Source organism: Gopherus evgoodei, chromosome 12, assembly GCF_007399415.2.
Source record: "Gopherus evgoodei ecotype Sinaloan lineage chromosome 12, rGopEvg1_v1.p, whole genome shotgun sequence".
Taxonomy (NCBI): Eukaryota; Metazoa; Chordata; order Testudines; family Testudinidae; genus Gopherus; species Gopherus evgoodei.
The window spans coordinates 6,576,562-6,690,761 of NC_044333.1; the positions used below are offsets into that span (position 1 = coordinate 6,576,562).

Sequence of the window (114,200 nt, forward strand, 5' to 3'; positions counted from 1 at the left end):
ACCTGTGTACTTCTGTGCCATGTTGATCTCAGTGGGTCTGAGCCCAGACTGAGAGCCAGGTGTGATGTGTGATGCTGGCTCTGAAACTCATTTTCTCTTGGCCTCTCCTCTCTGTGCCTCACCTTCTCCACCGCTCATCACTGAGGCCGTCTCTGCATTGCCTGCTCACTGTCAGTTCCACTGCCCACGGCAGGAGTGTGCCCCACCCTCTGCTACCACTGTTTTTTCCCTAGCATTTCACTATAGTGTGCCAGGCAGACAGAGCAGACTGCTGGGCAGTGACTTCTAAATAATAAAGGAGCAGAATGAGTGGACTCTAAAGAGAAACCTTTGGAGGGTGTGATGGGCAAGGGGGCTGTCAGCCCTGAGGGCTGTGTACCTGGATGAGCCCGCCAGGATGGGCCTGTCCAGCAGCAGAGACATTAAGCTACAGCTTCCAAACCAAGCAGCTTCCCTCCTGTCCCAGAGCGTGGCCTGCTTCCAGCCCAGTCTCAGATTAGAGACTGTCAGAGCTGAGCCTGGACCTGCCGCTCTCCGAGCCCTGCTGGAACTGGAGGCTTGTGGGCTGGCTCTGACCTTCACTTTGCACCCGGTCACACACACCAGGTCAATAACTAGGCGGGCAATAACAAAATGAGCTGTCACAGCCAATTAACACGCTGGGCTTAATCGGCTTGTTGGGGTTTAGGGGCCAGCTCTCAGGCGAGGGAGTTGCAGGTCTGGGAGCATCCCCCCCCCCAGCCCCATCTCTCTTGCTCTCCTGGGGAAGCAAGGGTCAATGTCACACAATGCACTCGAGGCCGGGAGGGGCTCTGGGTCAGCAAGGTCATGCCCCCCAGGAGAGCTCTGCTGCAGAGCGGGAGGCAGGCTGGCTATGGAAGGCTGAAAGCAGCCTGAAAGCTATTCTTTGATCAACTAGGGGAGCAGGGTGGACCTCATTACTTGTGTATTAGTGAGGTTCTTTGCCAGGGACTACCATAACACCTCCACCCCCATCTCCTCTGGAGGCACAGCCCCTCTTCTAGACCGTACCTGCCAACAGTCACTGCTTCCTCTTGATCCAAGAGAAAGGCTGCTAGGATCATGAGGTAGCATCATGGCCAGGAATCTGCAGTGGCCATGGGCTCAGGAACGCCCGGACATGGCAAGCGGGGCAATTTGCCCCAGGCTCCACAAGCCCTGGCCCAGCAGTGGTCCAGGTCTTCAGTGGTGGGGGGCCCTTCAGTGCTGCCGAAGACGCGGAGCGACTGAAGGGCCCCCCGCCGCCAAAATGCCCTGTGAACCCTGGCCTGGCAGTGGTCCAGGTCTTTGGCAGCATTTCAGCAGTGGGGGGCCCTTCAGTGCTGCTGAAGACGCAGAGCGGCTGAAGGACCCCCCGCCGCCAAATGCCGCCAAAGACCCAGACCCCCCTGGGTGAGTACAAGTGCCGCAGCTCCCCCGCTTTGCCCCAAGCCCCCTGAATCCTCTGGGTAGCCCTGTGTGGGCTTAAGGACCAACCCTAGTTCAGAAGTTCTGTCTGTGCAGCCACATCCTCCGTGCTGGGTAAACCCCCAAAGGATTATTTACATAAGCACCCAGTTGTTGGAGGTCTAAATGATTTGCAGCCCCAAGCTCCCATTAGATCCCTTCCCATGCAGGAAAGCGCCACAAGCCACTTGCTACATCGCCTGCAGCAGGCCAACAGACTGCAGTTCTTCTCTCTGGGTTCTCAAGCCAGGCTCTCCGATGGATCAGTGACATTTCTGCCTCCTCCAGGATGGACCCATACAATGCACTCTGCTCGCAGCCACCTGTGGTGTGCACCCGGTGCAGAATATAGCTCCAAGCCCAGAGTGGCAAGAGGTGCTGAGAGCACCTAACAGCTGTCCACTGGTCTCTGCACTGGCTTTCTGATCATTTACAGGGGGAACACCAGGGGCTAATAATCTCAGTTTCCCTGTCTGACGTGCTTTTATCACACTATTCTCAAAAGGTGGCCGTGGTGCGAATCAGTCTTGCATTGCCAGACACCGCTGGTGTCTCTAGGAGACGATACCCAAGAGGAAAGCCCCATATTCTGGGACCTCCAGTCTCCTACATACTGATCACTCTGCTAAGAGGAGGTGCCCCAGTGTAACCTACCTAGGTATTTATTCGGCTCCTCTCACTGCAGTGCCAGGATTCCTTCTCCCTTCACGCAGAGGGAGATTCAACATCAGGCCTCCAGAAATCCTGTCTGCAGGCTTGTGCGTTTGTTTACTAAGCTGCAACTCCCTTTTATTGTCCCAATGCAGCTGATTTCAGAGCTGGCTCCCAAATGAAATGATTGCTGTTTACTGTGCTCAGCGGCATCATTTGGGCTTGTCTCCATCTCCTGCCACCTGGGGTTGCTTTGCAGAGATGCTCCTGCCCACGTGCAAAGTAACAGCCACTCTCTGCTCACAGCCGGCAGAGGGCATGAAACAGTGGTCACAGTGCAGAGGAAATCCACCCATCCTGAGTCATCGCCCGCATTCCAGATGGTGCCAACCAAAAGCATCCGATCCATTCATTATGGCAGCAATCAGCTATTATGGTTAAAAACTGAACGGATTCAACAGATTTGCTCAAAGAATGGTGAGATCAGAGCTCTCCCAGACAGATGGTTCCCAAGTAATTAGCTCCCTGCTTGTTTTTGTGATAGAAGCAATTGTAAATGAGATTGTCTTTCTTTGCCTGTGCATTGAAGGCAGTTCCCAATATGCAATGTAAAGCAGTTACCTCTTCCTATGTCATCCAGAGGTATCACTGCGCTTCTGATTCAGGCAAAGCCCTAGGCCTACATAGACTCATTTGTGATCGCTTTGTAACCTCAGATTTACGGGTAGCCCTAGTCACCCGCAGCGAGGCGACTGCTCCCTAGAAGCGTTGTTTGGTCACTAAATGCCATCAGTACAGTCGGTGCTGGATAAAGCGATGGAGACATGGGCCAGATTCTGAGCTCCCAGGCATTGGTGTAAAGCTGGAGAGACCCTTCCAGCCGATGGCGTTACACTGATGTAACAAAGATCAGAATCTAGCTGATGATCTCTGTCCTGGGGAGTACATGAGCCAAGTTCTATCCTTGGAGGTAAGTGTTGGATTCACAGTGCTGTTAATGGGAGCAGTGCCTGTGCAGCTGAGAGTAGGATTTAGCACTGAATAAATACCATAAATGCAGGCAAGACCTTCAGAAACCTGATCAGAGACCAGGGCAGGATTCATCCACACAGGTGTAAATCTGGAGCAACTCCACTGATTTCACTGGAATTACTCCAGATTGACACCACTGTAAGAATGACCACTCTTGCTTGGAGTGGTACAGTTGGGACCTGATTCTGATCTTCATTCCTCCAGTGTACACCTGATTTACACCAGTTCGAGACGAGAAGCTGGCCCTTGGCTTGCTTTTATCCTCTGCTGGATTTTCCTTTGAAAGCCTGTGTGGCGGCAGCGTGTGTTGAGGAGGGTTCAGGAATGGATGCCGTCGCTCCACTGATTTATGTAGTGTAGCCTGGCCTCAAAATCAATTATTGAACAGTTATTAACAAACTGCGTTTTCTAGATGGCCGAGGAAGGCTGGGAGCATGCATGTCATTAATTCTGAGCAGGGCCCCCGAGTTATTTCTCCCTGCTGGTTCCTGACCGCTCGAAGTTTAATTCACAACCCACACTACCGTGAATTACACCTATGATCAGATTACCCCTCCCGCAGTAATCACTCCCATTCAGAATTTACATTCGGGGTCACATCTCCACTGCCTGGGCCATGTAGAATGGAACAGGAAAAGGCACTGCACAATGCTAGATGGGCCACAGCATAGTCCAGTGGAGACAGCACTGGGCTGGGAGTCAGGAGAGATGGATTTGATTCCTTGCTTGCCACTGACACACTATGTCACCTTGGCCATATCACTCAGTGTTGCCAATCCCTCAAAGCCATGTGACAGACCCCCAAATCAGGAGAGTTTAGCAGAAGAGTTATGCGGTGAGTTTTGGCCTGTCTTCTGATGTTTGAATGCCTCCTGCCTCCTCTCCCCAGTGTGTGTGCGTGTGTGTCCGTTACCGCGGCCCTTCTCCCAACAGTATAGTGTAAAGGGCTTTTGGGCCTCACTGCAGGAGCTCAGCACCCTTGTAGGTGGCTGCATGTTTCAAGCAGCAGGAAAGAGGAGGCCCCAGGGCTGCTAGGGATTATTTCATTCCAGTGATTTTAGGTAAAAAGAGTCTGTTAAAGACAGATATACTCATTTAAATTCATTTTAACCCAAGCTGTAACCTGCTGCGTATCACAGGAGGCCAAGTACCTCTGACATGTTGGATAGAACGTTGATTTTCAATAGTGAAAGCTTCAGAACCTAGCTGGACAGCCCAGAACAGATACAGATGCCTCCGCTAGCCCAGAGCAGCATTCATGGCTCGAATGATGGTGGCCACTGAAGTCCTTACTCAGCACCAGGAAGCTTCATGATATTTGACTTGTGCAGTTTCCTCCCCATTTTTCCTCAAGAAGCGGAGCTGTCCCTGGCAGACTCCCCCTCCAGCTGGGCACGACAGCCACAAAGGAAATCCCACCATCTGAGGGAGGGAGGGAAGAAGGGGATCATTATTAATCCTGATTTACATCTAGGGAAACCGAGGCATAGAACAATTATGTAACTCGCCCAAGATCATCCAGCAAGTAAGTAGCAGCACCAGGGTCAAAACAGAGCTACTACCAGAAGCATCTGGCACTGGCCACTGTAAGAGACAGGATACTGGGCTCGAGGGCCCATCAGTCTGACCCAGTGTGGCCATTCTTATGAATCTCTGGCCTTGTGTCCCATATTTAAACCATTAGACTGGGGGCCAAATCCTCAGCTGGTGTAAATTTGGCATAGCTCCATCAACCCCTCTGGTGCTACAATGATTTGCAGCCGCCAAGGAGCTGGCTTTGGGTTTGTTTTTCTATGGTAATTTTGCACAGTCCTTTTCCAATTTCTTGGTGTGACCCAGGGGCAGGGCTTTATTTGATCAATTCAGCTTTGGTATTTGATTTTTTTCTCCTTTTCTCCCTTGTTCTTGTAATTCTCCTTATGCGTCTACCGCAACCAGGGAACAAGCCCAGAGCCCTCCTGTGCCTAGCAGATCATCTGCCTCTGCTTTTATGGGCCTCAAAAGCTGAGAGCTCAGATCCTATAGGGGTTGGCTTTTTAGTAACATTTCTATTTGCTTTTTTTCCTTGATGCCTTTATTACAAAGTCACAGCAGAATTGTAACAGTGAAGTCGTCGTTCAGGAGGGGTTTTCATTACAAGCCCTTGTTTTCAGGCAGTTATTACTTTTTGGGGGGTGGGGCAGATTACCGTTAGGTTGAAATTTCTCATGTTTCTTCTTAGGCCAAATGGTGCTTTTTCTGGCAGAGATTTAATATAGGAAGCCTCTTCTCTTCTGGTCCCAGGTTGAACAGAAGAGGGTTTCCAGGCAATAAAGCATTTCTCTGGGTTTTTTGGGGTTTTTTTTTTCGGCTGGGATAATTCAATTTTTAATGCTTCAAATGTGCCTAGGACTCAGTGAGGATATGGACTCCAAAGCACAAGGGCAAAGAGGATTTAGAAGTAATGTTCTATTTGAATCTTGTTTATTGCCCAGCACTCACATACGACGGCATCAGGCATGACAGAAATATCTGCAAGAGAAATATCCAGGCAGTACAGGCCTGATCCTGAGAGGTGCTTTACTCCCTCTGCTTCCAGTTGCAGTCTGGCAGGATCTGGCCTATGTTTTCAAGAGGGCTCAGCTAGCATGGAGAACAATGGACATTCACACTCCGCCTCCCACTGCTGAGAGCATTGGTTGCCGTTTGGTGCCAAACATATTTTTTGTTTTAATCCAGCCAGACACTTTTATGAGGCACCAAGATACAGAGCTCGGGTTTCACCCAAGTTTTTGAGTGGGTGTGCATCCGCACCTCCATGCATTGACTCTGATGCAGCCCTGCACCTCTTCTCGCTTCTCATCCATCCAAAGGCTTGGCCAGGCTTCCTCTGAGAAGCTGAGTCCTACGTGATGCGTTTGAATGTGCGATCAGATGTCTGCTTACAATAGCAGCACACACTGCACTCTGTGACTCACCTCTAGGCAAGGGGGCCCTCCTAAGATCCATAATATTTTAGGAAGAGTCTCACCATGCCCAGAATTCTGCCCAGCCAGGGCAATAAACTCATGCTGATCATGCCCAAAGACTGGTGCTTGCAGCTCTCGGCCCTGGCACAGAATCTGCTTCCACCTTCCTGCAGGGCTAACAACAAAACGTGACTACACATTTTTTCAAGGCACGTGGGAGCAGCAGGGAAGAGCTGAAGCTACAAGAATTCACAGAGGCTAATGCAAGGTGAAAAACCACAGTGTGTCCTGCCAATCCAGATAGAAAGATTTCTGAGGCTGCTGGCCCTGCTTGGCAGGCCGCCGTTAGAAAGAACTCTTCAAAAATAGAAGTGTGCTAATCTCAGGAACCTGCTGGAATTCTCAATGACATTAATGAAGTGTTTTAAAAGCAGAGCGAGTGCCTTGGCTTCTTGGATTGTGCCATTCCTTGTAATTTTCCACAACAATCTAAAGGCAGCACTGTGAGGCCCAGGGCACAGCTCTCTGGAATGGAGTTCTGCTCTACAAGGGAACAGCAAAGACTAATGCCAGGCGTGTTTTCTTCACCTGCGCAGGAAGCACCGCATGCAGCACTGCGCCCTGGAAATGGGAGGGGGAGGAGGGAAAGTGAATGCGCCACATGGGGGTGGGAGTGGCAGTGTAGTCTAGCAGATAGAGAGACCTGTGTTTTCAAGAGACCTGGCCTGCTGGGTGACCATGGGCAACTCACATCCCTCCCTGTGCCTCAGTTTGCCCATCTGTACAGTGGGGTTAAAGATACTGGTCTTTGTATAAGAACTAGGTATTACTAATCCAAAGATGTCCCTTTCACCTCCTCTTAGCACTGGATGAACTCTTGGATGGAGAGGGAACACATTCATAACCAAACTACTGGTGGGAATTGCTCTTCTCCTAATCTCAGACAATTGGATATTTATGCAGCTGTTTTAAAGCAGTTAGAGAACTGAACAGGGAGTCAGGGCACCTAGGTTCCATTCCTTGACTCATTGTAACATCTACCAGCCCTCCAGGTAACTGATAGTTACTCATGCCTTGATGGGGTTAGTTTTATGCCAACACGGATGCACAATCTGTTAACACAAGCAAAGGCTGTTAACAGGACACAGATAAGGAATTGTCTTTACCACTGTTTTACTTCAACAGAGTTGTACCCGCTTTTGGTTGTAGCTCAGAGTCACAGCTTCATTCTCGACAGTTTGGTCTTCTTCTATTTGGCAAATGGTGATATATTTTCTCGTCCCTGGTTGAGCTTGAAATTAACATTTTGGTTTTTGTTCGCAGCTATAAAGGCTCAGACTGGGTCCCATTTGATGTCTGTTCCATCCTGTTACAGTATCTACAAGTTCAAAGAGATGGAGCCTAAATACTTGAGACTAACTTTGAACTCAGCTGCTAGAGAATAGCACCTGGATTCATACTAGCCTAGATTTAAAAAAGAAAAAGTTAAGGTAGGACTCATACAAAAATAACATCTTCTGCTCAGTGCTCCCTCTGCTGACTCTGACAAGGCGGTTCACAAAGAAGGTGAGTGCACAGACAGGGTCATTTCAAACTCCGCTCGGAACTAGTGGGGAAAATTCAGCAGTTAACCGATAAATGTGTCTGATTCCATAAGCAAGAGGTTAATACAAACACTGCCATAAAAAGAAGGGCAATAGTGTGTCCCTTACTTTGAATAATGTTGGCAGCAGACAATACAGCTTGAGTTCCTGACACGATTGGTCTAAATGACTGGCTGAGATCACAATGGCTTGATCACAGTAGTCAGACATCACCAAGCCTTCCTCCCTCTTCCAATGAAACTGAATCTGTGGATCAGCAGCGAGGGATCAGAGCATTTCCAGGGTCAGATTTAACTGTGGGGGAAGTGTTGGGCCAGTAATGTACATGTCAAAATCCAACCCAGCCCCAGTGGGTCTGTCCTCTCTCCCAGCATGTGAGTAGTTGCTGGCAATGGGAATTGGGGGTGGGTGTGCATGGAGAGGTGATTAAGATGCCTACGGTACGTCTACACTTCAGTAGGGAGCTAACCTCCCAGCCTGGGTAGACAGACTCATGAGAGCTTGGCTCGAGCTAGCACACTACAAATAGCTGTGTGGACATGGTGGCTCAGGGTACAGCTTGGGCTCTCAGGCACACCTGGGCTCCTAGGTGTGAGAGGCCAAGGTGCAGCCCAAGCTGCAGTACCCACACTGCTATGTTTAGCGTGCAAGGTCAAGGCACTTGCTTCCAGCCTTCAATGCCGACATATCCCTAAGGTCCTGCTGATGCGAGGAAACAGAACGCATCACCTTGGAGCAAAAGTCTGTGGCTTCTTATAGCTTCCCCAAGAGTCAATGGGCTTGGAGTAAGAGTCACAGTTCATTCTGCAGGGACCTACACCCAGCTCCATTCCCCAACTGAAAGCTCTGCTGTGAGGTGAGACTTCCCACAGGAGGTATTTCCACTGGAAGCCTGTGTTAAGATGAACAATAATGACCTGCCCTAGGGAAAAGACCATGCTGTCATACAGGTTGAATGTGCAGAGTGTAAAAAAGATGAAAATGGCTGAGAACTGGACAAGTAACAGAATGCGAATCCCAGTGATGAGTCAGTCTGGTGATTGTAGCTCTGTTCCCATCTCTTCTCCCTGATTCGACAGCCGCGCTAGGCATCACACTGACACTGAGACTGACAATCCTGGAATCTTATTATATAGGTTACTGTAGCATAGGAGCCCCAATCCCACACCAATACCCCCTCCTGTTATCTTAGTGCCTTTAGAAATGGACTCTGCCCACCACAGGTTTAAATCGTGTTGCCTGTTCACAGGGAAGCATGGAAGCCACATTAAACCCATCACAGAGATCCCTTTCTAAGGCTAGTCTTGGAAAAAGAAACCACTTGTCATGCAGGATGCTAGCGTAGGCCGGAATCCCCAAATACTCCCCACTCGTTCCATCCCTGAATAGTTAGAGCACTGTGAGCAATCGGTGACATTATTAGCAGCTTCGTACAGAATCTCACTGAAGACGATTTGCAATATTAAGTGCTTAGGACTCCGCTCGCTCCAGTGGGAACACTGCCACTCGGGGAAAACCACCCAAAAGAGAAGAAAATCCAAGCTCAGCCCTGCTTCTATGGCCACTTTGCAGTAATGCCAAGGCGCTGTTTAGGCAGGATAGAAGGGTGGAGGGTGTAAGAAAGACGGCCCTCATGGTGATCAGGTGGGTCCCGCCCCTAGAAGAGTTCAACAGTTCAGTTTGAGACCGGGCTGATCGAAGAACACAGAATGATTTCTAAAAAGGGATAACTTTTAGATACTCCGTTGAGCCCTCCCTAAGTGAGGAGCTGCAGTTTGGCAGAAACAGGGGCCTTTCCCTATTGTAAACACAGAGGTATGGATTTATTGCAACAAATTAATACTTTGCACTGATGTTTATAAAATATCGCAGGCATTCAAATGTAAGTTAAACCTCACACGACGTTCAACCCCTTTAGGTTGCTATTATCCTCATTTTACTGAGGCACAAAAAGGCCCAGATATTTAAAGGTATTTAGGCACTTAGGAGCCCAAATCCCATTGACAGGCAAAGTGCCTCATCCCTTTTGAATATGAGACTTGGGCTCCTAAATTGGTCAGGTCTTGCAATGCTGAGTGCAGCAACACCTAAATACCTTTAAATATCCAGACCTTCATGACTTGCCCATTGTCACAGAAGGAGATCGGTGAGGCTGAGAACAGAACCCAGATCTCCTGACTCCCAGTGCTGTGCTTTAACCACTACACAATGCATCCTCTGAGCAGATGGGGCTGGGGGCACTTTATAGCTAGAAAAGGTTTATCCTGTGCCATTCTTGGATTGCCTCAGACCTGGACTGCGCTGGAGCAAGTTGGATTGTGCCACTGGCTCAATTAGAATGTTGAGTACAGCGTATCTGACACATCACTGCTTAACAACAAAAACCCAAACCCACAGACAAAGGGAGGTGCTTTCTTGGGTACTTCCAGCCAATGATCCACTGGCCATTCACAGATTTGCTGCTTCCAAAGAAGCAATACATGCCAACTTAACAGTTCCACTTCAGATCACTCCTCTGCTTGCCACACAACACTTACACTGAAAACAAGTAAAAGTTTATTGAACAAAGTGTAGAAATTTATGTGATAGCAAGAAGTACTAAAAACATATGGTTACATATAAAATCATGTTCTAGAACCTAAACACTTTCATGTCTTAGAGAGCAATGCTCACCCAAAGTCCTTGCACCATTTTACAGCCAGGTTTGGCTGTGATCTTTCATTCATGAGACAAGTCTCACCGTCAGCTTGCCTCCTCAGTGGACGATCTAGGGTGTCTGTTTGCACCCACAGATATATCAGAATTATTGACCGTCCTTATTCATAAATCAGATGCCCCCCTGCTGGTTGCTCTTTCCGGTATATTCTTTTCTTGTAGATTTCACAATCTCAATCAGCATTTTACTTTGTCTGTAAATCAGCATCCATTGTGAGGCACACAATACACAATAACCATACAAGTGTCCAGCGAGAAGCCCTTCCTAAAAAGAGCCTGTCCACAGCATGTCATCTCCTGGTTACCTGTCTTAACTTTAAGATTTTAAGAACACAATTCCAGTATGGCTAAGTAACTCCTTAAATATTATCCGTGAAAACATTTTGAAATGATTATGGAGACCTGTGGGCTACTGCCTCTCAGTAGAGACCTTTCATGTCACCCTTTGGTGAAATAATACGCCTGTATCTGACCCAGGGGATCCCTGTGCAACCCTATGCATCCCTTGTGCTCTCTGTTGGTTGGCACCAAGAAGCCCTTGGCTCACACCTCACTCCTCAAATTGATGCAGTAGGGCTCAGCCACTGGCTAATCTGTAGGTATCGGCTCAGAACCCCCCTTGCCAGGACAGTGGTGGGATTTTCAAAAGACTTACAAGCAGACACCTCATTGATTTGCAACAGGATTTGTGCTCCAAACTCACTTTGGCACTTTCAAAAATCCCAGCCTAAAATGTCTTCCTGTTAAATAGATTCCTTTGTGCCAAAGGATGTGCTAAAAGGTCTGGTGCCACTTTTTGCTTTATCTTTTCCTGGTTGCTATTTCTTGACCTAGCTTGACCTCTCTGCTACGGAGATTGATGTCCAATACTGAAGTCAGAATGACTACACTTACTACCACCAGTCTGGCAGGGGCAATCAATAGCTTCTCCTTGCCAACCAAAAATAACCCAAGCCCAGAGGACAGACTGAGACATTGATTAGAGCACAAAGCAACTGGCGAAAAGCTGCAACAGAGGTAAAAAAGGAGGAAAGAACTGGGATGGGTGGTTTTGCATGTAGGTTGAAAAGCTATTTATATTTAATTTGGCATCATGCCTCAGTGGCTGCCTCTGCTGTAAAGAAAAGTACCTGAGAAGCAATAAATAAAAAGTTTAAAGAGAATATAGGTGTAAACGTAAACTCGGGAGGAGTTTTCCAACTCATTACTTCTGACAGGGATTCGCAGCCAGTATTCTAGAGTGACCTTCCACTTTGCTGGTTTGTTAGTCAAATGACAGGGATTGTTTCTGTTTTACAAGTATGCAAATCCAAACTCTTCTCACTTTAGTTTGCTGCTGTGTGATTACAAAGTACAGTTTGTGTTTATCAGTAGGCTTAGCTAGATACCTTACAAGGCTTCTCCATGGCATCTAGTCCCTGGAACAGCCATGAAGTATTTCTGCATAGAATAAGGCATACAAGACATCAAGAAAATCAATAGCACATAAAATCTGCTGTTAGCTGCAATTTCAGAGGACACTGTCACGTAAAATATCATGTTTTCTTTTTAAAAGTCCTATCGTGCTTATTAGTAACACCTGAAAGTATCAAAGGAACATTTATCTATGGAAAAAAACACCAACCACTACATTTATGTGAAAATTTTGTACCTACTACTTTCACAAGTACACCTAAGATTACTGAAAGAGGTTAGAGAAAAAAAATCCTCTATTTTTTAATTTGTTCACTTTGTGTGTGACAACATTTTGTGCAGAGTCGTTTCAATGTCTTTGCTGCTTGAGAGAAAACTTTTATTTTAAAAAACATGCCATGAAAATTGGTAAAAGAATTTAGGGAATGCGTGTTCGGCAATCAGACTAGATTTCATGTCAGTGATGCCCCCTTTAAAACTGGGTTTTTAAAACCTAAATTACTTTTAAATCATATATACTGATTGGCCTGTTTTCACTTCACTCAGCTTGGACAACGAAAACAGATTGTGTTCGTTTTGCTCTTATTTTGTAGCGCCTGCATTCTAGTAGTTAGAGCACTGAGTAGGAGTCAGGACACAGATTCTATGTCTGGCTCTGCTATCATGTTGCTGTGTGACTTTTGGTGTGTCATGTATGTCCGTGCCTCAGTTTCCCCCTCCGGGATTGTGAGAATTCGTTAGCTAATATTTGGAAAGTGTTTGACACATTTCTGTCACTTGGGTTTTATACTTTTTTAAAAAACAAGATCAAAGGTTGGAGCCTTGTATCAACCTAGCAGTCATAGGCACCGACTCCACGGGTGCTCTGGAGCTGGCGCACCCACAGGGAAAAATTAGTGGGTGCTTTGCACCCACTGGCAGCCAAACTCCTCTTCCCCCTGCCCCCTCCGAACGCGCCATCCCTCCCCCTCTGCCTACCTTCCAACGCTTCCCGCCCAGCTGCTGCCAAATAGTTGCTTGGCCGCTCTGGGAAGGGGGGAGAGGGGAGTGGGAACACGGCGCACTAAGAGGAGGAAGCAGGAAAGAGGTGGGGCCGGGGATTTGGGAAAGGAGTTGGAATAGGGGCAGGGAGGGGGCGTTGGGGACTTTGGGGAAAGGGTTGGAATGGGGGGAAGGACCTCATGGAAGGGGTGGAGTGGGGCACCCACCAGTGGGAGCAGAAGTCGGCACCTATGCTAGCAGTGTCTCTAATGTGACTCGTGGCAAATGCTAGGATTGTCTCAGTGGAGTCAAACAGAAGATGTCGCTTGCCAGCGGAAGTGTATAAACATAACATTCCTATGTTTGGGAGCAGTGTGAAGAACATGGTGGGTTCTAGCAACAAGACTTCACTAACCCTGTGGCTAAGGTTTCTGAGTGGCCATTCTTCTCCTGGCCAAGACTGATTCTTAGCAGCAGGGCAATTACAGACAGACACTCTGTGTGAAGAACTTATTTCACGTGAAACACACATTTATTCAGCACAGAAATCCCAAAATAGAAAATATACAAATCCAGGCTAAAATTAGTTTCTTACAAAAAATGCATCATTTTCATAGCATGCTGTCATTTAGCACAATGGCATTTAATAATGTGCATGCTTGAACTCCCTCTTCATATTCCACTAGCTGCTATTTCGTCTCCTGCAGTGGGACAGGTTGCCCTGTGCACTTCAGAGACCATGGGAAGTTGAAGATGCTGCCGTATCCAGCAGTCAGTACCCTTTTTGATTAACTGCAGAGGCAGAGCTTTCATTCCTGAGGCCCAAATAATTGCCATCATGCATTCTGGGGGATCCCTTAGCCAACAGTTACATTAAGTATTCGTGGACAAGAACAAGTTGCCCATACAAAATTTAGCTCTCCATGGGCCTGATCCCAGGAGATGCTGAAAGTCTGATTAACATCCACAGCTACTAATGAAGTCAACAGGCACCTCTCAGGAGAAGGCCCCTCTTGGTAGTTACTTTTTAAAGGTCTTCCTCCCAAGGAAGGCTAAGAAACACTCAGATAGTTTCTAATGACTCGTCCCAAGAATACCGATTCCAATGGTCCCATGAGTACCTTTCTAGAAAGGGAACCATGTGTTTCTGGGTGTTCTCGTGCCCTCCAATGTGACTCACAAGCAGAGCTACGTTTTGAAGACATCTCCACAGAGCAACTCTTGTGCTGTTTAATGAGTTCTAATTCCATTGCTCCCAATGGCAAGAATGGCATTTCCAGAGAGGAAACAACAATAGATCAGAAGGAAAGAAACAACTCATTAGCTCTGCCCCTTCACCATTAGCCAAAACTAGCAATCAGGAGAACTTCTTTCACGGTGTCCACATCACAAAAACCACCATGCATCTAGGAGTGAATGGGCATTCCATTTCCACCTGCTGCCCAGATGTGGGCTTTCTGGGTCTGAGGCATAGCAGTGGCAGTGGGAGGTGGAAGCAGGGTGCATAAAGCTTGCAACACCACTTCAGCTGCTGTGTGGACAAACAGAAAGTAGTCTCCACTGTACCAATGACAAGCATTAAAATCACATACGAAACTAAAGCAGCAACAGAATCAGCTAACAGCAGATGCTTACCACTAACAAAGACACTTGTACTGGCACATTAAGCCATAGCAAAAGAGAAGGGGATAACACAATGCAGTCTATACCACTCTTCTCCTCATGTTACTGGGATGTCCTCTGGAATCATGAAACTCGAAACAACTGTTCCCATGTCAACACATTGGGGTATGTGTGGGGAAGGTGGGATTTGAGGTGGGGGTGAAAGAGTTGAAATTACATTTTCAGAATCCCTATTTACAATTCCAGATCTATTTATATGATAAAAACAATAAATATTAAATGATCCTCTTTCAGAAGAGCCTTTTATATCCACTCAGCTATGAAGCCCAAAACTATTACCGTAAATCCATGGGAGAAGGATGTGTGTGCTGTAAAATAATTTTGTGATACTCGTCCTCCGGTCTAAAATGTGCTTTGGTCTAATTTCAAGATGCTGCGCAGAAGAACTTCAGTTAAACTGAGAGAAGAGTCTGTCCTTTCCCAAGGTTGGCTGGTCTCTCCTCTCTGACACAAAGAGCATCAGTGTCCCCTGTAGCAGTTTTATGTCCTTCACGCTTTCAACCATCCATGTCTGTGAATTTTCTCTTCCTGTAATTCTGCACCAGGCTGGATGCTGTGATCTGAGAAGCCTGCCCCTTCTCCCAGCACTGAAAGTCATTCAGCCCTTTCTGACCAGCTCGAAACAACGCTCGTTCCAGCTCATCCAACCGTGCCACCAATGCAGAGGTGTCCTCATTGTAGGCATTCTGGGAGGAGTCCATGATGCGACGGAAACGGCCAATAAATGTCTAAGGGAGAGAAGCAGAATTACCAATGGCTAAGGGAGATTATTCTTGAACTCAGGTACTAGAGGCCTTTGCTTACGGAGCTGAAAGATCCAGGGTTCTAGTTCCTATGCTGTTTGTATGTACGCAGCCAAGGATTTGTTCTGGACTAGCACCTGAGTGCTGGTACTGAGCTCGACATACTCAAGGATAAGCTTTACCTAACTGGGGTGGATGGATGAGTATACAAAATCCTGGCTAGAAAGTATGTGCATCACTGGGTGGAATCAGATTTGGTCAAGTGTGATTGTTGCTTTCTAGTGGCTGGCCAAGAGAGAATACTAAAACATAATACAACTATAATTCCACCTCCCTTCAAGGGGAGAAGTCACTGGTTTTGGAGCAGAGGGCCTTGCTTGACTGCAGGCCATTAATCTGTGGTCATGCATTTGTTACAATGCTGCTTAATGTTCTTCTTCTCAAAACTGAGACAAATGAGACTCCCCCTTTTAAAGGTAATATTACTACTCCTGATTGCATTTACCAAACACAAACCTCTCTCTGCCTCCAAAGCACTTGGGATGCTGTTCAAACACTTTCACGTTCAGTACAATTCAAAAACATACAACACAAACACAATACATTTTAAAAGCGAAACAAAGAGTGGATAATTGAAAAGATTTTTTTCCCCCTACCACCGCGGTAAAAAAAAAAAAAGTACATAATAAGTTACAAAGAAAGGAAAAGGGTTAAACTCTTAATCATCTTTGGAAATTGGGTTTAAGATTACTTGGGAAACCATGCTTTTAGAAGCACCAGTCTCAAAATATGACTGGGTTTTATTTATTATTTCTAGTATATGCATTTATTTGGCATCTAAAACTTTGGTATTTGGGTGCTCTACAACCACCAAATAGAGACTTTCAAGCTCTCAGTGAGGTCTCTGAAATTTAATCACACATTTCATTTATACTTCTTTGAATGTTAGTTTATTTATGCCATGATATACAAGACTCATTAACAGGGAGGAGGGACACTGTGGTGGAGCCAATCCTCACTCCAATCAGGAAGGGGTTAATCAGCACCCAGTCCAGCACACCAGGGAAGCCTGTGAGCAGCAGGTCCTTACAGGGGAGTATCCCTGCTCAGGGTAATGTGGCACTCAGAGGAAAGCTGAGCCCCCCGAGGCTCTAGCGCAGGCGCTGCTTATGAATCTCTGCCACAGACCATCTTTATGTTGTATTATTTCTATTAGTGTCTCAGGCATTCAGCCTGAGCCCCTCAGACACACAGACAGTTAAGACCCTAGACTCCCCCCACTCTCTTCACAGAGACTACTTAACTTCTGCCTTGCAGACAAAAAATGGGGTAAGCTTGTACTGCAGGATTATTTTGTTTGCCATTTTTTGTTATGGATTCTGTTATACCAAGTGAGCATGTAGGTAGGTGAGCAGCGTCCCTCAGATATATGACGAGAGGACTAAACCCTGCACTCCGAACCAGCAAAATAGTGATGCATACAGCCAGAGAAGGGTATCTGTGACCAAAGAGGCACATACTCTCACCCCAGGGGGATGCTCCAGAGATACTTTGCATATTCTGTTACTAAGAAGTGATGCATCAAAGTGTTTCTTCTTCTAGGTGACATCATGTTCCTTGTACAAAATTCACAGGACCAAATTCGGCTCCTGGATGAATACATGTGAATCTTATTGAATTTTCTGGGATCTGAATATGCACATTTGAGGCCAGAGGGCCTGATCTTGCAGTCCTTACTCAAGCTAAAATCATGTTTTTAACATGTTCTTTACAGCAAAGTTGCAGAAAATATGGAGGAGGCAGCAAAGAAAAAGGAAACCATATCTACCAAAGAAACTAGACTTGGTTTGAATACTTGCCTGCAGTATAGTCTGAGCTATCTCTGGATTCTCTGGATTGTCAAAATTCAGGAGCTGGGAGCCAAAGCCATAGTAGTATGGCCCCATTTTATGCAGGTCAACCACATTGGCATCAGCACTGAACACTGTCCGCCAGCCTTCCTTGTAAATCTTGGGCAGTTCCACTGAAAGTATCCTCCGTTTGTTGTCATACAACCCTTTTGCTAGCCACAGGGGTACTTCCACCTTTGAACCCTGCAGGCACACAACAGAAACCCCACCCCACACACCCCAAAAAATAGGTAAATGAACTCTGATCAGGATAACAAATAAACATGAGACTCAGATGAATACTGAAGTGTCACGAGAGTGATTTTATTTCAGTCTACAATAGTGGAAACTAATGTAAGTCATAGATTTTTGGTCGTCACTGGCAAAGTCTGTAGGCATGAATTTTGTGTTAGAATGGGTGCCAAAGTATGAGGCACAGAAAGACAGCTGCATGTGTAACATGTATATATAAATAAAAAACAATCTTGAAGTGTAAGCAAATTTACAAGCAGAGTCCCTGATCCTGCTGACACTTTTACATATGTGCAACTTTGCTCATGTGATTCCCCCCAATAGAATTACTTCGGGAAGTAATTTTACACATACAATTTAGTCCCTAGACTAGGGGTCATCAAACTGGTGGTTGGGACCCCTCAGGGGGGGCACGAGGTTATTACATGGGGGGGTCGCAAACTGTTAGCCTCCACCCCAACCTCCAGCATTTATAACGGTGTTAAATATATAAAAAAGTGTTTTTAATTTATAAGGGGGGGGTCAAACTCAGAGGCTTGCTGTGTGAAAAGGGGTCACCAGTAAAAAAAAGTTTGAGAGCCACTACCCTAGACAATAACCAGAATTTAAACTAAACAGCTAACCAACTACATTCTCTACCAAGAATGCTCATCTCACAACATTTAGTGGGTATAACGCCTACAGGCCCTTAAAAAAATACCCCAGCCACAGTAATTGCGTCAGTAAATGCGTTATACAGGCTGAGGGGATGCTACATAAACAAGTATTTTCTGATACTGGGTGTGAAGAGCGATTACCCTTTAATTGCACTAAATACCCCATAGCTCTCAGATTAGAATGTGTGGTGGGGTAAGATGTGCCCACGCAGAACAGTTTGCAGCCCCCTCCCCCAATCTTTAATACAAAAACGCATGGAGCCTACTGCGATTTATTGCACCCAAGGCCAAACCCGCCCACCACAAAATCCCGCCTTCAGCAGAGAACTCCCCTAGCTACCCCGCACGACACCAAACTCAGGGCGGAGACTACATTTCCCAGCATGCCCCGCTCCACCCCCGAGCTCAGCCCAGGCAGAGCCCCCAGGTCTCCTCATGCCCGAGCCCCGGCGGGCAGATAGAGAACGCAGCTCCCGCCCGGCCGGCCCAGGTCAGCGCCGACCCCAGCCCCCAGCCCGCCCCGCGCTCTTGCCCACCCGCCCGGTGGCTGCCGGGAGCTGTAGTCCCCGGCGGCGGGTTACCTCCGGGATGCCGTCGCTCTGGCCGGCCGCTGCGCCCTTGCCCAGCACGGCAGCCAGGCGGGGCAGGGCAGCCTCCACGCGCCCCGGTAGCTTCTCCTGGGACATCAGGATGTCTTCCAGCGACAGGAAATTCTCCTCGGGCCCCAGCCCGGGCCCCACTGGGAAATAGGCTTCGGCCATGGCGGGGCGGCCGCGGCGCGCTCTCAGGCGCTGCCAGGCAGAAGCAGCCGCCAGGAACGGACAACGCGCATGCGCCACCCCGGAAGCCGGCAGCAGCGCCAGGCCAGAGCAATCGAGGGGAGACCCGGTGGGGAGTGGGCGTGCGCGGCACGTGCCCTCACTCACGCGCTGCAAATAGCCACGCTGGGTGCGGCTGCAGCTGGCTGTTGCAACTCGCGAGGCCAATGATGTTGCGCCCGGGTCCCGCCCGATGAGAGGGGGCGGGGTCTTCTCCCCCGCGGTGCTGCACCCCCGCCCTGCCCGATGGATCGTTGCGGGCGGCGCGAGCAGGGGCTGGCGGGGCGCGAGCTGCCTCATGACTCTAGCGGGGGTGGCCGGTAACCGACAGCGCCGCGGCGTCGAAGCGCGGGGCCGGGGGCCAACGGGAGGCGGAGCATGTGAGGGTGAGGCCCCCTGCTGTCAGTAGGGGGCTAGGAGAGGGAGCTCCCCTCGGACAGGGGGACCCCCCAATACTCAGTGGTGTGCCAGGGGGACAACCCCCCAATACTCAGTGGTGTGCCTGGGGGACACCCTCCAATACTCAGTGGTGTGCCTGGGGGACCCCCCAATACTCAGTGCTGTGCCTGGGCCCCCCCAATACTTAGTGCTGTGCCAGGGGGACACCCCCCCAATACTCAGTGCTGTGCCTGGTCCCCCCAATACTCAGTGGTGTGCCAGGGGGACACCCCCCAATACTTAGTGGTGTGCCTGGGCCCCCCCAATATTCAGTGGTGTGCCAGGGGGACAACCCCCCAATACTCAGTGGTGTGCCTGGGCCCCCCCAATACTCAGTGGTGTGCCAGGGGGACACCCTCCAATACTCAGTGGTGTGCCTGGCCCCCGTCCCCCACTACTCAGTGGTGTGCTGGGGGGACACCCCCTCCAATACTCAGTGCTGTGCCTGGGGGACCCCCCCAATACTCAGTGGTGTGCTGTGGGAGAACACCCCCTACTACTCAGTGGTGTGCCAGGGGGACCCCCTCAATACTCAGAGGTGTGCCGAGGGGACACCCCCTCCAATACTCAGTGCTGTGCCTGGGGGACCCTCCCAATACTCAGTGGTGTGCTATGGGAGAACACCCCCCACTACTCAGTGGTGTGCCTGGGTCCCCCCAACTACTCAGTGGTGTGCTGCAAAGACAGTGTGTAACAGCTTTAATTCTAAACCAAATGGACCCACTGCTCTCTGTTCCCCCCATCACCAGCTCTGCCCCTCCCATCGCACCCAGCCTGGCCCCTGGGGGCACCAGCCACCCTCCAGGGGATACCAGACCCCTGGCTGCTCCTAGTGTCCACATCCCTTTCCCCACCGGTGCAGACAGGCAGTTTGCATTCGGGTTGAATCCAGGCTGGGTCTGGGACAGGTTGAGTCGTGATGTCGTGAAATGCCCTCATGAGACAACGCCGCCCCCTTGCTGTGGCGTAATAACATTGCACTGGCAGGAGGTAGCGTTCAAGCTAACCTCCACTCAGGACCACTCCAGTGAAATCAGGACAGTCATGTAAAAGCTCGGCCTCTTGGGAATCTCTCGCCCCACAACAAAGGTGTGAAGAAAGGACCTGGGAATTATATGTTGCATCAAAGAGTTCATTGTGCTGTACAGACACGTAGGAAGACAGTCCCTGCCCCAGATAAGTTACAGTTTGTTTAGATTTTTAAAATCAAGCGAGAAATTCTGGCAAAATTCTCATTCACTTTAATGGGACCATTTTTTCATCCCTAGTGAATTTAAATTAAAACTAAAAACATATACAGGTCTGTCTCATCTTACGCTGGGGTTACATTCCGTGGTCAGCGTGTGTAGTGAAAACCGCGTATAGTCAAAATTACATTGAGTGTAATGGCGGGCGGAATCGCCCACACTACAGGAACAGTATTTAAATTATTATTTTTCTCTTTTTTTGTTTTGTTTTTGCCAACCGCGTAAAGCTGAATTCGCGTATGTTAAATGTGCTTAAGATGTGACAGACCTGTAATTCAGAAGCTTTAAACTGCTCTGTCTAATTTGATGGCAGGTCTGTTCAGTGGAGCTGGTTGACACGAGAACATGCCTCCATCCCATAAACTGTACTGGCTTCCCTGATGCAAGTTATTTTTAATTTAACGTAAAACCCTCTGACATAGAATCTCAAAGGTATTTAGGCGTCTCACTCCCACGGTAGTGAAGTGTCTCAGTACCTTTGAGGACGTAGGCCTATGTGATTTGTCTGTTTTAGAGTGTGGCCGTCTCCTTTGTGATGGCTGAAATCAGCTGGAGTGTTTTTGCTGACTGTCTTAAGATCTTGATGCAGGCAGTTCTTGGTTGGAAGGTCCCTGTCTGTGGAATTTTCTCATTCTGGCAGGTGTCAGATCTTGAATTTGTTAACCTTCAGCATGTTATGCTAGGCTCATCTTTTCAGCTAAGCCTTTTCCGACTGGATCTAACTAGAAGAACTGGGACAAGTTTACACGGATGCAACCCAGATAGTGGGTCACTGACAGCAGTAAGTCAGCCTGGAGAAGGGGCATGGTGGTACAAACCATCCTTGCCTCTCTTTCCTTCCCTATCAGAATGCTAGGGGACAGCATCTGTGATCTCACAACTGCCTGTATTTGAGGTTTGAATCTTTTCTTCAGTGCAGCCACTCTGCCAGGCACAGGGGAGTTGCAACTTGCACCCCATTATGCCCAAGGCATGAATCTGGCCCTATCCACAAACTCTATAAAGACCACAGTGAGTATGAATTGGATCTATGTGGTTAGGCATTCCTTTTTTTTCTTTGGAGTGTGAACATGGGTCATGCTTAATAAGGAACATAGTGAAAATCCAGACAAATTAATATCTGTGCTAAGTAGGTTTAAGTAGATCTTAATGATCTCTGAATGCCAATGATTTAATTATTAAATTGTTTTCATGCGGAGGCAGAATATTGGATTTGAATTCCAATGCCACATTCACTTTAGTGCTATAACTCAATAGACCAGAGATAATGCTTCTAGGTGAAAATCACAGTCTTTGGGCCAGAGTTTGGTCTTGGGTAACAAGTGTAACTCCAGAGTAACTGCACTGATTTAACCAGAGTTACTGCAGACTTACACTGGTATAACTGAAAGCAGAATTTGACTTACTTTTTCCTTGCCTTGCTTGTTTAGAAATTTTAAAATGTTTTACATTTTATTTGGGAATTCATTTTTTTCTCTTCGCTTTATTAAACCTTGTTTGCCCTGCCTTTAATTGTGCGTGTTAAGAAATAAAACAGCATCAAAACCCCTGTACTATTACTAAGTGTCATGGAGTCCCTGGGCGATGCTCTGGAACAGCTCCTCACAAAGCCAATCAGGACTTTGGGGAGCCTCCTCTTCCTTGGAGCAGACTAGTTCAGGGCAAGAAGCTCACACGTCTTCACCTCCTGAGTCTCTCCTTGGAGCATTCAGTTGGGGTCTCAGCTCCCCCTGTGCTCAGCACTCCCCTTGCTATTCCAGTGGGGGCAGGCAGTGAGCTGTCTGCTCTGGTCACAGCATCAGAGCCAGCGTGAGCCCCCTCTCCAGTATGCAGGGGGGCGGGGAGCATCTCTTCCTCCCACTCAACCCCAGGGGGCTGGTTACAGGTAGGCAGGTATCCTGAGCTCAGCAACCCCTCCTCACTGCCAGCCAGGTCATTTGCATTTTCACTGACCATTTCCATCCTAGCCAATTGGTTCCCTGGATTTAAATTCAAACCCTCGGCTGTTACAGGAGCAGGGCCTGGATCCTGTCCCAAAGAGACACAGTCACCCCCCAGCAGGGCCTCCCAGCCGATATCCTGGAGAGCCCCAACGACCAGCCAGCCTGACCCCTCCTGGGTCTGCACAGGGATCTGGATGATAGGCAGGGCTAGGGGCTTCTTCCCAGGGACCTTCACCCAGGTCCCACAGCCCCTCAGCATCTGGGGCTGCACCACCACAGTTCTCTCTGTCCCAGGGTCTCGCCACCCCAGGCGTGTTTCCCCACTGACCCCTGAGCAGCCCCCTATGTCTCTCTGCTCCACCATCGCCAGTCCATGCTGCTGCTGCTTCTCCTGCAGCTTTTCCTTAGGCTCTTGGTCTCTCTCACGGTCCTCTCGGGCTCTGCTCCCATCCCATCCATCTCCAATCCCCTGATGGGGAACTCGATCGTGAAGACTCTCATCTGGTTGGGGACCAGACTCGGGGTTGCCTGGCTGTTGCTCCAGCTGCTCCCAGATCCTCTTGTAGCCCCATCTGGGTCAGGAATCTGCTCCTCAGAGCGGTCCTCCTCCTCCAACTACATGATTAACTGTGCCTTGGTGAACTTCCCCATGCGTAACCCTCTCTTTGTGCACAGGATCACAATGTCCTTCTTAAGGAGATGATGATAGGCCATCACTTCACCGTTCCCAAGTGGCTCTGGACTCACAGGCCTGTGTGCTCTTGGCTCCCCCATGGTTTCCAGGAAGAACCCCTGGTGTGTCAGCCCTTCTCGTGATCACCACCTCTTTGCTAGGGTCGAGCTGCAGACTCCTCCGCCCATGGGACTGCTCCTGCAATCCCCAGGGGAACCCTGCTACTGCAAAAATCCTTCTCTCTCCCAGGGTCAAGTGGCAAGCTCCTCCACGCCTGAGACTGCTCCCTGCAGTCCTCAGGGTGACCCCATTACTCCAACAATCCTTCTCGCTGGTCACACACTCCCAGAGGTAAACTGCCCCCTGAAACCGTCCCTCGCTGAGCCTTCAGCACGCCTGGTCCTCATTATCTCCCCTTTGTTTTACTGCTCCCCAGTCACTTACTGCAAGCAGCGCCATTCACGGGGTGCAGTACATCCCACCTCTACCACCAGTTGTCACGGAGTCCCCGGGCGATGCTCTGGAACTGCTCCCCACCAAGCCAGTCAGGACTTTGGGGAGCCTCCTCTCCCTTGGAGCAGACTAGTTCAGGGCAAGAACCTCGCACGTCTTCACCTCCTGGGTCTCTCCTTGGAGCATTCAGCATCCTCCGCCCCTCTGTGCGCTTCCTACAGCGAGCCCGCCCCAGCAGGGTCCTGGGGAAGCCATAGTGTCCTGCACCCCCACTTCATAGTCAGACGTGACTCTCAGCCAGCCAGTAAAACAGAGGTTTATTCGATGACAGGAACAGGGTCTAAAACAGAGCTTGTAGATACAGCGAACCAGACCCCTCGCCATTCTGGGGGGCAGTGAGCCAGACCCCCACATCTGCACTTCACTCCTCATCCCCAGCCAGCTCCAGACTAACCACCCCCTCCAGCCCCATCTCCTCTGCTCAGTTCCTTTCCCGGGCCAGGAGGTCACCTGATCCCTTTGTCTCCAACACCTTCAGTTGGCACCTTTGCAGAGGAGGGACCCAGGCCATCAGTTGTTAGGAGACAGAGGGTCAGGCATTTAGGTGCACTGGCCCTTTGCTCTGCCAGATACTTAAGAACTGCCATGGGGACACTGAGGCACCAACACAGTATTCAGAGAAAACATTAAGAACATTTCTAGTTCATCACACTAAGCACAGTAATCTATAAAATAACAGAGCTTTTGTATCATTGGTAACGATTTTATTTTCCTTGTATCAGGGTTTATAGCTATGTTTGTCAATCTCTGCTCATACAAAGCTTTGAGGAGGTTTGAAAGAAACATGAGCATCGGTACACCCATGGGAAATGGTGATTTGAGTTGTTCCCACAGTTTTTGATTACTTAAGCAGAATGATATTTTTGAAACTCGTTCTGTTTCTCTTCCAACCAAAGACATACTGGCAAATGGACGAGGAATGAATCGAAGGTGTGGGGTGGGATTTTGAAAAATACTAAGCTGCTTTCAGCAGGAGTCAGGGGCCTAATTGTCATCAACATTCTTGAAAATTCCATCCTGGTTTTAGTGTGGTCAATATTAAAGTTGAAGGGTGGTAACAAATATAGCCAAAACCAGACTAATCTGAAAAAAAGTCTGAATAGAAGAACAATCTAGGGAATACTGCGATCATGAGACTTTTTTCAATACATATTAGGGAACACTGGCTCATGATGATTTATCCATGAATTGCAACATTTCTCCCTAGTGGTTTAAAAATTGACAGCCTCAGATTCAGTGTGAAAGAATGATGGCTCTCATCCTCTCTTTGAAATGTAGCTTTAAGTTTAGGTCCATATTTGGTCCCTCACTGAATTTGTCAGAGATTGACTTTTGTTTGATTTTGAGCCTCTCCAATTGTACTACTCTTACAATTGAATACAGCCAAAGTTTTAGAGTAAACTTGGCTTGAAGCGATGAAAAATATATGGCTACAAATAGGTTCATATATTTGTGGGATCAGATTAGCAAAATTTGGGGAGCTTTTGAAACATGGGTCCTAGCCTGTCACACCTTCCCCAACCTCCACCTTTGATTCTGGTTTAATCTGGCACGGCTTGTTGCAAGAGTGAGTGGGGAAGCTGAGTCTGCTCTGTGGAATGGATCATCCAGCTGACCCTTTTTTGTGCAGAGAGTTGGGATTCTGTATGCCACTTTGTTTTACTGGGAAAAATAATAATGAAAATGTATAGACTGAACTGTGATTATAAAAAGAGTGTGTGATTATTAACCATGAACACTTGTTTTTTATCATCTTGTCACTTGTCAACTAAAAATCTACATTTGAATCTTTGAAGATTTTCAATCTGTAGTGTCATATATCAAAAAGAGAAAGAATAAAGAAAGAGATTTTGCAGTTCATGACTAACTCACCAATCAGTGTCACTTTTTTCATTACTTTTACATTCTTATGATCACCGTGTTCTCCATGGAGCCTTCTGCTCAAGCTGGTTTCAGGTGGTTTGATATTGTTTTGACTGTGTTAACTTCCACACTTGTATTTTGATGAAAATCAAACCTGCTAAAACACCAAATTTGCAACACTTTGTTAAATCTTGTATTATCTATTTTGTTCAAGGAAAATGTCATCAAAAGTGTTTTTTTTAAGTACAAAATGTTGGGCTAAGAATACATAGTTGCTATTACCATGGTATCTAAGCAATACAAAAAACATAGGTAGATAAAAAGTAACGAGTTTTTTTGTGAACTCTAGTATGCTGAAGTTGTGAAAATCCAAACGAACCTGATGTGTTAGCTGAGTAGAAAGGACATACACAGACCAAGGAGCAGAAGAAATATCTGCACATGTGTATGCAAATATGACACCCATACTTCGTCAGTTTTAGACAGTCTCAGGTACATTAAATCTTTGCAACAATGCAATGCACAACTGAAGGGCAAAATCCAACAGCAGAAAAAAGATTCACATAAAAATGAAAAGGTCAACATTTTATCTTTTTCCCTAGTAAGATTCCAAGTTTTCATCCACTGTACAGAAAACAATTGGTATATTTCAGATAGAAGTCTTAAATATTGTCCTTGATTTGTGATGAGAGAGAGAAACTTTGGAATAATATTTCCATCCTTGCACATTTTCCAGAGGGCTGGTATAACAGATTTCAAGAGTCCTTTTTAACGGACAGTTTTGGATGAAGATTCTAATTTACAAGACTGGACTAAAAAAAATTCCGTGTTTAGTTGGGTCATAGGAACAAAGTCTTTGTGCTGAAAATGGAGGTTTGCAGAGATTGTGAGAAGACAGGATTGTACAAATGGAGTCATCTCTCTTTATAGGGTTTGGAATCAAAATGTCTGGAAAGAGAAAAAAGAAAATTAATATTTCCATCAATCCCGAGATGCCTCAGCCTGAAATGAATGATCCTGAAGTGAGACAAGATGACCCAGAGAGACTGAGGTACAGTGCAAACACAAAGATAAAGGAATCACATAATTTCAGAGAACACTCTTATACTTATTACAGGACTACTCTGAGGCTGTGTCTATGGGTACATCTACACTACGGGATTATTCCGATTTTACATAAACCGGTTTTGTAAAACAGATTGTATAAAGTCGAGTGCACGCGGCCACACTAAGCACATTAATTCGGTGGTGTGCGTCCATGGTCTGAGGGTAGCGTCGATTTCCAGAGCGTTGCACTGTGGGTAGCTATTCCGTAGCTATCCCATAGTTCCCGCAGTCTCCCCCGCCCCTTGGAATTCTGGGTTGAGATCCCAGTGCCTGATGGGGCAAAAATCATTGTCGCAGGTGGTTCTGGGTAAATGTCGTCAGTCATTCCTTCCTCCGGGAAAGCAACGGCAGACAATCATTTCGTGCCCTTTTTCCCTGGATTGCCCTGGCAGACGCCATACCATGGCAACCATGGAGCCTGTTTTGCCTTTTGTCACTGTCACCGTATGTGTACTGGATGCTGCTGACAGAGGTGATACTCCAGCGGCATTCATTTGCTTTTGCATGATAGCTGAGACGGTTATCAATCGTTCTGTACCATCTGCTGCCATTGTAAATTGGCAGTGAGATGACGGTTATCTGTCGTTCTGTACCATCTGCTGCTGTCATAGGTGCCCCTGGCTGAGGTTGGCCAGGAGTGCAAAGACAAAAATGGGAATGACTCCCCGAGTCAATCCCTCCTTTATGGTATCTAAAAATAGAGTCAGTCCTGCCTAGAATATGGGGCAAGTGTACTAGAGAACCAGTGTATCAGAGAACCAGAGAGCACAACCGCTCCATGTCAGATCCCGCAGAAATGATGAGCTGCATGCCATTTACAGGGGGTGCCCCTGCAACAACCCCACCCGTTGCTTCCCTTCTCCCCCAACCTTCCTGGGCTACTGTGGCAGTGGTCCCCCCATTTGTGTCATGAAGTTATAAAGAATGCAGGAATAAGAAACACTGACTTTTTAGTGAGATAAAATGAGGGGGAGGCAGCCTCCAGCTGCTATGACAGTCCAGGCAGGACATTAAGCGGTGTGGGGGAGAGGAGCCCAGCATCCTGCTGCTATGATCGTCCAGGCAGTACAGAATCTTTTCTTTACACATGAAAGGGAGGGGGCTGATGGAGCTCAGCCCCCAGTTGCTATGATGAAGACGGTTACCAGCCGTTCTATACCCTCTACTGGGAATGACCGGGAAACATTCCTATTTTCACCCAGGCGCCCCCGGCCAGCCTCACCTGAGGCCAGCCAGGAGTACTCAGCAGCTATCAAGCATATTGTACCGTCTGCCACCGGGGAGGGAAGAGGAGCGGATACTGCTCTTTACTGCCGCGGCATCGCGTCTACCAGCAGCATTCAGTACACATAGGGTGACATTAAAAAAGTCAATAAATGATTTTTTTCCCTTTTCTTTCGGGGGGGGGGTAGGGAGTAAATTGACGAGCTATACCCTGAACCACGTCGGACAATGTGTTTGAACCTACAGGCATTGGGAGCTCAGCCAAGAATGCAAATACTTTTCGGAGACTACTGTGGACTGTGGGATAGCTGGAGTCCTCAATACCCCCTTCCTCCCTCCATGAGCGTCCATTTGATTCTTTGGCTTTCCGTTACGCTTGTCACGCAGCACTGTGTAGCTTGGAGATTTTTTTCAAACGCTTTGGCATTTTGTCTTCTGTAATGGAGCTCTGATAGAACAGATTTGTCTCCCCATACAGCGATCAGATCCAGTATCTCCCGTACGGTCCATGCTGGAGCTCTTTTTGGATTTGGGACTGCATCGCCACCCGTGCTGATCAGAGCTCCACGCTGGGCAAACAGGAAATGAAATTCAAAAGTTCGCGGGGCTTTTCCTGTCTACCTGGCCAGTGCATCCGAGTTCAGATTGCTGTCCAGAGTGGTCACAATGGTGCACTGTGGGATACCGCCCGGAGGCCAATACCATCGATTTGCGGCCACACTAACCCTAATCCGATATGGTAATATCGATTTTAGTGCTACTCCTCTCGTTGGGGAGGAGTACAGAAACTGATTTAAAGAGCCCTTTTATATCAATATAAAGGGCCTCGTAGTGTGGACAGGTGCGGCGTTAAATCGGTTTAACGCTGCTAAAATCAGTTTAAATGCGTAGTATAGACCAGGCCTATATTGCAGGTGCTACAAGTGGCACACAAGCGGTGCTGCAGCTATGCCACTGTAGTGCTGTAGTGTAGACCTTTGCTACAGCAACGAAAGGTTTTTTTTTAGGGCTGTCAAGCGATTAAAACAATTGTGATTAATTGCACGATTAAAAAAGTTGTGATTAATCGTGCTGTTAAACAATAATAGAGTACTATTTATATACATATTTTGAATGTTTTCCACATTTTCCAATATATTGATTTCCATTACAACACAGAATACAAAGTTTACAGTGCTCACTTTATTTTTATTATATTTTCACTGTAAAAATAAAAGAAATAGTATTTTTCAATTCACTTAATACATGTCCTGTAGTGCAGTTTTTCTATCATGAAAGTTGAATTTACAAATGTAGAACTATGTACAAAAAATAACTGCATTCAAAAATAAAACCATGTAAAACTAGAATCTACAAGTCCACTCAGTCCTATTTCTTGTTCAGCCAATCGCTCAGACAAACAAGTTTGTTTACATTTGAAGGAGATAATTCTGCTTGCCATTTGTTTACAATGGCACCTGAAAGTGAGAACAGACATTCTCATGGCACTTTTGTAGCCGGCATTGCAAGATAGTTACATGCCAGATGCGCTAAAGATTCATATGTCCTCCATATGTCCTTCACCCACCATTCCAGAGGATATGTGTCCATGCTGATGAAGGGTTCTACTCAATAACGATCCAAAACAGAGCAGACCAATGCACATTCATTTTCATCATCATGAGTTAGATGCCACCAGCAGGAGGTTGATTTTCTTTTTTGGTGGTTCGGGTTCTGTAGTTTCCGCATCGGAGTGTTGCTCTTTTAAGACTTTTGAAAGTATGTCTCATCCCAAACAGATTTTGGAAGGCACTTCAGATTCTTAAATCTTGAGTCAAGTGCTGTAGCTGTCTGTAGAAATCTCACATTTCTTTGTGTTTTGTCAAATCTGCAGTGAAAGTGTTCTTAAAACGAACAACATGCTAGGTCATCATCCGAGACTGCTATAACTTGAAATATGTGGCAAAATGCGGGTAAAACACAGAACAGGAGGCATACAATTCTCCCCCAAGGAGTTCAGGCACAAATTTAATTAACGCATTATTCTTTTAACTAGTGTCATCAATATGGAAGCATGTCCTCTGGAATGGTGGCCAAAGCATGAAGGGGCATATGAATGTTTAGTATATCTGGCACGTAAATACTTTGGAATGCCAGCTACAAAAGTGCCATGCAAATGCCTGTTCTCACTGTCAGGTGACATTGTAAATAAGAAGCTGGTAGCATTATCTCCCATAAAAGTAAACAAACTTGTTTCTCTTGGTGATTAGCTGAACAAGAAGTAGGACTGAACAGACTTGTAGGCTCTAAAGTTTTACACTGTTTTGTTTCTGAGTGCAGTTATGTAACCAAAAAAAAATCTACATTTGTAAGTTGCACTTTCATAATAAAGAGATTGCACTACGGTACTTCTGTGAGATGAATTGAAAAATATTATTTCTTTTGTCTATCATTTTTACAGTGCAAATATTTGCAATAAAAATAATATAAAGTGAGCACTGTACACTTCGTATTCTGTGTTGTAACTGAAATCAATATATTTGAAAATGTAGAAAAACATTCAAAATATTTAATACATTTCAATTGGTATTCTTTTGTTTAACAGTGCGATTAAAACTGCGCTTAATCGCAATGCATTTTTTTGAGTTCATTGTGTGAATTAACTGTGATTAATCAACAGCCCTAGTTTTTTTCATTGTTTTAGGTGATCTCCCTCTCCCAGTGGCAGTAGCTAGGTCAATGGAAGAATGTTTCCGTCATCCTAGACATGTCTATACTGTGGGTTAGGTTGGCATAGCAGTGGCGCTCAGCAATGTGAATTTTTCACATCTCTGAGCACCGCAGGTATATGAACCTTAATTTTAAGTGTCGACCAGGCCTGAGAATTGTGTCTCTGGATGCATTGTAAGAAATGTAGGAAATCAGCTGCCAGGTCATGTGCCTCCTTTTGTATAGTTTGCCCTTCCATGATAAGAGAGATACCATACTGGGATTTATCATACAGCTTCTGAGAGGGAGTCTTCAGCAGGTTCCAGCATCCAAAAATCAGCCTTGAACAGCAAACTAGATTATAGTTGATTGGTCTTGCTGAAGGAAAGGGAATGGTCTATTGCATAAGTGATCCTGCTTATGCGTTGTGAAATTAATTATAATTCCATAATACGTGAGCGTCAGTATAAATTAGGAGTGATCCTGTTGAAGTCACATGGAGTTACAATGGTATACAGTGGTTTGAGAGGAGGATCAGACCCATTAGTGAGATGAACGAAGATAAAAATATAAGAACGTAAGTTAGGTAGAGGGCAAAGAGGAGACTGGGGAAACTAGGGGCAAAGGAAAGGCGATGATGGGAAGATATGAAACAACAATAAGGACAGAGGAGGTGGAATACAATAGCAAGGGGAGTGGGGAATCAAGAGGATAGGCCACAGAAAACGGAGAATGTGAAAGTCCATCTTACCATAAAGGTTATAGATTAGAAGTGATGCCTCACAGAAGAGGAAAGTATTACAGCAGTAAATACTGGCTGTTACGGGGCAAACTGATTGACTTGAGCTTATGGTCATGAAACTGGGGGAAAAGCAGGCAGTATCCCATTTTTCTTGGTATTAATCTGTATCTCCAAGATCTGGAATCCCAAATCGCCAGGCCAGGATTTCACCCTGTATCATAATGCATGGAATAGGGGTAATTGTGTGCATAGGTAATGCTCATGTCTGTTAGGAGTATGCATAAGGTTGCGAGTTTGTCATGGAGGTCACGGAAGTCACAGATTCTGTGACTTTTCATGACCTCCATGACTTCTGCAGCGGCCCATGCGGCTGGCTCTGGGGCTGCCCGAGCAGCTCAGGCAGCTCCTGGGCCAGTTGCATTGGCCACTGCTGGGGAAGTTTCGGGCCCCCCTGTCTTCCCACAGCAGCAGGAGGAGTTTGGGAGTTGGAGGGGGCTGGGGCGCGGGAGGGGGTGAGGGCTCTAGGTGGCACTTACCTTGCAGGGGGGCTCTCTGGAAGCAGCAACCAGTCCCTCCCTCAGCTCCTAGCTCTGTGCACTGCCTCCACCTGCAGGCACTGCCCCTGCTGCAGCCCCCCCAGGCTGCTGCCCCCACAGCACCCACAGCACTCCCCGGGCTGCCCCCCATGCACCCATGGCACCCCCGGCACCCTCCCAGCATCCACGGTGCCCCCCGAGCAGAGCAGCCCCCCTGAGCACCTGCAGCCCACCCCCTGGGCACCCCTCCTCCACAAGCACCCACGGCACTCCCAAGATTTAGTCAGGGGTCATGGGCAGGTCACGGGCCGTTCATTTTTGTTTACTGTCCGTGAGCTGTCCACGAATTTTACTAAAAATACCTGTGACTAAAATGTAGCTTTAGGCATGCACAGTTTTGAAGATCAGGGCCTTAGTGTTTGTCAAGGGTGCTTTGAAGTTATAAGTTACTGTCATTATCCTTCAACCTGAAACTGTTCCAAATAATAGTTAAACCCATTTCTTTCCTTACTGGAACATTTGTTAATAGGAACAATTTGTGTTTCTTATTCAGCCTGTTGGGCTGATGATGGGGGTAGCATAGTTGTAGCGACCAGCCATATTGTATCCTCTGTGCCAGATTTTGCAACCCATATGTTGAGTAGGACTGACAGTACTTGTGGAAGCAGTTCGATTGGCTTCCGTGGGATTACCTGTGGGAGTGAGTGCTGCTCCGCATGAATAAACATTGCAGAATCTGTCCCTCCTTGAGCAATTTAGCAGCTAATTCATTTCTTGGAGAAAAAGAAGGAAGCAAGGCTAGGAGTCACTGCTGGAGCCTGGGTGAGAATAACAGCCTTTCTGCTGCTTTCTGGACACCTGCAAGGTCCATTAATAATGATTAAGCCTTGTCATCCCCTAGATCCTCAAGCACTTTTCCCTGACAAAAGAGGAACACATTTTACAGCCAGTGAAACAAACCAAGTCTTCTGAATTCTAGTCTAGGGTGGAGTTTCTAGGCCACACTGCCAGCCTATGACATTATTGCCTTCTATAGTTGGCCTATAAGATTAGGACTTGCCTACATAGGAAGGAAGAATCCCAGGCACCGCTACAGGCTGGGGACTGACTGGCTAAGCAGCAGTTCTGCAAAACAAGACCTGGGGATTACAGTGGATGAGAAGCTGGATATGAGTCAGCAGTGTATCCTTCTTGCCAAGAAGGCTAACTGCATTTTGGGCTGTATAAGTAGGGGCATTGCCAGCAGATCGAGGGAAGTGATTATTCCCCTCTATTCCGCACTGGTGAGGCCACACCTGGAGTACTGCGTCCATTTTTGGTGCCCCAACTACAGAAGGGATGTGGACAAATTGGAGAGAGTCCAGAAGAGGGCAGTGAAAATTATTAGGAGGCTGGGGCATATGACTTACGAGGAGAGGCTGAGGGGACTGGGCTTGTTTAGTCTGCAGAAGAGAAGAGTGAGGGGGGATTTCATAGCAGCCTTCAACTACCGAGTTCCAAAGAGAATGGAGCTCGGCTGTTCTCAGTGGTGGCAGATGACAGAACAAGGAGCAATGGTCTCAAGTTGCAGTGGGGGGAGGTCTAGGTTGAATATTAGGAAACACTATTTCACTAGAAGGGTGGTGAAGCACTGGTGGGGTCTAGGTTGGATATTAGGAAACACTATTTCACTAGGAGGGTGGTGAAGCACTGGAATGGGTTACCTAGGGAGGTGGTGGAATCTCCTTCCTTAGAGGTTTTTAAAGCCCAGCTTGACAAAGCCCTGGCTGGGATGATTTAGCTGGTACTGGTCCTGCTTTGAGCAGGGGGTGGGACTAGATGACCTCCTGAGATCTTTTCCAACCTTGATATTCTATGATTCTATGTAATTCATGGCAAGCTGGGTATACATCTACCCTGCACTAGCCTGCCGTGCACTAAGTGTCCATGTGGACCCTGCTACTATGCACTAAAATTTCCCCAGTACACTTTAATCTTCTCCTGTTTCAACGCAGCATACAGCACAACTGAACTGTTAGCGGACGTCAGCAGGGGCCACATGGACGCTTAGCATGTAGGAGGCTAGAACAGGGTAGATTTACACCCAGTCCAGCATGCCACGAATTAACTGTTCATGTAGACAAGCTCTTAATTTCAAAGTTTTCTAAGAAGCCACTGAAGAGGAAAATTAAAGTGAGAATATATTTGTCTTTCAGATACTACAGTTTCTATTGAAAACTAAATTTTCAATGAAAATAGAAGCATTACAGTAATTCTTCATTTCTTTTTTTCTTAGCTGTCATGTGTTGTGCGAATCCCTATTATCATATGGGAGTGGATTCAACAATTTTCAAGGCATTTTTAACTGGTCTGTAGTCCTATTGGTAAGTGGAAAATCACCAAGTAACTTAGATCGATAATAGATGTTTGATTAGTGTTTCTGAGTTTAAACCCTTACAGGGAGATGCTGAATAGATTAAAGCTTTCATGATTTACTTGGTAATACTTAAAAAAATGTTTGGTATTTCTTGTCTTGGCTCCTAAATTTAGAGCCAGCAGCTGTCACTTTTTTGTTGTACCAAGTCAGTAACTTTCCATTCTCTTTGTGTTCCTTTATGTATATCACTAACTCTTTGCAAGTACCTGCAGCTTAGAATTGTGGGGAAATGGTGGGTAAATGCATTTTTCCTTCAGGGAGAGGTTGATACAACAGGAAGCCCTGTTTAATGTGGGTCAGTGTATTTCTCTAATAGATCCCAGTGAATCAATGTGTTTCCCCACAGTTTCAGACCCCTGAAGTCAGTGGAATTTTGTTGGTATAAATCTGGTGTACTGCCATGGATAACCCAATGCAATATATTTGTTTTGTTTGTTTTAGAGAGAGGACTTCTCTTCTTCCTAGAGAGGGAAAGCAAGCCTTGCTCAGCCAACTGAGCAAAGCAATCAGTCTTTTCCTCCATATTCATCATTAGGGTTTAACACTCTCCCTCCCTGAAATTTGTCATCTCCCACAGCAGGCTTCTTGTACTATAATTGAAACTGATTCTCTTCCTACGCCAGCTGTGCACAGATGTAACTCCATTATGGGGAGTGACTCCTGACTTACACCTTAGGAGAGAAGAGTAAGATCTGTTGTCTTCCCTGGGATCTATTGAATAGATTGTGGGTTTTTGTCAAGCAGAATAAAACAAATGTCAAATTTAAGAAGTTGGAGTTGGTGATCAGTTTGGGAAAAAAGAGGCTACACGTCTGTCGCATCTTACGTGTATTTAACATGCGCGATTTCAGCTTTATGTGGTCAAAAAAAACAAAAACAACAAGAGAGAAAAATAACAAATTTAATACTGTACCTGTAGTGCGGGCGATTCCGCCCACCATTATACTCAATGTAATTTTGACTATACGCGATTTTCGCTTTACGTGCTGACTGCAGAACGTAACCCCAGCATAAGATGTGACAGACCTGTATTCTCTTACATAAACTTGACTATTCTGAATGGACCCATCAGCTTCTTCTGAGCTACTCTGGCTTATTCTAATCAAAGGAATCCAAAAGAATGCATTTGTCATCAACTTTTTGGTTTATGTAAAGGAAATTAGTTCTTGCAGACTACAGGCAAGCCGTTTCCAGCTAATCTGAATGCTGATATTTTAAATGTGTTTTTGTGTAGAACTCTGGTGAACTGTGTATGTTTCTTTACTCTAGGTCCTCACACATGTTCACATGAGCCTGGAGAATTTCTTCAGGTAAGTATGTCACCAAAAAAGAAAAGCAGTGGTCCTCAGTTCTGGGGAACTTGAATTCTTAGTTGTAGGGGGAGTAGGCGTATATTGACTGGAGTCATTCTGTGATTAATCAGTAAACAGAAAAAGAAACAACTGCATCAAATTTTCCCCTGAACACTATGATGGTGTCCCACAATTGTTTGCTGGACAGGATGGCATAGTGGTCTAAGCTTCAGATTTCAAAATACCTAGATTCTCTAACCATGGTTTCCGATCCCAGCATGATTAACTCAGCCCTTCATCCTTCAGTTGTGGATAAGTTAAGTTCCATGATGTTTACTAAATAATTTAGTCCTTAGAAACCTGTTTACTCTTCCTGAACATTAACAATCCCATGGTATGTTTCAGCCGAGTACAGGTTTGCCCTGCTGTCCTTCACCAAAATTCCTGGCATCCCCCAGTCATGCTGTGCATCCTTTGTCCACCTGATTGCTACCTTCCACTGCCAAGGTAGCTGCATTTCTGGGCTGCTGTCTGGTTATAGGACCAGACTGTGCTCCACCCTTCTTCCAGTGTCCAAGAATGAGGGAGGATGCACAGAATTTGCTTTACTGACTCCTTGTGTAGGGGCTGTCCCGAATCATACTGTGTAGAGCATGCAGCATCCTCTCAAAGGATGACACAGAGAGAATTCCTCATGTGTTCATCTGCCATGTAGACCCTATGCAGCCTCCAAGCCGGAGGGTGCCCACGGCAGAATCTTGTCCATAATTTGTATAATATTTTGGGATCCTTTGGAGTGAAAGATGCTACAGAAGTGTAAGACCATATCTTCAGCTGGGGCTAATTGGTGCAAATCAATTGAAGTCAATGGATCTACACCAATGTACACCCTCTGAGAATCTGTCCCCTTATAATATGATTATGATCAGAACCAGCTCAGCAAGGATATTTTGCATTACTGTAGGACCCTTATTTTATGAACTAATTGGGAACCGAAAATTTAATAAAATTGAAATCTGAAAATTACAGTAAGTTAACTGCATACGTGAATGTAGTAATTGTTCAGTGAGTGTCCTTGATAAATGGTAACACATGTATACAGCATGACTGATTTTTCTTTGAGGGAACTGCCTTCCTTCGCTGCCTGATCTCTTAGTCTTTTCAAACCTGTTCAGCTGCTTGAACATTGGCTGAGGGATTGAAGTCACATTTGGCAGCAAAAAAAAAGGTTCTTATAATTGGCTGTTCTTAAAATCAAGGTTCTACTGCATTTGGAAAAACTATTAACCTAGGAAAGGGGGGATGTAAATCAGGAAAAACCAACTAACAGGTCCATCTGAAGAGAAGTGAAGCAACACAATCTCGACTTCTTTAGGAGACTTCGAACCTGTCAGTGCATCCTAGCAAGTGGGCAAGACTGGCTAGTGAGGGGGCAGGGCCGGAGTGCCAGGGAATGTGTGCTGATTGAATGCATCTTCTGGGCACATGCCACTTGCAAGGCTCCTGCAGAACTCTCGCCAAAATTTTACAACTGCTCCCTCTGGTGGAACCCCTGGGTGATGATAAACTGTAGTGTCTCTGCTGGAGCAGAGAGAGAATACAGGGGAATCGGATTTCAGTCCTCAAACCCAAAAGTTGGGGGAATCATGCTCTCCATTTTGAACAACTACAGTTGGGAGAGGTTTGGGGATTCAAGGTCTGGGGGAGCGAGTAGGAGAAATGACACAAGCATCTTTTCTTAGTTTGACAATTAGATAGAAGTGTAGTATCCATGGTTCTAAGTATCAAACCATAAAGTTTCTGCACCACCTCACTGTTTTTCTCTCTCAGATATGGACTGCTATTTGACCCTGTAAAGATAATCTCAGTTTTCCTGAAAGACCCCTATAAGTGGCCAGCAGTATATCTCATTGCTGGTAAGATGACAATGTGCAAATATCATTTGCTGAATACTTAATGGTGTCACTTTTGAATTTAACAACATCCCATGAAATATTTCTATAACGTATTTTCTCTTCACTTTTCTGGATCACAAACAGTGTCCAGTTTTATCATACAAACCCAGATTTGCATTTTTGGCAGGGTTTAAATCCCTGGTAGGAGAGGCAGAATAGCTTCTGGTTTTCTCTTTTTTTGCATATTTCCATATTTACAAGCAGCATTAATTAAATCAAACAAAAGCACATTCAGTGAGAATGCCAAACTAAGGATGAACCTAACTCAATTATTATGAGTGATGCTTTGAGACTTGGATTTTCCTTAAACAAGGTGTTAAAAATCTATCTCCTAGCAATGAAATCTCAGGGCCAAATAGACCAATGGCATAAGTAGCTGTAACTCCACTGGAGAAAGCAGAGTTGAATCCATTTACACCTATTATGAATTTTAGCTTCTAGGAGAGAGGCTTCAGAGGAAGAGTTTCTGTTCTGTTCTGTTGATTAGCCTGTTGCCCTCATCACCATAATGTCTGAAGCCAGGTCTGCACTAGGAATGCTTTGTTGATATAGCTGTGTTGAGCATTATACAGGCAAAGTGCTGCTAGAATGGTCATAGCTTTTGACAATATGTTTCTTTCAGGCCCCGGAGCAAAATACGGGTGAGGGTGAGAGTACGAATCCCCCAAAAGTGCACTTTTGCCTGTATAACTACTTCTGCATGAGGGGCTTTGCCAGGACAGCTGTATTGATCAGGGATCACACCTTTTCACATCCCTGGCCTACATAGTTATGCCAGCAAAGCGTTGTGGCCTGAGTGCCTTCCAGTGGTGCATTAAGCAACGTGACTAACATCTATCACATGTGATTTGTTCTCTCCTTCCCCTAGGGGAGATTTGTGTGTGCAATGGAGTGCTTTGTTTTGGTAGGATTTTGTTTATGTTTTTAAATGTTTATGCTGTTGAGTATTAGTGTTAGAGAAGGCAGGTCAGAGGAGTGCACCTTGTACGTGGAGCAGAAGGTGGGGAGGTTTGAGATGGTCTTTGGTTCCTGGGGCAGTTTGTTCCACAGTCTGGGACCAGCCCCCTTATGGTAACAAGTGTAATTATCATTCCATCAGAATCAAAGCTCTGATTTCCCCTAATGTGAGTGAGGTCTGTAGTTAGTACAGTTGATCTGATTCTGCAGCTACTGTACATGCACAGTTCCTATTAACTTCAGAATGGCTATATATCTTAAACCTTCCTGATTTACAGAGCAGTTTGCTGCCTCTTTCCCAGCACGTGCAGATACGCAGAAAAAGTGAGCAGTTTTTAAAATGCTAATCGTTTAAAAAATCTAAATCAGTTCTGAAAATAAAGATCTGATACAATTACCCCACACTCCAGCAGGATGCTGCTGAAAACAGCATGGAATTCAAGTGGATTTTGGCTTTAAGTGGTGTTGGTGTTTTTCACTGTACAGAACGGGAAAAGAGATACTCAGCTCTTGTTATTAGTGAGAACTGCACATCTCATTCCCCACATATGGCACTAAAAAATTAACCATCTGGCGCTTTTTGTTTTACATTTTCCCTTCAACTTCATTATATTTTTTCATATAACACACACTCAACCTGTGGAACTCCTTGCCAGAGGATGTTGTGAAGGCCAAGACTATCACAGGGTTAAAAAAAAGAACTAGATAAATTCATGGAGGATAGGTGCATCAATGGCTATTGGGCAGGAATGCTGTTCCTAGCCTCTGTTTGCCAGAAGCTGGGAATGGGCGACAGGGGATGGATCACTTGATGATGACCTGTTCTGTTATTCCCTCTGAAGCACCTGGAATTGACCATTGTTGGAAGACAGGATACTGGGATAGATGGACCATTGGTCTGACCCAGTATTTCTTATGTTCATATATTTACTCAAGGGTGAGGAAGTGATGATATTCTGCTCAGACTCTGTCCTCAAAACAAGAATCAGTGGATGTTTCTCCTAACATAATTAGCTGTAAAATAGTTAACTGTATTGAATTTAAACTGTCCTTGTCAGGTATCAAAGTTAACATCTCATTGAGATGAATGAGAACAGCTCACACCCCTCTTGGCACTAACTGTTGAAACACCTCTTGCAAAGTCCAGTTTTGGACAAAAGATCTAAGAGGGGTTGTAGGAAAAGACATTTTCCCTTCCCCAATCCAGCTGGTTGATGCTGAGCAGCTGCATAGCCACTTCAGTAGCCCATGTGCTTTAATAACAACTGGGACCCATATGCCTTCATAAATGAGCAGTTTAGAACTGTCCATAGAATATCAGGGTTGGAAGGGACCTCAGGAGATCATCTAGTCCAACCCCCTGCGCAAAGCAGGACCAATCCCCAGACAGATTTTTGTCCCAAATCCCTAAAGGGCCCCCTCAAGGCTTGAGCTCGCAACCCTGGGTTTAGCAGGCCAATGCTCAAAACTACTGAACTATCCCTCCCCCAAAAAAATATAACTGGAAGGGACCCTGAAAGATCATTGAGTCCAGCCCTCTGCCTTCACTAGCAGGACTGAAGTACTGTCCCTCACAGATTATTTTGCCCCAGATCCCTAAATGGTCCCCTCAAGGCTTGAGCTCACAACCCTGGGTTTAGCAGGCCAATGTTCAAAGCTATCCCTGTAGGAGCTGCTCTCTATGCCACTCTTCTACATGAGTTCTGTCACACCACATTGCACTGTATGCTGTCCCTATCCTTGCAGGGAACCACAGTTGTTCCATGGTGTGTTTAGGGCCTTCCACTTCTGTGGAGCAGAGTTTAGCATTTAGTCCTGGGAGCTATGATTTCATTCTGTCTGAAGTGTCATCTTGGTATTGGATCATATTCAGAACAGCATATTCACAACCAGAAGGGCTAGAAACATCATTTTAAAAAATGAAAGCATCTATTCTGCTGCAACTTGTAGATCTCCAGAGAAGTTCTAGTAGAACGTATCACTGCCCACCAGTTAAGTCCTACCCGTGAAATTACTTACCATAGATGTATTTGATACAGATTTATTTCCTGATGTTTTGTTATTTTTTTTCCTTTCAGCCTCTGTTTTGTTTGCACTTCCTGCAGTTTTTATAGAAAGGTATTTAAGAAAGGTAGGTGAACTGGTTGTTTGCTGTGCATTGTGCTTGCTCTCTGTAATGATATTTCTGACTGAACACTTCTTGTTATGGATCTACTGGGAGAAGTGAAATACCCATAAGCCATTATTGACTGTAAAGAACATTAGTAGCAAAGTAGTAAGGTTTAATGCACTCGTGCGTTTCAGCTTTGGAGATCAAGAGTCAAATTTAGATTTGGTCACCAGTAAAATGAGTTATGTGGCCTCAGTCTAGCTAGCTTTTTATCAGCCCTAAACTACCACACAGTTGGCACAATTCTCAGTCTTTGAGTCGGAGACTGGAGTTGAAATATATCTTGGAGGCTATGATGAGTGGTCTTTGGTAGAGGTATATGGAGGAAGCTTGCAACATTCCTAGTTTTCCTTTCTATCCAGCACTTTCATGAGCAGTAAAGTCACCAAAAACATCCTGATTTAGAAAGCGCTTTAGTGATAAGGCTAAAGAATCACTGGTTATGCTATAACATTATTATCCTTTGTAGGTTCGTGGCTCTGAAAGCGTTGGTTTGGTGTTGCAGTCAGCTAACCTCTTTTTACTGGTAACATTCCCAGCTGTGATGGTTTATAGAATGCAAGCCATAACTCCAGGTGAGACGTTTGCTTTGTGGTAGAGGTTCTTATGGCCAGCACTATAATGTAATGTGCAGTTTGTCACACAACAGATATGTTTGTCTTCAGGTGGGAAGAAAAGGGAAGGGCTGCTGGCCACAATAGATTGTTTAAAAGATTCAATATGACAAAATATTTAAAAGTGTATAAGGCAGTCTTGGTAATTCAGTATCATGTGGTCTCTAAACAGTGCCACAGAACAACAGGCATTCAAATTCTGACTTTGACATCTCAAAGTTCTTAGTAATGTGCAGGCATACTCATCTGACTTGTTTGGCATGCAGAATATAAAAAGACAATTCTTCAAGATAGTCTGTCCTTCTGTTCCAAGTGTTCTGCTCCCTGCCCTTCTGTACATGTGTCTAGCTTCTGCCAGGGATGATGGTAATAAGTCTGCGTACTAAGAGGAGTAGGAAGTCCCAGTTCTCCTCTCTCAAAGTTTATGATGTTAACAGAAACCTTTGTTGGTCTATAGCCTCATATAATACATATATGCTTGTACAATAGGTTATTAGGCCATCTATCCCAAATTCTAATTTAAAGCACTGCTCCCACAAGGAGACATATTTTTAAAATATATTTTAGGAAATGTATATTCAATTTTTGGGTACTTGTTTATATTCCTTTTCCCAATATACCTGTGCGTAAATATGTCTTCTTTATAAAAACCTGCTCATTTTGGCAGATGCATCTTTCAGTGTCCCAGTCTGGCACCAGGTCACTTCCGTTGTAGTGACCTGTGATGTTTTAAAACACTGGATTGTGACTTCAGTGCGGTAATCTGGCTGAAGGAGATGGCTGATTATCAAGGTGAAAGCTGCTTTTTACATGCACACCGGAAGGAATTACATAAAGGCCTAAGTTTGGGATCCAAAGACCTGCAAATGGACATACAAAAATATGAACCTAATTGGTGGTGCAAATGACCAGTTAAGACAGCTAGTCATTTGAGTATGCAGTCACCCAGTTTGCATATGCACTTATGTGATCATTACAAATGCTACCTGTGTGCACACTAGTGAACCTGAAGTTCTGAAACTTGGGCACTGAATGTACATAGCAGGTTAACCAATTTGCTAAACTCTCATATTGTTTATAATTTGCCTGGATGTAGCTGGCAATTCTTTCAACAAATAACGAAGCAGAAAAAGTACTTTTTTCTTTGAACACATTGGGTATGTATAGTAACGCAATAGTAATAGCTCCATCTGCTGAAACAAATAGTAAATCATTGGAAACTCCAGATGTCACAGCCAAGTGAACTCCTACCCATAATTCCCAGCACTATTAATATGCCATGACCCTTTCATGTCTTGCATTCTCTATTTAATAATACACCAAACAAACAAAATATCTGTATTCAGATTTTTGAGGGTAAGTGTGTGAGGTGGATGATAGTGTTAATTCAGTCCAGTGAACTGATGAGTGACAGTAAAAAAAGAAGGTCTCTCAAAATGGTACTTCTTGCATTCGGAGTGTCACTTGGTTTTGCGGTGTGCAGATTAACGATGTAACACCATCATCTAATGTAACTACTATGATATGGCTACATCGCTAGGGAGAAGGAAACCATATTAAACCATATTTAAAGAGGCTTTCTCTGCCATGCTTTATGATTTTAACTACTTACATTGTTTGCCATTAAAAAGTCACAGGTACAGCAGTCATTTCCTATACTAAATCCAGAGAGAGCCTATGGTATCTGTGGTATCACTGTGTGGTAACATGCTGACATATGCTTTCTTTTCAGTGGTCGCTTCTGTTACCAACCTCCTGGTTCACAGCTTTGCCTGGTTTAAGGATTGATACACCCTCCCAGGGCAGTGCGGATTACACTGTGTTTCTCTATAGGAGCAAGGCCCCTTTCGCTATAGGGGGGCTTGCCAGTGGGGGAGAGCTAGCAGTGTGGCCACTGCTGCCGTCCAGCAGTTTTAATCTCTAGGGGTCTCTTGGAGCCTCTCTGGCAGAGGCTTCAGTAGCGATGTACTGAGCCAGGACATCTCTTGGCTGACTTGCCATGCCCTCTCCCTGGCCAAGGGCTGCCCACCTTTGGGGCTGCATTGGCTCTTGTGGGCTTTGTGACAACCTCTCTAGGCAGAATATCTGCTGCCAGGGCCCTCTGCCAAAGTTGGCGCCAGCAGAAAATTGGTCCCTAGGTGTGTATATATTTAAAGGACACTCAAGCAGTCAAGTGTCATTGGGCACCTCGTTGTAATGAGAAGGAATTGGTTTGCAAATCTATTTTATGGATGCATTAGGCAGGTTGCAAACATAGACTGATATCCTTTATCTAATCAGCAAAGACAACATCACTGTACTAAGTCTGTGTGTTTGAGAAGAAAAGATAAACTCAACCTGGAACTACCACAACACGTTATTTTCTCTCTTGTTTCTTAGCTGGAGGGTTGCTGACCATGTTTGTGTATACCATCATTGCCCTGAAACTATTCTCCTACTATCAGGTGAATCGCTGGTATAGGGAGGGAACCCCCAGACCAGTCAGAGGAACTTCCAGAATGCAAGGTCAGCAAATTCTGAACCCTCCTATTGCTATCAGTAGGCAACGAAAAGAACGTACTATTTATGTGTGGTTCAGTGGAGCGAGCAGAGCAATGCCAGGGGGTTGGGTTCTCATTCCAGCTCTGTCATGGATTCCCTGTGTGGCAGTTTCCTTGTCTCAGCTTCCTGATCTATTGATGGAAAATCTCTCTGTCCAGAATATTTGTCAATGTGCTTTCGTTGAGGCATCTGTTATCTCACACGGTTATTGTAAGGATTCACTCATTAATATTTGATAAAGGATATAAAGTGCTCTATACGGGCTAGATCTGGCAGCACTGAATTCGGTGGGAACAGGAACAGGGCCTCGGTGTTTATGAACAGGCAGAGTCTCACCCTGCTCTCAGAACAGTGTGCACTCAGTAGGTTAATGTCTACATTCACCCCTCCCTAGGGTTTGCCTTTATTGCTAACTTAAGTAACAACCATGCTTACTCCTTAGCCTACAGGTTCTCCTTACCTTTGCTTGTTCCTAGCATTCTCCCCTAGCCCTAGTTCTCCTCTGCCTCCGAAAGACATTCTGACCCCTTTGATGCTCTTGGTTGGGAGCAAATCGGATTCTCCTGGTCTGGTGAACCAGCAGTAATAACTCATCCTCTCTCCTGTGCACTGAATGAGGCAGCGGTCCTATGGAAAAGATAGAATGTGATGATGTCATTAATGCATACGCACGAGGATGATGAATTAAGGTAGCACTGGCAACCTGAATTCTGACATTTCCTAACTTTTGAGTGCTTGGCTTTGCAAACCGTAATGATCATTTAACATAGGTTTTTTAGTGTAATTTCCTAGGTTTTAAAAAACAATAGAAAAAGTAGAAATTTCATCCTGTGACCCATATTGACTCCCATATGAGTCACCAGCAGGATTAGGGTCTTTATCTGGAGCTAGCTGTCTTGGTGTAAAAACACACCTTTTTGGCAGTGAAGACATAGCTGTAACTGGGAGTAGATTGATAAAAATGATTTAAATACCTTTCTACCATAGACTTCAGTGGGCTAAGAGTTAGGGCAACGCCGAGCTCATGTGAAAATCCCACCATAAGCTCCTACCTGCTTAGAGTCTTACCTACTCTAGCCTCTTGCTTGGCTCTTCTAGGCGCCTCTTTTTTGGGGGGGGAGGTCTATTAGCCTCCTCCAGTCATGCTGCAACCAAACCCTGTGCGCTGGTTTGCCCCAACCAATAGCAGATGATGCACGTAATCACAGAGGGAAAGGGCAGCGGTCCATGTGATCACAAAAGGAAGGGGAAGTAGCTCACACAGTCGTAACCACAGGAGACGTGTTTTTCATAAAGATGTGGTTCTCTTTGTAAAAAAGAGGAAGAACAGTCCAATGGTTAAGGTGCTAGTCTGATACTCAGGAGACCTAGGTTCAAATCTCTGCTTTGCCATAGACTTCTTGTGTGACACAGGGGATGGCTTCTCTGTGCTTCAGTGCCCCATCTGTACAATGGGGATAATAGGTGTTCAGATATTATGAGAATGGGGGCTACCGAAGTGGTTAGAAAGAGAGAAGAAAAGTTAACCCCTGACCCAAAGTGTTGGAAACTATGCACCCAGTGATTAGCATGAAGTCAAAACTAGAAAGAAAGTTGGTGTTGGTGTCACTTCCTTGAACTATGTAAAAGTTGAGCTCTGTGGCTTCAGTCCCAGCTTGTTATATAAAGTCATTCGTGACCTTTGATTCACTTGAAACCATATGATAGATCTTACACCTTTTGTTAACAGCAGATCCTTCAGCCCATCAGTCCAGACGGAATGAAAGAGGACAGTCAAAGCAGATCATGTATCCAATGAACCTGAAAGTAAAAGGTAACATTTCCACATACTGCAGCAGTTACCTCTTCATCGTCAGCAGTCTTCACTGTATTTGCAGCAGCTGAAATCGTTTAGCTGGTGGAAACCTAGCAGCTTACCTTGATAACCAGATGAACAAAAATTGCATTTATAATAGCTCTTCTTAAAAGAACATTGTCCTTTAAAAATCACACTTCTGGCTGAAAATACTTTGCCTGCCACTGTTACAAGTCCACCTAACACAACTGTAAGTGGAGGAGAACAGAGCAAACAACATCTGGGTTTTTTTTAGTTTACTTTGTATATTTGGCAGCACTTTAGGTATAGTCAATTTCACAGTTCCCCTTATACAGTCTGTTGTTTGCGAGTCTTTCACAGGGCAACAGTGTTTGTGTGTTGGGGAAATGGGGAGAATGTTTTAAATGGAAACTATATTTGTAAAGCCACAAAAATGGCTAGTTGCATTCAGGGCAGATGTAGTACCTGGAACTACTTTTTAAATCATGTTTGTGATTTTTTTATTAGCTGCCTAACTGGCACTGGTGCCTTCAAAAGATATCCCCACCTTGTCTTAGTGGGAGCTGTTGGGGGTTCAGCACTTTTGAAAATCAGGCCTTTTATTTAGGGGCTTCAGTATGATTTTAGGAGCTTAACATTAGCCACTCATTTTATAAAATCTTGGCCTTAAGTCTGAAAGTATGGGGCACATCTTACAGCACTGCCATTTAGCCTGCATTCTAGTCATTGCTTCTATGAAAAATTAACTGTCTTTAAGTGTGCATGAACATTTCACGGCTTTGTCAGAACTGGAATAGGCTTCCCGAGGAGGTTGTGGAATCCTTGTCACTGGAGGCTTTTAAGAACAGGTTAGATTAACACCTGTCAGGGAGGTTCTAGGTTTACTTCAGCAGAGGGGGGTGGACCAGATGACCTCTCAAGGTCCCTTCCAGCCCTGCATTGCTAGGATTCTATTATTCTAATGCTATTTACCTACTGTTCAAGAGATAATGTCCTCATAAGAGAACATCTTTAGTTCAAGGAGTTCTCTTTGCTGTGTTGCCAGTTCTGCCATGTCTCTGCATGATTTGTGTTTTGTAGCTGTTGAATTCTGATTGAGCTCCTTGCAAGCTTCCAAATGTGAGATGTTATATGAGCACAGCAGCCTCACCCATCCCAAAGTGTTTTGTGATGAGCAGTGATAGCTTAATCATAGTCATAGTCAAATTGGTTGACAAATGTAGCAAAATTTAGCTATTATGGAGCACACTGTGCAGCAATCTCGCTCTTCCAGCTTAGCCCTACTATGACTGTGTGGTATAGTCACACAAGATAAAGGGTGACATCCTGACCCTATTGAAGTCAGTAGGAAACTCCCACTGGTTTCAAAGGGCCAGGGTTTCACCCAAAATGAATACATTCATAAATGCTAAAAGCAAACAACATCAAATGAGAATTTTTTAATGAACCTTTCAGTCCCTTTTAAGGCAAGATTGTGCTGTCCCCTGCACACGTTTAAGGGTGGAGGGAATGCAAGGAACTTCTCCCTTCACAGAGCCCCCATGCAGAGGCCGGCCACAGTTGCAGTCCTCATGCTTCCCTGAGCATAAGGACTGTTTGGGTTGTTAGGGCTGCCAAGTCTGTCTCTAGGGGTGGAGAGGAGGCATGGCCATTGCCCTCTTTAAGAGCAGTGAGTCTCCAGAAGGCACTGTATCACCTGGGAATTCCTGCACTGCATGTTGTGGGATGGAGTGACTCAGCACCACCCGCATCTTAGGCTGCTGCTTCATGTCACGGTTTAGCTGTCAGGGGATGTGTCTACACTGCAGTTAGACACCTGTGGCTGGCCTGTGTCAGCAGACTCAGGCTTGCAGGGCTTGGGCTGAGGGGCTGTTTAATTGCAGTGTAGAGGTTTGGGCTTGGGCTGCAGCCTGAGCTCTGGGACCCTCCAACCTCACAGGATCCTAGAGCCTGTTTTCCATCCCAAGCCTGCATGTCTACACACTAATTAAAAGTCCCTTACCCAAGCCCCGCGAGCCCATGTCAGCTGGCATGGGCCAGCTGTGGGTATGTCTACACCTACTGTGAGCTAAGTCATCCACTCACTTCTTCTTTAGTGACTTTTATTTACATTGGAGTTATGCATGTAGCGTAGGTCAGGATCTAGCTGTAGATTATCTGTCATTGGAATTACACATGTTCATTTGTGCATTCCTACAGTTTATTGGGTACCCAAAGTGATAGCATCAAGATACTCCCTGGTTCTGGTTATGATTGGAATATCATGTCTCCAACAATGTGGCAGCCTCCATCTCTTTCCCAGTTCCATCTAGCAACATTAGCTTTCAGACAAAGCCTGCATTGGTTGAAATCACAATAAAAAATAAATATGGTCCAAATTGTGTAGATATTCTGAATTCTAAAGTCGATTTGCCATGAAAAGTGATTTTTTAAAAAAACTTGTTATTTTTCTTCTTCCCCAAGATCTGTATTACTTCCTGCTAGCCCCCACGCTTTGCTACCAGTTGAATTTCCCAAGACAAAAGAATTGCCGGCAAGGCTATATCATTAGGAGATTCATTGAAATGGTGAGAACAAGGCATTGCATTTAAAACTGTCTGCTTCTCTGCTCCTGCTATCACAGTGAATGTATCAGACCTTGAGGTTGCACATTGCATATGTTCCCTTGGAGGCTGAATGTGACAGTTCTGAGCCAGGCATGATTTTCCCATTATATTTTACAAACACAGGTAAGCCATTTCTGCTGTGTTAAAAAGATTTTCTTAGGCCCCTCAGTCCCTGGAGGGCTAGAAGAATGTCCTAGGACATCCTTCCAGCTCTTGATCTGTCATCCCGAATGCATCCTAAAAATGCAACGGCCAGCAGTGCTACCTGAAGCCTCTTTTAGCTTCATTGAGGCAAGTTGTGCTGTACTTGTGGTGTGAAATGTCATCAAATTAACAAAACTTTCAGATTTTTTTTATTGACATTTTTGCAAAAATGTCCATTTTTCACAAATCCATTTCAAATCTCCATCCTCATCTTTAGAACACTCAAATGAGAAATGGGGTTTGGCTTTCATAGATTATCTCTAGAGGGGAGCCCTCTTGATGCCCCATGTTGCCACTTAGAGCCCTGTGCCGTTGCAAGTCATATGCTAAAGGTTCCTTTTGCAGCCTGTAAAGTGTTGGCCAGTGGGGTCACTGAAACTGATGAGAGGTCTCTGGAACTCTCCTGTCTCCAGCCAACACAAAGAGCAAAGGATTGAATGTAGCATCCAAACATGGACCCTCCATATATAACTCATTGCATTGCCACTTGTCCATCAGATCAGCTGATCTTTGGTCAGTTAATGCAGGAAATACACAAGCTTAAAATTGTACTGCAGACTCCATGAAAATGCAGATGACAAGATGAGTCCTTGTATTTTGAAGATGTGGATGTTTGACATCTTGTATTAGATTGAATAACATGCTGGGAAGCATGCAATTCACTAGATCTTCACTAGAAGGCTGCAACACAAGATATTTTAGTGTTAGTTGTACTTGAAGATGCTGGGGCAGTTATGGTATTCGAATACAAGATAGACTGGAGATTTTGCAGTGATGACCAAGGATATGGTCAACTCAGCCGAAGGGAATTAAGGTTCTAAAATCTTCTTTTGTTGTTTTCTTTGCAGATTTTTCTCTTTCATCTCATGCTGGGGCTAATACAGCAGGTATGTTTTTTGTCTGAGGTTAAACCCCAGGGATTCAGCTACCATGGATAATGAGGACTCTGTGAACCACATATTCCCTCTTAATGCTATAAGCTATTTAGGTCTGACCTTTACCAGTTCATTTTCTTTACTGTCAAAATAAGCCCCTGCATCTACCTTAATACTCACACAATTTGGAAATAGCTCAGTCATTTAGATTCCTATCTTTATCTGCTTAGACTGAGGCTACATCTGCGCTACAGCACCTATGCCAGCATAGCATGGATGTGGTGTACACAGACAGAAGGAGTTTTGCTGCTGCTGTAGGCGCACAACGTCCCTGGCTGATGTTAGCTATGCCGATGTTAGCACCCATCTGTTGGCATAGCTGTGTCTCCGTCACCCCTGACTGACATAGCTATGCCAGGACAAGTTTTAAGTATAGCCCAAGCCGCAGTTACTGCTCAGTGAGCTACCACGAGACCACATTGCAGATATAATATAGCAAAGTAAAGATGATGAAGTGTCGGGGAGTGGGGCGGGGGGGGGAGTTCTCCACTCCTGTTAGTTGCGTTGCATGCCCCCCACACCTGCTACCTTGCTCCTCTACAGCTGTCCAGCCTCAAGTTAAGCACTGGGAATCCACATGCTTGTGACTGAGCGAGTGTAGGGAAGGCACCCACTGCATCCCTCATCACAAGAGGATTGTTAAACTTGTTCTGCCACTTCCGCGGGCTTCTCCCCATCTCAACTGCTCCTCTCACAGCAAGCTGGAAAACAGTGAATAGCAAAGATCTAAACTGGGGGGCTGGGATTAAATGGCAAAGGAATTTCCACTGGGACCTGAAGACCAGTCAGGATTCAATGAGGAGACTAAATCCTCCACCAAGTGCACAAATATCCATGCCCCATACTGGCCTGTTTCTAAATTTTTTCCCAATTCCTACCCTAACACCCAGTTTATCAGCTCATCCCATTCACTCTCTGTCCTCAGCAGTTGTCATCTGCCTTGTTTTCCAGTATTTTCCCTTCCATTATTTGCTCCAAAATCCTTCTGCCTGCAGCGGTGGCAACTGAGTGTTGTGAAGGAGGAGGATTCACTTAGATGAGGATTTTTTTCAGTAATAAAGCATAATTTGAGGTGGATTAGTACAGTTCAATAATCCATCTAATAAACTACTAACTTTACTAATGCACGTAGAGCTCTTATTACTGCAGTTCATCTAAGATGCCACCCTTTTGCACCATGCTAGCAAGTGCTGAGGATTCTTTACCATGCTGACGTACCCCCAGACATTTGATTGCATACCGTTTGCTCACAGCTAGAGTACAAGCACTTTGCACCCCCAAGCTTCAGGGAGACCTGCACACACTAATGCAGGGAGATACAGATTCCAGCCCCATGTCCAAACTGATGCTGAAGGCATTCTAGGACTTCATGGTCTTTACACCCGAAAGGAAGTGCTACCCATGAGGACGACAACAGTCAACCGGCAGTTTGGGATGCAGCTGTTTAGCAGGGTGTCAGATGTCCTCCCAGTTATTCAGTTGGTGTGACAGCCTCAGGAAGGGTTTGTATGCTACACAGGCTGCAGTTGTGCTTTTTCATTATAGCAGAGACATGAAAGAATGAGTCACTTTACAATGCCTTCCAGAAAGAACTGTTTATACTCTCAATTCTGTGTTTATTTTTTGTTCCAGTGGATTGTACCAAATATTCATAAATCGATGAAGCCCATAAACGTAAGCAAATCACACCTGGTTATTTTCTTGAACCAAATTCTGACTCATTGTGACCAGTGCCAGAGATAACATTCATCTATTTTGTTTATTTCTGCAGGAAATAGAGTCCACCCTGCTCACAGAATACATCTTAAAACTAGCGGTGAGGTCAATCTACATGCTTTTGGATTCAGGAGTTAACCTGATGTGCAGCTATGAGAAATTTCCCTTTGGAATAGAAAACAAAGGAGATTTGGGAATGCCAGGAGTCCAGTAACCATGATAAATACAGTCCCTTCTAGCTCTTTAATCTCTCTTAGGGTTTTATATTGCTGCCCATCACCATAGCATCTGATTGCCTTCCATGTAAAATCTGTAGCAATAGTGAAGTCCCTAGTGGACTTCATGGAATCTCTGGCATGTCTCAGTTTTTGGAGTCAAACCTTTATTTGAGGTATGGTATTTTCTTTTTTTATCATTGTTCTGGGTAAGGGTTATTGGGCAGAAGAGGGTATCGGTATTGAAGATTACTGGATACAAGGGGGTGCCAGTGTTGTGTCATTCTTGTGGTGGAATTACTTTTTTGAAGAAGGTTTTGCAGCATTTCTTGAAGACCTGCACATTCTGGATTGGCCCAGTCTCCTCTACGAGTTTATTCCATAGGCAGATCCGCTCAGTTGAGAATGGTCTGTCCCTACTTCTCATGTGTTTCATTCTGGGCTCTGTGATCTGCATTGTCCCAGAGGAGCACAGCTGTTGTCATGATTAAAATATCAAAATTCGATCTTCGATGTAACTAGGGCTTGATCCATTAATTGCTTTGAAAATAAGGACCAGGGCCTTAAATTGGCAGCAGAAGCTAACTGGGAGCCATTGGAGGGGCTTGAGCACTAGCCTGATATGCTCACAGCAGCCTAAGCCATGGAGAAGGTGAGCAGCTGTATTCTATACCATATAGCGCTTGTGCGTGGTTTTCGCATTCTGCTTCAGATACCATGAATAACAGTAATCCAGCCTGTAGGTGACGTGCATGGATCGGTATTGGCAGGTCCTCACCCGGGAGGAGGGGACAAAATATCCTATAGTGAGCTGGAGTGAAAACCCTTGTGTTAAGTTATCAGTAATTTCTTTTCCCCAAACACCTCCCTCACTGATATGTGGGAAAGCCCTCCACATCCCTGGTGGAGCCCTAAACTGTCCTCCACTGTCCCCTGTTTTACGCTACGTCTGTTCATAGCTGGGTAGTGTCCCCTTCCAAGGCCTGTCAGCAGTCCCGTGCTTCTGGCCAAGGAGGCATAGGCCACATTCCCTTTGGATCCATTAACACCATGAGAGGTTGCTCGTCACGTCAGTGATGAAGAGGTCCTCTCCTCAGAGGCTGCGTGCTCTGCCTCCATAGCACTAAGCCCCATTGGTCGTTATGGCAATGGATTGGTATCAACATCTTTTTTTATTTGCTTTAAATGGATTTAGTACTTGTGGAAGAGGCCAGCCTGTCAGTCCTGGAGATTGACATACTTTGTGTATCCTGTTGAACTGATGTTGCACAGGAAGGAACAGAGTCCAGTTCACTCTTAGCTGGGTTGCTTCTGCAGAGCTATGTCCCTGAATTCAGCAGTTATGATGCACACAAAGTGCTTAATTCACCTCTCCCCTTCCTTGGTTTTCCACCAGGAAGCTCCACTGATTTTCGTACAGTTACTCCTTATTTACACCCATGAAAGTAAGCAAAAAATCAGGATCAGGAAACAGATCCGTTTGAGTAAATCCAGTTTGACATGATCACTTTTCAGAATAGCACTGCATTTTGTTGGGATCTTAAACTGCCATCATGTTCCATTTGATCATATCTCATCCTGAACTAAACTGAGAGCAGAAAAAGGTATTATGTGGTGTCCTATGCTTGTTAGTGTATCAGTGGGAAAATGTAACCCTTCATTTTAGAAAAAAAAAAACAAGGGGTGATATTCCCTTGATGTTCCCCTGGGAGTTACACATATTCAGTGATTACATTACTAATTGTATTAGTTTTACTGAAGTTGTTATGGGATTGTACTAAACAGCAAACCAAAGCCCATTAAAAAGTGCTGCTGTTACACTCCCATTGTGGCAGATGTCTGGAAATTTGAAGTGAAATCCAAGCCCAGCTGAAGTCAGTGGCAAAACTCTCACTGTTTTCAGGGAAGCCAGGATTTCGCTCTGTTTTGTTTACTGCAGTTTTCTAGGAACAGAAAATTGCAAAGCTCCTCTGCGAATTCCTGGGAGACAAACAGGGGGACTGGAAAACATGCAAAGACGCAGACAATCAACTCCAGTCTAGATGTGTGTCAGACATGATGGCTTAGTGACCTAAGCATCAAGTTTGACTTAGCTAGATTCCCTGAAATCTTGAGGATTGACGCCCAAAAGGGCCAGTGACACCCTTTACTCTTCCAAGGTACTGTAGATAAATTGAGTTTTATGCAATTTCCCATGTGCATATCTTTCAGATGAAACCTCAGAAGTCAAGATCCTGTCTCTCCTGAATAGAGATTAAAGATCTCAGGTCACTTTTAGAAAGTCTAGCGGTTTGTCCTGTGTCCTTGGCCAAAATATCCTCTTCCGCCACTGTTACGCAGAATGCTGGGTCCCCCTCATCTGTCGTGCTACCTGAGAGCTAGCAGTCGTTCAGTGGAAATGGCTGTCTATACCATTCTCTAGCTTGTAAAGCATGTTGGGATCCCTCAGCAGGAAAAGTGCTATGCAAATATAAGGCCTGGTCTACACACAGATTTTGTCCCAATAAAATTATTTTTGGTTAGGGGTGTGCTTTTTTTTTTTTAAAAACTGAAATAGTTATTCTGGTTGAATCCTTAGTATAGATTCAGGTATAGCTGTAGAAAGGTGCTTTGCACTGGTATAGCTTATTTCCCTTCCTGTCTATAGTAAAATGTATACTGGCATAATCCCATAGTGTGAATACACTGACAGAAGGAACTTTTATGCTGGTGTAGAAACGCCGTCTCCCCAGACGACATTAGCTATGTCAGCAGAAGCACTCTTCTGTTGGCACAGCAGCATCTACATTGGGGATTTTGTCAGCATAGCTAAATTGTTAGGAGTTGTGGCTTTTTCACTGACATAGCTATGCTGGGATTAGTGTGTAGACCAACCCTAACCGATACTGATAAACGCACCTTTATTCCAGTCTAACTGCATCCACCCATGGGGGGTAGTACTGCTACATGGTGTAGTTAAAGCGGTATGTCTTGTGTGTGTGGACAAGGCCAGAAATGATATTATCTCTTACAAGAAAACAGAAAACAAAGCATTGAAGGTGGGACCATAGTTAATGGATGAGTATTTCCCTGTTGGAAACCTGAAGGGTACAAGAGGAATGTATTTCATTCATTCTAGTTCATATTATATTTTTATCCACGCTGAAGATAAAAAAATCTACCCTGCCCTCCCACATTGAGCCATCTCCTCAGGGCACAACTCAGTCCAGATCTATGAGGAGCATTGGAACTACTGCCTGGAAAAGTTTGTCTATCCTCTGCCTGACTCCAGCCAGTTATTCACTTTCTCAGTATTCGCTAGGTTCAATTCCAGATTACCTCATTACACACCATAGGCCCATATAGTTTCTCAGTTTCCTATGGAAACCCTGCCCTGCCTTAGTCTACGAGCTTTATTTATATTTGAATCATTTCCATGTGTTTCTTTATATTAATCATATTTAAAAGCCTGTCTCCATTGCATCGCTTGCAACTGGATACTTTAAATCCAGAAGGTAGGTCTCTTTATGAGAGCAGTTGCTGTGGCAAGGGACAGTTTAGATCTGACTCTGTTCAAGCAGCGCTGGAGGAGTTGCAGTGTACGGCAGGGAAAGATTGTTTTTATTATGTTCCCCATACAGGTGCCAAATCATTTCATTTGGATGATCTTTTTTTATTGGTACTTTCACTCCTGCCTCAACTGCCTTGCAGAACTGCTCCGATTTGGAGACCGGCAATTTTATCTAGACTGGTGGTAAGGTTTCTTTTACCTCTTGTCAAAACAGATCACTGTTGCTTAATAGAATCGGCCTGCTCTGCGTCATGCTTAATGTCAGCAGGGAGACTGTAAAATTAACATTCCAAAAAAAGAGGAATCTGCTTGGTTGGCAAAGGCTTGACCTGTACAAGTATCTAGCATGACAGACTGGATTTCTGTAACTGTTAGTCAGTTAGCATTGTTAGGTAACAGTGGGGCTGGGGAAAGCAAAGTAAGGAATTTAAAATACAGATGTAGATGCTCTGTTGCTTTGCACCTTGTGCAGTCATTTACACAATGGAAAGAGGATGTTTAAAGGTCACCTAATCAGACAGACAATGATTTACACCGCACTTTGCACGCATGTAAGTGACGTCCCAAGAATCTGCCTCATAAACTTTACAAATGTACTTTAACTTTTACCGCTATCTCTGCAGAACTAGACATTGGATCTGTTAAAAAAAAATTCAGGTAAGGTCCACAAATCTAGGCTTTACCTTACTTTGGCTAATTCCCCGTGGAAGCAGGAAACAGAAGCCAGCAGCTGAAAGTAGCAAGTGTTTTGGCATTTGTTTCTTGTTTCCACTGCCATTTGCACAGGACGTGGGCTTGTGAAAACAAGATTCAGGAGAATTCTAAAACAAAGTCTACACTTTAAACCATTGCCTGATTTTCACTGATCTGACCTCTATTTGCAGAAAAGCTGGTAATGTCAGTATCACTAGCAACTGATAGGGATTCCAGGGGCCGGCTTTTCCTGGCAAGATCTAGTTGGCATAAGTAGCTCAAAAGCCTGCAGTACTTCAGATTGGAAAGGGATATTTTTCATTTTAAAAAAAACTTTGGGTTCTTTTAAAAAAATCGTTTATTTAATTTTCAAACACAGTTGTATCTGGACATGCCTACTTTGCAGGTACTGTAGTTGAATTCTCTGTGCTTTTGGCTTTCAACCTGGTAAAATGACACACCTTCCTGTATATTATTTATATATATGGTACGTGTGTCATAAAATATAGAGTAATTATTCTGTTGATACTCACTTCCTAAGCATTGGTACAGAAAATACTTTAAAGTTGTTGGCACACAGAGATGTTAGTTACAGCCTAACTATGCTGCTGCTGAGAACAGGTGCATGCATGTATACAGTTAAGCAATGAGTCATGGCCTGCAGGGGTGGAAGGGATCTTCTACATACTGTGGATGGATCAGGAGACATGAAGGAAGCACGAACGATTTCAGCCTCCCAAGAAATGGCATAATCCACCTGCAGTGTCTGAGTGGATTTACGAGATGCAAGTTATGAAAGGGATGTAAAGAACCATGATACTTTGGTCTTTGTTGGGCATTAAGGAGATTAATTTTTTTACCAACAATCAGAAAGGTGCATGTGTGGAAAGTGCTCCAAAGCCATTCCATAGATCTACTGGTCTAATCCTTGCAGTATGTGGGAAAATTAGGGCAGTGATTTCAGTGGGAGGATTTCAGTACAGTACATAGGCTTGTTGCAGGACCCCTAGCAGACTGGGTCTGCCTCTGAGTCACACTGAGTCCAGGTTTCCCCAATTTCAGCTGGAGGCAAGAGAAGGAGCAGTTGGCAGGGCTTGACATGGTGCTGTCTACAGGACCCAGTTATGCAGGTTTAAGGCATAGGCAAACGAATCATTTGCCATGGGCCCAAATTCATGGGGCAGGGCAAAGGGACCCCCGAGCATGGGGTCACAATGCCACTTGCTCAAATTTGGCCTGGCTGTCCCCTCTCCTTCCCCAGTGGCAGGCCAAACCTGAGTGGCGCTGCGACCCCGCAGGCCAGGGGCCTAGGGCTTATTGGTGGGTTGTCTGCTTTGTCAGTCAGGATGCCCCATGGTATTTCTGCTCTGCCCTGCTCCGAGGCTCCCCTTGCATCCTTGTCCCATCCCGTGTCAGGGTGATCAGTGATTACATTTCCTGCTCTCCAAGGACAGAGACTGCACCCCCTAATTGGCTTCCACTGATGCCTACTTGTTACCTAATAACAGAAACAAACTCCATTAACCCAATGGCAAGTCACTACCCCCAGGGACAAATACTTCATAAGTGTAAATATTAAGTACAGCATTGCCAACCCCAAGTGTTCAAAGACCATGAATCAGGCCTTAAAAAGCATTAGATTGCTCAAAAATTAGATTTAAAAAAAATCAAAACTTTTGGCTTTTTTTATTTGCCTTCTGGTAGTTGAGTGTTTAGAGTCCACGTTTTCCAATTTTGCTCCGCAGATATCAGGCTAGAAACTTAATTTTTTACAAAAAGCTGAGATTCTCCCATATTCATATGACTCTAGGAGCTGGAGTTTTAAGACACACACCAAATACCATGAGACTCAGACACTGTCATCTGGTCGTAAGCTCCATGTGTAAATTCTTTGTAACTACAGTATAACTTAAATGTAAACTAGCTCCATAGATACAGCATTCAAGAGAACCACAATAGAGTGTCATCAGAGTAAGTTCCGTTTGGATGCATAATCTTCTGTTGCTGGTATAAGCATTGTCAGGAGAACCAGGATGTTACACTCCAGAAGAGTGGGTGAGAGGCAGGAAGTGCAGTAGGTGGTGGATACCTCGTCATCGTTTTGATTGACTATTCACCTATCTCAGGTTGCCAAAGCTGTAAAAGGGAAAGTAGGAATGGCTGCCACTTAAATTAGGTAACACTGAAAAGTTTGAAGTGATATTATGCCCTGCGGCATCTTTACAAAACGTACAAGAATTCATGCTGATCAGGTCTAGAAAATACGAGGTGTGAGATCTGCAGGAAGAAGGGGCTATTTTCTTTCATTTTTTAAAATTGAGTTGCCATTCTCAGTCATCCTTTAAAATATCTGGAGGAGGCACGCTAACTTCTGCAGCTCTTTTAGATACTGAATTTAGCTGAAATAAAAAATGACTGGCTTTCAGGGCTCTCTCTTCCCTGTACGTTTCCATACCCAATACCTTAGCCTTTCCTTTCTACAATTAAGTCTGATAACTGATTCATTGACAATGAGAGACCTAAAGTATTAAACTCATTGTCACAGTTCAAGGCAACTGCACCTGTATTTCCCCTCCATGGTCCACCAAGGGCATCCAGTTCAGGCTTCCAGCTCCCAGTGTCACCTCTCTTTCACATCTCACTCCCTTCCGACTAGGGATTTTAAGGCTGCACAGCTCTCTGGCTTACACTGAAATATCCCCAGCAAGCCAGAGTGCCTAAAAGGCCAGCGCCTGTGCTGTCACACACAGCATTTAATGGTTTCATAGCCTAGCAGAATACATCATATGTAGGGCTCCGTGTTTGTCACGGAGGTCGCGGAAATCACAGATTCTGTGGCTTTTTGCAACCTCCGTGACTTCTACAGCGGCTGGTGTGGTTGACCCCAAGGCCGCCCAAGCACCTTACCCCGGCGTCAGGTGGTCCCAGGGCCAGCTACACTGAACACTACTGGAGCGGCTCTGCAGCCAGCCGCTCGGACAGCCCCATAGCCAGCTGCTGCTGGAGCTGCCCTGGCCCTGGGGCCAGCCGCACTGGCCAGTGCCCTGGTGGCCCCAGGCAGCTGGCACTGGGGACTGCCTGAGCAGCAGTCCTGGGACCAACGGGAGCAGCCACAGGTTGGTGGCTGCCAGCAGCCGTCCCAGGCAGCTGGAGCAGTGGCTGCCCTGGGGCTCCCCTCCCCAGTGGCGGCTGGAGCAGCCCCCCCCCCCCCCAACATTCAATCATGGGTATTTATGGTATAAGCCACAGACAGGTCAAGGGCTGTGATTTTTTGTTTCTTGCCTGTGACCTGTCCATGACTTTTACTAAAAATACCTGTGATTAAATCATAGCCTTAATCATGTGTCATCGTTAAGTGTGAAATAATTGGCTCCCAAGTTCTAGATCTGGTACAAATGATGAGCTTACCACTGGAGGGATATATGCATGCAAATCAACTGCAGAGTAGTTACATGTGAGAGTCAGTGGATTTAACTGTACAATACTCCAGGGTGCACTTGATTTTTTTTAAATGCTTGTACTGTAAATAGCAAGCACTGCATTTATTTCTGACTCCAGGGGTTGCATTACAGAGAACACCAAAGTCCTTATCCGGAGGTTATTTCAGTAGTGCCATGGAAAATGCAGTTGTATCAGCAGATTGACTGAGCTGCATTTTGATTTTTGGTGAACCAAAATTGGTGCTGAAAAATGTGTGTCCGGTAGAATGGGAGTATGCTCTTCCTTCTGTGCTATACAAAGATGTCCCTTCTGCTTGTTCTGTTCTTGTAGGAATGCAGACTCCATCTTACAGTTCTGGTCCAGGTGGAATATCCCCGCCCACAAGTGGTTAGACAGGTACAAAAATAAGTTCTGCATTTTTCAGTTAAGATTCGGTTTCATTTAGGAGATGAAATATTGCTGCTGGGAATCAATAATAATAATAATAATTAATAAATGATTTTCTTTGTGAAGGCTTAAATCACCATGAATGGCTCTACTCGCCTGCTGTTTCACATCAGTAGTTCTGCTGGCTTGAAATTTAACTCTGAGGTGTTGCAATAAAGCCTTGACATTTAGGCATAATTAATAGGTGCGCTTTAAATTTCAGGTGGTCGTGGAGGAATAGCAGGGTAGTGAAGGAAATGTAATAGTTTTGTTAAGTTCAACGCTTTAAAATAACCAAGAATCTAGCGTGTGCTGCTGAGAATGAGATCTTCAGGAATAATACAGCAACCCCATAGACAAACCCTGTCCCCTCTGCAGTTTGCAGGGGGTTCTGGTCTGGGCAGTTCCAGTTGTGGGGGATGCAATTTGGGAACCTCCTGCTCATCAGGGAGTGTGGAACCCTTTTGCATCACAGACCCCTGCGCCATGAGGGTTTCCTTGAGGCTTCACACCAGTGTGTAGCTGGTCAGGGATGGGCCAGGGAACGTGCAGAATGGTGGGTCTGCCATTCCCAGTCACTTTCCCTGTGCAGATGGGCTATGTTGGTGGCAGGGGCTATTGAGGCTGCAGTAGCAGGTTGGGAGAAAGGATTCTTTAGCACTGAAGATTCCCCAGCATGCAGCCCTATCTCAGCTGCACTATCTCAGCTGTACACTGGCTCTTATCTGGTTCTACATCTCAAACAAATAGATTCTGTGTCTAGTCAATGTCCATTGAAACTGGTAGCTCTTATAGTACCTTCCGGTACAGGTTCAAAGGGCTGAACAGGCCATTATGTGTTCCAGCCTAAAAGCCTCGTTAACTTTGGAAGGATAAATAGTGACCTGTTAGTCTACTAAGAACCTGTAATATTTGGAGCCTGTGCTAAAGTGACTCCTGCTCCCAACAAAGCCAGTGCTACTCCATTCACATGTTACCTGGGCATGACCTGACCGAGTTCCTTGTTATGATGTTGTATGTGCTGCCTAAGCCACAGTAGCAGAGTAACGAGTCTGAAGAGCTGTGTGGTCTTTCTAACCCCGACAGTGCCGAGAATCATACCCCCTGATCTTCTTAACGCTGCTCTCCATCAATGTACTGTGCAAGAAGCAGGGTCACTCTTGTAGGTAAAAGCTATTGCCAAGATTTTCAAAATGGGGTTCTAAGCTCATATTTAGGTAGCAAAATAAGTGGCCCGATTTTGATTCAGCTGACTTCAATGGCAATACTGGGGCTTAGCACTTTTGAAAATCAAACCAGGCCACTCATTTTCAGTACCTTAAATATGAACTTGGAAGCAACATGAATAGCCCGTTTTTGAAAATCTCGGCCTAATTATCTTTTTGATGCATGTTCATTAAAACATATGGAGGAACCAGTAAGCTACTAAAATCCATGTGGAAGCTCACAGAACCCAGGAGAGTCTATGGAGGTTGCAACTTACCAGCAACAGCCAGTTCAGTGCAGTTACCCTTCTCCCTAGCTCCTTCTGTCACTGCGTAGGGCGAAAGGGCAGGAAACTAATGAATAGTGCTTTTGTAAATCAAACTAGTTTTCCTGTGGGCCAAACTCTGCACTTATTTACTGGTGTAAATCTGGAGTATCTCAAATGACTTCAGTGGAGTTACCCTGGTATAAGCTACATCTCTAGCTCTGTCGGACTAATACAGATATTAATGGCTGACTGACCAGGAAACAATGTAAGTAACTCTTCTTCTTTTGGCTCGTGTATATAGACATGTTTACAGGCCCTTGCTGCATCACGGCTACGACAAGTGGCAGGCCCGAATGACAGTATTCCTACTCTCTGCATGTTTCTGTGAGGTAGGTCACAACAGCGCTGATCTGACAGTTCTAAGCATTAGCAAGGGGGCACTGTCCTGAGACCACAAATGACTGTCATTGACTTTTAACAGATCATTCACTCAAACTGAGAAATCTACGAAGATTCTACTGGTCTCTCTTCTACAGACCCCAGTCTGGGCTGTGTGGCCTGGGTATGCAAGCTGAGAAGCATTTAGCTTATGGGACTAAATGTACTGGCAATGTCAGTGGCAGGAGTGATTGCAACTGCTTTGGAGGACAGGGTCAAAATTCAAAATGATCTGGACAAATTGGAGAAATGGTCTGAGGTAAACAGGATGAAGTTCAATAAAGACAAATGCAAAGTGCTCCACTTAGGAAGGAACAATCAATTTCACACATACAGAATGGGAAGAGACTGTCTAGGAAGGAGTATGGCAGAAAGAGATCTAGGGGTCATAGTGGACCACAAGCTAAATATGAGTCAACAGTGTGATACTGTTGCAAAAAAAGCAAACGTGATTCTTGGATACATTAACAGGTGTGTTGTAAACAAGACACGAGAAGTCATTCTTCCGCTCTACTCTGCACTGGTTAGGCCTCAACTGGAGTATTGTGTCCAGTTCTGGGCACCGCATTTCAAGAAAGATGTGGAGAAATTGGAGAGGGTCCAGAGAAGAGCAACAGGAATGATTAAAGGTCTTGAGAACGTGACCTCTGAAGGAAGACTGAAAGAACTGGGTTTATTTAGTCTGGAAAAGAGAAGACTGAGAGGGGACATAATAGCAGTTTTCAGGTATCTGAAAGAGTGTCATCAGGAGGTGGGAGAAAACTTGTTCATCTTAGCCTTTAATGATAGAACAAGAAGAAATGGGCTTAAACTGCAGCAAGGGACATTAGGAAAAAGTTCCTAACTGTCAGGGTGGTTGAACACTGGAATAAATTGCCTAGGGAGGTTGTGGAATCTCCATCTCTGGAGATATTTAAGAGTAGGTTAGATAACTGTCTATCAGGGATGGTCTAGACAGTATTTGGTCCTGCCATGAGGGCAGGGGACTGGATTCGATGACCTCTCGAGGTCCCTTCCAGTCCTAGAGTCTATGAGTCTATGAGTGTAAGTTAGACAGAAAATGGGCTTAAATGCCAAAGTAGGCTAAGCTTCACCAGTCTGGAATCCATCAGGTGTGCAGAAGGAGTCTCATTCCACTTAGTCAGACAGCGACCCAGGGCCTCGTAAGAGATGTGGCTATAAAATGGGGTGTGGTCCATTAAAAAGAGGGCATGGCCAGAGGTAAGTGCTACTGAGGCAGGTTAGCAGGCGTAGATATGCCAACTTCCCAGCCTAAAATTTTTTCTGGAATAATTAACTCCTTGAATATGGGACTCTTTCCCACTGAAAAATCCATCACTAGTAACTGATGATCCCCACAGTGCTGATGGTGCACAGATTTTTTTAAGGTCTGTGCTGCTTTCATCATTCCCAGTTTTCTCTCGCTCATTTCAGAGCTTAACTCTAGCACTGGGCCCCTGGGAAATTCCATTGTGTTAACATTTCATAACAAAGGTTCTGAGTCACTCAATATCCTGCACTGGCACTGTGAGCCCAGTTCTGAACAGCCTGCTCAGGTGTCTGCTCCTGTGGACTCATGCAGCCTTGGGGATAGTAGAAGAATCCTATTCCTGCAGACGGTGGATGGCTGCATGACCTGTTACTTAACCCACCTGCCACAGTCTCTTTTGCCTCCATGGCCAGGGTGCAGCATAGGTGCAGTTACAGCTGCCCGAGACACCAGAAACACCTGCTTTGAGACCGTCAGAGATTGTCATGGGGGAACTAGGCCCAAGCCTGACAGGGCCCTGGCCAGAGGCAGCCCAGCACATGTGCAAGCCATACTGCTGCTGCTGCATGCAGGGACGGGGCCAGAGGGCTAAGGAGACTTCCTTGTGTATACTCTTGGTGCTTGGCATTTAGCTGTCCAAATGACTGTGCTTTAGAACTAGACAGAGCACGTGAGCTCAGGCTGATGCCAGCAATGCTGGCTGTCCTCTGCCCCACCCTGGTCCCTATGGTCAGTGTACTAGGCTGGTAGTTCTTTACGAGCTATGCATCTCAGGAGGCTCTCTTTCCCCTTCTTCACTCCTTTGACTATGAAGGGAATTTATCAACATCATTCCTTCCTCAGGAAAAAGCCTTATTGAAATCATGTCAGGATCGGGCCCATCACACTCCCATATCCACTGCTTATTATAGTAAAGAGCAGAGTCTCGTAGTCTCCTTCAGGGCAGTGCGCCTCAGATCCCTGCTTTTGTCTTTTTCAGTATCTAATTGCCATCCCACTGAAGATGTTCCGGTTTTGGATGTTTTTTGCTATGGCAGCTCAGGTATGCTAAGATGGAAACTCTGCCAGTGAATGTAAATCTAACAGGGGACTGGTTACCAAGCTCTTTGTACTGTTGTTGCTAACTAGCCGTGATCTCTATAATTAAGGCATGAAGCTTTTTGTTTAAACCACGAGTAAAAGCTTTGCCAAGTCCAGGGTTTCTGGTGTTCATGCTGAGGAGCTACACGACAAAATGTTTTTGAGCTGTCGCTTTCTGACATGCAGTAAAGATGTTAAAAAAACCTGTCCCCCCGTTTTATTTTTATGGCAAAAAATGCCAAACATCAGACGTCTTGGCTTCTAAACCCCTCGCAGAGAAATTTTTCCTTGTTCTTTGGTTTCATGTTTAGAGCCATTGGCAATCTGAGAAGAAATGTGCCAAATTCTGCAGTAATTTAACCCTGAACAGTTTATAAAATCTTTTTAAGCCAACAAGAAGAAACTTTACTGTGGTCTTGTAACCAGCTCAGTAAAACTCACTCAGGCCACCTGTTCTACACTATAGCTCCACCTGGGTTTAAAACCTGTTACATTTTGAGGGTTAATTTCCTCAATGTAACGATCGCTCTTTTGCTATGATGGTTTGTGTGGTGCTGAATTTGTTCCCCCCCTGAAATCTTCTTCTTTAATCTCTCCCTACCTTTAAAAACCATCTTCAAGCCCTTCTGTTCCAACAGTGACTTCTAGTTTGACATCTGTTGGCTCTCTGTATAGGACCTTTCTTTCTCCTTGTGACTGTTTAGTTGTTAAGCTATTAGCAGGTGGTATTTTTAATGATTTTGTTAATTGTTTTATTATTCTGCACAGGCTCAGGACACTTTGGCAAAGGGACGTGTTAGAAATAAAATGAGTCACTGTTATATAAAAGCAAATTCATTTTGAATCTGTTCTCTAGTTAAGGGCACTTACACCATTTAGAAAATGGTAGAAACTACTGGGAAGACTATTGTTAGTGACTGGTGTTTGCTTCTCCCTACAGGTCCCACTGGCTTGTCTAATGAAAAGGCTTTTTGGTGATAATTTTGGCAACATCTTCATGTGGACCAGTCTGGTCTTGGGTCCTCCCCTCATGATGCTCTTGTATTTTCATGACTATTACATCCAGCACCATCGGAAGGATTCAAGCTGGAGACTGTTTTTTTTCTAATCGACTCCAGTCCTAGTTCCCTTGTGCTCTCTGTCTGTCTGTACGACAGAGGCACCCAGACTTGGCTCATATTAGAACCACAGATTGAAGCCACCCTTTTCTTTAATATGGGTGGGGTGGCCCGGGCCTGCAATGCTCCATCCGGCCACTAGGCTGGAGATAGGAATTGCATGTTGGTCTCCCCCGCATATTGAAGAGGAGTGAGTGCAGAGCTGTGTGGGCCACATGTATTTGTTTACTTTGGCCACCTCTGATCCCTTTGTCTCTTCGATAGAAAATTGATCTTTGGCTCCTGCAGGACTGACCTTAAAGAAACCTGCACAAGGTCCCTGAAAAGTCTGGTAACAGCTCTGGAGATAAATATACATTGTAGTAGATGCTCTTTATTCATATTAAAGTCTTGCTGTTTATGATAACATCTTGCCTGGGAAATGCATTTAAGAATCAGGGGAAATCTAATACTGTTTCCTCACTTTTTTCATCCAGTGATTGAAATGGGAGAGTTGAATTAATGGGGAGATAATGTCAGTTGAACAGAAGGTTGTCACCGGGGAATGGGCTCCCACTGCTAAGAGAAATGCAAAGATGAAGCCAAGACATTTCTGTTTGCAGCAGGGGACTTTGAAGGTTTATTGAAATCATTCTCTTTCTTTTATCCCAAGTGACTGCTGTACAGTAGGGGTAATTATTCTGGGCCTAGCTCTGCCACCCTAACTTGTACTGAACACTTCCCTTGCTCCTCAAATCGTCCCAGTAAACTCCAGGGGACTCCTTGCAGAATGCTGTTCTACTCTCTGGAATTAAGGTGGCAGCTCCGAGCCCTTTGTATGCAGTAGTGGAGTGGCAATTGCTAATGGATGACTAACTGCTTTCTGAATGCATCACAAGTTCCTAAGGTGTGGGTTTCACTCTTCCCATGCAAGACAGACAGCTGCTTCCTGTCTCCAGACCTGGCGGTGGGGGGGGGGGACTTGCATCACACCCCCTATTCCCATGACCAACCCAACTGAGGCTCCAAGTACAGTACTCAAGACAAAGAAGTTGTGTATTGCTATTTGGAGGCAGTGAAGTGGGTGGAGCTAGAAAGCAGCCATTTGGCAGGGAAGTAGCCCCAAGGCTAGCGAGGTGCCTTGCAGTGTTCTAGGGAGAATCCCTTTGAATTTGGCAAGTGAGGAGGCTTTGGGGATCAGATTTCACACATGATCAGTAGATTGTTTTACCAATACAAGGATCACCTGATGTACTAAAGGGAATCAGCGTTCACAGCGCACACAGCAGTAACCAGTAGGTGACCAAAGCATCCCTGTTCAGGAAAGCACTTCAGCCCTTGCTGAACTTTACAGCTGGGGCTTTAGTACTTTCCTGAAGGAGGCAAAGCTATTCTGAACCTGCCTGGCTCATTCTTTGTCTCACCATAGAGTGAGGCCAACGTTTTCATACGCGGGTGTCTACACCTAGGCGCTCCGGTTGCAGACCAAGACCCCCTTGGGCTGGGCACTGTACACGCAGCACAACAAGCCAGCCCAGGTGTAAGGCGTTTATGGTCTGACTACAGCAAGAGACAATAGATGGGTACAGACAGGGGAGCACAGGGAAATGGAGAGACAGGATTCAGCATGATGGACAGGGGTCCCAGCACAACAGCAGGCTACATTAGCCTACATAGGTACCTGTAGCGGGGCAGTAATCCCACTCCTGCCCTGAAGGGCTTAAAACAGCCCAGCGAGAGGGCCGGGGTGGGGAACCAGTAAGCCTGGGCTGATTGGGGAAGCAGCCGCAGCTTGGCCATGCCCCAGTCAGGCCACAGCTGGCCCTATAAAGGGGCTGCTAGGCTGGAGCTCAAGCAGAATCTCTCTCTAGATGCTGAGAGGGATGGGCCTGGCTGCTGGGAGCTGAGCAGGAGACCTAAAGTGGAGCAGGGCTGGGGAAAGGCCAGAGGAGCTGGGGAGCTCTGGCCTGAAAACCCCCAGGCTGCAGGCCTTGTTAAAGGCACAGAAGGGTACTGGAGTTGCAGAGGGCAGCCCATGGGTAGGCAGAGGCAGCAGGTCCAAACCTTCCTTGCCTGTGATGAGTGGCTTTTACACTGCAGTCAGCCCCAGTGAGCAGGAGCTAGATGGTGACTGGCAGTAGCCAAGACTGAGGTGAGGTGGGGATAGGGGGTTGGGGTTCCCCAAGGAGGGGAGACCCCGCAAGACTGTGGGTACTGCACGGGGTGGAACCCCGAGGTAAGGCGCACTCAGGTCCGGCAGCAGGCGAGACACTGACCTGCAGAAGGCGCTCCTGAGTGGAAAGAGCTAATTCCCTGGACGACCATCAGGACGCACCGCAGCAGTGAGTCGTCACCCTGCTACAGATCCTGAACCAGCAGCCTGATTTTCAAGCACCCACTGACAACAGTCAAAGTCCTTAGATTAGATTTGCTTAGACTGTAAATTCTCTGAGACAGTAATAGTATCAGAGTTACTCCAAATACACAGTGAAGGGAGAGGACAGTCAGGCCCGGTGTGCGCAGGACAGATGACATACAGGGAACGAGGCACTCAATGAACAGTGAGGGTGAAGAGAATTTCTCGGAGAGCACTGATTACAACCAGTAGATTTATTTTTAACCAGTGTAATGGTAATCCATTTCCCCCGAAGACGATCACTGAGCAGTGAGAGGTGATGGTGCTGCATGAAGCCTTCCTCTTTGCTTCTGTTTGAAGAAGTTATTTAAACAGAAATGTCTCGCCACTTCCTTGCTCACTGGGCACTGTCCAACCATGTCCTGGCCGGGGCCGGGAATCTGCAGTAGCAACAGTACACGAGCATTTAAGGAAAGCCCCTCTCACCGTGCGAGCACACAAATGCACAGTGTGGAGGCTGCAAACGTTGCCATCTGTGCGTCACTGCAGTCAGAATGCTCGTTTAACACAGAGTTTCATAGGGAATCTGAATGTATAAAAAGAACTGTTCATGCATTTCAGGCACTTCCATGGGGATGTTAAGATATACATGGTCTGACCTTCAGAGGGGCTGAACAGCAGCTCCCATCGACTTCTTCACCTCAGAAAATCAGACCTAGAAAAGCACTCCTGATGGGGGGGCTAAAAGCAGTTATGGGCTAAGGGGGGGCCATTACTTATCCTGACCCATCAGCTTCTGTACGGAGGGGCTAGGGGCCCCTGCTGCTCTGTCACTATCTCCACACCGATGATGATTTCAGCATAACTGGCAACATGTGGACATTTTAGATGTATTCCAGGTGAAAAATATTCTTGCTGCATGTATGGCCTTCGAGGACACCAGAGCTGCTGAAAATGTGTCTCCATTCCACACCCCTCTCCCTGTTTTGGCCAGCCTTTGTTCTCTGGCCGTTTTTTCCCTGCCTGTCCTCTTTTCTCATAGGAAGGGCAGGACTTGTAAGGCCATTTCAGAGCAACACAGAACCTCTGCAGGCTAGGAGCAGTAGGTAAAAGAGCAGATGGGTTTTCCATCCAGGGAGATTTTTAAAGATGGGCAGTTGTGTCAATCAACTATCCTGAAATATATCTGCACTTGCTCTGAGTCATTGGTCGTGCCTGGCTGCACCACTTCTTCATTACAAGGTCACCCAGTGTCACAAAGATGAATGTCATCATCTCAGCGTGTGTGACATACTCCTGGTGTATATTTTCTAGTGGGAGAAATGTGTCAACAGGAACACACTGGGAAGCTTTTGAGGCCTTCCTGTCATACTCCAGTCAGCCCTGAGATCATGAGCATTCTCCACGGGGCTTCCATAGCTGCCATTTCTCTCATTGTGCAGTCAGTGTATTCGGAGCAAAAATAAACCAATTCATCATTGGACTGGATGCTTCAGGCGACTGGTGGTGAGAGATGGAACCTTTCACATCTAAGACACAGACCCTGGCAGTAGTAACTGAAAGCTGGTACCTTCTGGTGGCTGCTCAGGAGTCCATGTGGAATAAGGCTGCGGTCTCAATTTAGTTCCTGGTGGAAACTTGTCCACATCACAAAACCATCACCACAGTCAGCACTAATCAATACCCATGTTGGCAGTTAATAGAAGGGCTAAGGAACGGATGGGTAAAGAGGCAGCTGTCATCCCTACAGGTCAGGCCATGGGCTACTGTGGGGGAATCTCCACCGCCACTCTTTGTGTTGGACTTGGTCCTTGGAGCGAGGGCGTGAGTCTCCAAGGCCTTCGACTTGGCACATTTCATGAATGCTAAAAAACAAGCCAAAACCCCCTGTCCATCACCCTTGAGCAAAAGGGTATAACAACTCCGTTCACCTCCTGCAGCTGTTTACATTGTGGCTGGATTCACAAAAAAACCCACTCAAAAGCTTTTCCTGTATAGCTGTGGGCAGGAAATTCTTCTGGAAACTGCAGGGATCCTGGTACATTTGGCTGGCTGCATGAAAATCTTTGCCTGTTTGCATCTTAAATAAGGACATTTTAAGCAAGGAAGTTGCCAGTTCCTGGCTTGCCTGCAGGCCGAATGCTTCCATCTGTAAAACTTGCTGGAAGTCACCAAGCAGCATGAGAAACTGCTCATGGAGGCATTTCTGCAGGGCACCTTGCCGAGACTTCAGAGGTGAGTCACAAGGGGCTGTATCAGATATCTGCCCTTAAAGGTCACCAGGAGCAATGTTTCTCGGTGGTAAGGCCAGCAGTGAGGGGGATGTGATTTTAATCTAGAGATGCAAAGCAGCCTCACAGAGCCGATAATTTAAGAGGCAGGGCACAGCTGTACAACTCTGCACAACAGGGGACAGAGTTCTGGGAAATAAGCAGAAACCAGATTTTAAATGTCTTACTTTTTTTCGTTAACTTAATCAAGATTTTTGTCCTGTCAAATGTGGTAAGTAAAATGGCCGCATTTATTTTGCCAGGTGGAAAACCAAATGAATGCATCTCAGAAGCTAGTTGGTGATGGTCCTGTGTGTGCAATTTTTGCTGGGTTAGTGGTTTTCTGAGATCAATAGATTTTTATTGGGTAGTTCCTACTTAATCTTTAAATCTTTCCTGACACTGTGAATGAGCCCAAAGCATGATAAAATGTAAGGAGACATTCAGCCAAGTAGATCAGTTGTTTGGACGAATGCTCTTAACCCTTTCAGTCTGAATAGAGAAGGCATGGTGCCCTGGGTTGGCTTTCGTAACTGCAGCCTGTTCAATTCCAACTTCAGTAGGATGAAAGGTGGAAGCAGCACCACAGGCCTGTCTACCTACAGGAGTTGTGCTGGTTTATCTAAAGAGGAGTTTTAAACTGATTAATTCATAGGCTATGGCTTCACTGCCAAAAAGGTGTGTTTCTACCACAAGATTGCTAACCCACATTAGTGGTCTCCCTGCAAAATCCTAGTTGAGACAAGGCAGAGGCCCATTCTTTTAAAGACATGTATAACAGCCTGTCACAGTGTGACCAGCCCTTTAAGGGAAGAAGAACCCAGCCCCACCTGTGACTGATCAGCTCACTGCCTCCTAGAGGAAGCTGTGGGGCTAGGGGTCAGGCGATCCCCTAAGAGCACCTGGGTCTTTAAAGGCCAGTGAGCGCTCAGCTGAGCCAGAGAATTGCAGGGAGCAGATTGCTGGAGCAGAGGAAAGACTCTAGCTAGTAAGTGGTCCCCAGGCAGATCACCTCGTGAATGAGATCTACAGGTATGCTGGGGTCCGAGCAAGGACTGGAGGGGCTGGGAAAGGGGAGGGGAAAGTCTCTGGGCATTCGAGCCCATGTGGGGCAAAAGACCTGCTTTATTTGGGTCTTTTGCTTGTGTGATCAGTTTAACTAGTAAACTGTGGCCTGAGGCAGGGCCTGACCCAAACTCTGGCACAGAAATGATCCTTCGGTTGCTGAGGAGGCTGCTTACACAGCCCTGTACGTGAACAAGCTGCTCTGGGCTTTGCATTGTCCCTGCGTGAGGAGCTGCCTCTGTCACAGCTCAGCTGTGAGGCTAAAACGGCTCAGTTTAATTTGGTGGTCTGCAGACTCAACTGCTGCTCACGGAGACAACATCCTCTCCCTCTAACCTCAAGGCAGTCTCTCCGCTTACAAAGCAGCAAGCCATGCTCCCGCCCGCTCAGCTAGCGTAGAAGCGGCAATGAGAGTTTAAAAGACGCATCTCCTCGGCCTTGTGAAATGCTGAGCTTCCCTTAAGGACATATACAGAGATGTTGCACCCTGATTCCACCAATAGAGACACTCCATAAATGCAACAATTTGGTAAACACTTCCCCTCTGGCAGATCCCCCAGAAGTATCCATCACAGCACAGGCCTACTCTGACAAGTGACTCTAGAAATGGCACCATGGGGCTCTGGATTTGTCCATGGTTTCTGTAATGTGCTGAGTTTAAAAGTTTGATTGCCAGCCCACTGAGCCTAGCATGGCAGAGTCAAGCTGGATTCTTTCCTTTTTGCTCATCATCACCACCAATAAAGATGCTGCCAGCCAAATTTTCTGCCCTTTGTTACATCCATGCACGCCCACTGCCTTCAATAAGCAAGTTGGAATTTACTAAATCGCTCTGTGGGTGATGCATGAGATGGGATAGATTCCAGCTGAGTGACCGCAGCAGAGATAAAGTGCAGCAGATGCTTATTTTTGTAGCTGAATTGAGCAGAAATGACTCTGAGTTCACACAGGAAGCCGGTGGAGGAGGCAAGAAGGGGCCCCATTTTAAGGGCCCTTTCCCCCTGCTTTAAACCCACCAGTCAAGGCTCTGTTTTAAACACGCCATCCTTCCTGTTGGAGGACTGGGCAAAGGATTCACTTTGGAGCATCATCTCATTTCTGCGCCTTACTCTGCCAGGGTGCCTGTCGATGAATTACAGAAGAGACACCCTTTGCCTCCAAGGTTGCTGTCTGATCTCCGTTCCCACGAAGCAGTGTGAATTAAGTTCCTTCAGGCGGGTAATGGAGTGCGCTCTGCATTCACACCAACGTCGCTGGGATCAGTACCTGCCCCAGGGATCATGAGTCACATCCCAGTCTCTGGGGTGGCAGTGCTAAGCTGTGGGCTGGCCCTACCACTTTCAAGCCGCTCTTTGATGGGAATGAAAAAAGATCCCTTCCACACAACCCCGTGCAGGATGAGAGCCTCACGGGCTGGCTGCACACTGCAAATAGGCACTGAATACCAGCCCGTGGTGCTGGTCTCTATTTGGATGGGGGGGATTGTACCTAATGCTAATCCAAATAGAATTGTTTGGGGATTTTCATGCTTCCTGGTCCTGTAGCCAAGCCCCAGACTGCTCGCTGAGCTACCCTGGGGCACTGGGGTGTCCAACTGGCTCGCGTTAGCTTCCTCCCTAAGCGTGGCTGGAGATGCCATAGCAACAGTGATCTAACAGTGGCTGATTATGCAGCATCAGAACCCTGCCAGCCTTGCTCCTTGGCTCAGCCCAGACTAACAATGACTTCAGGAAGCAAGGGCTTGCGAGGCCAAGTGACGAACCTTCTCCCTGGGTAAAGCAGCTGCAGAGAGAACGATGCAGAGGAGACCAGGGCGAACGCTGGCAGCGGGGGAAAGGTGGGGGTGGAAGTAGCTGGAGTTCTCTTCTCTGCTGGGAAATTGGGGCTCACACTAGCCAATGGCAAGAATAGCCCCAGGGTTTTGGCAAGTGGGATGGAGAGGGAAGGCTGGGGTTTTGGAGACTGTAGGTGAAGAAGCCAGAGTCTGGCTGGGGTGAGGGAGAGGGGAGAAGGAACGGGGAGCTGAAGATGATCAGAGCTCATGGAGAATACGCTGGAGTCAGGCAGCCACCAGCGGGAGCTGATTTCTGTAAGAATGGACATGACACAGTAGGCCCTGCCTCTTGGTCTGTGCAGCCCCTGACCAGCTGGGCGATTCCAGCACTGGTTGGCCCTGGCTTCACCGCTGAGCCGCAGCAAGGCCGCATGGTGGACATCAGGATGTGCAGAGCCCGAGTGTGGGAAGGATGCAAAACTGGGATGGCGCTGGGGAGAAAACATCGTTTCCAACTCGGCCTGGGGGACAAACAGATGCCTGGGCCTCCTAGCAGGAGGAAACACTAACAACCCATCCCCTCGCTGTGTGGCTGCCTTTGCAGGGGCTGAGGCGATGCCGGGATGGTCTAGGCAGCCAAGGTGCACCAGGCAAGTGATGGCAGGAGGGACTGTTCTGTGGTTTCCCTAGGGGTCTGGGCCAGACGGTTCCATCTCTTTGCCAGGGCAGTAGGATGAGAGGCCTGGTGCTGCTATGGCTGTGCATTTCACGCTCCCCGACAGCTGGTGAGTGAAGCTGTGTCTGGGAGATGCGACTGGGATGTTGCACTCTATATGATTTTATGAAAATATGCTAATGAGTATGAATGTAATGTAACTGGAATATGCTTCATGCAAAAGGTCTCTTGTACGGTATCATTACAAAGCTGATAATCTACTAAGTGTGATCATCCTATTTGTATAAATGTATCACTCTCGTATCTAAAACTATAAATATGAAATATAACTCTGAGGGTCTAGTGTAATTATGTAAAGTGTGGGCCATTAATGGTGGTTTGGAATCTCGATGGCTCTCGTCAGCCAGGACAATTGACTGTAGATGGCTCTGTTTGCAGGCAGGCCTTCCTGTGAGTCCGGCTGGGAGGAATGAAGGCTTGGAGTCTTACAGTGACGTGATCATGTCACCTGAACTGGAATCCATCTTAAACGTGGTGCTTTTCCATTTAGAAGAGGGAGAGGGGGTGGCACCCAGAGAGACAAAAGATTCCTACCTTGTGCCAAAGCCATATAAGGGGGTGGAACAGAACAAAGGGGGCTGCAGTCATGAGAAATCCCCTAGTTCTTCGAGTGCTTGCTCATATCCATTCCAGTTAGGTGTGTGCGCGCCGCGTGCACGTTCGTCAGAAGATTTTTACCCTAGCAACACTCGACAGGTCGGCTGGGTGCCCCCTGGAGTGGCACCGCTATGGCGCCGGATATATACCCCTGCCGACCCAGCCACCCTTCAGTTCCTTCTTATCGCCCGTGTCGGTCGTTGGAACAGTGGAGCGCGGCTTAGCTGACCTCCACTTCCCTAGCTACTCGTAGTTCTCGTTTGTTATCGTGTATATAGTTATATAGTTATAATCCTTTTATATACACACACACGTTTTTTCTTTACTAGCATAGTTAGTTTAGTAATAGCGGGGTTCGGGGAGTAGCCCCTTCCCCGCACCCGGTGCCGGAGCCTATGCCCAGCTCACCGGGTTTCAAACCGGGCTCGGCCTGCCACAAGCCGATGCAGACAGGAGATCCGCATGACTCCTGTTTGAAGCGCGTCGGGGAATCGCACTTGACAGCTAAGTGCCCCATTTGCAAGGCTTTTAAGCCGAGAACAAAAAGGAGCGGGACTTTCACTTACCCCTCCGCCTTCGGCACTGAGCGCTGGTCACTTGGCGGGCAGAAGCGCCTCCTCGGCACCGGACCACGCCGGTACTGCCAAGGCCTCTCAGCACCAGCCGTCGCTGGCACCGACATCGACTCGGCACCGCTCCCTCTCTCCGAGGTCAAGAAAACCTAAGACTCCTCCTGCTTCCATGCCAACTGCACCGCAGCCAGAGAGCTCATCTAAGTCGGGTCGCCCGGCACCAACACCTGCAGAGGCACCGATGACGTCGGCACCATTGATTCCGGTCCCACGGGGCCATCGAATCCAGTGCCTGACAGCTCCTCGGCACGTGCCGTGGTTGAGCTCCCTGCTCCTGCTGCTTCTGTGCCAACTGCACCGCAGCCAGAGAACTCGTCTAAGTCAGATCGCCCGGCACCGATACCTGCAGAGGCACCGATGACGTTGGCACCGTCGATTCCAGTCCCACAGGGCCGCCGAATCCAGTGCCTGACAGCTCCTCGGCACGCGCCGTGGTTGAGCTCCCTGCTCCTGCTGCTTCTGTGCCAACTGCACCGCAGCCTGAGAGCCCGTCTAAGTCGGATCACCCGGCACCGACGATGTCAGCACCGTCGATCCCGGTCCCACAAGGGCCATCGAATCCAGTGCCCGACAGCTCCCTGGCGCGCGCCATGGTTGAGCTCCCTGCTCCTGCTGCTTCTGTGCCAACTGCACCGCAGCCAGAGAACTCGTCTAAGTCAGATCGCCCGACATCAACACCTGCCGAGGCACTGACGACGTCAGCATCGTCGATCCCGGTCCCATGAGGGCCGTCGAATCCGGTGCCTGACAGCTCCCCGGTACGCGCTGTGGTTGAGCTTACTGTTCCCTCCATGCCGGAGACATTCCCAACGGCGAGGGATCTCATTGCCATGACAGAGTTGATGCTGCCTGAACCCCCAGCACCGCCGGTGCGGGTAATACAGTCTCTCGGCAAGCCTCCCTTGATAAGACCATCCTCTGTCGGCACAGCAGAGTGGCACCGTTCATGATCACGGTCCCGCAGATGCTCCAGGTCTTGTCAGCACTCTGCTCCTGACGCCACTTGCAGTCCCAGTGCTGTTCTCCTCCTCGGTACCGGTCGCACTCGCCGCACCGGTCAGTATCCCGTTCACCGACCCACTACTCTTGGCACCGTTCCAGCTCCCGGCACCGCTACAGGCACTGTGACTCCCGTAGCCGCTCCCGGCCTCAAGATCTCGGTCGACCTCCCGGCACGGCTCTGGCCGCAGGTCCGGATCTCGTTCCAGGTACTGGTATGCCTCCCAGTGCCGAGGTGAGCAAGGTCCGATAGTGACAGAGCCTCTGCCCGTGGCTTTTCAGCACCTCCATGGCCATCCAGACATGCATCAGTGTCATCCCACGCGGACAGCTCTTATGCTCAGGACCACGATTCTGATGTGCCCACCAACAACCTGAGAGCCCATCAGGACCTCCTAAGGAGGGTAGCACTCAAAATGGACCTCCAGGTGGAGGAGGTCCCAGAGGTAGAGGACCTGGTAGTGGACATTCTATTGCCGGATGCCCCGCTAGAGGGGCCCTACCCGTTTATTCGGACCATCCAGGTGAATGCCGATACTATATGGCAGTCCCCAGCCTCTATCCCTCCTGCGGCCAGGGGAGTCGAGCGTAAATATATGGTGCCCTCTGAAGGGTACGACTACTTGTATCTCCGTACTCCTCCTTGCTCACTAGTCGTTCAGTCCATTAAGGAGAGGGAATGGCATGGCCAGCAGTCGCCAGCCCCAAAATCGAAGGAGGCTAGGCGAATGAACCTACTCAGCCGCAAGGTGTACTCTGCAGGGGCCTTACAGCTCTGGGTGGCAAATCAACAAGCCTTGCTTAGCCGCTATAATTATAACACCTGCATGGCAGTGGGTAAGTTTATGGAGCTTCTCCCTCAAGGCCTCCTTGTGGCAACGACTGCCCCAGGCTGCAAAGCCTGAAGGACAACAGGGTCATAATGTGCTCTCTCGGCGTGCATACGCTGCTGACCAAATGCAGGCCTTTCCGTCCCCAGCCACACCGCCGTTCTCTGTGCCTAGCCACAGACAGGACTTTGGCAGGCGGCGCGGCCGAGGTGGTCGCAGACGACCATCAGGACCTCAAGAGGGCCAAGATCAAGGTCCCTTGCAACCACCACCAGGACCAAAGACAAACTTTCGAAGATGCGCCCGAGGGCAGCGTACCAGTTACAGGCCGGGATCCCACTCCTACTTCCTCCTGGCGGAGTCCCAGTTAACTTCAGATCGCTGGGTCCTACGCACAGTGGAGTATGGGTACCACCTCCAATTTGTTCCAACCCTGTCCCTCTTCAGGGATCCCTCTCACGAGCAATTCCTCTTACAAGAGGTGCAGACGCCGATGGATGAAAGGGGCAAGGGATTTTACTCCCGTTTTTCCCTAATCCCCAAGTTGAACGGAGATCTCAGACCTATCCTAGACTTCTGAGGACCCAACCAGTTTATGATAAGGTTGAAGTTCCGCATAGTATCCCTGGGAACCATTATCCTGTCCTTGGATCCTGGAGACTGGTATGCCGCCCTCGATATGAAGGACGCGGACTTTCACATCGCCATCTTCCCTCCGCACAGGAGATACCTCCACTTTCTAGCCAACCGTCAGTACTTCCAGTTTACGATCCTGCTGTTTGGCCTTTCTACAGCCCCACGGGTATTGACCAAGAGTATGGCCGTAGTCACCGCCTACCTCCGCCGACGTCAGATATGCGTTTTTCCGTATCTGGACGATTGGCTTATCCGAGGAGACTCCGAGACACAAATCTCTCAGCATGTGGGCATTGTCAAGGACCTATTCACACGTCTAGGCCTGATGATCACGATAGAAAAATCCACTCTGGTTCCCACGCAGAGGTTAGACTTCATAGGCACTATCCTGGACTCCAATCTAGCCGGAGCCTGCTTACCACAGCCACGGTTTCAGGTGATGGCAACAATCATCCGAGGTCTGCAGACTTTCCCAACGACCTCGGCTCGCACTTGTCTTGGTCTCCTGGGTCCCATGGCTGCCTGCAAGTTTGTAACCAAACACGCCAGGCTCCGCCTCTGTCCTCTCCAAGTTTGGCTCAACTCGGTGTACCGCCCAGACAGGGACCCAATGGTCACGATAGTCACCATTCCCTCGAGCACCCTAGGCTCCCTAAAATGGTGGCTAACTCCCTCCCTGGTGTGGGGAGGGATGCCGTTCCATCCGCCCCAGCCCTCAATGTCCCTGACGACGGACGCGTCATCTCTCGGCTGGGGTGCTCACCTCAGTCACCTTCGAGCTTAAGGCCTTTGGTCTTCTCAGGAGCTGGCATTCCACATAAATGTCCAAAAATGAGAGCAGTCCGCCTGGTGTTCCAGGGGTTCCAGCAGCAGCTGCGAGGCCGTGGTGTCTCAGTGTTTACAGCCAACACAACGGCCATGTGCTACATAAACAACTAGGGAGGGACATGGTCCTCCCCTTTTGTCAGGAGGCCATCCATCTCTTGGACTTTTGCATAGCCCACTCAATAAATCTGGTAGCGTCCTTTCTCCCAGGCGTTCGGAATACCTTGGCGCATTGACTCAGCAGGTCTTTCCTGTCTCACAAGTGGTCGATCTGCCCTGATGTAATGCATTCTGTTTTCCAGAAGTGGGGATTTTTTCCCCACATAGACCTTGTTCGCTTACAGCAAGAACAGGACATGCCAGATGTTTTGCTCCTTCCAAGGTCTCTCCCCGGGATCGATCTCGGACGCTTTCCTGATGCTGTGGAAGGGCCAACTCCTTTATTCCTTCCCACCTTTCCCACTGATTCATAGGGTCCTGCTGAAACTCCGCAAGGGCAGAGCGCGCATCATTATGATCATCCAGGCAGCACTGATACACTACGTTGCTCAACCTGTCGACAGCCAACCCAATTACCCTGCCGCTCCACCCAGACCTCATAACTCAGGACCACGGCAGGCTTCGCCACCCGGGCCTGCTGTCTCTTCACCTCACGGCGTGGCTGCTGCATGGCTAAACCAGGGTAGCAGGAAGCCTTCCACCTGGTCAACGTACCTGGACGAGTGGAAGCGTTTCTCCTACAGGTGCAAAACGCTTGATCTTACTCCTACTGAGGTCTCCATCCCCTCTATTTTGGACTACCCCTGGCCTAAAACAGCAAGGCCTAGTGGTATGAGCCCTGAGGGTACACTTGGCAGCCATCTCTACCTTCCACCCAGGCTAAGGTGGGCGCTCCGTGTTCTCACACTCTATGGTTTCAAGGTTCCTCAAGGGCTTGGAGCGCTTATACCCTCAAGTACACCGCCCAGCCCCAACCTGGGATCTCAACATGGTTTTAACCAGACTTATGTCTCCCCCATTCGAGCCGTTAGCGACCTGCTCGCTGCCATACCTGTCTTGGAAGACAGCTTTCCTCATAGCCATTACATCGGCCAGACGAATCTCCGAGCTCAGGGCTCTTACAGTGGTTCTGCCGTACACTGTTCCACAAAGACAAGGTGCAGTTACAACCACACCCAGCTTTCCTCCCTAAGGTGGTTTCGGCCTTTCATGTTAACCACACTCAACACAATGGGAGCAACAATTCCACTCCCTGGACATCCATAGAGTGCTCGCATTTTATATTGCGCGGACAAAACCATTTCGTAATACCCCCCAACTCTCTATTGCGGTAGCAGACCGAAGGATAGGCCTACCCGTTTCCTCTGAGGATCTCATCTTGGGTGATGGCATGCATCCGCACTTGTTATGATTTGGCTCATATTTCCCCAAGCCACATCACCGTGCATTCTACCAGGGCTCAGGCTTCATCTGCCGCCTTGCTGGCTCGTGTTCCTACCCACGAGATCTGTCGCATAGCTCCATGGTCCTCGGTCCATGCCTTTGCTTCGCATTATGCTCTGGTTCAACAGTCAAGAGATGCTGCAGCCTCTGGCTCAGCAGTTTTACATTCCACCACATTTCACTCCGACCCCACCGCCTACGTAAGGCTTGGGAATCACCTAACTGGAATGGATATGAGCAATCACTCGAAGAAGAAAAGATGGTTACTCACCTTTGTAACTGTTGTTCTTCGAGATGTGTTGCTCATATCCATTCCACACCCACCCTCCTTCCCCACTGTCGGAGGAGCGGGCAAGAAGGAACTGAAGGGTGGCTGGGTTGGCAGGGGTATACATCCGGCGCCATAGCGGCGCCGCTCCAGGGGGCGCCCAGCTGACCCACCGAGTGTTGCTAGGGTAAAAATCTTCCGACGAATGTGCACGCAGCGCGCGCACATCTAACTGGACTGGATATGAGCAACACATCTCGAAGAACAACAGTTACAAAGGTGAGTAACCGTCTTTTACCACCTGAGCTGGAACAAGGGCTGTACCAGGGGAAACGATTGTGCCCAGACTAGGAAGGCATCCAGTCTGTGAAAGAAACGTATTGAAACATCTGAGGGTGAGAGTTTTATCTGTATTCAGTTTTATTACTGTATTAGGCTTAGACTTGAGTGTTTTATTTTATTTTACTTGGTAAAAGTTCTGTCTGTTACTACTTGGAACCACTTAAACCCTACTTTCTGTATTTAATAAAATCACTTTTTACTTATTTAACCCAGAGTATCGATTAATACCTGGGGAGGGCAGGCAAACAGCTGTGCATCTCTCTCTATCAGTGTTACAGAGGACGGACAATTTATGAGTTTACCCTGTATAAATCTGTTTTACCCTGTTTTATACAGGGTAAAACAGATTTATTTGGGGCTTGGACCCCATTGGGAGTTGGGCATCTGAGTGTTAAAAGATAGGAACATTTCTTAAGCGGCTTTCAGTTAAGCCTGCGGTTTGTGGGACGTGGTTCAGACCCAGGTCTGTGTTTGTGGCTGACAAGCATGTCTGGCGCAACCAGGCAGGGCTCTGGAGTCCCAGGCTGGCAGGGAAAGCAGGGGCAGAAGTAGTCTTGGCACATCAGTTGGCAGCCCCAAGAGGGTTTCTGTGATCCAACCCGTCACCGCGACCTGACCATTGCACTCCCCTCCCCAGTCAGTGCCTTCAGCTTGCTCCCAAGGGTGATGGAGACTGGGCCCTGCCTGAATCAGCCCAAGTGAGGTCAGCAATTTGGACAGCTGGTACTCATGGGACGGTGGCGCTGCTTGACGGGCTTGCTCAGATCTCAGGAGGCACCAGCAGCAACCACTCGCTAGCGAATGAGACGACAGAGGCCAGGGTGGGAGAAGGGAGGTAGAGTGCAAGTGAAGCAGAGGAAAGGATGAGGTATTAATGGAGGAAAAGTAGAGAGGAGACGGTGGTAATAGACTGGGAAGCACAGGTCTGTCGGGTCCCGAAAGAGCCCCAGAGGGACTGTGCCCTCCATTTGCTTTGCAGGATGTGGTACACAGAGGAACTTGGCACCATCTAGTTCCATGCAGGCGTTTGCAGCTGTGGGGGAATTCCCCTGGGTGGTGTCAATACAGGACCTACAACACAACCACCTGGCCTTTGGCTCCATCCTGAGTGAGCACTGGATCCTGAGTGCTGCATCCAGTTTTCAGACAAGGTATGATGTGCCATGGTGCTCTCCCTTATGGTGCGGCCTTGCTCTCAACTCTGGAGGACGCCGCTTCTCAGAGGTCCTCCTTGGACAGAGGCTGCCAGGAGCACCCAGTTCCTCAGTGCGTTACCTTCCATGTTCTGAACCAGCCCCCTGGCAGAGCCTTGACAGGCAGGCTTTGCTGTAGAAAAAGACCAGGAACTGAGCCAATCGGAAGATTAAATTATCTCTGACTGCCGAGTAGCTGGGGCTGCTCGTAGCGAGGCTGCGGCTGTAATGAACTTCCAGTGAAACGGAGACAGCCCTATGCACACGGTTAATTGCGCACTGCCACTGTTTGCACTGGGCTCTTCTTCCCATCTTTCAGCCGCTCACGTGTTTAGTCCTCTGAGAAGATCTGCTCTGGTTTGGAAGGCCAGGCAAGGGATTGTGAGGCTTCCTCTCTTTCCTTCTCCCTCACTCAGCAACAAGGGACAGAAAGCTGGCACCCAGCCTCTTTTCCTGGGCTGCCTTCTACCCGTTCCCTGCACATGCCGCCCAGCTGCTGGCCACACAGTGTCCACCTACAGCGTGCCAGCGTTCAGTCAGCAGATGCTCAGCATTTCAGCCTGCCCCTCCCAGACACAGTACAACTAGGCCCCAATCCTCCCCTCTGATGTAGCACTCTGATGGTGTAAAGGTGGCAGTGGAGGAATCCCTGGGTATCAGAGCTGCTATGGCATCTGTGCCCTCCCCGCTCCATCCCCCTGCTGTAGAAGGCATGGCTAAGGGAAACGGGGGTAGGGGGGCATGTGGGTAGCCAATGTCTCCCTACTGCCAGAATAGTCCCTACAGGCTGTGCAATTTACAGCAGTCCTTGGACTACACGTCTGAGGGACCAGACGGGCTGGGCCACCCAGGTCTGGTGGGATGGGCATAAAAATCACCTTTGCACACATCTCCCTCCTGAGCTGTGCTGGGATCTGGACCCTGAGCCACCAAGTCAAAGGCATGGAGCTCGATTCTGGTCTCGCACTGGCTTTGCATCAGTATAAACTGCCTTGCCTAGTGGCCTCAAGTCTTCTGGGAACTGTTGTCACCCTGCGCCCACTGAGCTATCAAATTCCCACTGCCAAGGGGCTCTCAGTTCCCAGAGCTCTTTGCACATCTAAGGCTCCTCTGGTCTCTTTCTTCAGGCAGCCAGCTTTCGCCGGGGTTGGTATAACAGACATGAACACGCAGAGGAAGCCACAGTCGCAGTACTCAATCAGCACCATCATTCCCCACGAAGACTTCAACACAATCACGCTGGACAAGAACATTGCCCTGCTGAAGACGGCCACCCCCGTAAAGTTCAGTGATGCTGTTCAGCCCATCTGCTTCCCCAGCAGGAACCTCACCGCAGACACCCTGGAGAACTGCTGGGTGTCAGGGTGGCTTCACCCCACTGCAGGTAACCCCTTCCTTTTCCTGGGTGACCTGTCCTAGAAAAGGGCACAGGCTAAGTTTGACTGCTATATTTGGGGGGACAGCTCTAGCCAGGCCAATGGGACCGTGAGGGGGACAGACGGACGTATGCACACACACACACGCTGAAGCCAGTCCCCCTGGCTCGCTGGTTCTCTCCTGCCTGGAGGGGCGGGTGCTCTGGCTGCAGCAGGCTGCGCATTACCTGGGCTGCTGGTTTAGCAGGGTAGCCCCGGCAGCCGCTGTCCGCTGTAGCGACCTGAGCGTGGGAGCTGTGGCCGCTCTGACACCAGCAGGACTTGATGCTGCTGCTTTTCTAGTGCCTCCTGGTGCTGCGGTGGCCACCTTGCTGCTGCAGCTACTAATGAGGGGAGGCTGCTTCCCCGTCACACCACACAGAGACACACAGCAGCGCGGGCTCCACTAGGACTGTCACTCTGGGCTGCTGGGGGGTGAGGAGGAGGAAGTCGGGTCAGTGGGGCTGCTGGCAGGTGCCCATCCTAGTGCATTATGTTAAATGCACCGAGCCTCACCCCCCCGACCCCGGACTACGGCACCCCCAATAAGGCTGGCCCTGTTAGGGGGGAAACACCCCCCTGGTTCCCCAAACTGCACCCATGGAGAAGGGCAAACCTCAAGAGCTGCATTCAAAAGTCTGGGTGCTTTTAGGGAGACTGCAAAAGCCAATGAGACCTGCTGGCTTCTTCCAGCTAGAAAAGTAGATCAGTTGTTTGGACGAATGCTCTTAATATACAGTCTGTTGGGAGCTCAGGCCCTCTGTCTCAGGGCTGAGCAACAATACACAGTTAGCTGGGAGCTCAGACCCTCTGCTGCAGGGCTGAGCAACAATACACAGTTAGTGGGGGGCCCAGCTCTAGGTTCGGGCAGGGCACCAAATGCAGAGGCAAAGCTCAGGCCCTTTTGGCTCAGGGCTGAGCAAACAAACAGTCTAGAAGCCCAGGCCCTGGCTCAGGGCGGGGCAACAAGCAACTCAGGGCTCAAGCCCTTCAAGAGGGGCTGAGCAAACAACCAGTCTGAATGGCCTCCTCAGGCCAGGGGGAGGGGGAGTCTGCCACTCCTGGAAAGGTGGCAGGGGGGACACAGGCCCTCCCACTCCACTGCGTCCCAGCCCGGGGCCCTAGTAGCGGCTGTCACCACTGACGGTCAGCGGGGATCCTGACCGCAACACACTGACATAGGCACAGGTAAATCTGCAGCCTGACTGGGGTCGGCTGCCCCCGGGCTACTTCCAATTTCCCCCTCCGGGCCTACCTGCTCCGTGGTGTCAACTCCTGGGAAGTCCTCCAGCATAGGCTCCTCGCGGCCGGGGCTGGGGGGTTGGTCCAGTAGCTCCTCTGGGAAATCCAGCCAGGCTTGCTCCGGGGGTTCCTTGGGGTAACAACAGGGACCGGGAAGCTCCAGCAGCTCCTCCGAATAGCAGGCGCGGGGAAGCTCCGGCAGCTCCTCCGAATAGCGGGCGCGGGGAAGCTCCGGCGGGTCCTCCCAGTAGCGGGCGCGGGGAAGCTCCGGCGGGTCCTCCCAGTAGCGGGCGCGGGGAAGCTCCGGCGGCTCCTCCGAATAGCGGGCGCGGGGAAGCTCCGGCGGGTCCTCCCAGTAGCGGGCGCGGGGAAGCTCCGGCGGGTCCTCCCAGTAGCGGGCGCGGGGAAGCTCCGGCGGGTCCTCCCAGTAGCGGGCGCGGGGAAGCTCCGGCGGGTCCTCCCAGTAGCCGGCGCGGGGAAGCTCCGGCGGGTCCTCCCAGTAGCCAGCGCGGGGAAGCTCCGGCGGGTCCTCCTAGTAGCCGGCGTGGGGAAGCTCCGGCGGGTCCTCCTAGTAGCCGGCGCGGGGAAGCTCTGGCGGGTCCTCCCAGTAGCCGGCGTGGGGAAGCTCTGGCGGGTCCTCCCAGTAGCGGGCGTGGGGAAGCTCTGGCGGGTCCTCCCAGTAGCCGGCGTGGGGAAGCTCTGGCGGGTCCTCCCAGTAGCGGGCGCGGGGAAGCTCTGGTGGGTCCTCCCAGTAGCGGGCGCGGGGAAGCTCTGGCGGCTTCCCAGTCCTGAGCTCCCTGCAGCAGGTCTGCTCCTGGCGGTGGCTGGGCTCAGACTGAGCTCTGACGCTGGCTTTTGTGCTTCTGGGTTGCCGCCTGACCCTCTGAGGGGCGGGCTCACTGCCCTGTAGCCCCGCCCACTCAGGTGTCCGGCAGGGCTCGCCCTCTCCTGGGCAGCAGGGGAGCCACACCGGCCGGCTACAGTCCAGTTTATACCCATTTGTTCTTGTCTCCACATTGGTACTAAGCTTAAATAATTCCCCTCCCTCCCTAATATTAATCCCTCTGATATATTTATAAAGAGCAAGCATATCCCCCCTCAACCTTCTTTTGGTTAGGCTAAACAAGCCAAGCTCTTTGAGTCTCCTTTCATAGGACAGGTTTTCCATTCCTCGGATCATCCTAGTAGCCTGTCTCTGAACCTGTTCCAGTTTGAATTCATCCTTAAACGTGGGAGACCAGAACTGCACACAGTATTCCAGATGAGGTCTCACCAGTGCCTTATATAACGGTACTAATCTTCTTATCTTTGCTGGAAATACCTCGCCTGATGCATCCTAAAACTGCATTAGCTTTTTTAATGGCCATATCACATTGGCGGCTCATAGTCATCCTGTGATCAACCAATACTCCAAGGTCCTTCTCCTCCTGTTACTTCCAACTGATGTGTCCCCAATTTATAACTAAAATTCTTATTATTAATCTCTAAATGCATGACCTTGCACTTTTCACTATTAAATTTCATCCTATTACTATTACTCCAGTTTACAAGGTCATCCAGATCTTCCTGTATGGTATCCCGGTCCTTCTCTGTGTTAGCAATACCTCCCAGCTTTGTGTCATCCGCAAACTTTATTAGCACATTCCCGCTTTTTGTGCCAAGGTCAGTAATAAAAAGGTTAAATAAGATTGGTCCCAGAACCGATCCCTGAGGAACTCCACTAGTAACCTCCTTCCAGCCTGACAGTTCACCCTTCAGTACTACCCGTTGAAGTCTCCCCTTTAACCAGTTCCTTATCCACCTTTCAATTTTCATATTGATTCCCATCTTTTCCGATTTAACTAATAATTCCCCATGTGGAATCATGTCAAATGCCTTACTAAAATCGAGGTAAATTAGATCTACTGCATTTCCTTTGTCTAAATAATCTGTTACCTTCTCAAAGAAGGAGATCAGGTTGGTTTGGCACGATCTACCTTTTGTAAAACCATGTTGTAATTTGTCCCAGTTACCATTGACCTCAATGTCCTTAACTACTTTCTCCTTCAAAATTTTTTCCAAGACCTTACATACTACAGATGTCAAACTAACAGGCCTATAGTTCCTCGGATCACCTTTTTTCCCTTTCTTAAAAATAGGGACTACGTTAGCAATTCTCCAGTCGTACGGTACAATAGGAAGAGATGCAGCACTGGGGCGCTGCCACTTCCAGTTCCTAGGCCCTAGACTGGGGGGTCTCTGATCTCTTGGTTTCTTGGCTCAGACAGGAAGACACGTGGCAGCAAGCTTTCTACGGAAGCTCTCAGTAGTGGATGTGGATCCCTGCCCCTTGAAGAGAATCGTTACAACCGAGTGCAGCAGCCACCAGGACTCCGATAACGTGACTGGATGTTTGGTAAGGAGCTTCTACTGATCCAGCCGCTGACTCTGATGCAGGGTACGAACTTCAGGGGGATCTGAGCTCTGCAAGAATGGGGCAGCCTCTACTTCCCTCACACGCACTATTCCGCAATTAGCTACTGTAATGTCCATGAGATCCGGGGTCCGCATCAGCCTTGGACCATAATAAAGGCCTTAGTTCCCACAGATCACTTTTCACTCTCCTCTGTCCTGAGGCTTTGTCACATCACACGTACTAGCCTTCACCTGGGAAAACTAAACTGGGTTCCCCGCCATACCCCATGAATGCGGCCCCTGTTCAACCCGCATGCTGATGTGTGGGGAGCAGATTCCTAGGCAATTCATCTGTGATGGGCAGGGACGGCTCCAGGCCCCAGTATGCCAAGTGTGTGCTTGGGGCGGCAAGCCACGGGGAGCGCTCTGCCGGCACCGTGAGGGCGGCAGGCAGGCTGCCCTCAGTGGCTTGCCTGTGGAGGGTCCGCTGGTCCTGCGGCTTCGGTGGACCTCCCACAGGCGTGCCTGCGGAGGGTCCGCTGGTCCTGCGACTTCGGAGGACCTCCCACAGGCAGCCTGCCAGCCGTGCTTGGGGCGGCAAAATCCCTAGAGCCGCCCCTGGTGATGGGGGTGTTCTAAGAAGAGCCAGCCCCTGGAATTACTGGTGGCTTGTTGGAGCAGATAAAGCAATGAGCTGGTGGGATCTGTCCTCCTTCCAGTTTAGGATTAGTATAGAGGTGCCCACGGGATACAGGAGCAGTGAGAGCACACGCTGGATGAAAACTGGTGTGTTTTGACTGAAACCTGCCTTTTGTCTCCTCAAGGGGGACCCAGGGAACCCAGTCATGTGCCAGGCTAAGGGAACTGGAGACTGGGTTCTGAATGGAGTGCTGAGCCAGGGCGGCATGAGATGCTACGGACCATTTCTCTACACCAAAGTGGCCTATTACAGCGACTGGATTTCAGCCACAACAGCTGACGCAGGAGTCCCCGTATATCCCACTTTTGCCAGAGGGCGCTCTGCTTTTCAAGCTCCGACTGAGGATTTGGAAGGGTCATTTGAGTCAACAGAGAAGGTGTTTCAACCCTCACTCATCGCAGAAGCTGGGTCTGACCGTGACCAAGCCAAGCAGCGACCGAAGGACATCAAGCCCGCCCAGGAAGGGCTAGCAAGGGCTTACAGCAAGTATGACCCAGTGTACTATGACTACTACAGTGGGGAAACGCTCCCCATTTCTCAGGGGTGCGTCCATCTGCCGCTGAGCCTCATGGAAATGAGCTCTGTTTTCCTTCTGCTGGGGCTCCTGTTTTACTAGATGAGACACTGTAACCGAGGCAACTGTGTGATTGACTGGCCTCAGGGACCATTCCCAGCACTCCATCCGTTTTAGTGCTGTTGACAGTGACTATGTGGCATGATCCATGTGCACGGTGCTGACGTTCTCCCCCCACAGCAACGCGCTCGTGTGTTAATCCGTCTCTGTATTTTGGCACTCACTCAGGCTATTAAACTTTAAACTCCTCCCCCCCAAAACTCTCCTGATTCCTTTTGTCTCAAGGGCCAGTCCAAAGAGGACAGTGCCTGTAAACATGTCCAGATACAATCGCCAGAGAGGAACTGATCAGATGTAGTTGAGAAGGAAGGGACGCTCAGGAGCCCCACAAAGAACCCAGGTGCCAGAGCCCACTGGATGCTCCAGCCTCTCCGACAAACGGGACTGGACAAACTAGAGGAGTCCTAACCCAGGCGGTTTTGATTTCTTTATCAGTTGGGCTGAAATGGTTCCCTCCAGGCCAAGCTGCAGTAGAAAGTGTTCTGCATTCCCCCAGTCCATAGCTTCATTTTTCATGTGGCTGGCTCCCAGCCACATCTCTCATTGGCCACCTTGCAGGGGGAGACAAAGCTGTAGCTGGTTACTGGCCACCTTGACCTTGTTCCAAGCTCTGCGGTAGCTCTGCAAGGACATCTGCAGAAATAAAAATGGAGAAATAGGAAGCCAATGGCAAACTGCCATGGAGTATACTATAAACCCAGGGGATTTGAGTAGGTACTGACTCCCAAGGCTTTCCTTTGAACACTATATAGAAAGCAGTGAGATTCCCCCATAGCTGTTTATACTGGGATCTGAACCTCAGGACTCTGAACCTGAATAACACTGAACTTTGGGGAATGCTGGATTCAGCTCCCAGGGTGGATCTGACCCTTAATATTATTGGTATTATCCTAGTGTCTCGGAGCCCCATCCTGAACCAGGAACCAATGGTGCCAGGCGCTGTACAACACACAGAACAAAAAGCTAGTCCCTGCCCCAAAGACCCTACAATCTAAGTATGCAACATAGGGCCATCTCCCTGCGTTAGTGAACGGGGGGGAGATTGTTCCATGAACATAAGAGATTACTAGGGACCTGCCCTGGTTTCATCACACTACTGCATATCTGAATTCACTAGCTGTGGGGCAGGGGTTGTGTTTCAATACAGAGAACTTCCCACTAGGCACTAAAAGGTTCCCCTTTATTGTTGTTATGCTCATTGCGTAACAGGGCATGATCTAAGGCAGGGGTAGGCAACCTATGGCATGCATGCTTCAGTTTCTTCATCAGTAAAGTGGGCTATGAGGCTGGCAGACCAGGTAGCAACTCCTGCCAAGGCCCAGGGCCTCACTGAACACGGACAAATGCATAGCTAAAAACCAGTCTGGTTAGTATAGTTCAAACTGATGTCAGTGTTAGACTTTCTGGAATGCTTGTAGGATGCTGCATGTATTAATCCAACTTACAATATCTGTCTCCCATGGTATAAAGTTATATCGAGTGTTTGCATTGTAACCCTCTGCAATTGTGTAACTCACCAGATAGGGAGAGAAGCATTAATTAAGGTAAAAATGCTCGTCCTGCACACAAGATGGCCCACTGAAGACAAATGAGGCATTGTGTAGCACCAGAGGACAGGTTTCAGGGGGCAGCCGTGTTAGTCTGCATCAGCAAAACCAAGGAAGAGTCCTTGGGGCACCTTAGAGACTAACACATTTATTTGGGCAAGATGTCAAGTGTTGGGAATGGGCCACATCCACTGTAAATGAATTGGCCTCGTTAGCACTGACCCCTGCCCCCCCTCCCTTGGTAAGGCAACTCCCATCTTTTCCTGTGCTGTGTAGTTACACCTCCCTACTGCATGTTCCACTCCAGGCATCTGATGAAGTGGGTTCTCGCCCACAAAAGCTTATGCCCAAATAAATGTGTTAGTCTCTAAGGTGCCACAAAGACTCCTCGTTGTTTTCATCAAAGGACAGAGACCTTGTTGATTGCATTCCTCACTCCCTCCAGGAAGCAGAGGCCTATACATGAACTCATCCCACCAGCTTGGATTCTGGAGGGAAGGGGATAAAAATCCCTGGCAAGGAGGAACCAGGTCTCTTTATATTGTCTGGACTCTGAGAGGCAAAACATAAGCAAGAGATCGCCGTGCTGCTTCGCATGGGTCAGCCCTAAAGGACATAGAGAGCTGCTTATTATAGAAGCTCACATTACCGTTTAAAATCTAAGACTGTGTGTGCTTCCTGCTTTAACCTTGTTGTCAATAACTCTCATTTATTTTCTTAGTTAATAAATCTTTAGTTAGTTAATAACAGGATTGGCTACAGGCATTGTCTTTGCGTTGAGATCTGAGTACAATTGGCCTGGGATACGTACAACCTGAATATTGTTGGGATTTTTGGTGGAAAGTGACTGCGACACTGTATGGAATATGGGAAGAGTCCTGTGGCACCTTATAGACTAACAGACGTTTTGGAGCATGAGCTTTCGTGGGTGAATACCCACTTCATCAGATGCATGTCATGCATCTGACGAAGTGGGTATTCACCCACGAAAGCTCATGCTCCAAAACATCTGTTAGTCTATAAGGTGCCACAGGACTCTTTGCTGCTTTTACAGATCCAGACTAACACGGCTACCCCTCTGATACTGGAATATGGGAGACACTTTATGATATTTTGGATGCCAATATTGTAAAATTGCAATGAACTGTGCCAGATATGACGTGTGAGGCATCTGCAAAAATGTTACAATTTGCCAAGTATGATGATCTTGTTTATATGTTTGTATCTCCTTTGTACTATGCGTTATAGATATGTAGGGTATAGCTGTATTTCCAAGCTTTTGCTGTGTTTCTGGGTGACACTCCCAGACCGATTGGCATCTGCACTGCCTAGCCTGCTTGATGGCCCATCAAGGGACTTCAGTTGAAAGGAACCAGGGAAGACACCTTATGAGTGAGCAGCAAAGCCTGTGGACAGAGAAGGCTAAGGCTTCCATGCCATGTGCTGGGCAGTTTCTGTTTGGAACAAAGGAAATACAAGCCACATGGCAAAAGACTATAAAAGGCAACTGCATCATCTCCATTTTGTCTTCATTCCTGCTTCTTACCTCTGGAGGAACTTTGCTACAAACTGAAGCTCTGAACAAAGGACTGAATATACCGTAGCTGTGGATGTGTTCCAGATGGACTTTTAAGCCAGCAAACTCACCAAGAACCGATATATGGACCCTGAAGTCTATGTATGTGTGTGACTGCTTTACTATTTAACATCTCTCTTCTTGTTCTTTCTTTTCTCTTTATAATAAACCTTTCGTTTTAGATACTAAAGGATTGGCAGGCAGTGTGGGATTTAGGGTAAGATCCAACTTAATATTGACTGGCAATGTGGCTGGCCCTCTGGGGTCAGAAGAACATTTTGTATAGTGAGAAGAGTTTTTAAAGAACTCCTCACCTTGCTGCACCTAGGTGCTGACTGAGAGCCAGAGAACTGGAATGCAAGAAAGGGGGCTGTATGATTTCTTTTTTTGCTTCTTGATAACTTATGTGGGGGATCAGGAGCACGGTTTGTGACTGGTTGGGGAGTTTAACATCAGTGTCACCTACCAGTCTCGGGAGGATCCACTCTCCTCTTTGCAGCCTGCCCTGACCTTGACATTCCCAGTGAGGCCTGCCCCAGGAACCCAAGTGACAGTGACTATCTATCACATAATCCAGTTTCCCTGGGTGGCAAGATTAACTGGAATGCCCAAGGCAACTGTCAGTGACTCCATGGTAAGGCTGTTCCAGTGCTTTTGCAGTTCACACTTGTTACTAGGTTGGTGAAATCTAATTATAGACTATACCACAATTTGGGGTGTCTCTGCCCTGCTTTTTGACCATCTGCCCTGAGGTTAGTGCTCCCAGTCATCAGCTGCTCCAGCCGGCATGACACAGGGGTAGTGATTAGTCACTGATAATGAATGCTTGTAAAGTGCTTGAAGCGTGCTACCAAAGATGATCAGAAATCAGCTCCAAAACATTTTCAAACAGTCCCGAGCGAGTGTGGGTGTTTGAAAAGGCCCACACCGGTTACACGGGCAGAGGTGAGACATTTACGTTGCTGCTCTTCTGTATTTGATAGCTGTTAAAAAGGTCAGGATAATAACAACTGTTGATGCTTCCTATTAACTCACTAATAACCAGGTTCTGGCTTAAAACCCCTTGGGTTCCAGCCTCAGAGTTCAACTCTAAGACCCACTCTGCCTGCTGAATACATTCAATTCAACCTCTGACACGATCGCTGCTTTGTAAACAGGAAGCTCATTGAGTTCTTCAATTATACTGTAGTTAAAACCACAACTCAACTTGCCCACTCATGCTGCAAAGCAACAGACCCCTTCACCATAATCACATGAACGTGGGTGGGCACAGACAGGTGCCCTCTGAAGTTAAACCCCAGCTGTGTAGAGGGAAGGACACAGACACCATCTATGCTCAGCTACAGACTCCGGGAGTTCTTGTCTTACTGTACCTCGGCGATCTCCACCTTCCTCTCCCATATCTTAATGTTGTTTTCCAGGTCACAGATGGCCATCTTCTGATTGACATACTTCACCACTGGGGGCACTCTGTAATCTGAGAGCTGCTGCCGCAGCTGCTTATTCACACTCTCTGCTTTGGCTCGCTCCTGAGAGAGGAAAAGGATCCAAGGCAGGTAGATTAGGTGGGACATTGCTTTCTGCAAAGCAGCAATTTGGAAAAAAAAAGACACAAAAAAACCCCATCACCCTAAAACTGAAGGTCGAGCGATTAAGCTGTGCAGAATGCAGCTGCTATTAGCGTTTCGGTTTTCTGTCTGCCAGGGACACTCCGGAGCTGCTTGAACTCACTGGGCAACTCCCTGGAGCTACAGTCTGGGACAGTGGAGTGGCACAAAACACAGCCTGGGCCCTCCTTCGTGCCTTCCTTGGAGGGGGAAGGGCATTGCCTCTAAAAAGAGGAAGGATATTAAATGCAGGAAATTTTGCCGAAGCTGAGTGCCTGCAGTTAAAGTCCAAACTCCATCCTTCAGCACCTAAAGTGAGCATTGGTTTTCAGAGCACCACTAAATCCTACTGACTTCAATTGAGCCTGCAGGTACATAAGCATTCTGGTACCAGGGCACTTGCCCGCAGGTGCCTGAATGTAAATTTCACAGCATAACTTTAGGCACCCAGCTTCTAGTATTACAATTAAATATACTGTAATGAACTATTCCTTTGCTAATTACATATGTAAGACAATTTATGATATTATTATGATCATCTCTTATTTGTATGGGGTTGTGTCTAGGAGCCCTAATCGGAGATCATGCCCAGCACAAAAAGACAGTCTCTGCCTCAAAGAGCTTCCAAGCTAAGTATGTGGCCAAGTTAACACAGCTCTGAGATCTTCAGTCCTTCATCTCCTGGTTTTTGTGTTTTAAAGTCCCTCCCGACTGCCGCCGGAGTGAAAATGACTCCCATTGCTATGCCAGGGAAGGGCAGCTTACAAAGAGCTGTGGGGCCAGACTGTGTTCCCATCAGTATAACTCAAGAGTAACTCCGCTGAGGTCATCAGAGGGCTGGTCTACACTACAGAGGGAAATCGATCTTAGATACGCAACTTCAGCTACGTGAATAACGTAGCTGAAGTCGAATATCTAAGATCGGATTAGTCACCCATCCTCACCGTGCGGGATCAATGTCCGCCGCTCCCCCTGTCGATTCCGCAACTCCGTTGGGGTTGGTGGAGTTCCAGAATCGATATAAGTGCGCTCGGGGATCGATATATCGCATCTAGATGAGACGTGATATATCGATCCCCGAGCAATCGATTTTAACCTGCCGATACGGCGGGTAGTCTAGATGTAGCCAGAGTTACCCACAGTGCAAAACAAGCGTGTGATCGGAACGGGGGTGACTGACTTGAATGGAATTACTCCAGCCTTACGTCTGTGGAAGTGGGATCAAAATGTGCATGTAATTCAACATCAGCCTCACTTACTAGTCTATGCAATAATCCAGTGTTAGAAAATCTTAAAAGAAATGGTCTCACAACATGAAATTTCTGGATTTAAAAACCAAGTAAACCCACAATCCCTGTATGGATTGTTTCTGATGTTCCTACTACCTCCTCCACCAGAATGGTTTCCCTTTCCATCTTCTCCAGCACCTCCTTCCTCTGGGAGATATCTTTCATCAGGCGGGCGGATGCTGCGGTGGCGTTCTGCAGCTTTCTCTGAAACAGCACAATGCGGTAAAGTCAGCGAGCCCAAAGGAGGGCAACGGCTCATCAGTGACCACGGAAGGCTGGAGTCCCTTGATGCAACACCGAGGCTCTCGTCAAGCTTTATCTCGGGCTGGCCTTCTGGGACTCCACTCCCTACTGCCAGTTCATCACAGAATGCATCGATCAACGTGGCATCTCATTTCTGAGTTTCCCTTGTAGATGGCAGCCTCAGGATCTAGCCTTTGTTTAACACATTCTAGCACAATGTTACTTGGTAGCCATCAAGGAGCGGTGGGGCCTGTGTCCTAACACTGTGAGAGGTGGAGCTGCTGCTGCAGCCCAACGTTTCTTACTCCAGGAAAAAGGAAAAGGAAAAATCTTCCCCCTGGCCTTTCCCAGTGTGGTTTAACAATAACTCGGAGGAAGATTTCCAAAGGAGTAAAGCATCCAGAGCCATTGACTGTCAGGGCTTGTCTACATCACAAAGTTGCAGCGCTGGTGAGGGGATTACAGCGCTGCAACTTAGGAGGTGTACACATCTGCAGGGCATCACCAGCGCTGCAACTCCCTGTTTGCAGCGCTGGCTGTACTCCCGTTTTGTCTCGGGTGTAGAGGATCCAGCGCTGGTGATCCAGCGCTGGTAATCAAGTGTAGACACTTACCAGCGCTTTTCTTGACCTCCGTGGAATAAGCAGGTATCCCAGCATACCTGAGGAAGCCTCTGGTAATCAAGCTGGTCTCCTTCCCCGGTTTGCTCTCGCGTTCCCCGAACAAGCAGGTCTCCTTCCCTGCGGTTTGCAGGGTGGTTCGGGGAACGCGAGAGCAAACCGCGGCGAAGCTGGTCTCCTTCCCCGGTTTGCTCTCGTGTTCCCCGAACAAGCAGGTCTCCTTCCCTGCGGTTTGCAGGGTGGTTCGGGGAACGCGAGAGCAAACCGCGGCAAAGCTGGTCTCCTTCTCCGGTTTGCTCTCGCGTTCCCCGAACCTCCGTGCAAGCAGGTCTCCTTCCCTGCGGTTTGCAGAGTGGTTCGGGGAATGCGAGAGCAAACCGCGGCAAAGCTGGTCTCCTTCCCCGGTTTGCTCTCGCGTTCCCCGAACCCCCCTTGAAGCCGCCCAACAGCGCTGCAGTATGGCCACATCTAACACCACTTGCAGCGCTGGTTGCTGTAAGTATGGCCACTCTGCAGCGTTGGCCCTATACAGCTGTACTAATACAGCTGTAACAACCAGCACTGCAAAATTTTAGATGTAGACATACCCTCAGTGGGAGTTGCACATGCCTGTGAAAATCTCCCCCTTGGTTTATAAGGTAGCCATACCCAGGGATCCTAAAATATGCAATGGACTGACAAGCTTTTCATTTTTCCTCCCACAGAGGTGCAGCCAGCTCTGGGGTGGAATGCAGTAACCCTGCTGCAGGCAGGAGTGGAGGGGAAGCGAAAAGTGCACTAGAAATGCCTAAGGTGTTGTTTTGCTCAGGATACTATGCCCAATATCCCAACTCTTGCAAAAACTGCCACGGGATGAACCTTTAATGACCACATCCCTCTTTTTTATATTACAGCTGAGAGACAGAATCTGCGGCAGCACAGTGCCCCAACGTTAGTACTGACTCAGAGGGGAGGATTCCACCTAATGAGTCACCTCCACCACCTGCAGCAGCACCTGCAGTTTTCTTGAAGATCATCCGTCCAAGGACTAGGTAGTCTTAACCCTGCGTAACTGACGAGATCACAGCAGTAAGGATACACAAAAGTCTCTAGGTAGGTCAGTGCTAAGGTTACTGCTTACTGCCTTGTGGGACAAAATAACCACACTGCAATGTTTGCAGCTTTGCACCAACACATGTGGATACAGGGCTGTACCTAGACATTTTGGTGCCCTATGCAGTCCCCCCCAGCACAGGGGGGGGGGCCTGGCCCCCGGCCTCTGCGGGGGGGCAGAAGCAGGCTTGGGGGACGGGAGGAAACTGCCCCCCCAACACAAGCCGGCGGAGCAGGTTGGGACCAGGCCTCTCCACTTTCTGCAGCCTGGTGATTGCAGGGTGGGCCTGACCCTGCACTCACTGGGTGGTGGGAAGTGGAGTGACCTGATCCCAGCCCCTGCCCCCTCCACTCTGCTTTCCTGGCTCCCAGCCTTGGGACTTGGGGGCAAGAGGGAACCGTCCCCCAGCACTTACTGGTGGGGTAGCTGGGAGCCGGTGGGGCCGAGCGGAGTTGGCTAGGGCCAGGTCACTCCACTTCTCACCCCCCGGTGAGTGCAGGGCCGACCCCTGATGCAGTCCCCCAGGATGCAGTTCAGGGGAAGGGGTGGAGTGGGGGCAGAGCTGGGGCAGAGCAGGGACCGGAGCTTTGGGGAAGAGGCAGAGCAGGGGCGAGGGCGAGCCGTGCGGGTGATCGGGCCAGCCTCAGGAGCAGCATGCAGCTGTATAAGGCACCAGGAAATTTGGGGCAATTTGGTGCCCCAAATTTCCTAGTGTCCTATGCAGCTGCAAAGTTTGTGTATGGGTAAGGACGGCCCTGTGTGGATGCCACAAAACACACATCAGGAGGATGTATCAGAACACACCCTAGCAGCCACAGCGAATGTAAGGATCTTTGTAGGCAGGCAAATCCATCAACAAAGAAATGGTTCCAAAAATTCCAGGGCAGGTGCCAACTCCCAGCCCCCAACTGCTGGAATGTATATTGCAGGCAAGCCAGGTAGCTGTTAAGCAGGAATAAAAATGCCTCTGATTGAAAGAGATGGCCTGGAAATAGAGTGTGTGTGTGAGAGAGGGACAGTGTTAAGCATCCCCCCCACCCGCCTTACCCTGCAGGAGATAAAGAGAAAAAGGAAATGCAGGTGCCATGGGCTTGACTCACTTTGTAGGAATTGAGGATTTGAAGAGTGTTTCCCGCTGTCAGTTTTAGCTGTAGCAGATCCTGGTTCCTCTCATCAATCTTCTCCAAAAACTGAGCATTCTCAATCTTCAGCTGCTGGAAATCAACCTCATGGAGTGCCTCGCCCATCTCTTCCTTCTGTAAGCCAGCAAAGACACAGGCTGATGATCACGGAGCTGAGGCTAAATGCCACATAATAGGGCTTTGCTCTGTGGGGATAGCAAGTGGGGGGGCCCTGAAGGATGGAATCCTCAACCCAACCTGGCCAGGCTGCTAACGCAGGGAATGAGGAGGAGTAGTGGACATAACCTGCTGCTTCCTTCTTAATCTGGGTTTCCATTCAGTGGGTCGATGCAGTGCCTGACCCCAGCACCACTGGCTATTCTCCTGCGACAGCCACACTACCCCTTCCATGAGGAGCTGCAAAAATCCACTCAAGATCTTCTCCATAGCACAGAAAGGCTGCAAATCCCCACTCTGCAGGAACTCTGCACAACCTTCTCACAGGTATTAAGCTGCTTTGGGGCCTGCCTCGAACATACCAGGTGCTCTAGGTTGGGGCTTTTTCTTAATAAACTCAGAGATTACTACAATCTCAGCCAGTCACAGGAATTAAGATTAGAAACAGAGAAAATACACAGAAACATTATACCCCCTTGTCCAAGTGAGCCCCTGAAATCTCCCTGCCTGCTTGCAGCAAGCTGCCATTGGCCCCTTTCATTTTCAAAGGGCTGCAGATTCCCTGTTTCTCTTCAGTCTTTACACACCTGCTTGAGCTGCAGCTGCAACTTTTTCTTCTGCACTTTGAGAGAATCATTTTTCAAACGCAATTTTTCTTTCATTGCATCCTGAAAAAGACACCAGGATATACTGTCATGGACATGGCTCTCTCTCCGTCATTGATACGGGGGGGCCCAAAGTGAGAGAGCCCCCGGGCTCCACTTCTTATTGTGACACTCCCGTTCTTCCAAGCCACGGTGTAACTTTCATGACACTTCATCAGTGGCCAGAAAAGGAGGGGAGGCAGCACCCCCAGGAGGCTGTCGTTCACGGCCCTCTATATAAATCAATCAATAAGAAATGCTCTGACAGTAACCGGGAGAGCACTCTGCCTCAAATCCCACATGCATCAGTTGTGTAACTCCTCCAACCTCCACTAGGGTGTGCATAGGTGAGCTATGCAATCATTCACGTACCAAATCTCCTGTGTCATAGCTGGACATGTCATTGGTGAATCCCCACGCTGGCTTCTAATGCACTATTGTAACAGTGAATTGCAAGGTAATGGGAGATATCCAAACAGACTTGCCAAGGCAGGTCTACGTATGGCCCCAAACGTGGGAGAGATTATTCATGGATCAGGATTTTGTCTAAACTATTTAGCCTGGTATATAATAAATGTATAAATATACAACTCTGAACTGACCCTGTCGTGGTTCTTCTCCTCAAGATATCTCAGCACCTTTTCAGAAGCTATGACACTCCCTTTCTTCTTGGATATCGTTTGGATAATGTCTTTGTTAAAGTTGCATGTGGCTTTCTTAATATCAGCCCACCGAATATCTGCTTCTTCCATGACAGCCTGTAGAATCAAAGTCACATTATAATAAAGAGATGTCATCTCCCATTCATTTTTTGGACCTCAGGGTGGAGAACAACATATAGGAACAGTGGGACAAGTTCTCTGTTGACATGAATCCATTGACGTCAGTGAATTTTGCCCTATTTGCCCTGTGGCAGTGATGTTTTGGTAATAATATCAATCTCTCATTCATTGAAGAACAAGAAAAGCAAAACATCTACCGTACTTGAGTTTCAGGGTTAATCAGTTCTGCCTGACTTGCAAATATCTCCAGATCTACCAAGTCTGAAGGAATGGTTGTGTTCAAAACGCCGTTTTTGATTAGAACATATGAATGTTCAGGATGATACAAAAACAATGAGAAGTCCTAGGCTGTGTATTTACACCTCCCTACTGTATGTTCCACTCCATGTATCCGATAAAGTGGGTTTTAGCCCATGGAAGTTTATGCCCAAATAAATTTGTTAGTCTCTAAGGTGCCACAAGGACTCCTCTTTGTTTTTGCTGATATAGCTACCACCACTCTGAAACCTGTCAGGATGATACAGTTAGGTTCTAACCATTCAGCTTAATCAAAGGGCTTCTATTTCACTCTCCCAACACAGAAGTGGGTGGGATGAAAGAAAAGAAAGATGCCTTTATAGTGTAGAACAGGGGTTGACAACCTTTCAGAAGTTGTGTGCTGAGTCTTCATTTATTCACTCTAATGTAAGGTTTCGCGTGCCAGTAATGTTTTTAGAAGGTCTCTTTCTATAAGTCTATAATATATAACTAAACTATTGTTGTATGTAAAGTAAATAAGGTTTTAAAAATGTTTAAGAAGCTTCATTTAAAATTAAATTAAAATTCAGAGCCCCCTGGACCGATAGCCAGGACCTGGGCAGTGTGAGTGCCACTGAAAATCAGCTCGCATGCTGCCTTCGGCACCTGTGCCATAGGTTGCCTACCCCTGGTGTAGAAGAAGCCCTTCCAAATTGATCTGTGTTGATGTTCTGGATTAGGATCCAGGCAGCACTGCCATTTAAAGACCTTTTTGTAATTTTTAGGGACCTCAAAAAACAAACCCTTATTGGGTGAAGGGGCACATGGATCAGCAGATCTGACACTTGCAGCATTGTATCAAGCAAACCTGCCTACTCAGTTAAGCAAAGGTGATTCTTTAAAATCCTAACGTTTCCTCCCCTGAACTATGAGGTGTGGCAAGTAAGCAACTCCTGGCATAGATTGTGAGATGAATCTCAGCCATGCCAGTGTAAAAATCAGAGTATCTTCATTCAGGGGCAGCTCTAGCTTTTTAGCTGCCCCAAGCACATGTGAAAGTAGAATTAATTATATTGTAAAAATAAGAATGGATTAAAGAAATAAAGCAGAAATAAATGTTGAAACGTGTGTCAGGAAAAGAAACATTACGGCATAAACAATGAGCCCACTTAAGCTAATGGTGAAACATTAACCGGAGATTGGTAAAAGTTAGTAAGGAAATTAACTATGCATGTCTAGCCCAGGTAAACTTATCAGATTCTGCTTCCTTTGTTATCTTGTTAAGTTCGGGCCCTTTTATCTGTATAAATAAGATAATTTGTGTCTTGCATGATGCTCACATTATCTGGATGTTATTAGCAGAGCGCTGTGCTAATAAAACAGACTGGTCTGACAAACTGCAAGTCCTAAGTCTAACTTTGACACACGGCAATCAGGCTGCCTTCAGCAGCTTTCCTGCGGGAGGTCCCCAGTCCAACGACTTTGACGTACCCACCACCGAATTGCTGCCGAATCTGCGGGACCGGCAGACCTCCCGCAGGCGTGCCACTGAAGGTGGCCTGACTGCTGCCCTCGCAGGGATTGGCAGGGCGCCCCCCTCGCCCCCCGGCTTGCCGCCCCAGGCATGCGCTTGGAGCGCTGGTGCCTGGACCCACCGCTGTCTCCATTGATTTAAGTGGTGTTATTCTGGTATCATCAGTGCGAGATCAAAATTCTGGCCTTTTATCACTAGTGAGGCACAAGAGCCCTTCTCCCCCTGAACCTGGCCCTCAGATTTGGGCAAGTCTGTGACACTGAAGTTAGGAAAAAACACTGGGTAACATTTGTAAACAGGGTAAAACTGACAGAGTCCTTGAGACAACATATGGAATCCCAGGGTGCCATTTTTAGAGCAGGACCAGCCTTTCAGAGTTCTCGGGACAGCTGCTTTAAAGCAGCAGCCCTGCACCTCCTGTCGCCTCCCAAGAAGTTGCTATTGCCCAGTAGCTCTAGGCTCACAGAGGAGTTATCACAGCATTTAGCAGCACACATGCTACATGCTGGCATGATAACATTCCAGCCCCTTTGTTCTTTGTGCAGCATAAAGAAGCTGATATGCAAACTGGATGGGTAGTAACACAATGGAATGCCACCATGACAAATGATCTAACGGAGGCATAAGGCAAGTGTTTGGTGCTCCTGTAGTTTTTGTCCTTATCAAGGATCATAAACACCCTGAGCAGCTGTTGCTACACCGAGAATCTGTCTTAGTTCATTTACCAGCTCTTGCATCATAGAATCATAGAATATTAGGGTTGGAAGGGACCTCAGGAGGTATCTAGTCCAACCCCCTGCTCAAAGCAGGACCAATCCTCAACTTGCATCCTCCAAGGCAGTCAAAGAAAAAAACCTAAAGCTAAATAAATCATACTAACCTTCCTCTCTGGGTTAGCAATTTATAGCCATCTAAGAGAAATTAACACATTTCTCTAGCAAATTATCTTCTTCAGAGGAACTACCCTTTCTTCACAACATAAGGGCTATGAGGCTAAAAAGAGGTAGGACAAATGAAGTTACTAACTACACCAGAGATTCTACAGCTCATGGAAAGCTGTACCTGGTAGTTTTGTATAATCCGTTCAGAATCCCCCTTGGTCTGCTGAATTTCTTCCTTCGTCTCATCCAGCTCCCGCTGTGCTAGATCATTCTTCTGCTCCACTGTCAGGCCTATAAAACGATCTGCTGCAGCGCGGGATTTAGATTTACGTCTGGTACGTGTCTGCAGTCCGGAGAAACAAAGGACTGAAGCAGCAAGTAGACAGCGACAGGACCCATTCAAAGTGGTCACCATTAAAAAGTCAGTGTTTGCCAGTGGTTACCGTATTCTCCTTATGCTTAGAATAGCAAATAACCACAGTGACTGTGAGGGATCTGTAGACACATGATGGGCCTGATTCTCATTTACACTTAGGGTATGTCTTCACTGCAGGCACTTCCCCATCTTGCTCCAACTCCCTTCCCATACACACACAAAACTCTCTCACCCAAGTTCGATGGTGCCTTCAACCTGGGCTAGTAGGCTAAAGTTTGAGGGAGGCTTTCACGTGAGCCAGCAATGCACCCACTTGGCAGTGATGATGAAAACTAAATCCCTCAGGTGCTGATACTCCTGCAATGTCTTCCCACAATTCCCCCTGGGTATCCAGAAGGACAGACAAGTTCTCCCCCCATTCACTGGGAAAGACTCACAGAGCAGCTCAGTGCACTGCAGCACACAGACACATGGGATGTGCTCCCAGAAGTCCCCGCAACATACATGTAGGTGCAGAACAAGTGAGGATCCAGTAACTCAAAACAGGGCTCTGCAGTGTGACTGCTCACACCTGGGCTACCCAGACCCAGGTGCCCACCATGGGTTAACTCTGCATTGAAGCCTGACCCACAGTGGCAGCATAAAGGGGCCTTAAAAAGGGTGTAAATTAGCAATGTAAAGTGACTTTTGAGTAAATGAGAATCAGGCTTGTAGACAGGGCCGCCCAGAGGATTCCGGGGGCCTGGCTCCAGTGGATCTCCTGCAGGCATGCCTGCGGAGGGTCCGCTGGTCCCACGGCTCCTGAATGGAAGGGCCCCCTGCCACCGAATTACCGCCGAAGACCGGGTTGCACTTCGGTAGCAGGTCCCGCTTTGGCGGTTATGCGATGGCGGGGGGTCCTTCCGCCCCGGAGCGGAAGGACTCCCCCGCCAGCGAAGACCGGGAGCGGAAGAAGTTCCGGGGCCCGGCCCCGCAAGAGTTTTCTGGGGCCCCCGAGCGAGTGAAGGACCCCGCTCCAGGGGCCCCGAAAAACTCTCATGGAGGAACCTGCAGAGCCCAGGGCCTGGGGCAAATTGCCCCTCTTGCCCTCCCCTCTGGGCGGCCCTGCTTGTAGATGGTTTAGTAGTGGTGTCCATCTGTACCCCTTTGGGGCTGTTCTGATTGCTATTTAAACTCCACTCCACCTGGGAAAGGGCTGCCAAAAAGGCTACCCCCGTCTCAGGTCGAGGCTTGGAGACAGCGCCATCTACCCCCAGGAGTGCCCATAGAGCTCCCACTCCTTGAGGCACTGCTGAGAAGGTGAAACTCAAACTCAGGGGCTGCCCAGCTCATGGATCACAGGTCACAGTGGCAAGTAAAGTGCTCGCTGGAGCACAGGAGGGAGAGTCTGGGAGAGGTGGGTCCTGTCAAAGATTTGATGTGTGGCCTCGGACAAGTCTCTTGATCTTGTTGTGCCTCGGTTTCCTGATTTGTGAAATGTGGATAAACCTCCCTTATAGAAATTCATTAGTGCTTATAAAGTACTTTCAGATCTCTGGCAGGTGCCGTGAAGGACAAAGTGTTATCGTATAAGAGAAAAGAATAGCGTCTCTGGGGTGAATGGGAAACTGAAAACTGGACTGGTCTTCAGACTGAATCCAGCTGCAGCAAGGGACAGTGCAAACCCTGATGCCTGCTAGATCAGCGGCATCTCACCTCAAGTATGTGGTTAATTTCCTTCTAGGACATCCGAGCACTGTGGCTGTACAGTAGAGAAGTTGCCTGGTAAACATCACTTTCCGGCTCCACTCACTTCTTTTCAAATATTCCAGGGTACATTTCAAACTGGGTGAGATGCAAAGGGAAACCCATTGGATGTGTTTATGGGTGAGTGGCCCCTTGAACCCCTTCTCACGCAAGCATTAAATGAGAATCTCAGCGAGAGGGAGGCGGCCGGATAGTCGGAGCCATGTTGACAGGCAGACCCAGAAATGCTGCATTGCAAACAAGAAGTAACTATCGCTGTAGCTCTGTACAGTACCTGCCCCAGGTCCAGCGAGGATCCGTGTATATCTGGCAACAAATGGCTGACCAGATCCTTTGGCTCCATCTTGTTGTAGTATTTTTCAAACATTTCTGTCTCGACTTTGAGAATGGAGAGGGCATGGCTGCAAGGAGGTGGAGGTTGGAATGAGCAAGCTCTGACTTTCAGGTATAAGAGACTAGAGGGCTTATAGTCAGTGTATGAAACCAGAGGGGAAACATAGGGCTCATAGCGGTGAAGATTTTAGGTGAGGCACCATAAACATCCATAGATGCACACAAATGACTTGCATGCATCTGACGAAGTGGGTATTCACCCACAAAAGCTCATGCTCCAATATGTCTGTTAATCTATAAGGTGCCACAGGACTCCTTGCTGCTTTTACAGATCCAGACTAACACAGTTACCCTTCTGAGACTTGACAAATTACTTGACTCTCTTCTTGATGCAACAGTGGGGTAAATGAAAGAATCAGGCCCATGCTCATTAAAGCCCCAATCCCGTTCAAACTGAAATCCATGGGAGATTTGCTATGGATGTCAATGGAAGCTCAGGCTGTAGGGGAAGGGGACTTTGAATGCACCCCTTCAAATCTTCTGCTGGGGCAGATCTTTCATATACAAGATCCCTGCTGGTAGTCCTGATCCCAGTAAGGCGTTCCCAGCTGGAACAAGCAGCACTCACTCTGGAGATGTCCCCAGCTGGTAAATCAGCAGTTGTGAGTGACACATAGGGTGACCAGATGTCCCTGTTTGATAGGGACAGTCCTGATATTTGGGAATTTTTCATATATAGGCACCTATTACCCCCCAACCCCATCACGATTTTTCACATTTTATATCTGGTCACCCTAGTGACACCCACAATCGGGATGTAGATAAAGTAACTGATCTTATTTTCTCATGTTTCTGATTGGGGCCGAGCCCAGAACATCCTTACAGAAGAATGCCACTGGGCTCCTGTCAATTATCAGAAAACCCACCAGACTTAAAAGCTTTCTGACTGCACACAAGGCTCACACCTTTCTGAGGGGGCTGTGCTGAGACCTCAGAATTAACCGCAAGTAACCCCCAATCCCCACGTGATCCATGACTTTTGTACAGCTCCACCCACCCATATCCCCGGTATATTTCCTCTTTATTATATTTGCTCCATCATTTTATTTCCAGAGACTGACAGATGGAATCATCTACTGGGAACTCATTATAAAGAGAAGAAAATGTTTAGCAGATGGTTCCTGAACAGTCTGGAACGATGGACTTTGCTCACAAATACACATAAGATGCCTCCTTTACTATCAAATACATCACGATGCTTTGCCCCTCATCACAGGGACAGGCACCAAAAGGCAGGGGGATGGAAGCAGCTTCAAGCCTTGCACTGATCTACATAGAAAACATAACCCCCAAACCCCTCTCTCATCAGGGCCAGAGGACATTAAACCTGAGCCAAGCCTGTGCTGATATGAATAGACTGAGGGGGAAGAGGAGCATGTTATAATCCAGCTTTCTTGTGTATAGAGGATGAGGTTTTCAAACAGCCCTGCATATAAGGGCCATAGGGAAGGTATTGCCTCAGCCTGTCCTGATTATAAAGACTGGGGGAGATTATATCTGAGTAGGAGTGTGCTCTGTGGAGTGGGAGTGTGCTGTGCCCAGCCCTCCTCCCCCCATGTGAGATTCGAGGCATAAGGTACTCCCCCCATGAGAGTGGGGGGTCCTGTGCCCAGGGCCCCATGTGGGATAGGGAGCATTTTGTATCCCCCTATGAGCGCTGGGGGGCGCTGTGCCCACCCCCCCGCCCGTGGGATAGGGAGCATTTTGTAGCCCCCGTGGGATAGGGAGCATTTTGTAGCCCCCATGAGAGCTGTAAAAGCAGCAAAGAATCCTGTGGCACCTTATAGACTAACAGACGTTTTGGAGCATGAGCTTTCGTGGGTGAATACCCACTTCCTCAGATGCATGTCATGGAAATATCCAGGGGCAGGTATATATATGTGTGCTAGCAAGCAAGCTAGAGATAACATGAGAGCTGGGGGGCGCTGTGCCCACTCCCGCCCCATGGGATAGGGAGCATTTTGTACCCCCTTATGAGAGCTGGGGGTAGCTGTATCCACCCCCCATGTGGGATTGGGGACATTATGGACCCCACACGATAGCGGGGGGGGGCGCTGTGTCCACCCCTCCCCCCGTGGGATAGGGAGCATTTTGTACCCCGCTATGAGAGCTGGGGGGCGCTGTGCCCAGCCCCGTCCCGTACCTGGTCTCCTGCACCAGGGCCTCGAGCTGGGGCAGGTGCAGGGCTGCGAGTTCCTGGGACTCTGCGGTGCGGACGCTCTCCGAGTCCTCGTCCGCCATCGCTCCCCGGGGTTACCATGGCAGCGGCGGCTCCGGGCTCCCCGCCCCGGCCGGCCTGGAGCCCGGCCCGGCCCGGCCCGCGCGGAACACTCGGCCCCGAGGCTGCCCGGCCTCTGGGCTTCTGGGTGTCCCGCTGCGCCCCGAGCCCGGCTGCCCCCCCTGGCCCAGCCTTGCGGCCCCCCCCCGCCCTGCTGCGCCCCCTGCCCCAGCCTTGCGCCCCCCCCCGCCCGGCTGCGCCCCCTGCCCCAGCCTTGCGGCCCCCCCCCGCCCTGCTGCGCCCCCTGCCCCAGCCTTGCTGCCCCCCGAGCCCTGCTTCCCTCTCCGCCCCCAGCGGCCGGCTGCTGGCCCCTGTGCCCTGCTGCTCCCATGTCCCCTAACTCTTCCCCCCCCAGCCCTGCTTCTCCCTGTGCTCCCCCGAGCCCTGCTGCCCCTGACCCCAGAGCCCTGCTTCTCCCTGTGCCCCCCCGAGCCCTGCTGACCCCTGACCCCAGAGCCCTGCTTCTCCCTGTGCCCCGCTGAGCCCTGCTGCCCCCTGACCCCAGAGCCCTGCTTCTCCCTGTGCCCCCCCGAGCCCTGCTGCCCCCTGACCCCAGAGCCCTGCTTATCCCTGTGCCCCCCGAGCCTGCTGCCCCCTGACCTCAGAGCCCTGCTTCTCCCTGTGCCCCCCCGAGCCCTGCTGACCCCTGACCCCAGAGCCCTGCTTCTCCCTGTGCCCCGCTGAGCCCTGCTGCCCCCTGACCCCAGAGCCCTGCTTCTCCCTGTGCCCCCCCGAGCCCTGCTGCCCCCTGACCCCAGAGCCCTGCTTATCCCTGTGCCCCCCGAGCCTGCTGCCCCCTGACCCCAGAGCCCTGCTTCTCCCTGTGCCCCGCTGAGCCCTGCTGCCCCCTGACCCCAGAGCCCTGCTTCTCCCTGTGCCCCCCCGAGCCCTGCTGCCCCTGACCCCAGAGCCCTGCTTCTCCCTGTGCCCCCCCGAGCCTGCTGCCCCCTGACCCCAGAGCCCTGCTTCTCCCTGTGCCCCCCCGAGCCCTGCTGCCCCCTGACCCCAGAGCCCTGCTTCTCCCTGTGCCCCCCCGAGCCTGCTGACCCCAGAGCCCTGCTTCTCCCTGTGCCCCCCCGAGCCTGCTGCCCCCTGACCCCAGAGCCCTGCTTCTCCCTGTGCCCCCCTGAGCCCTGCTGCCCCCTGACCCCAGAGCCCTGCTTCTCCCTGTGCCCCCCCGAGCCTGCTGCCCCCTGACCCCAGAGCCCTGCTTCTCCCTGTGCCCCCCCGAGCCCTGCTGCCCCCTGACCCGAGCCCTGCTTCTCCCTGTGCCCCCCCGAGCCCTGCTGCCCCCTGACCCCAGAGCCCTGCTTCTCCCTGTGCCCCCCTGAGCCCTGCTGCCCCCTGACCCCAGAGCCCTGCTTCTCCCTGTGCCCCCCCGAGCCTGCTGCCCCCTGACCCCAGAGCCCTGCTTCTCCCTGTGCCCCCCCGAGCCCTGCTGCCCCCTGACCCCAGAGCCCTGCTTCTCCCTGTGCCCCCCCGAGCCTGCTGCCCCCTGACCCCAGAGCCCTGCTTCTCCCTGTGCCCCCCCGAGCCTGCTGCCCCCTGACCCCAGAGCCCTGCTTCTCCCTGTGCCCCCCCGAGCCCTGCTGCCCCTGACCCCAGAGCCCTGCTTCTCCCTGTGCCCCCCCCCGAGCCCTGCTGCCCCTGACCCCAGAGCCCTGCTTATCCCTGTGCCCCCCCAAGCCCTGCTGCCCCCTGACCCCAGAGCCCTGCTTCTCCCTGTGCCCCCCCCAGGCCCTGCTGCCCCCTCACCCCAGAGCCCTGCTTCTCCCTGTGCCCCCCCCCAGGCCCTGCTGCCCCCTCACCCCAGAGCCCTGCTTCTCCCTGTGCCCCCCCGAGCCTGCTGCCCCCTGACCCCAGAGCCCTGCTTCTCCCTGTGCCCCGCTGAGCCCTGCTGCCCCCTGACCCCAGAGCCCTGCTTCTCCCTGTGCCCCGCTGAGCCCTGCTGCCCCCTGACCCCAGAGCCCTGCTTCTCCCTGTGCCCCCCGAGCCCTGCTGCCCCTGACCCCAGAGCCCTGCTTATCCCTGTGCCCCCCCGAGCCCTGCTGCCCCGACCCCAGAGCCCTGCTTCTCCCTGTGCCCCCCGAGCCTGCTGCACCCTGACCCCAGAGCCCTGCTTCTCCCTGTGCCCCCCGAGCCCTGCTGCCCCCTGACCCCAGAGCCCTGCTTCTCCCTGTGCCCCGCTGAGCCCTGCTGCCCCCTGACCCCAGAGCCCTGCTTCTCCCTGTGCCCCCCGAGCCCTGCTGCCCCTGACCCCAGAGCCCTGCTTATCCCTGTGCCCCCCCCGAGCCCTGCTGCCCCGACTCCAGAGCCCTGCTTCTCCCTGTGCCCCCCGAGCCTGCTGCCCCCTGACCCCAGAGCCCTGCTTCTCCCTGTGCCCCCCGAGCCCTGCTGCCCCCTGACCCCAGAGCCCTGCTTCTCCCTGTGCCCCGCTGAGCCCTGCTGCCCCGACCCCAGAGCCCTGCTTCTCCCTGTGCCCCCCGAGCCCTGCTGCCCCCGACCCCAGAGCCCTGCTTCTCCCTGTGCCCCCCCGAGCCTGCTGCCCCCTGACCCCAGAGCCCTGCTTCTCCCTGTGCCCCCCGAGCCCTGCTGCCCCCTGACCCCAGAGACCTGCTTCTCCCTGTGCCCCGCTGAGCCCTGCTGCCCCCTGACCCCAGAGCCCTGCTTCTCCCTGTGCCCCCCGAGCCCTGCTGCCCCTGACCCCAGAGCCTTGCTTATCCCTGTGCCCCCCCGAGCCCTGCTGCCCCGACCCCAGAGCCCTGCTTCTCCCTGTGCCCCCCGAGCCTGCTGCACCCTGACCCCAGAGCCCTGCTTCTCCCTGTGCCCCCCGAGCCCTGCTGCCCCCTGACCCCAGAGCCCTGCTTCTCCCTGTGCCCCGTTGAGCCCTGCTGCCCCGACCCCAGAGCCCTGCTTCTCCCCTGTGCCCCCCCGAGCCTGCTGCCCCCTGACCCCAGAGCCCTGCTTCTCCCTGTGCCCCGCTGAGCCCTGCTGCCCCGACCCCAGAGCCCTGCTTCTCCCTGTGCCCCCCGAGCCCTGCTGCCCCCTGACCCCAGAGCCCTGCTTCTCCCTGTGCCCCCCCAGCCTGCTGCCCCCTGACCCCAGAGCCCTGCTTCTCCCTGTGCCCCCCCGAGCCTGCTGCCCCCTGACCCCAGAGCCCTGCTTCTCCCTGTGCCCCCCCCGAGCCTGCTGCCCCCTGACCCCAGAGCCCTGCTTCTCCCTGTGCCCCCCCCGAGCCTGCTGCCCCCCTGACCCCAGAGCCCTGCTTCTCCCTGTGCCCCCCGAGCCCTGCTGCCCCCTGACCCCAGAGCCCTGCTTCTCCCTGTGCCCCCCCGAGCCTGCTGTCCCCTGACCCCAGAGCCCTGCTTCTCCCTGTGCCCCCCCGAGCCTGCTTCCCCCTGACCCCAGAGCCCTGCTTCTCCCTGTGCCCCGCTGAGCCCTGCTGCCCCCTGACCCCAGAGCCCTGCTTCTCCCTGTGCCCCACTGAGCCCTGCTGCCCCCTGACCCCAGAGCCCTGCTTATCCCTGTGCCCACCCGAGCCCTGCTGCCCCCTGACCCCAGAGCCCTGCTTCTCCCTGTGCCCCCCGAGCCCTGCTGCCCCCTGACCCCAGAGCCCTGCTTCTCCCTGTGCCCCCCCGAGCCTGCTTCCCCCTGACCCCAGAGGCCTGCTTCTCCCTGTGCCCCGCTGAGCCCTGCTGCCCCCTGACCCCAGAACCCTGCTTATCCCTGTGCCCCCCCAAGCCCTGCTGCCCCCTGACCCCAGAGCCCTGCTTCTCCCTGTGCCCCCCCGAGCCTGCTGCCCCCTGACCCCAGAGCCCTGCTTCTCCCTGTGCCCCGCTGAGCCCTGCTGCCCCCTGACCCCAGAGCCCTGCTTCTCCCTGTGCCCCGCTGAGCCCTGCTGCCCCCTGACCCCAGAGCCCTGCTTATCCCTGTGCCCCCCCAAGCCCTGCTGCCCCCTGACCCCAGAGCCCTGCTTATCCCTGTGCCCCCCTGAGCCCTGTTGTCCCCTGACCCCAGAGCCCTGCTTCTCCCTGTGCCCCCCCGAGCCCTGCTGCCCCCTGACCCCAGAGCCCTGCTTCTCCCTGTGCCCCGAGCCCTGCTGCCTCCTGACCCCAGAGCCCTGCTTATTCCTGTGCCCCCCAGAGCCCTGCTTCTCCCTGTGCCCCCCCGAGCCCTGTTGTCCTCTGACCCCAGAGCCCTGCTTCTCCCTGTGCCCCCCCGAGCCTGCTGCCCCCTGACCCCAGAGCCCTGCTTCTCCCTGTGCCCCCCCGAGCCCTGTTGTCCCCTGACCTCAGAGCCCTGCTTCTCCCTGTGCCCCCCCGAGCCTGCTGCCCCCTGACCCCAGAGCCCTGCTTCTCCCTGTGCCCCGCTGAGCCCTGCTGCCCCCTGACCCCAGAGCCCTGATTCTCCCTGTGCCCCGCTGAGCCCTGCTGCCCCCTGACCCCAGAGCCCTGCTTATCCCTGTGCCCCCTCCGAGCCCTGCTGCCCCCTGACCCCAGAGCCCTGCTTATCCCTGTGCCCCCCCAAGCCCTGCTGCCCCCTGACCCCAGAGCCCTGCTTATCCCTGTGCCCCCCAAGCCCTGCTGCACCCTGACCCCAGAGCCCTGCTTATCCCTGTGCCCCCCTGAGCCCTGTTGTCCCCTGACACCAGAGCCCTGCTTATCCCTGTGCCCCCCCGAGCCCTGCTGCCCCCTGACCTCAGAGCCCTGCTTATCCCTGTGCCCCCCTGAGCCCTGCTGCCCCCTGACCCCAGAGCCCTGCTTCTCCCTGTGCCCCCCCGAGCCCTGTTGTCCCCTGACCCCAGAGCCCTGCTTCTCCCTGTGCCCCCCCGAGCCCTGCTGCCCCCAACCCCTACCCCTGCTTCTCCCTGTGCCCCCCGAGCCCAGCTGCCCCCTGACCTCAGAGCCCTGCTTCTCCCTGTGCCCCCCCGAGCCCTGTTGTCCCCTGACCCCAGAGCCCTGCTTCTCCCTGTGCCCCCCCCCAGGCCCTGCTGCTCCCTGACCCCAGAGCCCTGCTTCTCCCTGTGCCCCCCTGAGCCCTGTTGTCCCCTGACCCCAGAGCCCTGCTTCTCCCTGTGCCCCCCCCAAGCCCTGCTGCCCCCAGCTCTTCCCAACAGGCTAATTAGTGCATCTCTGGAGGGTCTGAGGAAGCTGAAAGGTCTTTTTGGAACACTACGTGTGCAGGGGAATGTAAAATCTCTCCCTCCAAACCCACCTTTACATGCCCTGGGGAGAGAGACCCTTTGTATGTTAACCCGCTTCTGGAAACTCCAGTTCAAAGACCCCAGATCTATATTCAAAGGGAACCGAGCATGTTACCAGAGTGCTTGTTTTGAGCTGACCCACCAGGTGAGGGGTGAAAAGACTGCATTTGCTAAAGTCCATGGGAGAGGATGAACTCTGGTGTGCCTAGAAGCATGCATGTGGATTCCTTTGTTGTTTGTAATCTGTGTTCTTTGTAATGCTTCATACTTTAAGAACAAAGTCAGCTTGTGTACATGGATCTGTATTCACTTATGTCTTATCCATCTCTGAAGGGAAAGCATGAAGGTATGCCAGGGCAGTTATCCGTGCTGGGAAGGCGAGGAACTGTCCTACCCCGTCAGAAGGGAGAGAGATGAGGTCTCAACTCAAGAGAGGCAACAGCTGAGGAGTTGAAAGCCAAGAGTGGTGCCCTTGCTGAGCCACTGAGGAGAAAGACAGGTGTAGTTGCCTGGAACTGTGACAACATCATCCAGTATTGTAATACAGATAAAATCACAGTAGGGTTTGGGGAGTGAGAAATCTCAGTCCCATAGAATTTGCTCAAGGCCGCCAAAATCTTCTCAGGCAGCAATGAGCATTTGAAAGGCAGTGTCATCTAGGGGATAGGGTACTGGGCTGGGAGCCAGGATATCTAGGTGTATCTTTATTCCTAAGAAAACATTAAAAAGTGAAGATTTGAAAAGTCCAGTGTATTTGTCACTACTAATGCTTCATTCGTTTTTGAAAATGCTTGAATAAGGAAAATCGGTGAAGACAGTTTAACTTTTCATTTCAGTCGCTTTCACTCAGATTCTTAGTCTTTGGGTTTCAGACACAGCAAGGAATGTTGATGTGTTTAAAGCGACCATTTTCATGGGCATTTTAAAAAATGAATAAGTGGAAACGTCTTTGCCGTGTGTAGATTGGAGCAGAGCTTGGTTTTACAGCATGTGGAGCCAAATTTAAATTGACAGTGTTACATTTCCTAAGTGTCTTTCCTTCTAAAAGATCCCAAATCACTAAATGAGCCCTGTACCACTGGGACCATCACATCATGTCCCACCTGGCTCCACCCCCACAAGTCTCTGAGGGAGGAAATCTCCCCCCTTGCAGAGCCCCTCCCTGATCTTTCCATTGCTCTCTGTTTTCATCCCACTCCCAAGTGCTGAAATGTGGGACCTGTCACCTCCCCGAATCTTTGCAGATCCATCAATGCAGAAGCTCTGAGCCTCCCCTGCTGTTCCAGCCTCCATTGCCCCTCCCCTCCCAAACACATTCTGCCCCCTGGCAGTATGGTTCCATTGGAGTCCCACTACCAGAGATTCCCTGGACTGTGGGTCCCACCACTAAGAAGGCTCCGTGGAAGAGACAATAAGGTCCCAGATAGTGTGGCCATTTTTTGGGAACCTGTTTGTGGCTAGAGCTGGGAAGATGGCAATATCTCAGCCCTGTCCCAATGAATCTCCAGCCCCTTCTCCAACAAAATATCTTCTGTAAGATGGGGGATGGTGCTGGAACACACCTTCTGTCTCCTCCACATTGGAATGGGGGGATTTGGATGTGAAAGGCCTCTATTGCACATAGGTTGGGGAGATGATCCCATCCTTGCAGTGGAAAGCAGCAGCCAGATTCACAGTGCAGTGTTCAACAGGGGTAGAGGCAACTTTGAAGGCCAGATTTTCAGTGAACAGAGACTCCAAGTTCACTTGCAAATACCAAGCTGTGGCTTCTTAGAATGAACACTGTGTTTAATCATCTTGTAAGTGGAGTTTAATGGAGATCTCGGGGTACTGTTTCCTTTAGGGTCACATTTGCTCATGCGTTTGATACTTCCAGAAGTTCCCATATTAAATGTTTTCCTTTAACTTATCAGCATCGTCCAAAACCTCTGATTTGATCAGTGCCTTTGTAACACTGCAGGTGGGATAGCTGCAGATCTGATGTAGCTGCCTGAGCTGAGGGGTCAGGTTCATTAACTTGGAGGCAATAGCAGTTGTCGTCAGATGCTCCTGGTGTGGTGCTCTGTTCTAGTCTATGTTCATATCAATCAGCTGCACGTGTGATCCCTCTGTGTGCTGCCCCAGCTCTGTGCAGATAGCTGACCCAGCAGACCCCGAGAAAACTCACAATGACCACAGACTCTAGTAAGGTACGAAGGCACAGCAGCCAGGTTTATTGTCGAAGAGAAACACAGTGTCCAGCTCCCCGGCACAGAAGTCCAAGGTGCTGCTAAGGTGCTACTAGCTAGTACTTATGTGCTCCCTGACAATGGACCAGCTCAGTCAGTGGCGGGACTTTCCACTGCCCCCTAGGCCGGAGAAAGATATCCATTCAGGGGTGCATTCTTATACAGAGGTACAAACAAGTTACACATCACTCCTGACATATTGAGGTGCAACCCCTCTATGTAGCAAGGTATAACCCCTCTACGTAGTAAGGTGCCACCTCTCACCTTGTACATGTTGGTTCGAACAAAACAACTCCATCCATCATATTACCTTTTTGGCCCTGTCACTGGGATGGGTCAGCTTGTTCCTTGTTATCTGTGTGGAGTTGACATAACCTTATTCCCAGATTCTGGACCTTAGCGTCCAAAGTTTGGGGGTTAGCATGAAAACCTCCAAGCTTAGTTACCAGCTTGGACCTGGTACTGCTGCCACCACCCAAAAAATTAGAGTGTTTTGGGGCACTCTGGTCCCCCTGAAAAAACCTTCCCTGGGGACCACAAGACCCAAATCCCTTGAGTCTCACAACAAAGGGAAATAATCCTGATTCCCTTCCCCCCTCCAGGTGCTCCTGGAGAGATACACAGACACAAGCTCTGTGAAACTACGCAGAGTGAGTCCCCCTCTCCGTTCCCAATCCTGGAACAAAAGCACTTTCCTCTTCACCCAGAGGAAATGCAAAATCAGGCTAGCAATCCAACACACAGCTTTCCCCTGATTTCTTCCTCCCACCAATTCCCTGGTGAGTACAGACTTAATTTCCCTGAAGTAGAGAAAAACTCCAACAGGTCTTAAAAGAAAACTTTATATAAAAAAGAAAGAAAAAATACAAATGTTCTCTCTGTATTAAGATGATACAACACAGGGTCAATTGCTTAAAAGAATATTGAATAAACAGCCTTATTCAAAAAGAATACAAATCAAAGCATTTCCAGCACTTATATTCATGCAAATACCAAAGAAAAGAAACCATAGAACTTACTATCTGATCTCTTTGTCCTTACACTTAGAAACAGAAGACTAGAAAATAGAACTACTTCTCCAAAGCTCAGAGGAAACAGGCAGACAGACAAAAGTCTCAGAGACACACTTCCCTCCACCCAAAGTTGAAAAAATCCGGTTTCCTGATTGGTTCTCTGGTCAGGTGTTTCAGGTGAAAGAGACATTAACCCTTAGCTATCTGTTTATGACACGCCCCCCAAATTGCAGACAGTGGGGAAGCTCACTGGCGGCAATTTCCTTCTAGAACTTGAAAATAAACAGATTAATACAACACATGCACCTTACATATACTACTAAGTATATAACTAACAGACTTTTACATTTTAAGAACACTTTTTAACTACTGGATTCTGGGAAACTCTCACGGGAGAGTGCATCAGCAACTTTGTTAGAAGCTCCTGTGATGTGTTGAATTTCAAAATCAAAATCTTGGAGAGCTAAACTCCAACGAAGAAGTTTCTTGTTGTTCCCCTTGGCAGTATGAAGCCACTTTAGTGCAGCAT

The 114,200-nt window shown here is 48.7% G+C and overlaps 4 protein-coding genes and 1 long non-coding RNA gene across 11 annotated transcripts in view; 3 read left to right on the forward strand and 2 right to left on the reverse strand.

The window, feature by feature from the left end:
* Positions 1 to 13,324: 13,324 nt before the first annotated feature.
* On the reverse strand, positions 13,325 to 19,185 carry GINS3 (GINS complex subunit 3). 2 transcript variants are annotated; one of them, XM_030582263.1, is made up of 3 exons: positions 18,616 to 19,179; positions 17,097 to 17,330; positions 13,325 to 15,222 (listed from the first exon to the last, which is right to left on the reverse strand). In XM_030582263.1, exons 1-3 carry the CDS (start codon positions 19,150 to 19,152, stop codon positions 14,992 to 14,994), a joined length of 1,002 nt encoding a protein of 333 aa, XP_030438123.1. In that variant the 5' UTR covers positions 19,153 to 19,179; the 3' UTR covers positions 13,325 to 14,991. The 2 variants fall into 2 exon arrangements, with proteins under 2 accessions (XP_030438123.1, XP_030438124.1); XM_030582264.1 differs by lacking the exon at positions 17,097 to 17,330 and having other exon boundaries at positions 18,616 to 19,185.
* LOC115660641 (diacylglycerol O-acyltransferase 1-like) lies at positions 19,096 to 65,141 on the forward strand. 5 transcript variants are annotated; one of them, XM_030582249.1, is made up of 18 exons: positions 19,102 to 19,172; positions 26,460 to 26,580; positions 34,102 to 34,189; positions 35,512 to 35,552; positions 37,365 to 37,450; positions 40,525 to 40,577; positions 41,086 to 41,191; positions 43,610 to 43,735; positions 45,501 to 45,584; positions 48,051 to 48,154; positions 49,246 to 49,284; positions 50,965 to 51,006; positions 51,104 to 51,148; positions 54,884 to 54,996; positions 59,278 to 59,343; positions 61,149 to 61,236; positions 63,535 to 63,597; positions 64,576 to 65,141. In XM_030582249.1, the coding sequence occupies exons 1-18, from the start codon at positions 19,151 to 19,153 to the stop codon at positions 64,741 to 64,743; spliced, it is 1,455 nt and encodes a 484-aa protein (XP_030438109.1). In that variant the 5' UTR covers positions 19,102 to 19,150; the 3' UTR covers positions 64,744 to 65,141. The 5 variants fall into 5 exon arrangements, with proteins under 5 accessions (XP_030438112.1, XP_030438109.1, XP_030438110.1 ...); XM_030582250.1 differs by having other exon boundaries at positions 45,504 to 45,584; XM_030582252.1 differs by lacking the exon at positions 34,102 to 34,189 and having other exon boundaries at positions 19,096 to 19,172.
* Positions 65,142 to 69,247: 4,106 nt separating this feature from the next.
* On the forward strand, positions 69,248 to 87,079 carry PRSS54 (serine protease 54). Of its 2 annotated transcripts, none has more exons than XM_030582265.1 (4): positions 69,248 to 69,323; positions 81,826 to 82,082; positions 85,623 to 85,750; positions 86,574 to 87,079. In XM_030582265.1, the coding sequence occupies exons 1-4, from the start codon at positions 69,283 to 69,285 to the stop codon at positions 87,063 to 87,065; spliced, it is 918 nt and encodes a 305-aa protein (XP_030438125.1). In that variant the 5' UTR covers positions 69,248 to 69,282; the 3' UTR covers positions 87,066 to 87,079. The 2 variants fall into 2 exon arrangements, with proteins under 2 accessions (XP_030438125.1, XP_030438126.1); XM_030582266.1 differs by lacking the exon at positions 69,248 to 69,323 and adding an exon at positions 72,668 to 72,982.
* Positions 87,080 to 87,615: 536 nt separating this feature from the next.
* Positions 87,616 to 105,190, reverse strand: CCDC113 (coiled-coil domain containing 113). The gene is made up of 9 exons (XM_030582261.1): positions 105,093 to 105,190; positions 102,831 to 102,957; positions 100,616 to 100,777; positions 97,603 to 97,758; positions 96,944 to 97,024; positions 96,159 to 96,314; positions 93,199 to 93,306; positions 91,580 to 91,735; positions 87,616 to 87,716 (listed from the first exon to the last, which is right to left on the reverse strand). Exons 1-9 carry the CDS (start codon positions 105,188 to 105,190, stop codon positions 87,624 to 87,626), a joined length of 1,137 nt encoding a protein of 378 aa, XP_030438121.1. The 3' UTR covers positions 87,616 to 87,623.
* A 7,692-nt stretch (positions 105,191 to 112,882) lies between these two features.
* Positions 112,883 to 114,200, forward strand: part of LOC115660168 — a 7,147-nt gene continuing 5,829 nt past the window's right edge. Inside the window, exon 1 of the long non-coding RNA XR_004002764.1 lies at positions 112,883 to 113,015. This is a non-coding gene — a long non-coding RNA (uncharacterized LOC115660168). The remainder of the gene's footprint in view (positions 113,016 to 114,200) is intronic.

Coding starts and splice junctions, on each gene's coding strand:
- LOC115660641 (XM_030582249.1), top strand. CDS start 19,151: ATGACTCTAGCGGGGGTGGCCG. Junction 37,451..40,524: donor AGCAGTATATCTCATTGCTG/GTAAGATGACAA, acceptor TTTTCCTTTCAG/CCTCTGTTTTGTTTGCACTT. Junction 51,149..54,883: donor AATACATCTTAAAACTAGCG/GTGAGGTCAATC, acceptor TTCCCCATACAG/GTGCCAAATCATTTCATTTG.
- GINS3 (XM_030582263.1), bottom strand. CDS start 19,152: ATGAGGCAGCTCGCGCCCCGCCAGCCCCTGCTCGCGCCGCCCGCAACG. Junction 17,331..18,615: donor AGAGCGACGGCATCCCGGAG/GTAACCCGCCGC, acceptor GTGTGCCTGCAG/GGTTCAAAGGTGGAAGTACC. Junction 15,223..17,096: donor TAGCTCAGACTATACTGCAG/GCAAGTATTCAA, acceptor TCTCTCCCTTAG/ACATTTATTGGCCGTTTCCG.
- PRSS54 (XM_030582265.1), top strand. CDS start 69,283: ATGGAGGCATTTCTGCAGGGCACCTTGCCGAGACTTCAGAG. Junction 82,083..85,622: donor GTGGCTTCACCCCACTGCAG/GTAACCCCTTCC, acceptor TGGCTCAGACAG/GAAGACACGTGGCAGCAAGC. Junction 85,751..86,573: donor ATAACGTGACTGGATGTTTG/GTAAGGAGCTTC, acceptor TGTCTCCTCAAG/GGGGACCCAGGGAACCCAGT.
- CCDC113 (XM_030582261.1), bottom strand. CDS start 105,190: ATGGCGGACGAGGACTCGGAGAGCGTCCGCACCGCAGAGTCCCAGGAA. Junction 97,759..100,615: donor GGATTATACAAAACTACCAG/GTACAGCTTTCC, acceptor TTGATTCTACAG/GCTGTCATGGAAGAAGCAGA. Junction 97,025..97,602: donor AGGAGAAGAACCACGACAGG/GTCAGTTCAGAG, acceptor TGTCTTTTTCAG/GATGCAATGAAAGAAAAATT.